General features: G+C 38.1%; 1 protein-coding gene across 3 annotated transcripts; it reads right to left on the bottom strand.

Moving 5' to 3' along the window:
• Positions 1–27,459: 27,459 nt before the first annotated feature.
• LOC139941614 (S phase cyclin A-associated protein in the endoplasmic reticulum-like) lies at positions 27,460–108,579 on the bottom strand. Of its 3 annotated transcripts, XR_011786611.1 has the most exons (30): positions 108,128–108,579; positions 105,040–105,166; positions 104,315–104,619; positions 103,274–103,374; positions 100,989–101,087; positions 99,940–100,089; positions 98,172–98,365; positions 97,297–97,707; positions 96,860–96,948; positions 96,498–96,680; positions 95,101–95,294; positions 94,139–94,250; positions 93,183–93,323; positions 91,950–92,105; positions 90,742–90,884; positions 89,696–89,777; positions 88,936–89,091; positions 87,788–87,889; positions 86,655–86,854; positions 85,690–85,819; positions 84,652–84,764; positions 83,211–83,334; positions 82,064–82,269; positions 81,189–81,344; positions 80,630–80,864; positions 80,044–80,196; positions 79,196–79,387; positions 78,210–78,270; positions 32,708–32,884; positions 27,460–28,159 (listed from the first exon to the last, which is right to left on the bottom strand). XR_011786611.1 is itself a non-coding variant. In XM_071938194.1 (29 exons), exons 1-29 carry the CDS (start codon positions 108,392–108,394, stop codon positions 32,781–32,783), a joined length of 4,686 nt encoding a protein of 1,561 aa, XP_071794295.1. In that variant the 5' UTR covers positions 108,395–108,579; the 3' UTR covers positions 29,875–32,780. The 3 variants fall into 3 exon arrangements, 2 of the variants coding, with proteins under 2 accessions (XP_071794295.1, XP_071794296.1); XM_071938194.1 differs by lacking the exon at positions 27,460–28,159 and having other exon boundaries at positions 29,875–32,884; XM_071938195.1 differs by lacking the exons at positions 27,460–28,159; positions 100,989–101,087 and having other exon boundaries at positions 29,876–32,884.
• Between the last annotated feature and the right edge of the window lie 690 nt (positions 108,580–109,269).

Consider the following 109,269-nt stretch of genomic DNA (forward strand, 5'->3'; position numbering starts at 1 on the left):
CAATAAACAAAGTGCTCACAAAATTCAAGTCTTATTGGGAAAAAAAAGACTCAAAATGTATGTTCTCACTCAGGCCAGAGACCTTGTCTGCTGCCATATGGTATATCGCAAAACTCCACGCCGTACTTGACAGAGCGCAAAAACAGCACATTTACGTGGGACACTGAACTTGTGGTAATTACTTCTCCAGGGAAAGGGGCGGGTGGCTTTCACACGTCCCCGCCCCTCGGGACCCCACAAGGGACTGATGTACAAGGCGTCCCTAGTCGTTGAAGGGTGTCCTCTAACCGACCCCATACCAGACTACTGACGAGAGATGAAGACAATCTGTGTAGGCCTACCCCAACACACCACAAAACCGTGCTGGGTCAACTTTAGTCTCCTCGGCTTTATAGCAAAAAAAAAACTTTGACGTGAAATCAAAATAAATAAATTTCAACTTTAGACACTTTAGAAGCATAAATACAATAACATATGAAATTGGAGAGGTTTATAATGCAATTATTGAAGTTTAAATCAACAGATTAGGAGTTTGAGTAAAGGGGGGGACTAATTTGATTTGGTCTGGGATGATGGATGCAATCACTTTAATCATTCTACACGTCAACCAGTCGAATGAAGACCAACTTTCAGACTTGTTGAAACGTCGAGTATACATGCTCACCACTGTCAACGAATCAAAATCACATACGTGTTATTGTTAACCTGGTTTCACATGCCAACACTATGACAAACTTCAGTTAAAATAAAGACTGAATAGGTTGTATCAGATATATAAAAAAACAGTCAAAACTTCAGTCAAAACTCTTTCATGGAGTATTTTGGAGGAAAACCAACCAAGAATCAAGAACCAAAAAAAGGAGCAAGTAATCAATTCCCGTAGAAGATCAATCTATGATACTTAGGTTGAAATTATCATACAATCATCCCCATAAAAAGCAATAACAATGTGTGAAATTATTTTTGGTTGACCCAGTTTATGAAAAAGAAATGCATATCCTCTGAGAAACATCAGAGCTTAATTGGGTTCGTAGTAGAAGAGAAAATGGAAATTAAATATTTTGAAACTGTTTTATATTCGGGGAACCAAAAGCGGCATGATGAAAGACGGAATGTTCACAAAAAAACAATCAATTTGATAAAATAAAATTATCTGTTGCAAACTTCAACCAAAAGGATCTACTGTGGTATCAATGCCAAAAAATAGTAGTTAATGGGTTGACGGTTTTTTTTAATGTTTTTTTTATATTCAATTCAATTCAATTCAACAACACTTATTTTCACCACATTCGACCCTAGCAGAGTCTCTCTCGAAGGTTATTAATGACAATACAACAAACATGTCAGGCATGTATGCTTCGTTTTTGAAAGGGCAAGGGCATCAAGGCATTTTCTGTTTGCTGGTATAGGGCACCCTATGAAGAAATTCTTAAGTTTTTACTAGAGCATTTCAAGGGCACTAAGGCAAATGACCAGGGAGCATGGAGGCAATCGCCGTCGTTGCCTCCGTGAAGTATCAGGCCTGATAAAAAAAATATAAAAACGTAGAAATAATTTTGTTCATTCTGTTTGTTGTGTAGGCTTTATACCATAAGGGGTGTATATTGACTGGTTAGGGGTACAATATGGAGTTCTTCACTTTGATGGGAGGCCCCAATGAGGTCAAGACCAGGTCCCTAAAGGCACCTTAGTCTGGAGGGATTTATGATAATCTTCAAGATCTGTTCATGAGGTCTGTGTTTCGTCTGATCGAAACTTCAACGATCGTGTCTGCCTTTATGGCGCCTGTTGGGTTTCATGGAGTTCAAAGATTTGGCCAATCCACAAATAGGCCTAGGAAAGTTCTGTTAAAGGTACTGGACACCTTTGATAATAATGTTAAAGCAGTGTCCTCACTTGGTGTATCTCAACATACTGCATTAAAAAAATATCCACGCAGGAAAAATAATCCGTAATCTGAAAAATGTTTTTGTATATAAAACCTTTCTCAGATTACAATGGTGAACCCCCACATCCCGTTTATTTTATTTTATTTTATTTATTTCTTCTTTACCCTGGGGAAACCTCTCAGTGAAACACTGTTTTTCAGAGGTGCCCAGCAACTAAATACACATTAAAGTTAAAAAATAGTTTTAATATAAAAATATGTATATACAAATATTAATTAATATTAAAAATAGAAAAACAGCCAAATTTAAATAAAGAAAGTTTGAAGGGAATCGTTTCACAATGCATGCATTATCAACAGCTGAAGTGTTTCTTAAACCAAATAATCGTGTATGGCCATTACTTTTTGGAGTAATAACCAAAGTATACACCCCCTTTAAATTTAAGCTATGTCTAACCCATGCAAACAAACATAGGCCATAAGTCTTTTAGAGTATTAATGGTTCAATTCTAAGAAGAAAAAAACGAGTACAAAAAAATGTTGAAACCGAACGTTTGCAGTAGCTGATTTACAGAGGCATGTCAGTAGTTGTTGTCAAAATTGTACCCGTAGTTTTTATTTCGTGGAGGTATTTTTAAAAACTTTATCGACCAAGTGAAGACAGCTATAGTGATCGATATGTATAATACTTCGCTAAATACGATACGTAAATAGTTTTGAAGGAAAGTACAGTTCATTCCAAACTTCCAAATACCTCGTATTCAGTTTTATAGCCCAGCTATTCCCATCAAACCTCCATTGCTTACTGTGTGGTCATCCATACAAACAAGTTGTAAGGGGGGGGGGGTGTCTTCAACCGAGGCTGATTTTACAAAGGAAATATCCCAATCCTTTTTTTACAACCCGTAACGCTGCCATAAAACGTCCCTATCTCAAGTCTGGTCTTTGTGCTAACACTTTTCCACCTATTTTGTTGTATACTTTTTGTATAATTTTGTTTTTTTGTGTGTGTGAGGCTGGTGAGTATTAATAAGTAAGAGGCGGTCGTAAGAGGGGGGAAAGTTAATCCATGCGAACGAGGCTGAATGTACAAACAGATGGGAGTAGACAAAGATTCTAGTCTACTGTGCATAACCCGGACTGACCAAAAGATGCCGCAGTTTTTAGAGAAATCCCAACGGGATTTCCACGGTAACAATCAGATAAGTTTTGAAAGAAAAAAAAATCGCTTGTTATTCAACCAGCAATACCTTGAAAACTTGGAACATTTGGACATTTACAAACAAATTTTGTAAAAACGAATGTCTACAATATTCAAATGCAAATGAGATAAATGTTTTGATGAAAATATTTGATATTTTCAGGAATTATTTATGCGGGAGGAGACTTAAAACTGGTTATTTCACCATTTTGATTCGAGTCTGCGATTATAAATGTTTTCCTTTCTTTTAAAGCAAATATTTGCATCGCCAGAAAAAAAAAAATCACATTTTCTCGAACTCTGTCTGCTGATGGATGATTCAAATCTTACGATTGTGTAAACACTTCAAATCGCGGACAAGGTAATTTACGGTTTTTATATACAGCAAGAAGAAAAAAATGCCTGTGTGTGTAACTTCCCGTATAAATAATATTGGCGCCAAATACTTCCCACTTTGGTTGTCTGCTCGTCCGCTTGCATAGAGACACAGAAAAAAAGGCGGGAACTGTAAAGAGACATGTAAAATAAGCAGGTTGACCTTGACCACGACGTACACCTCTATACACGAGTCACTACTACTGGATGGGTCGCCGAGCCGAGAGCCGAACTCAAAAGAAAAGAGGATATAGATAGATAAGAAAGAATCTTTTCAGGAGAGAGCAAAAAAAAGTGAAGTGAAGCGAACATGAAGATAAAGTCCTAGAACGAGCTATACGCGTGTGCTCATCCTGAGCAAAGCCTTTTGATGTCGCCGCCTCTTCTGAGCAATTTTTCTGCCAAGGTCAAGCAGGAAAAACAAGCCCATAAAAAGGAAGGAGGGAAGATTGGGGGTACCTTCCTTCAAAATATTTGTGCGTGAAGGAGCATGTATGAATGATCTCTGCTCTAAAATGTCCTTCTTGTATAAGAAGGTCTATTTTTAAAGTGAACACGAGGACGCAGGGAGCGGTGGAAGCCGACATTGAAGAAAACTTTACTTGAATGTTTTGATTCGTGGGAGAGCATGACTTATTTATCTGCAGACTGTATGATCTTCACATATTAAAGTGATGGGAGATCATTTAACTTGCAGTAAAGTACATCCATATTTTGCAGATTCGGTTTTAAGAAATAGTGGTGTCATTAAAGGCAGTGGACACTATTGGTAATTGTCAAAGACTAGTCTTCACAGTTTGTGTATCTCAACATATGCATAAAATAACAAACCTGTGAAATTTGAGCCCAATCGGTCGTCGAAGTTGCAAGATAATAATGAAAGAAAAAAACACTCTTGTCACACAAAGTTGTGTGCTTTCTGATGCTTGATTTCGAGACCTCAAATTCTAAACTTGAGGTCTCGAAATCAAATTCGTGGTAAATTACTTCTTTCTCGAAAACTATGTCACTTCAGAGTGACCCGTTTCTCAAAATTCTACCCATTACTCGTAATCAAGAAAGGTTTTATGGTGATAATTTTTTGAGTAGTTACCAATAGTGTCCACTGTCTTTAAATGGCCGGTGGAAATTTAATAATTACTAAGCTCATCATTATTTGTATTATATTTGCCAGTTTCGTTTCCACTCAGTAATGTTGTAGATTAGAAACCGACCACTTTGTGTTTTCTTGCCTTATAATAAATGATTGTCATGTGATGCCTTAGCGTATGTTAGATACAAACATAAGAACTGAAATATCTTATCGAACGGATAAACATTTTCTCTAGTGGTCTAGTGTGATAAAAATCTATACTATCAATTAACAATCCTCAACGAAAAATATTTAAAACACATGAAAGTGCGCTGGCCGTGGAGTGGAGGTATACGGTCGGTAATAACTCTTGAAATTATTAGCAATAACAAACTTATTGGTTAGAAGTAGGCCCACACATGGCCCACATAAGCTTTCGAAATAGTATAGAACATCAATTTACAAAAAAAAAATCACTTCTAGGTAAATTTTTTTATGTAAAAAGATATCAGTCTTTAATCAAAAACATTTGTATGCGAAAAGGTTACTATCCCCAGTTTATCAGATCGTTCATTCCCATTTGGGATTAGCATTGCTCGTTACCAAATAAGTTTGTATGCTTAAAATTATTTTGAGTAATTACCAATAGTGTCCAGTCCCTTTAAAAGGTTCTCGCTTGACATCACACTTTCAATAAATAGAACTGCGAACCACAAGTTCCCAGCCCCTATACAATCAGATTGGTGTAAAGGCTGCTAGGCGTCAATTAACACCACGTCGTTAAGATGTGAACCCTGAACACCACAACGAGCCGCTAAGCATACCACAGACCTCGGCTCCTGTGCAACAAACGAAGCCGTGACTAGGTCAATATGATGACATATATATCCATATTTAATATATCATACTACGGCAGGTATATTGGTTGTGTTTACTACATCCGATCAAATGGGGAAAGTATTTGTAATCACACTTAAATTTATTGAGTTTTATTACGTACTGTCAAATGCTTATGTGGAAGTTAGGTAATCACTCTTAAAAATTATGGCAATAGCAAATTTTGGTTGGACGCCCTCACTGCAGGTTTCGATAGTATATGACATTTTGAGAAACATTTCACTTCGAAGTAATGGAATTATGTGAAAAGATATAATTTGTGTATGCCTTTAAATATGAATCTGAGACGCATTATTGCTTTCAGTAACGCTTCAATTTGACCTAATCGAAGAATTGTTTTCCCGTGTGACAATTGTTTTGGATACAGGCCTAAACATGGGAATCAATTATTGTAATCGTGTAGTTTTGTTTACAGCAGAATATTCTTGCGCATTTCAAAACTTGCTTCGCATAAATACAAGTCGCAAGAATTGTATTCCATACAACTTTGACTCACTAGTAATTGAGTTTAGCAATCTCTCCTTGCTTAGCATATTATTTGCTTTGCAATCTTGGGGAGAAAAAATAGGACCCAGGACACCTCTGAATGTGACACCATTGAACCCAATCAATTATGACAATAAGAGCGTTCCCATATCCAGTGTGTATATCTCTCTGGGATTCATGTCCGTGAGTTACCCCTGGATTGGGTCATCATAAAAACCCGAGGTATGGGAGTCACTAGAGGTGACAGTGGGATGGTGACAACATTTATGCCGACGATTTCAAGTGTGCATTTTAGTCAAAAATAATGCTCGGTAAATAACGGTCGTAAATGTCGGCTGTGTGTTAAAGGGTCTAACACCGCATAGTATCTGGTAGGCAATGAAGTACATGCCTAGATACACGTAGGCCTACTATCCACCTTTTATTATAACATAGCCATGATACATGCTGGCTACGTTTGGTTCACACATGCCGCACGAGCATGTCACAAAACGGAGTTCGGAAGGAAAAATATGTTAAGCCTGTTTTTGTATGACTTTTGTGTAGGAGATCAAGTTTTGCAGTAATTATCTATTGTGAACTAATATGACACCAACCCCATTATCCTACAGAAAATCAGGCATGGCGTGTTGTGGCGTATGGACAAGAGTTCCAGACTCAAACTCGTGTGTTTCTGATCAGATTAGCAGAGTGTGGGTTCATGTCCCGGTCTTGACACTTGTGTCCTTAAAAGCAACACACATAAACCATCGTTGTTTCGTCCTTCGGATGGGACGTAAGGACGTAGGTCCCGTGTGCTGTGTAATGCAGGGAAAGAACCCATGTCACACCTATGGCTAAGAGAAGGTTGTTCTGGCAGTGGCTGTTGAGTGCGCCGCAGTACCCTGTAAACATAAAGGGGCTTCATAAACGGGTCTGATAGTTCAAAAACCTTTTAGCTTTTTTTTAGTTTTTTAGTATTGTTATCAAACAATGCGTGTACGCGTCGCACACAGCCCTGGTCTAATTACGTTTAAATAAGTTTTCAATGACCTCAGTGGGGGCGCTGTTTAGGGTATTGTGACGTAATACGAAATGGGTCTATTATCAACGGTAAAAATGACTGCACAACAAGTGACAGTCAACTATGAGGGACGACTGTGTCAATGTGTGGCACAACGGGGGCAGTTTGTTGATCATGCCTTTGGGGAGGACAGTGTCAATATGCGGCACAACAAGCGACAGTTGGCAAACCAAGGAGTAGGACAGTGTCAATATGCGGCACAACAAGCGACAGTTGGCAAACCAAGGAGTAGGACAGTGTCAATATGCGGCAAAACAAGCGACAGTTGGCAAACCAAGGAGTAGGACAGTGTCAATATGCGGCACAACAAGCGACAGTTGGCAAACCAAGGAGTAGGACAGTGTCAATATGCGGCAAAACAAGCGACAGTTGGCAAACCAAGGAGTAGGACAGTGTCAATATGCGGCACAACAAGCGACAGTTGGCAAACCAAGGAGTAGGACAGTGTCAATATGCGGCACAACAAGCGACAGTTGGCAAACCAAGGAGTAGGACTATGTCAATATGCGGCACAACAAGCGACAGTTGGCAAACCAAGGAGTAGAAGGACTATATCAACGTATGACACATTACTGGACAGATGTTCCTCTCCAAGTGACATTGCTGTCACTATTTACGATTACAAATAGTGACAGTAACTTTATGGCAGTGACTTGTATCATCTACGGTGTCTTCGAGTCTTTAAGTGAGCTACAGCTTGGATGGTGCGAGTCCCTTTAATCTGGCTTTCAATGAAGGGCTATAAACATGAATTGTTATGACAAAATTTACACAATTCCTGTGACTGAAAGGGAAAGAGACTTGTTTCAAAATAAACTAAACAAAAATGTGATTTGTTTGCCCATTGGGAATGGAGTGATCCAAGCTCGCGACGGCCCGTCTGACCTCTTATATTCGTCAGGTCAAATGAAAGGAAGTTGTTAGTGGTATGTCTGTTTATAGTTGGAAGAGTAGAGAAATATAGAATACTGGTTCTATTCCTGTTCAACTTACAGTTTGAATCAATCTTTTTATTGGGTGGGGTGGGGTCGCCTGGTTCGAAGAATAACCGCACTTTTTGGTACACAAGTATAGATTATGATGCTTTCCATGGTTCCCCCTTTTCGGTATCGAGAATTGCTGATCCAACGACTGTTAGAACGCTGCGTATTAGTGCAACATATAGGCCTACCCACCAGCACTGATTGCGTTTCGATTTTAAGGCAGAGGGTACTATTTGGTAACTATTCAAAATAATTGTTAGCATAAAAACTTTATTGGTAACGAGCAATAGAGAGCTGTTGATAGTATAAAACATTGAGAGAAACGGCTCCCTCTGAAGTAACATAGTTTTCGAGTAAATTTTCCGCGAATTTGATTTCGAGACCTCAGAATTAGATTTTGGGGTCCCGAAAGAACACAACTTCGTGTGACAAGGGTGTGTTGTTCCAATATTATCTCGCAACTTCATGCCCAATTGAGCTCAAATTTTCACAGGTTTGTTATTTTGTGCATATGTTGAGATACACTAAGTGAGAATACTGGTCTTTGACAATTATCAAAGGTGTCCAGTGTCTTTTAAGATGGGCAATCGTATAACTTACTCATTAATTTCCGTTCCATACATAATGAAATAAAAAAATCAACTACATTTGTTGGACGAGACAGTCTAAAGAACAGTCCAATTCAACACGCGTGGGTAGTTTTTACACCAACAAATGGTAGCTATATATACGGCTTTACGTCTCATCCGAAGTCAAAGCAATGGTAAAGTGCCTTGCTAGAGACACAAGAGTCACGACCGGGACTCGAACCCAGACTCTGCTAATCAGATACAGTAGAGCTTAAGTTCGGTGCTCTTACCCGCTTATTATTACACAAGAACGGAAACGTCACACCAACTTTTTCTAAAGAAGACAATGAAGACATTTCAGTTTTACACTCCCCTTATCGCAAAGAGAAGGGGTTCACCCCGGTGTGGCAGCGCAGCTATGTTCAATAATGAAGGCTGCACTAGACAGAAAGAAAGACATACTACAGACTCAAATGACAGTATGAGTTGCATATTGTTCTGCTATAGTCACGGTACAGCAACATCAATGTCACCCAAAACGAGGCTTCAAGGACAATTTACCTGGTTCTTAATTTGACGTACAATAATTACCCTTGTCACATTCAATGAATACAAAAATCAGAACAGACACAAAAGCCGAGACCACTCCAAAACGCATCCCCGTCAAAAAAGAAGAAAAAAAAAGTTGTCATTTGAGATCTTTCTCCCCCACCATAATGACCTCTCCTCTTGTTTCAAGCCGCAAGTCCGGGAGTGTCAGACCGAATTGATTAGTCGGGAGACAAGAGAAGATTCGGGGGACGTTTTGGAAGCAATTATATACGATGATCCTATAAACCTACTTCCAGAAAACATGATGTGTGTAAACACGAGACGAATATGGCTCTCGACAACTCGGGTCTCCGTTGCTCCGGGTCAACTTCACTTGCTCTTTGCAATTTGTCAGGTCTTTTCTCCTCACTATCTCTCTCTCTTCCTCTCTTGGTATTTAAATTAATGCATTATTGGCTATATGTATTATTAGGGGGATATGGGAAACAGGGAAGGGAATTATTATTAAAAGTGTGACGGTGCCGGTTACATATTATAGAGGCAATAATTATTTGATTTAGGGAGAGAGCTGCGACGGCAAACATTTACTTTGCACTGGCTTTTGTTTTCTCTCATCCACGTTTCGTGTAATTAACCGAGTAGGCTTAACCGATGACAAATGTCGTCGACTGACTTCGTTGTCCCAGGTGTCATCGTCACCTCATTTGCATATTCAACGTCGCCACAAGTGACACTTTTTATGTCATATTGACATCGTTGGCATCATCTACATCTTTAATCATCGGCTTCTGAATTTTAATATTTCATAAATAAGTATATTTGTTTAGCCTTTGTTTCACAAAGACCATACCTTCCGACTGTGAGAATGTCTTTGAAATTTAGCTCCCTTTGTTTTACTAGGAACAGTTTTTTGTTGTGTGTGTTTTTATAAAACGCAAATATTACCCTTCAAAGTGTGAGAACGTCTTTGAAATTTAGATCGCTTTGTTTACTAGAAAACAGTTTTTTTTTTTTTTTTATTTTATTTATAAAAAAAATGGATTAATGCCTGGCTTTAATATACAGGATGGGGTAATATCAGAATCAAGCACACACTTAATCGACTTACTCCATACTTAGAAACTTCGAAAGGATGATTACATCATTTACAATTGTGTACAAATAAATCTTGAAGATTAATTGGTTTTTTTTTAATCTGCATATTTATCACATGTCTTGACCGCAGTTCCAATCTGGTCGTAATTGTATCATAACTGCAGAAAAAAACCCAACCAAGTCTCAAAAACGTGGTTAACAGCAACCTCTATACAGAATGGACAACAAAGAGGGGGTATTCTCCCTATAATTTTCACCTAAAAAAAAATATATATATTTTGCTAATCTCTGAGATCTTGGAGCCGACGCCGGAAACACGCCAGCATGTTCACACTCTCACAAGTGGGTAACCACCGCGTCTTTTCCTCGGGGGGACATGGAGGTGAATACGGTGGAAAGATGGAGTGAAGGAGAGAGGATAGGAAGGGTATCCACGGTGGCCAAAAAAAAAAAACCTTAGGCACGAGAGAATAAACGAGCAAGCCGTCAGGTCTTGACAGCTCTTCCCCCCGTACCAGCAGCGTGAAGCAGCAGAAGAAGAAGGGGGTGATTTAGAGTCCTCTGGCCCCAGTGAGATAAAGTGTACATTGTTACCAATACAGGGGGAGCCGTGTTGGGAATAAAGCATGCTTCAAACTCGACCAGCTCATCAGCTCCCAACAACCAACCAGCTAGCTTTCCCCCCCCCCCCCCCCCCTTAGAGGGCTTGGATTTAGGACAATGCCACTTTGCTTTATTGTAAAAACTAGAAAATGCTTTCCCATCAAATTTACATATACAATTTGGCCAGTGGGCTTTGAGTGAACGGGGTTTAGGATCGAGTTTTTCGCCCGTGATTTCTATTCAGGGGAAATTGTGCGCCATAGCCTTTAGTGAGAGGAATATTAAAATGACTAAAAACTACCGTTGGGGCACAAGTGTACAATATCACAAACAAATTCAATAAACCTAAAAAAAAATAACAATAATAATAATGCTCAATATAAATCGATTAAAATGGTTTGGGTACTTTTTGTAGGAAACAAAACACAATGTCCACAGACTAACATTAAACGTTAACAGTTTGAAGATAATGCTAGTAGAAAGCTTCCCTTAAAATATTACTTGCTGAGGTGCAGTAGTTTTGGAGAAATTAGTAAAACAATGTCACGAAAATCATTTTCGTCTCAGGAGATTTAAGCATGTACAACGTATTTACGCGACTCTCCTGAAAACATTGTTCTGTGATTATCACCCTTTTCTAAAAATAAAATTGGCGACTTACGAAGCCGAAACTTCTACAGGTAAATTATATTCTTCGCACAGTGACGAGTAGGGATTCATGTAATTTTTTTTTAAATTAAGGAATCAATACACTCAATACGCGTGTTGTCAGACACACTACAACGCAGAAAAAACCCTTCCTTTTCAATTGATGTATTTATTTACTCTTTTGATTTTGGTGAAAATTTTCACCCCCAGTCAAAGCAAAATATCCTCATGTGTGCATAAAATCATATACTGTACTTTCGTATTTATCTTACTGTACCACCTAGGTATCCATTTGTTTTACACCGGGGCTCAGACTACTGGCTCACCAAATGCTGACAAAAATCAAGTATTAAATTTTATAGCAGCGTACCCCGTGTGCCGTAAATCAAAAGCAAGGGCTGTATTTGGATATCAGACAACTATAGCAATTATCAGTTGAACAGTTGGGAAAATGACAAGCAATCATCATCATTTTGCATTTTGACGTCACAAGCCCCAAACGGTCACTGGGGTCACCAATGAAGACCAATCATTGGTTGAGAGTTGTGCGCAGAGCGTACACACGTGCACGTTTCCATTGTTTGACATCATCAGAGATTGGTGGCCGATACATGCAAGGGTTCCTTTATAATTAATTGTTTTATGGTCAGATGCAACAACTGCGCATGTTGTGTGCGTGTGTGGATGCATGGTTTGGAGATCCATCACAAACTGTGGTTGTGTTTACCAACCAACGATAGGTCAGTTTACAAAACTATACAAAGGAGGCCTGAGAGATTAAACAATCTAAAGTCATCTATGGTTGGTCAATATTCAGCCTATAGTCTTGTCGCTGGATTTATGTTACTTCTGAGTCCCCATACACTCCATCTCGCAAATTCAATTCGACCGGTGGCTGTGACTTCTAATTGAAATGATTTTTAATTACCCAATGAAACAATTTTAAACATAGGCATACGGCGAAAGTCATACTGTATATATACAAAATAGCAACCCTTCCCTATAAACATGGGCTGCACAGTATTTGACATCGCAGGTTTCTTTAGGCTGCAAGTTTGTAAGAAGCAAGTTCAATCTCCACAACGATTAAAAAGTGTGTTTAGAGTATAAATCCAATAATACACTGTGAACTGACTCCTTCCCTGTGAGAGCAAAGGTTCTACGTGTGGGCGATCTTGCCTCTTAATCCTCTCGGGTTGGACGGGGGCAAACAAGATTTTTGTTTTTTAATTTACGACAAAAAAATCCGACAACATCCTTCAGTCTCCCCGCAGACTCATCATCAAGAAGTCAAACAAAAAACTGATGAATATTTAATCACATTCTCCAGACATTAAAAAAATTGTGACAAAAGCAAACGAAGCTTCGTCAATAAAGGTGATAAGTTAAATATTTGTTTAAGAAAATGGTTCATAAACAGCTAGCGAGGTGCTTGGAGGGGGGTGAATGACCTACGTAGTATGGTTTAGTGGATGGTAATGCTTGGGGAGTACCTCCATTATGTGCGTAGGGTGACACTCGACCAGCCACTGTAGGGTTGCACACCTGTGAAGCCTTTGCCCGCACGGGCGTCTGAGTGTAATCCTGTAAGTGTTTATATAAAAAATTGTGTGGATTTTGGGATTCACATTCAAGGGCATTGATAGTCTCAAATTGGTTTTAATTTACTGGTTTGTTTCAAGTAAATTTGTGTATATTGCGTCATATTTAAATACAAGTATCGATAGCCAAATGCAAGTTAAATAAAGGTTGGTTTATTCTCTTCCTCGACTAAAGCCGCGTCACTAGGAATCGTGAAGGTTTAAAGCAGACCTTTTCGGTTTGCTTTTCATCTTATATTTTCAAAAGTTCCTCTTAAAAAAACACAAATAATAGACAATGAAATACATTGTCACATCATGTTCTTGCACTGTTTTCCCATATGTCATCCACTCTTCGACAATCTGACATGTTTGTGCGGTATTTGGTAACACTGTTTTATGTTGTAGTAAACATACTTGTTCAATTGATGACACGGATAGATTATCGTAACGACGCATTTCGTACAAACCAAGTTTGAAGACTAAAAACTCGACTCTGCAAATTTCCTTGAACACGTTTGGAAAACTATATATAAAACATATTATGCATACTGCCTGTCATAAACCCGCCAAACACTGTCCGTTGCCCCCAGTCCAATTTCCAGGCCATTCTATTCAAAACAGACAGACACAAAAATATTGATCAAGGAATTCATCTCCCAAAACTAATTTGCTACAAGTTTTTTTTGTCGAGGGGAATTCCCCGTTCGCCCAAGCCCCGCTGCAAGGCGAGGAGAACAATTCCCCGCCAAGCCATCCATCGATCAAGTCATGGGGTACCGTTGTATATAGTGAGGGGCAACTGCAAGCTCATCTTTGAATACGGCCTTGTTTCCTGCGTTGACTCAATTCATGAAGCCAAAATGCAGGAATTAAACCACTGTGTCCATGCCGGCCGGGAGAGAATTAACTAACCAGTTTCGGGGTTGAAACTCCCAAGTGGTGGCCAGGCTTTTATTTGTGGAGTCCCATCTTCATTTTGCCTACCGTCCCGGCCCATTCAGCTGCGACTATCCCCGTAGAATTGAGCTTTAATTGGACGAGGGTTTGAACACAATGGCGGCATGAGACTCCATTCAGTGTATAACCCACGTGTGATTGCTGGCGCCTTCAAGCAATGAAAATCAACATTGTCAATTCGCTGCCCGAATCACGACAAAAATATCACTTGAAGCTTCTTGTATTTTGACGTCTTTAATATCAGATGTGTTATTGTTTAATTTTTAAATTCTGGACAAACATGTGTAAACCTCTACAAAGGCACCCAAGTACATGTTGTTTTGGGTCCTTGCTCTATGTTTTTGGCTTATATTATACACATAATGAATGTTTATGAGTGCAATGGTGCGAATATGTTCATGAGTTGAAAGATGGAATGTTCTATTCAACGAGGCGGAGCCGAGTTGAATGGAACATTCCAGCTTTCAACGAATGAACATATTCGCACCATTGCACGAATGAAAAACATTCATTATTTGTTTTATATAACATCCAAGTAGATCTTTGTCATTTTGATTGAAAGATACAACTTTCAAAACAAACAAAGCGTAGGCCTACAATTTTTAATTGTAGAAGCCGAATGCTAGTAATTTTACATAATATGCCTTGCAGTATTCACTGCTGCGTTACCAAAGACACGCGCACGCAGTGATGTTTTTTTAACTCAGCTTTTTCATTCCATCCGAAAAGTACCATTGCACGCTGGCAGCGTGCAATGGTACATTTCGGATGGAACGAAAAAGCACGGTGAGTGACTCAGCGTGCAATGGTACTTTTATTTGCTATCACGTGACGGACAATCCTCCAATCAAATGGCAAGGATCTGCTTGGGTGTTATATAAAGTAGGATAGTCGTTATGTCTATACAATGACAGTAATTGCGAACTGTCGTTGTGTCATGGGAGGTTGTTTCTTTGTATTGGAATCTTAACACGTCATCATATCATTGTCATCAAAGATTTCTCTTTTGAGCCTAAGTTTGTTTTTTACGCGTAACATTTTTTAAATCTAGGCGTTTTTTTCTCTATTTTTCAACAAGAACTTCGGACCATAGTTTTTAATAATTATACTGCGCAACCAACTAGTGAAAATAATATTGTCTGTGTGTGAAAATTTAGTTGCTGCGTTTTTCATGAGAAAGAAAAAAACACCTGCAGATAGGCCAATGTTTCACTTCGGGGATATCAATGTGTAAAGATGGTATCCAGAGGTTGCGCTTATTCGATTTGGTATGTCAGAATAAGAATTGCATTTGTGGATACATATCAATACATGGCAATATTTCAGGGGAAAATATATTTTCAGGACTATAATTGGTACTTCCGCTTTATAAAGCTCATTATCAGGATATCATAACTTCAAGTTTATTGCAGTGTTAAAGGCACTGGCCACCTGTGGTATTTCAAAGTCCAGTCTTCTCACTTGGTGTATCTCAACATAATGCATAAAATAACAAACCTGTGAAACTGTGGACACAATTGGTCATCGGAAACACAGATTTGTGTGCTGTCAGATGCAAAAAAAAGGCTTCAGGCCCGAAGTCCATACTTGAGTGAGAATTACCTCTTTAAAAAAACTACGTCACTTCAGAAGGGAGCCGTTTTTCACAATGTTTTATACTACCAACAGCTCTCTCTCCATTGCTCGTTACCAAGTAAGTTTTTATGCTTACAATTATATGCTTACAATTATTTTTGTTGACATTACGAATAAAGTCCAGTGCCGTTAATCTAAAAGTGATCGGGAAACAACTCTACTTCCAACAAACCCCAATACAACCCTGCTCTAAATGATGTCCATTTCTTTCACGTCAACGACACATTGGAATGCCCGAAATCAGATTTCGACAATTGGACAAACACTCCATGACATCAATTGCACTTCTTTTCATTATTTTGTCAAGCAGATCAAATTTACTGCCAATTATTTCAGTGATAGGAAATTAATTTCCTGTGTGTAAAAAGCAAAAGGACATGGAAGATATTTGTTCAGAGTTGACCATTATTACGCCATCCTTGGGCGATATTACTTATGTTTTTCTAAATTAATTCCATTCCAAGGATTTTAATCTGAATGCTTTCAATCAGTTCATCTGCACTCTTAAGTAACACAGTACGTCAATTAATATTTAAAACGCGAGAATAGATACACTACTCGGGAGATTACGAGGCCGGAACTAGACGAGAAAAATATTGATTTTTATTTTCAAAAATAAAATGGAAAATCATTACACAGCACGCGGTACGCATAAACACAATATTCGTCTGTGTGATAATTAATCAGACGACGACTGTTCAATTCTAAATCGCATTCAGTTTCTTATTAACTTGTTGATTGTCAAAGACGTGTGTATGAACTATAGAAGCCCTATTCACACGAGAGCAATTTAGCAAAGGTCACTTGATAAATTGTAACATGGTTGTAAAATTTTGCAAAAATGTACCTCGTGCAAAAAGGATATCAATTGTTGTTGTAAAATCTTGTCAAACACCAAGTAAATGATTGCTCAAAATGCAATACCTGATACTATCGATTCCTTGGACTTCCACCTGGAGTCACAATTGCTGTTTTAAGCAATTGGTTTTGAGGAGTCGATTCTGAACAAACGGGGTTTGGCCAATGAGTCGTTAAAACCGACCATAAACAAAACTTTAAACGAAGCCTAGCCTCATTAAAACATGTATTACTACACTGTATTTATCAATACAACTGGTGTATCCCTTCTACGGCTTTTGTGTACATCCAAAATACAAACATGAAACAGCCATCTGTCACACAAGTCGATAGCAGTACTTGATTTAAATTTCAGAATCTATAGATGACCGGAGTGTATGATAATGATTCAATATTATAGCCAGGGGGTCAATCTGAATCCTGACCACCATCCATGGTCATCTTTTCTATAACTCATATCATTTTATTTGCTTGTTTGTTTTAGTTACACAATTGTTTACATCAATTGACGTTTCGCAAAGTGCGATGGCATTAGTGCTGGGTTTAATAAGTCGGTCTTGGTCTTAGCGCTTGTTGTTTTTATCACAATTTTCCAGATTGAACAGTTGGTTTCAGGCCTGTATGCTTCGTTTTTGAAAAGGGCAAGGACACCAAGGCATTTTCTTCTTGGTGAGGGGCACCCTATGAGGACATTGTAAATTTGTACTGGAGCATTTCAAGAGCACCAAGGCAATGACCAGGGGGCATGGAGGCAATCGCCTTAGTTGCCTCCGTGTGAAGTATCAGGCATGTGGTTGACAGGGGTGACGTCAAGTTACCAGACAAGCAGTTAAATTCGTCTCATACACCAGTATCGTTCCACTTATAACAACACAAATAATTTTGAAAACAATTAAAAACAATACCTGCTTGCGTAAGTTCTTACACCGCCCCGTTTCCACTTTAAAGCAACTTACACTGTCACGCCCACAGAGTTTGTGTGTTACTCATAATGTCTTACATGGGTCTCAGTTATGGTTCTGAACCCAAAGTTAGTAGAAATTGTGGGTCCAGAAAACTGATTTGATATTATTTCATCAGTTACATTCTCTGTCTCAGCAAGAACAGAACATTCTTTTCCGAGAAGTAAAATCTAGTATCATTCTTGAAAAAAAACCATCAAACATAAAGCCCACAGGCACTAACGCAGCATACTTAATCCACAAATTAACGCCAATCCAGTTCAATTATTCAGTTTATTTGAGTTTTGCCGCACTTCAATTAAATTTCCATTCAAATCGCCAGGTTGTTAGCCGTGACATATTCTGGCAAAACACTTGTTTATTTTGACGGAACCAAATGCCAAAAGTATAGAGGAGGCGAGAAAATATACCAGTCATCTTTTAATTTCCTATGGCGTATTACTCACACCCTGATAAATTTGATGTTGTACTAACATGTTTTGCAAATAATAATACAGAAACCACACCTGAACCGCTTGCCGGCAGATGGATACCGGGGTTTGGCGGTGATTTCTCCCCCCGTGCTTGTGAGTGTCCGAGCCGCCGCGATCATTCAGTTAATTCAACCTCGACCAAGCGTACACAGAGCAGAGCGTCATAAAACACAGTCGTCTCCTCCTTATACAACATTTCGGTTGTTCTTAATTTCCGAATTTTTCGTATGCCGAATTCTTTAATTTCCGAGTTGTGGGTGATTGTGCGACCGAGTGTGTATGTGAATCGTACCAATGGACAAATCCTATGGAATCCTATGGATATGACACGGTAAATGGAAACTCATACTAATATGATAAAACAGGTCACGGATGAAGTATGCCCATACACTCCACACAGACCATCTCATTCTCCTATGGACCATGGGGACGGAGTGAGCCATGCCTGATTCTTGAGGCAACGAAGGCGATTGCCTCCATGCCTCCATGGTCATTGCCTTGGTGCCCTTGAAATGCTTCAGTAGAATTTTACATTTCTTTTCATAGGGTACCCTTTACAAAAGAGAAAATGCCTTGGTGCCCCTGCCCTTTCAAAAACGAAGCATAACACTTATAACAGGCCTGCTGATTCTCTCATCACACTCAGAGTTTCGCTACCAGTGTCCCAATAATCAACATCCAAGTCAAGTTCATCATCCAATTTCATAGAGCCTGTAAGCACAAAAAACTTACCAGGCACAGACAAATATTGCTTATAGAAACGGGTTACCAGTCAAAATTACATTAAGTTTACATTGTTGTAATTGGTGACCACTAAATTGTTGCTTAGCATAGAATTTTGTCGAGCATATTTTCTGCTTTAATAACAGCCTAGTGAAATTGGGCAAGTCACACTATGACATTATACAGTTGTGTTTTTTTTTGTGGAGATACAATGTGGTTTTCAGTACCGGGTAAAAGAAAAGGTGTTAATGGGTTCCAGTTTCACATTCACCCTGTTTGCAACACTATACAAGCTTTATCTATTTACACGTAATCTCAGAGTGGTTGGTAAAAAAAAATTGTTGGTAACCTGATCTAAAATACATGTTTTGCAACAAAATAGTTTACGCTCCTTCAGTTTCAAAAAGACAATCCTCTTTTTATCCTATTTTCCGAGTCAGGGTTTAAAATAACCTCAATATTTGTATCTTTGTCTCAATAATAATATAGATCAAGCCTAATCTTCTTTTCTCGTCTTTGGTTTTTTGCTTTTTCTTATGAGATAAAAAAAAGACTGTCCTGCTGCATGCCCGTGAAACCTAGCCGTGTATTTGGGCCAGTAAGCCCCGAGGCCCAAACATGGAGTCCCAAATCACATGCCCTGAGGGGTAATATAAAACGTAATCCTCCATAACCCATGGGATACGGGGAGGCACTCCTCAATGATGATAGAGAACGAGCGGTATCATAGTATGCAGGCCGATAAAGACCATTATTGAAACACCCAAAAACAAACATTACTTTAAAATGAGGAAGGAAACAAAAGCCATCTTGAGAGTTTACTGTGGACAGGATGTGGATGTTTTTTCTCTCTAAATGACAGTAGTTTGTTACAAACTTGTTAAGACACAAAATGTTGAGCTAATTGTGTTGGTTTCAGTGCTAACAAACTAGTTAAGCCCATCCTCTTAAATACCTGGAACTGTATTTAAATACCTCACACAAGGTTCACATGCTACTACCTTTCACTTCTTATAAATATGTTAAAAACTTATTACAACACAACATGTTGAGCTTGTCGTGTTACTTTCAATGCTAAGACACAATAGTTGAGGCATGGAGGTTCTTATTTCTCCATGGCTGAGGCTCATCCTCTTCAATACTTAGAACTGACTTTCAAAATCTCCCGAGAGCTTCACATGCTACTACTTCTTTCACTTCCTTGAAATTGTAGTTTGTTACAAAATCTGTTAAGACACAAAATGTTGACTCACACTCCATGGAGGTTCTTATTCCTCCATGGTTGAAGCTCATCCTCTTCAATACTTGGAACTGACTTTCAAAAACTCCCACGAGAGTCACTCACTGCTTTCACCTCGCTTCTACCTCCATGCTTGGAGGTACGGCGGAAATGCCATCGTGTATTATAGCGTGAACAAGTCAAGAAACAAAGTACTCAAAAGGCTTCCGTATAATAGAAACAGATAACTTTAAAGACTAACCCCTCAGTCGACTTGGCCCCTAATCAACAACGGCAGGCCGGGGAACGAACGCCAATTATAGTCCAGGGACAAAGACACGGTCTGCCCCTGCCGTACACACCGCACTGATTTCCCCGCGGTGCCGGACCCCAAGTTCCTACTCGGTGTAAGGTCCTGTTGCTCATCCGCGTTGTTTGGTGAGATTTGTACCGGGGCGATCGCTTCGATTCCACGGGGACAAATCGCTCATAAAACACAAGAATTCCCCGGTCTCAATGCAACAGTGTAGTGAACTATTTCCTTTTCAAATTGGTAATCGAAACATGAAGCGTGGAGGCGTTGATGAATACACAAGTAATTAGAATGTCAAGATAACAGTAGGGTGTATTGTTTGAATCGGTACCTTAAGAATTTTTTTGTGATGGACATGACATTGTTATACTCCATGATTTAGTATGACACTTAGTATGACACGATTTGAACTGAAAAACAAAAAATACGGATGGTTCGATTCCCACCTGACTCCCACCGGCATGATATTCTCCATACTTAAGTCTGATTCCCAATTATTTCACTCTTGGGGGATAAAAACCTGAAATGTTGTGATTAATAAGGCCCGAAAAATCTATTAAAGCTTTGTACACAACGTGTATGTGTAGGTCAGAGTTGTAACTCGATAAAAAGTCAAATATTTTTTTATTGCTTTAAAAAAAGAAAAAAAAAAAAAAAACTGTGCCTGCTCCAATCAACAGAAACAATCGTTACAGACAACATCAGTATTTATATAAACAAAAATCAATAATTATTACAACTATGTCAATACTTTGAACAAAATATTTGCAATTTTTGCAAGCTAAACTGAACGTCACTTTTAAGTCGTTCATACTGGTATGTCAATACGTCATGTTAATGTACAACAACAAAACCGTGAATGTTAACAACGCATTTTCTATCATGGGTTAATACGGTGAAAACCATAACACATTTTCTTTTTCAGAGCACTTGTTCATCCGTAACAAACCAAACGAGGGCGCTGTTTAGCACAAATCCAAAGGGGACATAACTTTTTAGGGAAATTGTGTACATGTATTTGGATGTGTTAAACATTAAAGCATACATGTGGAGACAGAGACACGTTCTCGGACCTGTGCATCGAAAGAAGTTGATGGTCAAAGCTTCAATGTAAACCCGAACGATTAAGAAAAATGATGAGTCGCCAGTAATATAACACTGTGATAATTCCCGAAGTAGATTGAAATACATGCACCCGACTTCATTAACAGCAAATACTGCTTCCTACGAGCCATTGTTTTAATGGAGTCAATTTGAAAATACAAGCCATAGATTACCGATTGCTGCAATAACATGTTTTTGTTTTGTCACAAAACGTAATAGTCCAATAATATGACGCATTTTGTTCAATAAACTCGTATTAGGGAACACAATAGCTTGGTGATTACGTCGGTGGTATTGTGTTGTTTTAGTCTATTAACACAATAGAGTGTCTGTTCTTTAGTAGGCGCCAATACAACCAAATGTACAAGCCAATTTGCATACACTATGAATTCATATACACATAACCGGCCAAAACAATAGATACAATTATTTCTTTTCATGAGGGGTATAAGCCTTTATGAAAAATAAACACACACAAAAAACAGTTCAATTATTCGTGTATATTAGTCACTTCATTTGTGAAAACCAAAGACGATTCGATTTGAACAAACGTCTCTTCCAAGTGAGCTAAACACTTCAATACAATGTTAATGCTAAACAATAAGGGACTAGAAAAGAGCAATAATGACATCGCTCAAGTCACAGATCAATCACAAATCTCAGTTAACTAAAACAATAATAAGACAATGCAGATAGGCCTACTATTGATAAAAAAAGACTAATTGCTTTTAGAAGGAATTTGCAGGAGGGTTATTCAAGTTTACGCATGAATCCATGAATATAATTCATTGCCAAATAGAGCAACAAATAGCGTTTGAATAATAATAAAAATTCTGGGGAACAAATTCAAATTCAATTTCAAAACAAATTCTGTGCTCTAGAAATGGTGATTAGGCCTACTAAAGGCATGATATTTGCTCCTTTGTCGAGTACACGGGCTGACCTAGTACTTTGTAGTAGTACACATGCTGTATACTTGATATACTTTTTGGGCTATTTTATCACAATTTTTCAGGTGTTTCAAAGAGCAAACAAAAATCTGAAATCAGACTAAAGTAGGAATTTTATCACGTCTGATACTAGCACGTCACGATAGGTGCTTGACGTTGCTCAGAGAATCGCCGTTGGTGGCGCTGCCACTTCGAAACGAGCTTCCACGTTTACAGAACCAAACACAAAATCACACCTAAACTAACACATTTTTAACATCGCAATAAAACAGCATTCATAATTCAATGTTCGTGTGGTAACGCCGGTTGTGAAATGGCAGATGGTTTGGCACTATCACACACAACAAATGAAGCAAAAAAAAGACAATAAAAAACCATCGTGTCCAATCAGAGAGATTGCCCGAAGCTCTAAACTCCTCGCACATCCTTCGGTTGCGTTTGCAGACGATCACTGCATCATGCACAACCAGGATCACTCCATTGCCAACGGTCCTTTCTCTCAATCCCACAGGTAGCGCACATAGAATTTCAAAACCAAACTTGATATTAAAGCCTTTGACAACAACAAAAACCCAATACAGCAGTCACTATTCATCTCGCCCGTGGGTGGCTGACTGTCAGCTGACGCACCACCACTCCGAGGTTCATCCTCCCTTGCGGGTTTTTACGAGGGGTGGTGAATCGACTCGCCAGCCGGCCGAGGGCTGGTGGTTGAGGCCCGCCCTTGACATATGGCGATGGTGACCGGAGTGTTCGCCCATTGTCACCGAGTGACAATGACAAATAATATACGCTGCGAGGGTTGAATGGAAGTACAGATAGTCAGAGAGACAGACGGACCAACAATGCAGACAAATGATAACGTCATGGAGGGAAGAATATTATTCGTTCGTGGTCATTACCATTTGAAAAGAAACCACGGAAAAAGGATGTCAGAGAAATTTGAAAAGAATAATAATAATGTTTTGTAAATGTTTTGTTGGTTTATTCCGAGTATTTTTTTATATGTGCAAACAGAAGTAATGATTTTCAGGCTGGCATGATGAATAAAATAATAGGTTACTTGAATTGAAGTTGTGGAGTCGATGGAAATGTAACGAACCTTTAAAAAGTTCCTCCTTCTGTTTTCAATTCAAAGACAACTTGGCGAGTGTAATTTTCACTTTGAAGATCTCGGTCAAAGGTCATCCCATCACAATAAATTGTATCAACACATAAGTCGTCCTAAACCACGAATTCTATGATATCGAGATTTGAGATGGACCTGGAACGGGACAATATTATGAGGTGAAGATCTCGGTCAAAGGTCATCCCATCGCAGGAATTTGATCAACTCATAAAACAGTCGTCGTAACATGAATTCTATGATCTGAGATGGACCTGGAACGGTATAAGACTATCTCGGTGGCCCAGATGAGAGTTGTAAAAATCATAGCCCACCAGTGTGAATATCTCGGTCAAAGGTCATCCCATGACATGAATTTGATCAACTCATAAAACAGTCGTCCTTAAACACGAATTCTAAGATATCGAGATCTGAGATGGAAATGGAACGGTATGGGACTATCTGAGGTGAAGATATCGGTCAAAGGTCATCCCATCACAGGAATTTGATCGACCCATAAACAGTCGTCCTAAACCATGAACTTCAAGATTCGAGATGGACCTGGAACTGTATGGGACTATCTGAGGTAGCCCACGTGCGAGGTGGTGTACAAACCATAGCCCACCAGTGTGAATATCTCGGTCAAAGGTCATCCCATCACATGAACTTGATCAACTCATAAAACAGTCGTCCTTAACCATGAATATCAAGATCTGAGATGTACCTGGAACGGTATGGGACTATCTGAGGAGGCCAAGGTATTTCCAAGTCTGTGAATTCGGCTGTCGTCCCGGCCTGCCGGTCGGTACTACCCGATGCACAGTAAACCACTCCATAGCCGATTCACGAACCCTCGTTAGACTTGCTAATGGCGATCCTCAGCAACGGGACAAGGAGCAAAATGAATTTTAATGGCTATTATTGGGCACATTTCTACGTGCTTATGTAGTAGTGGCGAGGACTTTGTATCGCTTAAGAGTGGATCGAAAAAGTCCGCGAAGCGTAGGAGCGCGGTTATCTTCTTCTGTCCGTGGATTGTGAAAAGTAAGGATTGGAGAGTTGCCGATGAGTCACACTTGTGGAGGAGAGAAGGGGAACACAGAGAGAAGGGCAGAGGGGGTGAAAGTAGAATACAGGCAAGAATGCAGGGGAACATAGACACAGAGAGGGGAGAATATGTGGTTCATAAGAGAGGGAACTGGAAGACATTCTTCACCAGAAAACAGTATTTTTGAAGATAGTGATACAAGGAGGATAATGAGATTGACATGTTGGTTGAAAAGATGTTGATGAAAATAAAAAATAGTTAATGGCCCGACGTTTCGTCCCTAACAACAAACATGAACAGGTAACTGTAGTGCAACATAAGCAGTGAGAATGATCTTTGTCTAATAACATAGTTGCGAATTGTACATAAACCGGTACCGAAATGAAGTTGCATTCGTGTCACTTTCATAGTCACTGACATAGAGATAGAGATCAGCAACATGGCATTACTCACATCCAGAAAAAGTTTCATCTCTACGATGTGTTCTTCAAAACTTCTTCGACCAGGATTTACAGGAGATGGAACCTTTCATTTCATTATTCGAATATTCATCCACACACAAAAACTCAACACCAAACGGGAAAACAGTAATTTGTTTTTGATAAATTTCAGTCACGAAAATCCCCATCCTACTAACAACTGAGAAAGAAAAAAACAAAGAGAGAAAAAAACGGTGCACTGGATCTGGTGTTTGAATAAAAACAAGGACCGGACCGCTTTTGCAAATTGACAGCGGGATACAAACGGTGATCTGCCGCCGGATCAAACACATTACGGGACGGCGGACTCTAGTAAGCAGCGGATGCCTCATCGATCCATCCCAACTCAAAAACTCGGCACAATCTTCTTCGGTTACCTGTAAGTAAGAGTGGGGGAAAAAAGTCGAATTCCCCGAGCGAATGGAGAGGCGAAAGGGAGTGGGGACGACAGTGAACAACTCCCCGCTGTTTATTGAAGAGTAGCACTGAATCGATGGATGGTCTCTGTTCTCTTGGAGTTGTACACGTTACAAAGTTACATACCTAACTGCCCGATGAATATTCATGAATAAAACATTCCACAAAATCTGATTTCGTTTCTCTCTCTGCAACCCTCTCCTCCGTCCGTCGGCTTCTCGAAGCAAGTACTTCGTCTTATATTCATTCTGAATCTCTCGCGGTCTTATTTGATCAGCCGGCCTCGGTGCATGGTAAAGAATCTATTTGGCTCATGCTCTTCCAGCTTATTTCGCATGCAAGGACAAGAAGTGTGTAGGCTTGCGTCCGTCACTGCTTGGCTAGTCAATCATCACAGTTTCCCTTCAAGTTTTTTTTTAAGGTGGATGTCTTTGTGGTCTGACGCGAAGACTTAAAGATGGGAATATTTCACACACCAACAATATTCCAGATGCATGATAGTTGGGCAAATTTACCAAAATGGCTAATATGATTTTCTAGACATTCACTTTGTCTCATCCAAGCCTCATTCTTAATCCCATTTGTGGTCTGTATGCGAAGATTTAAAGATGCGACTATTTTACAAACCACCTTTTTTATTCAAGGTGCGATTAAACAGTGGGGAAAAGACAGTTGGGGTTAGGAGCAAATTTGCCAAAATGGCTTATGGTTTTTCTAGACCTTAACTTTGTTCCAACTCTAAAGCCCATTCCCGTCACACCTCTATACAAGAATGTTTCTGTTACTGATGCGAAGATTTAAAGATGGAAATATTATTTTAATAAAATGGCTTTAAAAAAAAAGAGTTTGAATTCATCTTGGTGAGACGACAACTATTTAGTTTATCGGCCTACTACGTATTTTTTTACGCGACTCTCCTAAAATACAAAAATCGTTCCACTTGTTTTCTCTCAAAAACTTCTACAGGTGTATTACACACATCTTCACTCACAGTGAGTGTGACTTCATGACATGGCCCAACAACTTGATCTACAAAAGGTACCGAAACCCACGCTTTCTAGACCTTCACTTTGTTCCAATCCTTATTCTATATAAAGCCCATTCTCAGATGACGTCACCTCTACAAGAATAAGTTCTTTGTGGTATGATGAGAATATTTAAAAACTTGATTATTTTATACACCACTTTTATCCATGGTGTGGTGTGGAAACCTGGGAAGTATAGATAGTTGAGGTAAGAAGCAAATTTAAAGACACTGGACACTATTGGTAATTGTCAAAGACTAGCCTTTACAGTTGGTGTATCTCAACGTATGCATAAAAAACTACGTCACTTCAGAGGGAGCCGTTTCTCACAATGTTTTATACTATCAACCTCTCTACATTACTCGTTACCAAGTGAGGTTTTATGCTAATAATTATTTTGAGTAATTACCAATAGTGTACACTGCCTTTAACAATCCAGACATTCACGTTGTTCCAACCCTCATTTAAAAGCCCGTTCTTCGATGACGTCACAACTACAAGACGCTTTTTACAGACGACTGTCCCTCTGTCACTCATCGAGTCATTGGTATAAAACAGGTCCTTCACATCCATGTATGTTGAAGTTACAATACAGACTCACTCATGAATAACACATGTCCAATGTCTATCGTGAACACAACCATCTACCCCTATACATACACATTAAATATAATTCAACCAATTTGCCTCACTTGATACATTTTCTGACAAACAGCAAATCGTTTAATACTTAATAACTCCGCTGCGCCCGTTAATAGAGTGTGTCAGTTGACCTCGAGAAGTGTACAAGGCACATTCAAAGCAGTATTATGACAAATATTTTTTAAAGAACTTGTATTGTGGGAGATTTATTTTATTTATTTACTTATTTATAATATGTACCCCGATGTGTGTAAGCAATGTATACTCACAGTACTTTCCCGAGCTCAGTGAAAAAAAATCCCAGGCATATTACTCGGGTGGAATCGAACACACGTCCTTTGAAATTCTATAGCAATGGAAGCAAATTAGAACTTGTTGAGGCTTTTAAATAATTAGTTTCATCTATTGAATATGGTTTGATAAAATTAAAGTTTGATTTACGTTAATGCAAAACGTTTCGTAAATTATCGATGGACAGAAATAAGACATAAAACTGACCTTAAATTCCGCTTCTCTGAAATCCCAAAGGTCACCTTAAAAATGAGATAGTCATGATCCCTAATGTACACGCATACTAACTCCAGCAAGCTGAGGCCGTGATTTGTTGTACTAGTGCGGTACCAAAAACGCGCGAAATTGGGACGCCGTTACGCGTTGTCCCCAGCGACTACATGAAACGTCACCCAACAATGTTTTCGCGCTAATAACTATAACCCAACTTCGATTTGTTATTGTAGTCCATCCAACACAGCCAGTCAGCGTAAATTCACAATTTGGCACTCCGAACCGGATGTTGGAGGTCGATTAATATTTCTTCTTTTCTGACGTTTATTAAATGTTTATTTACTACATTTTAATTTTTGAATTACACATTCATCAACATTGGCTTTTGTTTTGGTAGAAAGAAAGGTTATGTGACAAAAGCAAAAAGACCACACAATTCTAACCGCGTTAATCTCCCATAGGTGGTGGCTCACAAAGGAGTTTTTCGTCCCGATAACGAACACAGTTAAAGTGATTTACAAAGTTATAACAATTGAGCAACAGGGCCTAATTGCGCATGCTCGTTATTTATTAATTCAACAGTGAATGATATTGGCAGATACCTTTGCGTCCTTTGTCCATAATGCAATCTTGTGTATCTCCCTGACCCCACCTATGAAGATGTTCCAGGCATCTTGTTCTATCATAGGGCCACCATGCTCTCCCTGTCTCTCTCTCTCTCTCATCATGACTGCATGCATATAGAGCAAGTGGTATAAAAAGGGGTTATTCAAATTGACCATGTACGTCGTAAGACAATCATTAACCAACTGAAACATTCTGGTTGTACATTAATTTCTGTCGTCAAGACTTTCAACAGTTGTCAATTTTATGATTTTTAAACACGGGTGCCCCTTTAAAAAAGCCAACCTCACTCGCGGCACAAATTCATATGAGCACCTCACAGGGACCACAGTTTCTCTTCTTTACCGCGTAAAACTATCGGAATAAAAAAAATATATTCCTGCTTCAACACCCGAAAATGCAGAGGGTATCTTGAAAAAACGGAGGCAAAACATGCATATTCATGAGGTATAGTACGGACAAGCGATAGAGGGGTTCAAGCTCGAGTGAAAATGACATGTGTCTAGGGGTCCGGGGGACAGGACTCGAGGGGCACGGACCCCAAAGCCCGCAAGGGTTGCGATATGATTCATCACGGTGAAGCCTCGCCGTGAATTCATCGACGATGAAGGTTGTCCAACAGAAGAGAACGGAATACCGCCGGTATCTCCTTTTTTTATTTACATTTGGGGAAAGAGCGTGTTTTTCATTGTAGTTCTATAGAGAGTGAAAAAACTGCGTACATTACTGAAACATGATACATTATCGTGGTTAGTAGTCGAACCTCATACATTTTTCATAGCACTATAAAACTCGATGACTATATTGTTATTAGCATGTATTATATTGTGTGTATACCCCACTGGCGCGGCTTGAGGATACCAAGCATAAAAAAAGAACACACTATAGTCAAATGAATGAAGAAAAGATTACAATTATAATCCGTAGTTTAATCTCATAGCTCTGACTCACTTTCCTTCTCTTCGCTCTAGTATGCTACGTGTTGTCCTAAATAGCCTCCCTTAAGTACCCCACTACAACCAAAACATAGTCTATCAAATTGAACTTGGAATAGACATGATGATGTGTGAGGAATCCATGTAAACACTACACCGCTGTAGTGCCGCTCATGTTAAACCAATGGAAATATTTGGTTTAACAAATACTCAGGGTTTTTACACACTCTTTTCGCTGTCACATAATTTACACAACACCAACCACGCCGTTGTGCGCTCATGTTAAAACCAATGGACAACTTGGTTTTAACAAATAGTACTCAGGGTTTTTCTATACTCTTTTTTCGATGTCACGTACGAAAGTTGGTACCGAACACAAGGAAAACGAATTCCCAACAGAAAATGCCGGTGCAGAGTTTCAGCAAAGAACCTGTATCGGGCAGCTTGCCGGCTGAACAAATGGCCAGCCACGGTCTCAGTCAGTTTCATCTAGTCCACGGCACGGAGTTGGCATCAATTTATTGCCCCGTCGCGGTGATGCGCCGTACGGGGTGGTCATACAATATCTCTTGGAGTAAATTAAAAAAGGTGAAGGCGGGTAATAACAAGTATTCGGCGGGTAACTGTTGATTTAGTTCAACATGACCAGTCACTTTGAACTCACAACGTCTTGAACTTTCAAACCAACTTCCACCTCAACAAAACCTTTCACACACACAAAAATCTGAAATATATGTAGGTAAATGGAGAGAAAATTAGTAGGATTTGAAACTTTGCATGGTGAAAATACGATATAGCAAGGTTTGCGGTAACACCATGTAATGATAATCTCTAGTTGAGTTGGGGTGGTTCTGAAAAGAACCGTGTGTTTCAACTCGAAATTTCGATCAGATGCTCTGATGGTCTTCTGGAGAAAGCTGAACTCTGATGAAAGAAAATTGTTATTAGTTCTTGTGTAAGCGTTATATCAAGCAGAAAACACACAGCTTTGATGCAAACACTTTCATTTATTTATTTATTTCTTCATAAATTTTGTTACATAACTTCTTTTTTTCAGACCGTGTTCGAATCAGGGGAATTCGGCTACTGCTATGACCGTGGTTGGCCTTTATTCTACGGCCAATGATGAAGCCATACATTTGGACACGGCCTAGTAATAAATTCTGATAAAGATATGGTACTCACAATGAAATGAGTACAAGAACAATGTAAACAAATACAAATCAAGGAAGTGTTAAAACACTGATTTCAAAATTTAAACCGTTTCGCAAATAGGGGGAAAATTAACATTATTTGTGATTTACAGTATATATAAAACATTTGTTTGTGCACTAAATAAAGCACTACATTTTACAATTTACAAATATATAGACACACAACTCACAGCCACACAGGTGATGTTAGATACAAAGGCACAAATCCTTGTTATACAGGTAAATAAAATGTCATTCCTGCATTTCGTGAAGAATTTCGTACGCTATAGCTCAAGTACAAAAACAATTGCTCCAGATTCATCACATTATACTTAGAGTGATGTAAAAACATGCAGGTAAAGCTTCATGAACATTTATAGCAAATATTGAATATACTCATACAAATCTGTGCAGCATTTGCATGTAATGATGTAGTTTCCATAAAACTGGGCAGTCTTACAATGTTACCATACACATTTGCATATGGATTTCAGTTGAGCGCTCACTAAGATTAGTGACTTAATGACAATGTCACTTCTTAAAGGCACTGTAGACACGTTTGGTAATTGCCAAAGACCAGGGCCCAATTTCATAGAGCTGCTTAAGCACAAAATTTGGCTTAAGCAAAAAAATACTTGCTTAGTAAAATCAGATTACCGGCCAAGACTCCACTCAATTGTTATGCTAAGTAAACAACAGCTAAATATTAGTCGCAAGCAATGTACATGGCATGAAATTTGGGCCAGTAACATGTGTAAAATAAGCGAGCTATTTTCGTGCTTAAGCAATTTCTTTTGCTTAAGCAGCTATTTGAAATTGGCCCCAGTATTCTCACTATCCCAACATAGACATACAATAACACATCTTGGACAATTTTGACTCAATTGGTCATCAAAGTTGCAAGAGAATAATGACAGATTAAACACCCTTACTGTTGCACAAATGTGTGCTTTCAGATGCCTAAAAAGGCTTCAGACCTGAAGTCTTTTTCAGATTTAAATATTTCAGTGAGAAATTACCTTTTTCTCAAACACTACGCTACTTCAGAGGGAGTTGTTTCTCATAATGTTTTGTACTATCAACATCTCTCTGTTGCTTGTTACCAACTAAGTTGTTACGCCAATACATATTTTTAGTAATTACCAATAGTATCCAGTGCATTTAACCAAATATACCATGTCACTTAACAAAGTACGTTGACCTTCCCTTTTATGTACTTGCACTAGCTCCAAGTGCCAGAGTATTTTCAAACCCAAGCCTCGATTTGGTTACATGGATTTGTATGGAAGACAAACAAAGATGGATGATGAAATAAATTTACTTAAATATATCATTTTCCCCCCACCTTAATTCAAGAATGAATTTGTTTAATATTAAATTATTAACCACATCAATAGCACACAAATAATATTGATATCTGGCTTGATCTCATGCACCAGAAATCTGCAAAAAGAATAAAAACAAGTGTTAGAAAGTGGTGCTGTGAATATAGCAACAAAAACGTCTTGAAATGAGGTTAATCCCCTTTGGTTGAATAATAAATTCATAAACATCACTGATTGATCAAAACTCTTCACCCCTATGTTATCACAAAAGATTATTTATTTTTTATCGTATAATACAAAAGACTCCCAAACCAAAGAAAACAATATACAAAATAAATAAAATATAAACAAAACACACTACACTTCAAATTGTCCACGCATAATGAGGGGGATGTTTTAAACAAATCTTCAGTAGAAAAAGAAATATTAAGGAAATTTCAGATCGACCAAATTTTGTACACATAAAGTTTTGCGTCAAGAAAAAATAACAAACTCAAAAAGAATCAAGTGTATAAAAAGCCAATACAAAAAGTATGGTAAAATGTGATTGACAATTCAAAGAATATAAAAACCTTGTATAGTCCTTTGATTTAAATCCAACATTAAAACAAAATAGTCTTTTTACAGAAACATCCATCCAACCTCGGAATGGACAATCGTATATCAACGGTCAATGTTCCTGGAAAACAGATCATTTTTATGTTAGGAATCAATTTGCAAATTATCATTTGGATCCCTTTTCTCAAAAAGAACTTGGAAAATGCAGTGCTTAATGCATCGGTGTGTAAGGGTAAAAACAAACATTCTCTATCCCCGATGCAAAACTAACACCTTTAAGATCCCAGTTGTAAATATTAATTTTAATTTTTAAAAGATGACAAAACTGACAATTTGTAAACACTGGCTTTTTATTTTGGAGAGTAAAATAAAAAAATCTTTATATGTGGCCTTTGAATCTTCTACATGCAATTTATCAAGATAGGATTTTGAGATCACCCCAAAACCATACATTCATATTAGAAAAGAGTGGGGGGATCTGTAAACGAAACTTGCCTTTGGGGGGAATTATTACCATCAAATATTAAAATAAAGCTCAACCATATTGAACTAATTCTTCACATAGAGAAAGCTTATAGGTAAACATCCTTATATTCAAGGAATTGCACAGTACTTCTCACAGATTGCTTTTCACGAAACAAACCTTTTTCTTTTGGTCAACTGCACATCGTTGTGAGTGGAATGGCATTATAATCTTGGATGGGGGGAAGTCAATGTCAAGAGGCTTCGCTGAAGAACTTGACTGCATCATCCCAAGACGACTCCGGGAAACGAAGCTCAAAAGATGTCCGCGCTTGGAGGTCCTTGTCTCTTTCTTTCTCTGTGAGTTGGGAATTGAGAGGAAGATAACAAATATATATTGAGAGAGGAAGACAGTTATATATGTACAAAGGTCATCACTGTGATGTTTTTAATCCAACCATACAATGGATGAACAGTCTCTGGATTCGAACATCTGACTGCGGACAACAGAATGACAAATTAAAGGCACTGGACACTATTGGTTATTACTCAACACAATTGTTAGCATTAAAACTTACTATGTAACGAGTAAGGAGAGCTGTTGATAGTGTAAATAAATAATGAGAAACCGCTCCCTCTGAAGTTATGTAGTTTCTGAGAAGGAGGTAAATTCTGACTCAAATATTAAAAGATTTTAGCTGAAGCCTTTTATTATGCATCTGAAAGCACAAGAATTTGTGCAAGAAGGGTGATTATATTTCATTGTTCATTTGCAACTGCGATGACCAATTGAGTCAAAATTGTATGCATATGTTGGAATACAGCAAGTGAGAATACTGGTCTTTGGCAATCACCAAACATGTCCAGTGCGTTTAAACCAGAGAAGAAGATACAAACGGAGTGTGAGATCTCCTTGTTCTTGGGAGGGAGGGAGACAAAATTTGTCTAAGATACACTGGCAGGATCATGTCAAGGCCTCTTGCAATCTGAATTCATTTGGTTGATTGCATTAAGTACGTCTTGTCAGCATAGTGTTTCCCTTGTGTTGTCAGCTACCTTTTAGTTACACCCTTCACATTTTCTTTCTCCTTGCTCATGTGTACAAATACTCTCTAATTGACAACAAACAGGGCCCAGTTTCATGGCTGTGCTTACCGCCGAAATCTGCGCTTACGATCACCATTCTCCGCTAACGTGCAAGCGCTTAAAGGGCAAAGTCCAGGCTATCTAAATCGTTTTCTAGTCTGAAAGAACATTATGTAAGGGGCATTATCCACAAAAGACTTATTTCATTATCGTGAATGAAATTCTGGTAATTTTTTTATTTATTCTTGTTTATTGAGCGAGTCCTTTTTGTCCACTGATAAATATATTTTCAAAGAGTTGGCTTTGACAAACAGATATATTATCAGCCAATACCATGTTATGAAAGACTTCCCATTCAAATGCTACAATGTCAACATTTGTCGTGTGGTCAGTTAAAAATTGTTTGTAACAAGAGATTAAGTAAAACAACAAAGAAACATCTTCAAAAAAATAAGAAGGTATAAGGAAGGAGTAAAGTCTCCGCACAAACACACATCCATGTCAGGGGTTTATCTTGTGGCACATCATAAACTCCGCAGGAAATTTATCGGTCAATTCCCACGAGTCCCCTAATGGAATCCTGAAACAGACGCACGAGTTGATTTGCATCCGCAACCGAGGACCGGGAGAAGGAGGAAAGAAACTAGACAATACACACGGAGCTCTCCTGAGAGAAACTGGAGAGTCGTCCAGTTCGAAGGAATAATTTGCTGTTTCTTTGTTGGTTATATCTATTCATGGTGCTATCGGTTTGTTGCTTTAAGTCAATGATTGTGGACAATGGGGTAAAAATACAGAAATTATTGTTCGAACAAGAATCCATGTTTGATGATGACGTACTACAACAATGTATTATTGGGTTTTATTTCATTATAATCTCATTCTTACTTGATACAATTGCAGAATAACAGATTACATTTAATCACATGGAATGTGCATTTCGGTTTTCTATTTTTAATCAATTTGAGTTAGGTAATCAAAATTAGTTCTTTGTTTAATAAAAACTACAGAAAGTGCTATTGTTAGGAAATTCAGTTTCGCTCGGTCATGATTCAAATACTGTTGACAGTCTTCTGTATTCAAGGTCACTCAGTATGAGATCAATCGGAGGGAGTAGAATTAATTATTTAAGGAATCTTTCGTTGCAAAACAGCTTTGAGCGCAAGACCTAAACTTGAGTGACTTGATAAAGAAGACTACTTGGTGCTGCGCTAGGTATCTAAGCTCTAAGCTCACTTTTAAAGTTTTTTGAGTCAATACGGCAAAGCACGTATGGATTCACAGAGTGTTATCTAGACTTACTTTATAGGAAAATGCATTACATAGCTGACTCTGATGGCTTATAAACAGCTTGGGTAGTGAAAAACATCAAATATGTGCAAAGCCACAATCTGGTACACTTTTTGTTACAAAGACCCAACCAAATGAACATTTAAATACTCCATATAAATATTGAGCATCTAAGACACTGGACACTATTGGTAATTGTAAAAGACCAGTATTCTCACTTGGTGTATCTCAACATAATGCACAAAATAACAAACCTGGTAAAAATTTCAGCTCAATCGGTCATCAAAGTTGCGAGATATTAATGAAAGAAAAAACACCCTTGTCACACAAAGTTGTGTGCTTTCTGATGCTTGATTTCGAGACCTCAAGTTCTAAATCTGAAGTCTCTAAATCAAATTTGTGGTAAATTACTTCTTTCTTGAAAACTATACTACTTCAGAGGGAGCCGTTTCTCACAATGTTTTATACTATCAACCTTTCCCCATTACTCGTTACCAAGTAAGGTTTTTTGCAAAAAAAAATTATTTTGAGTAATTACCAAGTGTCCACTGCCTTTAACTCTTTGCAGATCTTGTATGTGACAAATGCATTACGGAGCTGACAACTGACTACCAATGGTAGACTCTGTTAGCTTATATAGCCTTGGGTGGAAAAAAAACCCCCAAAAACATTGTGTACACATAAATCTTGCCATTGGCTGGACGTTTCCGAGGAGAAACCAACAATGATTTCTCCATCAAACAGTGGTTTTTGCACAATTTAGTTCTATTATGACCAAACCCAACAGCAGTCTCTGGTTAAAATCATCAAAATTTGTTAACCTTAAATCAAACTGGTAGTTGGTTTCTAGATTATAAAAATAGCACCACTTCAGGCAAATGAAAAAAAATTAAAACAAAATGATGACACTGGTTTAATCTGGACACTAGGGGGCAGTCTGTATCCCATACAGATGTCAATGCTATGGAGTGTTGGCTTAGTGTGGTGCAGATAATTAGAATGCTAGCCACAAGTGGATGCAGTTGTGTGCCAAATCACAATAGTCCCCAAAATCATGTATCTCACATAAAGCCGCACAAAGAAGTTTTTATATTGTCACGCCCTTGGCAATGTCACCCAATTAAGCATCAACACAGAGCGGATTTGGTTGGGGTTAAGTCCTAAACAATTGCAAAAACCACCACAAACTATTCCACAGTAGGATGCAAAGTCATGTAGCCACTTGTGAAAATGAACACACAGCTCACCAAATTCTTCCTTGGCAGGCACTTGTTTTCTTTGAACACAAAGTGGGTAATTGTTTGTTAATTTACCCACTGTGTAGCTGAGACCAGGGTCACTGTATGGAGGTGGTCCAGAGTCTGTAGTTGTTGTTTATGATTTGAATGCTTGTTGGTATTAACTTGAAGCCTTGTTACTGATTTCAGCATTGTGCGCTAATTGGCGATTGTTACAAATCAGATTCCATGTGTGTCACCATGATGTTTGTTAATGGTTTATTGTCCTATGGATTTACAGTTCTAACAGAGTCCCTCTGATTGCAAATTGGGATGTCTCTGTCTGGACACTCTTTATTTCCATCCACCTATGCTGCCCTGTATTGTTATTGAGGCTCATTACGGTCACAATTTGAGTAATTAGGGTTCCAACCAGCAGGATAATTGCGACAATAGCTCAATGGGTCAGCACCATTTAATGAAAAGTGTTTCTTCATTGAGGCACTTGTAAACAGATTCACTCTAGACTGTATTTCAAATACTAGAGAGTCTGGCTCTTACTGCACTGCACCCACTATTACAGGTATTGTACAGAATTGAATGGTAGGGATACAAACAAACCAATGTTTCATTTTAGTCTGAAAGCTAAGATCAAGAAGTTTTTACCTGAACCATTTACCTCTGAAATCAAGTAATATTCAACAAAACGGCATCTGAAAACAGCTGATTTCGGTTGTTACAACCAATTTAGGACAATGTGTTTACATGCTGAAAACTGTACCTTTTTTTTACTTCTCAGTAATTCCACCTGACTCACACACAGGATTTTAACCAAAATGTGTACAGGTTTTTTATTTCATGTATATGGTTAATCACACAAAACATGCACAGTCTCTGCAACTATTTTGCCAGCTGTACCAATTCTTTGTAGTACCTTTAAATAACATTGACTCTACCTTGAAACAACTTTACTTTCATATTTGATGTACAGAATGTACAGCAAAACACTTCAGATGTAAATGTTACCCCAGTCCAAAGTGAGACATGCATTGATTACATGCACCACAGAAAGCCTCGTCAATTTCAATTAAACCCATAAATCTGAAATCTGAAATGGATAAACACAAAACTGTCCCGGGTTTCCTACAAATTCTCTGGATTATATAATTTATAGATATCTGAAAGCAGTTTCTTTAAAGACGTCAAGGAAAAGTTAATACAAAAAAAAAAACACTGAACAAGCAGTGTGACTTGCTTAACTATAAATCTCATCAACTCATTGAAACCACTGCTGCACATCCTTAAAGACACTGGACACTATTAGGTATTATCGTAGACCAGTCTTCCCAATTGGTGTATCTCAACATATGCATAAAATAACAAACCTGTGAAAATTTGAGCTCAATTGGTCGTCGAAGTTGCGAGAAAATAATGAAAGAAAAAAACACTCTTGTCACGCGAAGTTGTGTGCTTTCAGATGCTTGATTTCGAGACCTAAAATTCTAAATCTGAGGTCTCGAAATCAAATTCGTGGAAAATTACTTCTTTCTTGAAAACTAATTACTCCAGAGGGAGCCGTTTCTCACAATGTTTTATACCATCAACCTCTCCCCATTACTCGTTACCGAGAAAGGTTTTATGCTAATAATTATTTTGAGTAATCACCAATAGTGTCCACTGCCTTTAAGTCTTTAGATTAAAAACAAAAACTATCCCGGGTGTCCACAATTTCTCTGGATTATTCAATTTATATATATCTTAGAGCAGTTTCTTTAAAGACGACAAGGAAAGGTCAATACCAAAAAACACACCGAACAAGCAGTGTGACTTGATTGACCATAAATCTCATCAACACGTTAAAACTGACTGAGCACTGCACCACCTTAAAGTCCTAAAATTAAAACGTCAAAATTATAAATACAAAACTGGGACATATACCAGTTATTACGACAACCAATTAGGGCGGAATGTGTCACATAAATGGCAGAGCTAGTTCAAACTGCTAGGCAATAGTAAGAGGCCAATTACGTACAGGCACCATGTTAACCATTCAGATCAGCCCACAGATGGCAACATTTAATCACGTCCTAACTCACCAACTCTTTGTCTCACCCAGTTTTAATTTCATCAAATTAACACCAATCAGGATGGTTTTTAATTCCCAGGCAACCCGCAGCAGCACACGACGACGAGGGCAAAAAGGAAAAAGGCTTGGGTTTTAATTTCACAGGTCTGGGTGATGAGGTGTACACGCACTGCGCACCACCGAAAAAATTAATCTAATTTAGCCCGGTGTGAATGTGTGCCAGTGGGTATTGTGGCGTGTACTTGACTTCACACATTTTGATAATACAGCAACCTACAATGTATAGCCATGGTAATTAGAGTTACTTATCATAGATGGACTATTCAGCTTGTTGTAATCTATATCTAGAGTTCTTCTACTGGCTGGATGGATAGCTATGTGTTATGGGAGCAGGTTGCCTCACAACACCCCTGGCATATTATTAGACCATGGAGGAAGGAAACGTATTTTCCTTACTCCATGATTAGACTGTACTGTCTGTTTTAAAGCATCCTACCACTGACTGTAAGACATGTCTCTTTCTCAATTACCAATGCATCTCAGAACATCTGATCAAGAAACACTACTTTTCATACATCATGAACATTAGACTTACTTACATTTCTATGAGACATGTCTGCACTGGAACTTGAAGGCCCTATGAAGTGGGAATACATTTTGGGGGCTTAATATGGTATGATGTTAAAGATGCTATGTCAGATTTTTGGTCGATTTGACCCCAAAAGTATTTTGATGGGGGGTCGAGAAAGTCACAAACTTTCATTTGAGCCATTGCTCGAAAAAGTCCGCCAATTATTAGTAGCAGTGAAATAAAATGCTAAAAATTAGTTTTTGTCGGGATCCCGACAATATATCACGTGACCAATTCTTATGTGTTTTATAAGAAACGTTTTAAATTTTTGTCATGGTTCCTGACCATTAAAAGTAAAAGTTAAACTTTTTTTTCGTTAGAAAAACCATTCACTAAAAAAAATCTATTTTTTTAATGTTTGGGGCAAAAAATCTGACATAGCATCTTTAATAAAACAATTTACTATTTGAGTTTATTATGATTTGGGGTTGAATACATACGTTGACTAGAGTGGGATTTGAACCAACAATCTCTGGATTTCCGTACCGGCGCCCTACCATGAGTTTTTTTTTTTTGAGTGGTTAACATAAGCTTGAATTTTTCCCTCATGTTTGAATTATCTATTTCCATATCGCCCGGTGGCATGCTTTCATGGATGAAGACCTAGGCACCAAAGACAATGCACACTAAGTGACAATGCACACGAAGTGACAATGCAAACTCCCAGGACCATTTAGCTCTGGTAAATTTTTGTCGCAGCCAGCCGAATTTGAAACTATTTTAAATCTGATGGGAATTCGTCTAGACTGACACCATATTTAGTAGTGTTGCAACAAGCAACAGTACACCTTGATTGCCCAAAGAAAGTGCCCGAAGTTACATCACAGATATGAAAAACAAGGAAATGGTCGATCACCGTACAGTGTTTTTGAGTATTCTATGCCACCATTTAAAAAAGAAAAAGAGGAAATCAGCTGATCAGCTGAAAAGTTGCATGGATGATAAGGTTGTGAGTTGTTTCATAAAGAAAGGACACACGGTTGTATCAAGTCAGAGCCATGGATTAAAAAAAGGGTACAAGTTTGTTAGAATTGTAACATGTTGCGACACAGCGGCAGTGGTTAGAGTCAGAGATATTGATGAGAAATGGAATGGTACGGAGGGAAAAAACAATGGTTTACTCGTGCAAAAGGAGTATTTTGTTGTCTTCAGTTGTGTATTTGTGTTATCAATTGTGGAGGATTAAATAGTCGATTGATCACTTTAAGTCTATACCCATACAATTATCAAGAAATACAAAATTATCAGAAACTTTTTTGCAAAGCAATAAATTTCTATGCCAACATACCAGATATTGGACTGACCAAAGCTTGATTTTGACAAATTTGTCAAAATTTGTTTTCACCATGATACAAAATGACGAACCATTGCCAAAGGGTTACATAGTCCGTTAAAAAATTGACAAGCGCATTAATTTTTTTCGTTAAGATCATTTATATTAATATAAACCACAAGGGATACAAATATAAACCACAAGGGATACAAAGGTTTATTTTATAACTTTGAGGCAGTATCCAGCAATTAATTACCGAATGTGGCATTTATTTCACAAACATTTCTGGAGATGCAAAACATATGTCTCTTTACACAAGACTGCCTTGTCTTAAACTGATCGATGCTATTGGTAAATTATTGTTTAGAAAGTTTTGGAAAGACAATTTTGTTTGGAGAACGATAATGAAATTGAAAAAGAAATGTCACTATCCCTCACCTATTCTTTTGAATCATGTAGGTCGGCCACAATAAGCAACTAATTTGTAAATGTCCAATGCTACTTTATTCCCCAAACTAATCACTATTCCAGCGCTATTGTAAGTATCGGAAATACATTTTTGTACTCTTGTTGTCAAGAGTAACTTGACAAATTATATGAACGAAAAGCAAAATAAGCAGTTTACTTCTGGAAAGTCAAATACTGAATCTCTTTGTCTCTGGAGAGAAGCAAAATGAATATGCACTTTTTCTATGACATTGATGTTTGACATGTACCAGACTACAAGAACATGATAGTACTATAAGCAAACAACAAAACGCACAAGGCCAATGTGATGCATCTAGAGAGGTTTTTTCCTTCTCCCCTCCTGAATTTGCATTCCGCTGAATCTTTGGACCATGCCACTGGGAGAACCCACCCCTTATCGCTGCCATATGTTAGATTTCACAGGTCTGACAAGATAGGCCAAGAGCTAAAAAGCCCCTGCGGACATTCCTTCAACTCCTGCAGAGTGCTCCACGTTTCTCGCTTCGACACTGACGCCATCCTTGCGTTGCTAAGTCTGCCAAGAATTCATCTTTAGTTTCTCTCTCTACAAATCCTCAGCATCACCCACTCTGAGAGGCATGTGCCTGTATGAACTCAGCCACCTTCCAAAAAGATGCTATTTGGAGAAACGGCGCGTAACAAGTCGAGAGGGGGATGGTGCCACGTTTGGTCATTTGCTTTGGAAAGCAGTGGGTGTTAATATTCAATGGGCCGACACGACTGCGCGTGTTCTCTTTGGCAGGCTTTGCGTTGAAGCATCTAGTCAATAGTACTTCATCTAAGTGAACACGCTACACAGTACCTTGCCCTATTAGCCACACCAAACACTTATAAAGCGGAGCGCAGAAGCTGACATACCAGTCGATCGACTCTCCTGGACGGCACTCTACAATATCATTTATCATCTATGTCCGGTATAGTGTGTGTATCTTAACAAATGGAGGAACCCCGTCGGCCAATGTATCACCACCCCCAGTGGCATCACTAATTGGAGTATATTCCACCGACATGGAATTAATTATGATGCATAAATGTTTCCATAATGTCATCCAGAAAATTGTTTATTATTTCTAGAGTAAGCTCATTGTGGAGCATTACATGGGATGTTGAAATACAGCCTGTAGTGTGTACAAATGGAATCAGTAGTAATTTGTGAAATGACACGGTGTACCTAAATATTTACAGCACAACACCATCTCTCTCTCTCTCTCTCTCTAGACGAACTCCATAAGGGACTGATGCTTGTTGTTATTACTCATTCAAACATTATTGTTATGACTGCTCAACTCTGATGATTAAAGACCATATAAACCAGTAAACAAGTTGGGTAAAAACTAAATACACTTGGTAAAATGCGAGAGATGAAGGCGTTACTGAAAACAAACAGAAACAAGCTTTACACAAGTTAAAGTGAAAGAGTGGCTTTAAAAAAAAGGTGGATATTTTATCATCTATTTTACGATTGTGTCTGAATTAACCTCTTTGATAGTGGCTTCGGCCAGAATGCCATATTCTTCAACATTGTCATTCCAGCCAACAGCCATATCAAAGAGCCCAAGTTGCTTCAATCAAACCTGGCTTTACTCTGATTTAAATTTCAGAGTATCCTAGGCATTTGGAACGACTTTTCTTTTTAAAAAATGACACCACAAGAAAACCTAATTTGTACACAGTGCGAAATGAAATGTGAAGCCGGTTTATTGATTCAGGCTGCTGGCATTAACTTTAGGATAGGGGAACTTTTGAAGCAATTTTATTTATAATCATCTGAGTCTAAATCTGCTCTTTTATCTCTCACGAGTTATCTCCGAGGCTGATTAGAATGAGGCTCTCTGCAGTAGCTTTACTGATTTGGGCTCGTTGACCACCCTTGCACAAAAGACCTCCTTCCCCCACCAGGTTTGAGAGTCATGGTCATCACCTCCCAAATTGTCATTATAATTCCACCACCAACATAACGTATAAAGACAGTGGACACTATTGGTAATTGTCAAAGACTAGCCTTGACAGTTGGTGTATCTCAACATATGCATAAAATAACAAACCTGTGAAAAATTGAGCTCAATCGGTCATCAAACTTGCGAGATAGTAATGATAGAAAAAACACCCTTGTCGCACGAAGTTGTGTGCGTTTAGATGGTTGATTTCGAGACCTCAAGTTCTAAATCTGAGGTCTCGAAATCAAATTTGTGGAAAATTACTTCTTTCTCGAAAACTATGGCACTTCAGAGGGAGCCGTTTCTCACAATGTTTTATACAATCAACCTCTACCCATTACTCGTCACCATGAAAGGCTTTATGCTAATAATTATTTTGAGCATCTACCAATAGTGTCCACTGCCTTTAAAAAAAAGCATGCCTTATTTAATTAATTTATTACATTCTAGTTCAGGCCAAATTACCCATTTTTTATTGTGCAACTTTTTATCCTCAATCTGTGACTGGTATCCTGCTTATTTTTGCTAAGCAGAAAGTTATATAGGATTTGAGGCATTGCATGGTGAGGTATCAATGTATATTTGGTTTGCAGTAACACCATGTGTGTATCTACTTGCCAGGTAGAGTTTGTTCGTTGAGAACTGTCTTGCTTTATTCTACTGACGCGGAGTAGATAATCGGAGGTTCGGGAGACGTCTCAGTTCTGAAAAGAATTGTCCTGCTTTTTATCTATTACCAGGGCGGATGGTATAGAAAATTGACTGGACTACTACTTTAGCTTATAGGATCGTAATTAACTGTACTGCCGCGGAGTCAGTTCTGAATTGGTCTCAACATTTCGACTAGCTTGCTCTAGTCATTGTCAGGAGACCGCAGAAAGTTGCTTCAACAGAATTCTCTGCTTAAGCAGCTCTATGAAACTGGGTTCAGATATTATTGTACGAGTTTAAATCAGGTAGAATTTAGTATATGATTGTAATTTGTATGTAGAGCAAGCAGTATTAACACATTTTTTTTGTAAAGGATGAGGCGGGAGGGGGGGGGGGGGGAGAAAGCCTGCTTCATTCACCAAGCCTGAGGTGGGTTGTACTTGGTTCTTGAAGCTTATATTCAAACAAGAAAAATCTATGTCTGGAGTCTCTTGGCTGTCGTCATGAATAAGGTTTTAGCCCTACAAGACACTGAATGCCATTGAAGTAACCGGCAAATTGAATCATAACAGAGCCAATAGGGGGCCCCTACATTCACCTGTGAAACAGGTGGGCCTTTTCCATGATTGATTTCACTTCAGGTGACACTGTTACAAACTAGGTGTATAGCCATTAGGGATAGGGGCTTGCTGCAATTAGGGACTGGTTTACAATCTACCAGTTATTGATTATTAAGCATTTACTTTGACAAACATGTTGATTATGGTTTTGTGGTTTATATTACTAGATATTAACTTATTCAGGCAATGTTTAAATTATACAGAGGCAATTATGTTAATATCGTAATTAGGGACTGGTTTACAATCCACAGACAGTTATTGATTATTGGTCTTTACCAACATGTTGATTATGGTTTTGTTGTGAATTGGATATTAACTTAATCAGGTTCCGTTGAAATTACACAGAGACAATTATTTTCATATTGCACTCATCAGGTGAAAGCATGTCCAAGTTGATTTGGGTTTTACCCCTTCACCATTGTGTGTGTGTAAGCCCTGTACATGGACTGTACATATACTCAGAACGTTCAAGAGTTCTGTGAAATCATAGGCATACTACTCAGGTGGGATTTGAACCCACAACCTTAGCAATGCTAGAGCAGTACTGAGTATACAGTGCTAACACAAGATGTTACTTATACATAGCCAGAATGTGAAATTGGGACACCCTGTTTTATCCGTCATTTACAATTTAAATGTATTGTGAGCGGACCCCTAGTTTTTGAATTTCCAGCAAATTTGAACACCCTTTTTCCAAGTCCTTATACTAAGTTAAAATCTCGGCTACACAATTTTTACATTTTGGGTGCACAAAAATATTCAAACATAGGCCCATATAGATCACACTGGAGTACGCTTTTGTTTTCTTCACTTGTGTGTACCATAGTAGAGGGCCCACAAGGGAAGTGCTAAAGGTTAATTAGAATAATTGATTTCACGCTCGTATAAATTTGTAACATGTTTCCTTTCTAAGAACGTGTGGGTGGGATGATCTTCAACTGTCAAACATGGGAGGTAAAGGAACTTAAACAGGTCAGCCATTCCACACTATATCCCCTACTGCATGAAACAGGTGGACAGGGAGTCCTAGGACATTCTTCTTGTAATTCAGGTACTCCAGGTATTGTTTCTATTAGTCAAAAGTACAGGTGCCGCACACAAAGACATAATTGTTCTTATCACAAGAGCAATAGCCTGCAGCTCATCCTCCAGCACTTGTTTGGGGAGACTATGGAGTTTGTGGGTGTGCTGATGATGGGAGGAGGTCAGGGAAGGTCTGGTATGGAGGTCAGGCTATGACCTCGCTTGGGGACAGGTTGTTGTAGGTAGATTAGTTGTTTGGTTTGGGTTCAGGAGGATGGTTAGTAATGTTTGCATACAGTTTAGAAAATACAGCTGTATCAGATATTTTTACGCTTGTTCATGTTGTATGCTGAACACATGTACATGTTTAGCTTAAAGGCTAAAAAGGAATATACATGTACGGAAAGTTTGACAAAAGAATTTTGGTTGAAATTGTTTTTAAAGGAAATTGAATATGAATTAATACAAAGGTAAGTAAGGTTTGGATACAGTTTAGAAATACAGCTGTATCAGAAACTTCTGTGCTTGTAATAGTTGTATGCTAAACACATGTATGTTAGCTATATGGCTAAACAAAGAAATGTACAGAAGGTTAAAAAAAAAAAAACTTTTGGAATGAACATTTCTTTTTAAAGAAATTGAAGATGAAATAATGACCAGTTTGAAGTATATTTCCAGCTTTGCTTGTGCAAGCTGCGTCTACAACTAATGACGAGTTGTGTTATTTCACATAAAAACAAAAAGCTAAACAAACTGGTAGATTCCTACTTTGCTGTGTGTTCATTCCCGCAAAGCTAATCCTAATCTTGAATTAGCATGTGGAATCAACATTTATATAATAAATGGGATGCACGCTTTTTTGTTTTAACTAAACAAGGAATGCTCTCTTCCCACCCATAATATTTGTTCAGAGTCTCAAAGTCAACTGAATTGTACTTACTCCGCGACTCGGGTTGATCTGACTATGGTTATGAATGTTAAGAATCTAAAGCAGTTAGAGGTTGACATATTCCCGGCCCAAAGTTGCCATTCAAACAATCTCTACGTTGAATACACAAAATACACTTATGTAAGCACGCGTGTGTACCATCCACCGTGTTCATACACACCGGTACACACCTTTCCCACCCCTTCTGAAAAGTGCATTATGTACATGGCCGAGCTAATCAAAGTACTTGAGGGCCAGCTCGACCGTTATGTCGTGCACGGTACCATGCTACAAGCCACAGCCAAGTTTACAACGGGCAATCCATCACCCGCGATAAAAGCCCCACAATTTTTGTTTTGTTTTATTCCCTGTTTCTGGCTGCGCGCGGCACGACACTTGCATGAAGTGCTGGCCAAACACCATATGCTGTGTTTTGATGGAGTATGGGGGCTGGTATGGACAAACAATGTAAAAAGCTTCTGAAGTGGACAGAGTGCTCTTACACTCTTGCCTATATAGTTGCTGGCCGTGGCTTTCGCCTCACCATTTTCTCACCCCTCTGGTCTCCTGTTTCAACCCACGGCACATCCTGGCTGGTGGTGCTATTGTGTTTGCCCACTGTCCGGCTGAGTAGGGGGGTCTTCCAAAACAATTATTTCTTCTAGAGGGTTCCGGTCTGGGAGCAGCGTGTGTGTGTGTTTGCACGCAGCCCAAGCTACTGAGTTACAGGTTGGGCTTTTTAACCAAGGAAAGCACCACCCCTACGATAACTCCTAAAGATGATGAGAAATTTAGCTTGAAGCCGAAACAAGGATAAGGTTTCCTTCCAATGCCAACATGTTAATGGGTTAAGTTGACTTCCCTTGCGTTTCATCATTCACAGTGAATTCAAGACAGAATCAACATAACATCTTCTCTGTGAAAACACAGGGATAGATGTAAATAGCACTCTACATGAAGATAACTTGGCACAATGTTTGCTTTAACTTGTAGGCAGATGGGTTAGGCACGCCATGTTTGCCATGCGGAATAGTCACTGGTGGGGATTACATTTTACCGTTACCCAATACAACCCCATACATGCATTTATTCATCAATTTAACACATTGACTTAAAAATGATACAGAAGACTCATCAGACTTTCTAAAGAAACCATTAAACAAATCAAAATTCACTTCAATCAATCTTTCAATTCCCCACACTGTCACAAATCGCAAAACATTCATCACAACTTCTTTGAAAAAAAATTCTTTGCAATTGAAGGTTTTGGAAGAAAGAAACTCAACCAAATTTCCGCAAATCTGTTCATAATGAAGATTTCATAATGAAAGTTTGGCATTGACATTTCCACAATGTAATTTCCTTCCACAAAAAAAAGACGTCTCCACCTACATTTACCCTTCGTAGTAATGAATAAAACTCATTTGTGAAAATTGAAAAAATGCACAGATTAGAAGAAAAAAAGTGACACAGAAATGTCCTTATTATGGTCTGTAAATTCAAGACCGTTTCGTCAAAATTCACGGTGCTAACAAAAACCTTCCACTTCAACAATTGAACATTGTTTGTGCATGTTTTCATATAACGCCCTTGACACCAAAAAAGAAAAAGGAATCAATTCTTTTGTATAAGAAGCATAAACGTGTACAAACTGAGCTTGTATCAGCAGGGCTACCAGGATGAAAAGGCAGCGCTTATTACAGGCTTGTGTGTTTCTAAAGCTCCAACAAACAGCCAATTGACCACAAGCAACTGAAAACATCTTCTGGCGGTATATACCCAGCTAAACCTTGTCTTTTCAAAGAATCCGTTCCAGTTTCTCATTTCCACGGTCGGGTCGGCATTCAGTTTTTTGTTTGTCCTTTCCGCAGTGATTATTCTCCTTCTGTCATGATGTGGAAATGGTCTCGACAGCAAGCAAGATAACAAATTGCCAAGCTATTGTCGGTTAGCTTTTCCCCTCCCTCCCCCAGACTCTAGCCCGTGTTATAGTCTTGATGATGAAGAGACCTATATACAGGCAAACCACCGAGGTTCTAATTATGAGCCCCTTTTTTTTACCCTCTGCTTTGATATTGGGAGTTAATTGAAACAGCAAACACCATCCCTTTTCCCGAATCCACGATCAAATTGCAAACTATGGCACAGATTGCTGAGTGGTCAGACAAAAGATTCGAGCCAGTATTTATAGATATTCGTGAGGTTGCGGTGAAAATATTAAAGGAAAAGAGAAAGTCGAGGGCATTTGCTTCAGAGTCCAACAGCTTGCACTTTTTTCACCAGTGTTTTTCTCTGCTTGGGTTCTGTACCTCTCATAGGGTTTAAATTGGAAGGGCAAACACAGAGATGGTGCTTGCTTGCAGGCCTGATTACTGACATCTCTTTTTCCCCCCTATATCTGGCTCACAAACTCACTCCGTCTCAAGTGGCATCAGAATTGTCTGAAACTGATGGGTTTTAAAACAAGCTTCATACATGTATGTATGGTATGTACCACAGTAACTAAGCACCTCAATCCAATGTAGATTTTGCTAGTGAGGATCAAATGACACAAGTTAACATTATGGACCACAACTACAGCTAACAGCTCTACCCTTTATGAATTATACATCTGAAGCACACTTTTCATTATATCAGTCTCCTGCAAATTGAGTACAAATTTGGGATAAGGTATACCTTATTTGATCATTCTGATCAACTGGTTGTTCATGTAATGCTTTGAAGGAAAGCTGTCCTTACAAACTGATGATTCAAGCAAGTGTTCAACTGTTTCCAACGTGCAACTAATGCATTTTCCACCACTAAACTTTTGTTTCCTTTCCATTCAATCCCTTTAGAAAGAAAATAAATAAAACACTAAAATAATTATTGTCTTCAAATGGCTACAAGTACACCACTTAAAACCTTCCCGATGAGTGTAGGATCAGGTGATTTCAGGAGTCAGGACTCTGGGTACGATATACATGACTACTGATTAACAATTATCATCAAGTATTGTTTGAAGCTTTGCATGATGTGGATAAATAGGAAGAAACTATAAATAAATAGTAAACTTGTGGGTACAACCATGTGTAAATCCTTTTGTGGGAGTGTTGGCTCTGAAAAGAACCGGTGTGGTCTCAACGTTTTCAAACAGTATACTCTGGTTGTCTTCAGGAGACTGATTAACAAGTTTTGTTTGAAGCTTTGCATGGTGTGGATAAGTAGGAAGAAACAATAAATAAATAGTAAACTTGTGGGTACAACTATGTGTAAATCTCTTCTGTGTGAGTGTTCGCTCTCAAAAGAGCCGGTGTAATCTTGATGTTTCGAACAGTATACTCTGGTTACGGGCAGAATACTACTGTTCAAAACGTCGAGACCACACCGAATCTTTTCAGAGCCAACACTCCCACAAAAGAGATTTACACATGGTTGTACCCACAAGTTTACTATTTAATTTATAGTTGCTTCCTAATTATCATTGAAAAAAAATTCAGACACCAGTTCCAACAACAATGGGTCGGACTCATCCGCCATCCCACTATCATCCAAATGAACTTGAGTAAGTTGTGTAGTAGTAGCAGAGATGTTTTCCCTGTACATGCACTCAAGGATTAAATCATGTCTATAGCTGGTCTGGCCACAGATTGAAACAACCTGCAGAATAAATACAAGAGCTTGTGTGCCTCAAGGCACTCCATACAAATCACCACCCAGAGCATCTCCACTGGCGCGTGGACAGATTCCTTACAAAGCTCTAGAGATTTAGGGCTTCACCCACATCAAGACGAACAGAATTGATGATTTGATTATGGCACGGGGATAAGAATAACACATCCACGCCTCACACTTGGCAAAATATTATAAAACCAAGTGTAAAAAAATCTGCATGTCAACATTTCAAAATGTTAATTTACGTCAGCACCAAAACACTATTTATGGATTAAATTTGAAAACAGGTATGGTAATACAGTGTATGCGTATTGACAACAAAGACGAAACTTGCATAATATTTTCTTGATTTCATTTCAAGCGGCTAAGAATTGTGACTTTTACCTCCCCCGGTATTTAATAGAGGTTTGGGATGCTTTCACTACCCCCTGAAAAGACAAAACATTATTTACTTGCCCTAACAGATAACAAATTTAAATGCACGACTTTAGCACAAGAAGAAGCAAAGGGTTTTCACAAAGTTGGAAAATAACACTTGAAAGCATTGAGGAGTGTATTTAATTAATGGCACTAAAGCTACAATATTTATTAAGATTGCGATACACTACTGTATGAATTGTTTAACTACCCCTATATATATTATAAATTTGCTTTTAAGTAGCCATATTTTTAATAAAACTTTCATTTTGGAAAGGGGCATTTTCGTCACTGACCCGTACAAAGCGACAACAGCACTAATTTCAAAGCTACTCAAGTTTTCAACCATCCAGGCCTTCTTTCCCTGAGTCATAAATAATTCAGTAGCAAATTTACATATTCTTTAGGACTACACTTTAAGGGTTGGTGCCAGCTTGACGTAACCATACAAGGTACGCAAATAAACTATTGATAAATTTGCATATTAGATGGGTAGCTTGTTATTGCAGTATTTTAGCAAATGTTGAATATTTGAAATGTGAAGGCTGACGCCATTATCGTGATGTACTTTGCATCATGAATAATCAATACCCAATTTTTTCTTTTCAGCTCTGTTTTAGAATTTGAGGCTCTAGAGAAATCCCACACAATGTTAGCGATTGGGAGTTGGGGAGTTTGCTAACTCACACCTCTTCTAAATTTATCATCCATAACGGGTCGTAGAATTGCATTTGGCAAAAGTTTCCTCTTTCAAATTGATAGAATGGTGAATGAATGGTTATTGACAGGGAACTGAACAAGCAGAGCCACAGAAATTGACTGAGGTGTTTGTCTTGATCCAGTCTTCAAAACTTTAAATTTCCAATACCTTTAAAAAAAAAAAGATATCGAACAAAGTATGTTCTCATATTGCCAGGCCTGATACTTCACGAAAGCAACGAAGGCGATTGCCTCCATGCCCCCTGGTCAATGCCTTCGTGCCCTTGAAATGCTCCAGTAGAAATTTAAAAACGCTCTCATAGGGTACCCAAGCAGGGAGAAAAAAATTCTTTGGTGCCTTTGCCCTATGTACAAGTACACTGTGAACTGGCAACATATACAAACCATGAAATGCACATCTTGCTGAGAGTACCCAACTCATGAACTGTCTCGTGCATCTCCAGCTCTTTTAATGGTGAAAGTACAAATGCATCCAGCGACAATTTACTCACTGAATCTAACCCTGAACCTACTGTTTACCTCAACAAGAGCTACATTTAAATCTACAACAATTTCATCCAATTGTAAATGCATTCTGATCACATCCCCACTCATCGTGACAACAAGAGAAAAAGGGGACTGGCTGAGATCTGACAGGCCCTTTAAAGGTTCACAGAACACCTGTCTAGCATTAATGGCATGTACCTGTTGCTCTTTATTTGTCTTTAATTTAGTTCACACCTGCGGCAAAGACAACACCCTGTTCCCATTACCTGTAACATGTACTAGGTAAAAGAGCGTACCTTGGCTATAGTTTGCCATTAAAAGGGATAAATTGGTACCCTGAAGGCACTCTGAGCTTTTGCCCTTAGGACCTCACCCCCACCTTCCTCGATATTAGCATGGGTACAACACATGAATTTCAAATGGTATCAGGACAATGTACATGTACTTGGGAAGAGGAGCTACCTAATCTTCTTGCATTCACAGTTTTGTTCTGAATTTCAAATGGTACTTTATTATCACCATTGACGACATAGTATTTTTGGAAATTATTGAAAGCTACACCTTGTTCCCAATACCTGTAACATGTACTTGGGTAAAGAGCGTACCTTGACTAGTTTGCCATTAGGAAAGGGATAAATATTAAATGAAAAAAAAAATTATTTACACTATTGTAGTTTAAGGCTTTCTAACAGGAATTTTGATGATGCCATGCAGAAGTTTATGGAAATTACAATTTCTCTAATATATAAATTTTAGATCAAATGATATAATAGGCCTATAGTAAAAATTATCTTTAAAACACATCTGATATGAAAACAAAAGTACCAAACTTGTGCTTTTTTGTTTCCTGCACAACATTTTATCAGAAAAGTACTACACTTTAGTCTTTTGGTTTCCTGCATAACATTTTATCAGAAAAGATAAAACTAAATTCAGCTACAAGGTCTTGTATAGCCGTACAGCTAATAAGGCAGGTAACAGTGACCTGCACTAGAGCCAGCCAGCATGTCCATTACAGCATGGGCTTAAGATGCAAGATGCTATGCATTTAAGACACAGTTTTGCCGCAGTCTGTTAAGAGGGTTAATCCAGGAGATGGTTGGAGATAGCGCTAATACCGCTGGGAATCCGTCTAAAAGCATGTTCGTCTCCGAGGCTGATAAAGAGAAACAGCATTACGGGGAACAGAGATGTACAGATAGGGATGGCTTACACGAATGCAGCATCCCCCGCTTCTTATTCTGTAGACGGAGACAATTTCTAAACAGGCTTGTTTTTATTTCAAGCAGGGGTTTTCTCATGAAATATTTTCTCTACGACGGTATTCTACGTGTATTCTGCATGCCTTTTGTCTATTTTGTCCCTTCCTAGTTCACATGTTATTATAAATGAGATGAGAGGTGGCACACAGTCAAGACAGTGCATGTGGATTTAAAGAAAATAAACATCACAGGCTTTTACTGCAACATGTGCAGAAGTCTTCTTAAGCATTTTAAATATTTGGCTGATATTTGAAAACATTGCAAACATGAACTCTTTAGAAATTCAGTCCCATTATATCAACTTCATCTTGTATCCGATCTTTAAAGGGTCAAAATGAATTGGGTGGTGTAATTATAATAGAAAGATAGTAATTGCTACTACCGCCACCATTGTGAGTGTCGTAATCCCTTTGTGTAATATCAATGTTTTTATTAAATACAAATATGGAGCCACACTGTTTTTTACTTGCAGCCTCTGTTTGGTTGTCAATGGGAGAATTACAAAACAAACAAATCAAATGCTGACAACGGTCCCCCATCCTTCTCATTCCAATTCTAACACATTGTCATTTTCACACACACCAAAGAAACAGCTGGATAGAATGAGCTGAATCCAACACAGGTTTGATTTGATCTTTTTATACGCAAATGTCACAAAAGGAGTGCGTTCCCTTTAACGCACTTATCCCAAATAGTATTAATTTCATATGTAGGTTAACTGCAATTTGAAAAGTTGTGACCCACAAAATTTGCACATCTGTTCGAGTTCCATCAGGATACTTGGCAAGCTCTTGAACACCTCCCCCTACTCCCTGACTCAACTAGAAAACCAGAATTCTCAAATCATCCGTCTTCACCAGTCGTACATCAGTTTCTTTCTTAGTCTTTGTTTAATAATTGACAAACATGTGTAGAATACTGTAAAAACACGCTCGAGGGCATAATCTTTGTGTAAAAGCTCCAAATTTGAGAAATTTTAGACAGTTTATTAGTTTTGGCACCTCCGAATATAATTCCGATGGAGCTCTTTCTGACCTTTTCTTTTGGAAGACGTTAGAGCACGCATCGATGCACATAAATATTTATGTGACAACTGTCATCCTATCAAAATTCCCTCACCGCCTTATCCTAATAGCGGACCCTTAGGGTCAATGCAAAACATACAAACATGGCAGAATTATAACAATTACAGAAGCTTGGACAAGTTGACGATGGCCCGCTGTTTAGGGGGTGACCAACGAGTTCAAATTCTTGGCTGTCTCCCCGGAGCTGTCCATCAAAATGGCCAGCTGGTTTATCATGAGAGGAATGAAGGGGGATTTATTTATTTGGCCTGCCTATCTAGGTCGTCTACCCAATACTTTGTTTTTAGTGGGGTTGATTGCTCGTAATAAACCTGATTTCATTCTGCCTGATTGACTGCAGTTTAAGTTGAGACAGTGTCAGGTCATAGGGTGTCTATCAAAGTCAGAATATCAACAAATAGGGACTTTATTCAGATCACACATTTACTGCAGAACATTGTAAACGCCACCGAACATTTTTACATGTTTACAACTCTTGTTGTATACATTAGAGCACCCTTTAAAGTGATATTCCATGTAGAAAGAATGCTGGAAGAGAACAGTCTAATTTCAATGGATGTTATACTTGTGCTGATGACCAGCCAATACAAGAAATGATACCGGATAGATTGTTCTCTTTTTAAGCTTTATACAGCATAATATTGGTAACACTGTATACAACTTACAGCAGACAATATGGACAGTAATGAACAACAGATGATGATTTCTATAGAAAGTTACATGATTATCGTATCAGTACAAAATCAACATTGAACTGTTGTGAAATTTAAAAAAAAAACACTGCTTTGTCTGATAATCGCCGGAGCTAAATTTATTCTAAAGAACAGAGCAACTGTTACCTACACAAAAGAATTTCTTTATAGAAAGTGTTCCATCTGAAGAACTGTTTGAGTTTTTTCCTTCAAGAAAATGGATCAATGTATTTACAATTTTGAAAATGCATCAAATTGAAGTACATTACAAAATCATCAATGGTTGAAATACACACAGATAATTTCAACATTTACATTCAAAGTTGATTTGAATGTAACACAATAAACGCATAAACCATTCACATGTTGGTGTCCTGGTTTTAAACTGTGCACAAATATCGACTTGTGATCTGCCGTGTCACCGTCCTGTAAGACAAAAACCTAGGACCTCTCTTGAGCGCATGCACTTAAAGAAACACGGTACAACAAGAGGGTCTCTATACGCCTCCCAAATTCTAGCACCTTCATCCTAGACAGACCCTGAGTCAACAGAAAGGGAGCTTCCAAATGTCAGAGGTGACTCCCCAAAGGTAGTTGTCATTCATCCACGGGGACACCACAAATACTTGTATCCTTCAGGGTGCGATTGCGGAGAGCCTCGGAATAATAGGGGAAATTCATTAACCGTGAACTCAGTGGCTTCTCAAAATAAATTGTACATGTGGCCTGGGGGAGGGTTGCAAAGCCGTGGAAAGTTGTGTGAGTAAATATGAGAACGAAGAAGAAGAAGAAAAAAAGAGGGGTTTGGAATGATGAGGGTTGTAAGGCTGAATGTATTGTTGAGAGGGTACTTGGAGGTTTGGTTATGGTGGTGGTATGGGATGGGCCCCAACTGGTAGATAAAGTGGGATAGGACATTGAACTGGAGATCTTGTCAATTTCAGAGCGGGTTTATCTTGTGCCATAATGGATACGATGTTCTTATTGTTGGATAAATCTGATACCTTTTTAAAAACATACAATTGCATATTGAAAATTAATACAGTATAGTCAGAGAAACGCCTACCTACATGTACAATAGGTATGCCTTTCTCTGACTATATTGATAACTTCATATCAAATCAGTACTTTTCTTTTTAAATATACAACTTAAAATGCTCTTCTAAAAAATTAAAACATAGCTTTCAGAAGTCACACTGCCAGCATTATTAAATAAATAAGTAATGCTTGCCGTCTCTCATCCTAGCCCGAGACATCCCATTTTACCCCACTGTTACAAGAAAAACACTTTTCTTGTCCGAGAAAGAATGACAAGAAAAGAGCTCACTCGCCGTACAATCACAACAATCTCTAAATAATAAATGCAGCCGTCGGCAGAGTGATATCGCACGATCTATTGGATCACTACCAGCTCTACAGCATAATCCCAATCAAACGGACGGATGCAGAGAGATGAATTAATCTCAAGTCTGGCAGCGTGGGTGAAGCGCTCCGAGCACCATGGAGCAGGAGAGCCCCCTAATCCTGTTAGATCATAGAAGTATCTCATATGAGGACACTAGGGACAGAAAGAAGTGTCATCGCTGGAATTGATGGGTGTTTCTTGCCCTACTGTCATTGTAAAGTTAAGGTGAGTATCGGTAGTGGAGAGGACCGGGGTAAAAGGATTAGCGTAGCGTGTACCGTCGGCCATTTAGCAGGCGAGTAATCTTGTAAAAACCCAGAACATCTCCCGCTATCAGATTGTTGGGTAAATTACACGTTAAAGTCTTGTAACCCGTGAGATCTTATTAAGGGCTGAGCCGATCAAGTGAAATGCAGAGTTTCACAGGCCGGTGGTTTATTCCACATGCCAGTGGAATAATCGGGTCCCGGGTAAAAAGTACAGGATGAATGTGTGCCGTGATGCAAGGTTTTATTTACAAGACTCCCCCCCCCTCGCTTGGTGTCCGTTTCACAGGTTATCTTTTTATGGCGGTAATGAGTATGTGAATATCAAGTAGGTTGGATAACAATTGGTTTTCAATCCGGACTGTTGTAGCAAGAATATGACTTGTCTGGGCTTATTCAAAAACCGTCCTAAATTGGATTGGTTCTCCCTCGCGTCAAGCCATTCTTAAATTTTTTTCATTTGCAAATTATCATTATTTTTATTTTGTACCAGGGGTAGCTGCGAGGGGAGCACACACAATGCAAACATCTCTGATCCCTGGGATTGGTTTAATTTGGAAATGCACTCGGGGGGAAAGGACAAATTTACCGAATTGGTTTTAATATTGTGGACCGGCGCTGTTAAGCTGATAATGAGATGTTGCACTGGTGGCTGGTTGGTAAAGATTCCCCCAAAATTGCCAGCCCGTTTGGATTCTTTGTGCTTCACAAATACAAGTCTTATATGCCACTGGGGGAGTTTTAAGCTGGGGGCATATTTTCTCGAAGCAAATCCTCCCGATTGGGCTTGTGTGCAATTTATTGTTAAAAGTAATTGGTTCGATGTAAAAATCCACAAAGACCAATTGGAGAGCAAACAGACCAAGGTATTGTACATCTGTTGTCGTGTGAAAAGCGGAAAAGGGATATTGTGGTTAGGATAAGAATGGGAGATGGAGATGAGGGAAATTGATATAAATTAGGAATAAAGAGGAGATGTGGAGAGGGTTCTCGTAACGAGTATTCCAAAAATACATGAATAAGACATTGTATTTAACATACATTATTGATACAATGTCATGAATGAGGAATAAATTGCTACTAAAGTAATTTAGGGAAAAGATTGCTTGAAAATAAACCAATCCCTTGTTATATAAAATATCAAGTTGGAAAGAGTTTAGTTTGCCCTTTGTTATTTTCTACGTAAAGATTTAAAAAATATTAAATTTAGGTGGGCAAGATTTATTAAATTACTCAAAATTTACTGAAACCATGTTGATTCAGTGAAAAGCTAAATCATGAGAGACCCTTCTTCAATATAACAATATTTAGTCATCTGGAGAAATCAAAGTAATTGATACAAGATGTATAACAAAGAATTGCTGATAATTGGTACAAATATAGATGTTACAACAATACAACAGTAGTTATGAGGTCAGCCCCCTGCCCCAAAGAAAAATGGAAGGCAGGAAAACAAGCAGGCTTAGTAAATTTAGTAAGTAGACAAGTAGATTTTATTAATAAAATAAATAAATAAATAAATAAATAAATAAATAAATTCAATGTGATATTGTTTTGTCTATCTGATACTGGTTCCATTTCAATTTTTTTTTTTGACTCAAACAATAATACACTGCTTTAGTAACCTATGGATAACATGATTAGTCACAAAGATTGTGTTGTTGTTATCAATTTAAATTTTATTTCTGTCCAAGAAAACCATTTTTTCCCCCAAGCAATCATCTAAGAAAATGTTGCTTTGCCTTAGGGGAAATCAGATTCATCCTTCAAGACATAAATGAAGACTCTTAATGGAAAATGCTCACTCAGCTTCGCTGTGTATTATGAGATAAAACGGCCCAATAATTATACTCAAATGGAAGTGTAACAGCTGATTCTCACCACTAGAGGGTGCTATTCACAGTCTATAGTCTGAGCTTTTTTTACACAAAAGAAACTGCAACACATTGAAACTGTGACTCATTTCATTGGAAATCAAAATGTATGTCACGACTCTAAACCACTCAAAGTCCAATTGACATTTTGGCTTGATTTTTTTTACTGTCAACCAAGAAAATATTGCAAGACGAACATAAGATGCTTCTTCTTCCTATAAAGTGAATGAAATTGTAATGTATAGATTATTAATTTCCAAACCAATGTTGTGTCTACATTGAAAGGAACTGATATTTTCCAAAGGGAATCTAATATATATATTATATATTTTTGCCAAAAATGTATGAAACAATTTTAGAATGTCTGGCTATGAACTTATTCATTCACAAATCACATCACAAGAAAAATTACCAAAAATGAAATACCTAAAAAAAAATAGCCTATTCTAAACCACATCGAACAAACTTCATAATGGATATTAATTTGTTTTGAGGTTTAAAGTAAAATGCTTATAATTTTTGAGTTATACATGGCCTGAATTCTTGACTGAATGAAGAAATTCAAATGTTGGATTCATTTAGCTCAAGCACGGAGAAGTGGACAAACTTTTGTCTTGCTATTGACATGGGGCTTGAATAACGGTCCACCCATTAGCAAAAATAATTAAAATGAGATTAAACAATTAACGTCAAGGCCTCATTAAAAAAAAAAAAACTTCAATAAATGTATGCTTAATTGAGATGGTGTAACTATAATGTTTGCAGAGGGTGTCTTTAAATACCATATCAATTTCATTCACCTTAATGGGATTACGCCTTTTATGTCAATTGATTTTTGACAGAAAAATTATTCATACGAAAGCGCAAGTTGACCAATTAGTAGAATCAACGGCTTTGTGTCCACCCCTTACTGGGTAAGTGTTGTTTGTCTAGTAAACTTGTAACATGTTAAAAGGTTTGCTCCTTTTCTTAAAAGCCATCTGATGTACATGCATTTGTTTATTTAAACATTGGGCAGTCATTGTGTGTAGGAAACCACTTAAAGTTAATTAAATTGGTGTGCACAACTAAAAGAGGAAAGTTTGACTTTTTTCAAGCTCTGTAAGTAATCAGAAACAATATAATATTACTTTAAAAACACTTTCCTGGTCCTTTTTGCTTTCAGCCCACACGTTTTTCCTCCAACAAGTTTGCTGGAACTGTACACGTTGTTTGCAACAAGTGTGTCTAAACTGCTTCAAATGTGATAAACCAATGATTATAGTGCCCCCATTGCAAAGTGTATAGCATTAAGACAAACATACAGTAATTATGGGGACAATGTGATTTTTGACCACAAATGGGCCAAAAAAACTACAAAAATGCCATGTATTGGTAATTTTTTAAGATGTTGTTTATGTCATTATGTAAATATTGGTGAAATGAACATTTGTGGCAAGTTTCACAACAATTGTTGAGAAATTGTTAAAATACCGGGAAGGGGGGGGACTATGTTTTCCCCCTCCTCCTCCATAAGTCCAGAAAAAGACCGGTCCTGAAAGGTTGAAGTAATGGCATCAGGGAGAATAAGTATTTGAACATAAGGATGGTGAAGAGGGATTCCTGCTAATTTCAGAGGTTGTTTCTTTTCTCTGCACTTCATAAGTAACTATACAAGTAAACATCACTAATATATGTACACTATTCTACTACATCATGTACAGTGTAGATTGTTATTTGATGATTAGCTCATAGCACCTGGTTTCACAACACAGAGACAAAAGGCATTAATATTCAGCACATCATCATTAAATCAACTCTACTGCCTTACTATTTATTCCTAGGCTTAGTACATGTTACTGACATGTCTTCCGACATCGGCTAATTGACTACACAACTATAGCTCGTAGCTTATTTATTCATCACAAGACGTAAATTGTCCAAAGGCGCACTAAGACAAAAAGCAAACAGAGCTTTCCATCATGGCCAGCTTAATAATGCAAACCTATTGCTGAAGTCAATCTAATAAGAGAGTAGGACAGAAATTGTTTCTTCTTTGTCTCCTCAGTTAACTTTAAACTGAAAGTAAACTGCGCTTTGTTGCTAATTATGCAGACTGGGTAATCATGGTGTGTTAGAGACCAAGTTCATCTTGAAGGGGAACAAGATCTGTGTAAAAGTTTACAAATGTTGACTTTTCAAGTCTATGCTAAAAACTTACCTCTTTCAATACTTTTTTACTTATTTCTTTTGTAAAAGCGCTTTGGGACATTTTGTGTGAGGCGTTATGTAAGTATGGTTTATTATTTTTATTATTCTTGTTTTTTACTTAGGATAGTAATTATTTTAAACGAAAAAATGTATCTCATTTTGAATTAAAACAGTCATAAAAAGACTTTTATTACTTTTTTTTAAAAGCGACAAAAAACCCTGTTTACCTCACAATAAAAATATTGAATCAAATTTTGTTTGCTTTGAAGCATAAATTAAAAGTGATAGTGGGAAAATCTTTTATAAATAACTAATAACAACAAAATATATTTTTTAAATACTAAAAGACCCTTGCGATCTAATTGCATGCTGTGATTAAACAAAAAATAATAATAATACTAAATAACTAATAAAAAAAACTCCCCAAAAGGCACATTTATTTTATAATCCTTCACAAAGAATTTGTCTTCAAAGGAATTGAAATTGCAGACAAGAAAGCTTTTTACAGCCTTATCATGTACAATTCTCCAGAGTTTTGCTGTGAACTTGTATTACTGGATTCCTAATCCATAAACCAAGCCACAGATAGAAGTAACTTTGTCTTCTTGACACTCCATTAGGGTGGCTTTTTTATTGATCAGCATAACCCAAGAAGGGGGATAGAAAGGGGGATGGAGGAGATAAGGGGAAATCCCTCCTGGATAGTATTAAGATTAAAGCGGTACGATGTCAGTTTTTAGTTGACATTCTTTATTCAATTTAAAGTGTTAGCCAAACAGTTTGAAATATTTGGCAACTCTGTGATTTGAAAGGAAAAGGTACACCAATCATTTTTAAATGATAATTTTTGCTTAAAGGAGCTGGACAATTTTGGTAATTTTCAAAGACCAGTATTCTCACTTGGTGTATCCCAACATAGACATAAAATAACAAATTGTGAAAAATTGGGCTCATTTGGTCATCGAAGTTGCAAGAAAATTGGTGTGTTTTCAGATGCCTGAGAAAGGCTTGAAGTCTTTCTCAGATTCAAATATTTTAGTAAGAAACTACCCCTTTCTTTAAAAACCATGGTCTTCAGAGGGAGTAGTTACCCAAAATATTACATACTATCAACAGCTCTTTGATGCTCATTACCAAGTAAGTTTTAATGCTAAAACATGTCTTTAATAGTTACTAAACGTGTCCAGTACCTTTAAACCAAATCAAAACACATCAACACAAGCAGACTTTCAATTCCACAAAAGGATACTTTTCACTAAAAATCAAACAAAAGCTTTAAATATTGACATTTTTTATGCTGTTGTGTGATGATCCCTCGTACCAGCCACGCAAAGACATCTACGCAATTCAGTACAGAGCTTTGACATCACACCAGGGATTTCTTTGTGCTTCAAACATGCACTAACACACAATCATACAAGCTTCAATATTTCCCTCTCCTCTCTCTAGTTCAACATCACTGGATGCACATCACTAATGGGCAAAAGGTATCATGGCCGACCAGGCCTAAGGGCAGTGGGCCATTAACAGTGCATGTATTGTCTAACCAGTGTGTGATTTCATTAGCCCTACTGCGGGCTGTACAAGTCTTTCCACTGATCCGATAACCTAATTAAACCTGCATGAATATGTCCCCCCACCATCACCGGGGTCCGAAGCCACCTACATGTTTCTCAGTAGTCGGGTACAGAGAAGGGGAGGTGAAAGAGGAGGTAATAATTACGGCTGCAGAAAATTACGGATCTTTTAGCTTGGTTCTGACAGGCAATCCATCATGTGAACTTCCTTCCTTCCTGATTTCAACTCAGGATGCCTAAAACGGGCTGTGATGTCCGCTGCCGCCACAAAACATCAATTTCGGGACCTTTCTTCTCGCTTATTGGCGAGAACAGCTCATTACTCGCTCGGCCGGCTTGGCGGCAGTGCAAATGTTTCCGGCCTTGAGGTAGGGCCATGGGACAAGGCCTCTGCACTGTTCCTCGTCTAGAATGAAGCTATCAATTCTCTTCATCCTCAGCTCATCTCCCTTTTGTTTTTAAATGATAAACACGAGCGGAAGCGGAAGTGGGAATAGATACTAACAGGAATTGGCTTCCCCCCTTTTTTTTTGGTGCAGAAAAAAAACTTTCCTTTATTCTTATTTAATATGTTTGATTTGAAATTGAGGCACATGTATCAAAAAGTCATTATATATAAATTGAAGAAGTCATTTATGAGGAATGAGTCTAGTTTCTTAAATCAGAAATCATAATTTCAAAGAAGGTCATCTACCTTGCAAATCTGAACAATTGTCTATGAACTTGTACACTTTTTGACAAGTTCAACAAATTTTACACTAGTCGTAATTTGTTTTACTTGTAATGTTTATTTGTTTGATGTTGTTATTATTATTACTACAAATATTATTTTTTGCAGTCTTTTGTTATAACAATTATGGGTGTAGTTTCTGTTGTTGTTGACATTTCTTAATGGTTTGTTACTGTGGTCAATGTTACTTCTCTGTCTTGCCCTCACCATTAGTTTTTGCCTCTTTTACATTGGTGTTTGTACGCCTCCTGTATAGCTTTTCGAGCAATCCTTCAGGCCTTCTTTTCCTCTGTAATCCTTTACAGCATTTATAACAAATGCTAACTTATTAATTTTGGTTTTTACCCATACACCGATGTGTGTTAACATTGTATACTCAGCACTTTCCCCCCGAGTCCTGTGAAAAAATATCACAGGCATGTTAACCCATACAACGACGACGTGTGTTAGCACTGTTTACTCAGTACCTTCCCGAGTCCTGTGAACAAAATATCACAGGCATGTTAAATGCCAACTTGTTCTTGCAGGCCTTGCACTTTGCTCTTGAGGGGGCACAGAAATATGTTCTGATAAGTGGCACCTCTATGAGGAAAATGTCAATTTGTATTGGAACTTTGCAAAGGGCACCCTAGCAAAAGCACAGGGCACCACGGCAATTAAAGGAACACATTGCCTTGGATCGGTCAAGTTGGTCTTTGAAAAGCGTTTGTAACCGTTTTTTATAAAATGCATATGGGTAGAAAGATGTTGTAAAAGTAGAATACAATGATCCACACAAACATGCCTCAGAATTGCGTGGTTCTCCTTATACCTCGTCGACTAACACGTCGGCCATTTATGGGGGTCAAAATTTTGACCCCCATAAATGGCTGACCGTGTTAGTTCGCACAGTAGAAGGAAAACCACGCAATTTCGAGGCAAACTTGTGTGGATCATTGTATTCTACTTTTCAAACATCTTTCCAACCATATGCATTATATAAAAAACGGTTACACACGCTTTTGTTTTGACCAACTCGTCCGATCCAAGGCAACGTGTTCCTTTAATTCGAGGCCAGTGCTTGTCATAGAAAAAACAGCCATTCATTAGAACTATTCATCTGCTTTATTTCATTTAACAAGTACACATCAAGTTATTATTATTCAGTAAGGTTCAGATGGTGATGTCCCTATATTTCTGTAACTAAATATTTCATCTACACTATCGTGTCTTAATTGTGAAGCAGTAGATAATGCCGAAAACCAACCGCATCACAATATTTTGACTGTACTCATCGTTGTATATAGGATGTTAATTTACACGCCATACCAGCAAGATTTATTAGTTTAACCACAATCACCAACCCTTGTAAATTTCCTTCCCCTCGTAGAGTGTCATAATAATCTGCATTCGTCTTTCTAATAGCCAGAAACAATCAGCTAATAACACTGCACATCCAAATAATGTCCTCTTGAGCAAAAACAATCACCGGTGCCAGGTCCATCGCTCCATGCCGCCAGTCTCTACACGGCACCACAAGACAATTTACTAATAACTTGTTGGCCAAATACACAACAGCGTTCAATCCAGGATACCCATTGTGTCAAACAATCACCCGGCCACCGTCCCTCTTCAGCCAACGTAAACAGTCAGTTAATAAATACCCCCGAAATGCAACGCCGTTATGCCATGTTATCCTAAAACAACCGTGTCTGTCCATGTACTGCATATCAATAGATATTACAACCCAAGATCAGTAAAGATAAGAAAGGTATCTCCCTACAACCTGTCAATTACAAGATTAAACTGTTATCTTAAAGGAACGGTGCGTAATGGTTCTTGCGATGATAAAATGCACCATTATCTCACAAAGGAGAGAGCTTGATCTTTCAGAACTGAAGTATAGGAAGGAACGGAATCTCAACTGCAATAGGTTTTCTTAATGTAAAAGTGTTGGTAATTTTCACGCTGTGATTAAAATTTGTTTATTTTGATTGTTTTTAACAAAATAAGTTTTTTTCAAAGAACTAAGAAGAAGGTATTGTATTATCTACAAAGTGCCAGCGTTCTGGACTTATAAAACAGGTTTTTTGAACTTTTTTTTTTCTTCAAATATCTGCAATAGTACAAACTGTTCAAACGAACTACTTTCATTCATCCTCTACTCTACATGTACTTTCATCCATCCGGCCAGCCTTACCCATCTGTGAAAAACTGTAACCCAGATAGTTTATAAATACATTTATAACATTCATACTTTCAACAGATCCATTATTGATTTTTAAGGATAAAATCCATTAGTGCAAAGTTGGTAAATCGGCAGCTTAATTTTGTTCCCAATACCACACAAAGAAAACACTCATTTTTTCAACATTAAAAGCCACGGGGGAGAAAAACTTGTTCGTTGTTATGAAATAATAACTGTTGCAGCTCCTTATGGCAATAATGCATATATACCACTTCACTAAAAAATATGCCACTTTAAAATCTTTGTCTATCCCACCAGAACGAAGGGAAGCCCCATTCTTTCCGTCAAGATGTACAACTCTGCCCTTGGTTTTTTACCATAGGCTGTTGATACAGCGTGTCCATAATGCACATTTAAAAGCACCTTTTTGGCAAACTGTACGCAACGCCAACATAACAACAAAAAGGGGTGATATTGCAAGCGTAGCTGTCCCACATCAAAAGGGGGCGTGCGGTGGGACTACCAAATTCAGTAAATCTGACCCCTCTGGCCTATGCTATCCACAGGTTATTGTTTCAGTGCAATGATAGCGTTCGTTTGAAAATGGTTTTCATACCCGATCGATTTCAGCGAGTCTGATCGGGGCGAAATAATCCATAAAAAATCCCACAAAGGGGTAAAAAGCCACCAATGGGGGAAGATCCGGCTTTGAAGTTGGTCCGACCCCTGGATGAAATCAACCCTGATCAGACTTCATTAGTTTTGCCATCAGCCATTGGCTATTCACCGTAAGCTTGTTTTTTCAGGATGATAGAACAAGTTCTCATGCCTTCTCTTTTTTGTTCTGCAAAATCTTTTAGATTTAGGACAATTTTCCGGCCCCTTAAACCTTCAGATCGGAACAGGAAGGGGACCCAGTAGTTTTTGTCATTATTTCAAACAATGTCTTTGGAAAGCTTGCCTACAGTCATATTTAGAAACTGTTATTTTAGGGTGCTGCTCCGAGGGACAAAATAAATGAGAAAGTAATGAGAAATGCACAAGGATCACTCCGCTGATATGAAAAGCTGCTCCACCAACTTCTCCAAACAAACTCAAGATAAAAATAAAGACATTGTTGTTTTTTTAAATGGTTATCTTATAAAAATAGGGAAACAACAAAAGATTTGTGTACAACTGTCAAACAGTGGGAATTCATGACTAAAATTTAATTCTGAAGGGTAATAAAATCAGTGGGCCCAAACACAACAAAGATGCTTTGCACTTTCATCAAAATTCTTCTACATTTTTACCACAAACCATTGTTCTAGTCTACCGAGTAAATTATTGACATATGTACAGCAGGTCATTGTTCAGTGACCACATGGAAAAGGAGAGTCTCATGAATTCTTCACGATGTTTTTATTTTTAATGAAGTCTACCATCCTTGACGAGTTTTCTCAGGGGGGGGGACTCTTCAATGTGAAGCAACAATTGGTACCCGTTCCAAAGAGTGGGTTAGTATTGTCTTTGAAATAACAGAGTCTGGTGTGCAACGGGGCGTGCAGCCAGGCGCACCACCACCCAGGGGCGCCACCACAGCGCAACAGCAGTTTAATAACCCTAATGGCTTTACGTCTTGCTGACGTATCCCTTACACATGGGGGTTACAGAGCGACATTTGTAACATTTTTATTGCATGTTTGTTGGATCATTTTCTGAACAATAAAATTATTAAAATTATTTTGAAGCTAATCTGGCCTTTGAGAGATAGTGAAGGATTATTTTTTTTGTTTTCTTTTGAATTTTTAAAACAAGTTTTCCCTGACGAATTTACTCTTTTTGTTGGAATTAGGATATTACCAAAATAGACCAGTATTAGAAATTGAATTTAAAGTGTACTTTCAATAATCCTACTTGTTTTTGTTTTAATTATGTGGGACAAAAATTCCAGTGAACTGAAGAGACAACTTCTGGTTTATCCTTAAAAAAAAAAAAAAAATTATGCCATATTATGGATGGTTTACTTGAAATTGCAATGCTGAAGGATATAGAACCCCTTATGAAAAGTATTTTTACATTAAAAATATCCTGATACTAATTTTTCTGGGGAAAGTCTTTAATTATAAAAAAAAAAAAAAACAACCCTGCTGCATTTGTCAAGTTCACTTTTTGTATTGATTAAACTTTTTGTGTGTGTGTGAATAGTTTTCATTAGCCTGTAGCGCGTCAACCATAGCCTAAACGCAGTCAAGTAATTAGACATACATCATCTAATATACATGTCACTTCAAACTTGAAAATGGCTTATTTACTCAGATATAATGTCTTATGATCAATCAAGATAATTTGACTAATTACTGAGTGGTTTGATAGATCCTAATGGAACAGAGCTGTGACAAGATGTCGTTAGTCATCTATTATATAAAAAAAGGGGGGGGCAAGACTTTTTAATTAACAACTTGCAACTTTGGCGCAAAGCTGATGATTTGAGGAATCTCATGAGAGGCAGCCATTCCATGTTCAACAAGTATTTGTCTAGGAAGAAACTATAAATAAAAAAAGTATCCTCGCGGGTACAATCATGTGTTCATCTCTTTTGTGGGAGTGTTGGCTCTGAAAAGGGCCGGTGTATTTGTCTGTTTATGACAGGGTTTGTCCTTTACTTGTTTCATGTCTTGTCAGCAAGACCAGTTTAGCTTGTCATTTCACAGGACGGTCAGGTTTGTCCCTGGACCATATTTCATATTGAATCTAGGGATGCTTTTCAACACTGAACTAGCCAGCCAGACCACTTGAAGTGAATTTTGACTGGTCCTCCGGTGTTTTAACTGGTATTTGGCCAGCGGACCACTGGGTGAACGCTGTATGAGAAAAGAGTATTTCTACAATTCCTCATCAGAATATTTATTGTGAAAATGGATCTAAACTTTTGCTGATCTGCAACTGTGATAATGGTTAATATTGACTTCTCAAAACAATCTACCATCAGGAGGGTGGCAAGTCCCAAAGAAACAAAAACCAAGTTGGTTAGTGAGCGTTCAGTCATATACACAAGCTAACAATGGAACCAAACAAGACAGTTGTAATCATACATGTACAGTTATAAGATTGCACCCACAGATGCACGGTGGAGTGTAGTCATTGTCTACAAGCAATAACACCGAAGCTTCAATTGACTTGGTAAAGTAATCCAACGTCTCGTCTAACAAAGGGATGAAAGCAAACTCCTTGCATAGTTCTTAACAAAACTCTTACTGGGCGTACGAGGAGTTAAAATTCTACCGCATCCTCCTCTCTGCTCCGACTGTTTGTTCAAAGTCACATTTCAGACTGAGTAATAGTGCAATCACTTTGACGATGTTTACGCACAACATTTGGGTTTCAATTTTCCACTTGTATCGACTCAGTCCACAATCTGGCCACCTGCCATCCTAGTGTAAGAGAATCAATGCGTCTGAGTGAGCCATGAAATAGAGTAAGGCGAAAGCCTCTCAACCGTGGTTTAACGTTACCGACCCCTACTAGCATTAGGGGTTCTGTCCCCAATACTCCATTGTCTTACAGTCCCTATAGACCCACGGATGCCAACTGGGCCCAATTTGTCCCTGGTGTCTCCTCTTACACGACCCGTCCCTGGTCAGACACTTCTCTCAAATTTGCCCAGACCAGGAAGCAATTTTTTCTTCAGTGTGCTCAGGACTGTTTGCTTAGCACAGAAACACCCTCACTGCTGGTTCTGTAAGAGGATACTGCAGTGAAATTTTCCCCTTGTTCGGGCACTCATATTGCACACTGTTACTCCTGAGTGAGCATGTAGGGTGTGTTATAAGCTTTTTGAATTCGGTGTTAACCAAGTATCGTTGATGAAAGTAAATCTTGATTGCTTGATGCACGCCAATTACAGGCAGTTGAAAATTGGGCAGAACATGCACCTCACAGGATGTACTGAATGCATTATCAATAACTCCAAATTCTATGCCCATACCATCATTTTACAACATGGCTATGATTGTAGGACACTGTCCCTACATTCAAAGTAAAAACAGTCTTCCTTAACATAGAGTACCATGGTATGTCCCAGAAGTTGTAAATAGACTTTGTTGTCAAATAGGCCCCAACTTCTTTGAATAATTAAAATGTTACAATTTTGAATTCTTGTTTAACAATATTCAATTGCCACAACACTAGCAACTGCGAGTCAAACTATAATCCGTTCCTAGCATTATCACTAACAGGTTTTTTATTTTTACTAGTGTCTCAGCCTTCGAAGTCAATAGTCGAAAACAATAATAAATTGCCGTTATCAGCATCAGAAAGGGACAATATTTCATAATTTTATCAATGAATTCAGTAATAAAACAATCAGGTTGACAACTGGACAAATGAATCTCAAACAAGCCGCCTAATAAAGTGATAAATGGGCCAGCTTGGATTAAAATGCCATGGTAAACCAGGCAAGATGTTAGTCCCAAGGAAGGTCCCTAGTGTAATAGCTACATACTTTGCCTACATAATTCAGCGCTTCGTAGACAGCTCGGCAATTTTCCAACATTAAAATTTCAGACAAGTGGTTCTCAGAGGACATCAGTAAACTTGTTCCAGTGGCTGCTTAAAGGCAGTGGACACTATTGTTAATGACTCAAAATAATTTTTAGCATAAAACCTTACTTGGTAACGAGTGGGGAGCTGTTGTAAAACATTGTGAGAAACGGCTCCCTCAGCAATAATGTAGTTTTCGAGAAAGGAGTAATTTTCCACGAATTTGATTCAGAATTAGATTTTGAGGTCTCGAAATCAAGCATCTTAAAGCACACAACTTCTTGTGACAAGGGTGTTTTTTTTCTGATTATTATCTTGCATCTTTCGACGACCAATTGAGCTCAGATTTTCACAGGTTTGTTATTTTATTAATATATGTTAAGATACACCAAGTGAGAAGACTGGTCTTTGACAATTACCAACAGTATCCAGTTTCTTCAACAACACTGTCCCGACAATTATTATTCACTTCTGGCTCCCTTTAAAAGACTGCCGCCCCTTTGCACATATTTGATCCACTTGACAATGCTTGAGAAAACACCCTGAATGATCTCATACAATAACAAGTTCAACAATTCTACGCCAACATTTAAACTACACCTCACGAGGATTAACACATTTTTGTCCTTTTTTTTTTTTTTTAATTAAGTCGATATTTTCCTGACAACCCCATTTAATATCGGAGCTCATGACTGGTTTGCCAAACAAAAACTGTTCGATACTGTACGCTTTGGTATTTGATCACCTGACGCCTGTAGAACGCAGTGTGGATTTGTTTTGGACCGGGGGACGTTAGTTTTTTAATTTTTTCATCTTTGCCCCGTTCATTTTGGCAGACAGGATTGATTCTCTAGAGGGATTCCACCAGCTGAATCCTGTTTAATATACCCCCATCATATATTTAATGATCAAACGTCACAACTAAATTGTAATTCTGTCCGCGCTTGGAAACAGTGTGTGTGTCACGGGGATACAATCTTGTATCGAGAAAGGTTCTTGAAGCTGAATGATAATTTCACATGGAATTTTCTTTTCCTTTTAAATATTTTATTTTCTTCTACTTTTGGTTTAAACTTTATCTCAAATGCAGCTTATTTTTAAATACTAAATTACAATAATTTCCAGATAAGAAATTCCACATTGAACTATTATGATTATTGTAATTTTTTATTAAAGTTGTTTTGGTTCTTAGCACTGTCTAACAACACAAGTGGCAGCTTGATAAATCAACCAGTTGAATAATTTCCTTGGATTTTTGTAACTATCAGCACTCCTATTTGTACATGTTAAACAAAGTGTTAATTTCCAATTAATTTTGTTTTCCTTCAGAAAGTTTTATTTTATTTTATCTGATTCACATTCATATTTCTATTCTATCTTTCTGTATTTTGTTTTGTTGTTTTTGATATGCCGGATAAATAATAACAACAATTCTGAAACAAAACGGATACTAAAATTTCAATCCAACAGCAACAGTTCTTTTGAAAATCGCAAATGTCTGTTTTGATTGTGTACATGACTTATTGTACTCTGAAGTGAACAAAACAAAAACACCAAAAATATAAGAATCATTTACAGCTTATTATTAATAGAATGAGATGCTCTTAAAAGCGATACTATTCAATTTTAATCCAACAGCAACAGTTCTTTCGAAATTCTCAGATGTCTGTTTTGACAGGCAATGACTTCTTTTGTACTTTAAAGTGAACAAACCAAAAAAGCCGCAAACAACAACAACAACAACAATATTAGAATCATTTACAGCTTATAATTAATAGAACCAGGCGCTCATTTGTCTTCATGATCTTACAGTGCATTATTTCTAACCAATGGGGTCTCTTGATTGATTCCAAGCACTTAGTCCCTGTTTGTCTACCACAAGAGCAATTAATCTCTATTAAGTCCACTGTTCTGTGTTGGGCTGCTAAGACTAAGAAGCTCAGGTCAGCGAGAGAGACGAGAGGGTTACTGCTGTAATAATTAGGAACTCACTCCGTTGTAGTGCAGTAAGCTAAAGTAGTAGCCCCAGCCAATTTTCTACCTTCCAACCCTGCTAGTAGTTAAAAAGCAGGACAGTTCTATTCAGAACTGAGAGGTTTCCTGAAAAAATCCAACAAATCTACTCCGAAGTAGTAGAATATACTGTAGCAAGACAGTGCTCTAAAGAACAAAATACATGGCAAGTAGATACACACGTGATGTTACCACAAACCAAATATATAATTGAGAGGTAGCTTACAAATTGGCAATGGCAATGATTCCATGATCAATGCAATGAAAACTGAAATAAATAAAATGAAGACAAGAAAACATCTGTGTTTATCATTAAATACTTTTTTTTTTTAAGTGTACAATATTTTGATTTGTGGTTGAACAAATTGACTAGAATGGGACTCGAACCAACTCCGGATTAAAGGCGCTCTACCAACTGAGCAATCTAGCCCTATGTTGCACCATATTTTGTAAGCATTTAAAAAAATTATTTCCATAAACAAGAACTTGCTACACCTGTACTTTTAGAAGAGAAAAACCTTGGCCCGATTGCCAAATGACCATTACTCCCTTTCTTTGAGAGGATGCAAACCCTAAGTTGATGTAGATGAGGAATTAAGTACAAGATGTAAATGAGCAGTGAGCAATTAATAGCTTTGTAATTGTCCATGCCTCATTACTTAATGGTAAAGCCTCAACAAATCACTCAATTAGCGCTCGCACAGTAGCTGAACACAGTCCTGAGCACCATGCAAAAAAAGACAAATTATTTAGTGATACACTAAGCCTCGTTTGGCATAGGTAGGCCCTCTACCTATAAGGTCATCGTATGTAAGCCCTCATTCTCATCAAAAGTACAGGCTCACTGTTGAACTTATTCAACAGTGTCCAATACTGGTAATGACTGCTATTCATCATCCAAAACCCATTACTCTTATTGCTTCATCGTCTACACAATTTGTTGTCACTGTGGCGTCATTTGGGTCCTTTTTATCATATTAAATTTATTTTTACAAGAGTTAGCCTTGAATATGCACCAATCAAGCAAATGATAGCACCAGGGATATTACCTGCTCATCAAAAACAAATTAAAAGACCCCTAAAAAGTGTTTGTATTGTTACATGCGGTCATACATCATGTATAATAGTGCACATAGTACCACACTCTAACCAATTCATTCCAAACTTGGCATCACAAAGGCTGTTATGCAAGGTTGCAGAGAAACTCACATCGCCCGATCCATGAGCGCAACGCTGCAAGCTGCCATGGCTGCGCTGCCATTGCTGGAACGCTGGCAGTGCAATGTTTTGAACATGAAAACATGGACAAATCGTTGTCTTTCCCACTTTTTATTCGAATCAGGCCTAGTTGTCTTTTTCAACAATTTACACAACTTCCCCGACAGGACGGCATGACAGAACGTTTTTTATAAAAAAACTGACCATAAATATCAACAACTAAATAGAAACTAAATCCTGAAAACAGAGCAGACAATAGGCGAGTTTAAGTTAGACGCAGAAAAAGAAGAAATCAGCTGAAAATGTGCATCTAGTGTTCGTCTGCATAATTTAAACTGGGCTAAATTGGGGGGGGGGGGTCACAAGACTGCAGGGCTTGTGGCTCCCCAAAAAATGTTGTGGACCAACACTGTATTACAAGATCAGAGTCCAAGTAAGCCAGCACGACCAGTTAGCTTGGCACTTCACTAGTTTTTCAGCCATTTCACTGGTCCATACTTCACATTAAACAGGGATGCGCTTTTTAACACTTCTAAGTATCCAACCAGACTACTTAGAGTGAAGTTTGACTGGTGGTTCTCAGGTGTTTCAACTGGCATTTGGCCAGCGGACTAGTCCAACACTTGAGTGTGACTGTAGGGCTGCTGATCAAACCTCAAGGCACATTACCAACGAGTGCCCCATTATAAAAACTGGACGGTGGCATCGCTGGTCTGGCCAGCTGTGACCCAATTGTGACAAGATTGTTGTTGGCGATTGATTCGTTGTTGCATACAAGAGAAGGAAAGTGGACTAGTGCTAGGGAAGAATGCTAGCAGGACTGTATGCTTTTTTTTAATGAAATGGCAAGGGCACCAAGGCATTTTCTCCTTCATAAAGGGCACTCAATGAGGAACTTGTAAGTTTCTACTGGAGCATTTCAAGGGCACGAAGCCATTGGCCAGAAGGCATCGAGCGGTATCCTTCGGTTGCCTCGGTAAAGTACCAGGCCTGCGCTGGTGATGAGTTTACTCAGACTCCAATACTACTGGACTGAGGCCTGCAGTCCTAGTGTAAATTTCAAGCACTGACCTAAAGACACTAGACACTATTGGTAGTTGTCAAAGACCAGTCTTCTCACTTGCTGTATCTCAACATATGCACAAAAATAACAAACCTGTGAAAATTTGAACTCATTTGGTCGTCGACGTTGCAAGATCATAATGAAAGAAAAAACACTCTTGTCACACGCAGTTGTGTGCTTTCAGAAGCTTGATTTCGGGACCTCAAAATCTAATTACGAGGTCTTAAAATCAAATTCGTGGAAAGTTTCTTCTTTCTCAAAAACTACTTACTGCAGAGGGAGCCGTTTCTTACAATGTTTTATATTATCAACAGCTCCCCATTACTCATTACCAAGTGATGTTTCATGCTAATAATTATTTTGAGTAATTACCAATCGTGTACACTGCCTTTAATGTTATATGGTCATTACAAAGGGTAATTACTCAAACTTTACATTGATCTCTTCTGCATGCACCTGTTATACCTTTTATGTACCTACATGTCCAACAAAGATACATGAACAACACATTGCTCTTTTCAACTCAAAGGAAAGCATTTAACATGTCCATGTTCAGCATGTAGCATTATGATGCTACTACTGATGACTTGTTTCAAAACATTATAGACCTACATGTACTACAGAAGGGGGGTATTGTAACTTATTAACAGCCACTGTGTTCTTGATGAAATTATACTAACATGTAAATTTTAAAATTTTCTTAGAATTTCAAAAGATTTCTGACCAGATTAATTGTTACTATAATATGCAGTGATCAATTTTGTAGATCCACTTTATAGATTGGAAATTTGAAGGGGGGAAAACATTTACTAGTAATACCAGATAACGGTTGTGACTGCCCAAGTACCATGCAAACTGTTTCCCTGCTTATTGTTTAAGCTAAGCAGAAACTCATTACGCACTATTGCCTGCTTAGAGCAGGTCTACGAAATTGGGTCCTGCTCAAGTTACTCATTAGGATTTGTTGCTTGTATCCTAGATCTTACACAAAGCCGCAAACAAAATCCTATTTTCCCAACCGTAACTTTTGAGTACATCATTTTCTTTGGAAAGGACAATTACCAGCGAGAAAAGTAATCCCGTGGTTTTGTGTATCGCCATAGGAACCACAACATCATAGCCCTGACAAAGCCAGGCCCCACGTCACCAGTAAGCTCCATCCTTTCATAATTCAGACTTCAATTTCCCTAATGACGTGAGCATTCATGACTGGCCGAAAAATGGGTCACTTAAGAGCACGTCTACTCCATGATGCTACTGATTTTTTAATGAAAATGAATATTTCATGGGAGTTGATCACACCATGGGGAGTATCAGTTCTTCGTCGCGGAACGTTCCCTCTATCCTTACTCTATGCACCAACCAAGCATCTCAATTTGACGTCTTCTTTTAATTAAGACGATTAGGGGTGCAGGGAGCAACAGGGGGTGAGGGGTACATGGGGATCATTTAACTTAATGGATTAGAATTAAAAATGTAGTAGTTTTGGGTAGATGAATGGAGGGGGGTAGATGAATGGAGGGGGGGGGGGAGAAAACACAGCATCTTTAACCTGACCTTGCTCAAGGCTAAACTACCAAGACTGGATGTCCAACTTCTACCCTACCCATTATACACCAGGCCTGTATGCTTTGTTTTTGAAAGGGCAAGGGCACCAAAGCATTTTTCTCCTGGGTAAAGGGTAGCCTGTGAGGAAATTGTAAATTTTTCTGGAGCCTTTCAAGGGAACCAAGGCAATAACCAGGGGCATGAAGGCATCACCTTTGTTGCCACCAGGTAGTTAAGGCCTGCTACACCATTCAGGATTTTGCTTTGTACATTTGTGTACGTAAAGATCGCGGCCCAATTGCATGGCTTTTTTGCTTTCTGCGAGCAAAAAAGTGCTTACGAGGCAGGGATTTCCACACTTATGTAAAGCATATTGGACAGGTTAGCAGGGAATTTTTTGTTGGGTGCATGTGTATTCCAAGTTAGAGAGCATTCACAGATAGTGGAGAAATTTGTCGCTTGCATGGTAAGCGAAGAATGGTGATCCTAAGCATTGGCGGTAAGAAATTGGCGGTAAGCAGAAAAATATTGGAAAGAAATTTTTTACACATTTTGTTCAAAATGATACCTGAATAGGAATGTGGGACAACACCAGAGGGCGCTATACAAGTTTCATGTCAAGTAAATTCTTCTGGACCACTAAAACTTCACCAACTACATGGGGTTTTTTCCAACACAAAATCAACATACCTTTAGTTTGAAAAATATGAAGAAAAAAAGAGGGAAAAAATGCAATCATTTGACAATTTTACTGGTTTTGTAGGAGAGTGTTGGCATCTTTGTTCAATCTTCAATCATGTACAACAAAAACTTCTTGGACACTCTTCAAAAAGTAAAATCTCAAGACACAATTGTTTTTCTGGGAAAATCCTTCATCTGTCCTTTCCCAAGGACCAGCTGGGATCAGATTGATCTAAACAATCTTACTATCTTCCCATGAGATATGATTGTACAATGTAAAAACATTAAAAAAAATGTAAATCCTAGAAACAATGAAGCCAGTCAGCTAATTCCAGTGCACTTAATATTCATTGCCAATATTGTACCATAATCTGATACAATCTGAAGAAGATAACGTATTCATCTTATCTTCCTGTTCAACTCTTTAGAGACCGAAGCGGCCATGAGTGGGCTTGTACCGAAATGCTCATAGTGACCATAAAACATCCGCAAGTTTGATCTACTTCCAATCACAGAAAGAGGTCATGTCAAGAATTGACATTTTCTAATGTTTCTCATGTTGACATACCATTTACATTTGTGAAAAAAGCTTTAAAACATATGGGGTTTTATGGAGTACATTTAACAATTCATGTTAGTAGAGATGTCTGGGCATTATGGGGATTATAGCGAAACTTAAAGAATGATCTCTAAAAGGTCTTTAATTATCTCAGTTTACAAGAGGTTACTTGACTGAGCAAGTCATGCATATAATTAAAAGGTTATTAAAGTGCTTGATTTTTTGATATTTTTTTTTCACAATTTAAAGCAATGTACAAAGGAATCCTGAGGTTCCAAAATGTGTGCGAGTCTCGCAAGTTCTTTAGTATCAAATAAATTACTGTTTTAAATACATGTAACAGATTTGGCTATGGCTACTGTAGGTCACATCAGTAGCCAACAGCCACATCATACCAGATGAACCTGAATCTGAACAAATCATAATGCCAAGTCTAAACCAATGGCTCTGTCCATGGCGTCATCATTCCGTCAGCCTAAACTTCAACTAAAGCTTTTCTCTCCACTTATTTATTTTCTTTTGTCGTCTTCAGTTAGCCTGGTTTAACATTCTTTGTATTTTGTCGTCAGCATTTTGTATTGTCATTGTGTAATTGTCTTGCCCTTGTTTCTTCTTTGATGTTTATTTGTTTGTTTGTTTGTTTGTTTATTTGTTTGTGTGTTTTCTTGTCTGTATAAAGGCTGTTGTCTACAAGCCACGGCTTATCTAACAGCCTCATGCTCTCGCTCCTGTCTTGTACATAGTTAATTCCTAGTTATTAATTTATTATTTGCTTTTAGATCATATTGGGTTTTTTGTATAATTTAATGCACTTTAGATTTGTTAGATTTCTAAGTACTGTTTAATTCTCACAATTGTTTTTTTTTCAACAAGAGTATGGAATAAACGTTTATTGAATTGAAAAAAGCAAATGGTTACAGCCACAGCAAGTTAGTTGTAAAAATTACCTAATTCAGTCACCTATGCTACATGTATATGATGGAGAAAAAAAAACGAAACTAAGGAGCAGGCATTCCCTAGAAGACAGTCACAACTTATATACTGATCAAAATGCTGAGATAGAAAGTGGCTCTTCTCAGAGCCACTATTACTCACAAAAGTGATTTCTTACATGGTGTCACCACAAACCTTACTCACTTAAAGAGCAGGGCCCAATTGTATTAAGCCTGTAAGTACATGTACAAAAACTTGCTTAGCACACTAAATTTTGCTAAGCAAATAAAGGTTACCAACCAGAAACCATAAAGTTACCATTGCTGCGACCAGTACCCCTGCTTAGCAGAACTTTGTGCTTACAGGCTTTATGAAACAAGGCCCAGGTATAAAGTATAATAATAATACACTTTCCTCTTACATAGCACTTTATCACAACCAAGGCCGTCTCAAAGTGCTTATTTTCTACATGGTATGTAGAGCTATGTCTAATTATAAGAACTGTTTAATTACGTAGGGCCGTGTAATCGTTTACAAGGGGATGTGGCGCAATCTGCAGTCAACCGTACTAGAAACCAACAGTGCGAATCCCTTCTCTTGACGATAAGTCTACTGGGTTTCTTATTCACACAAAACATATAGCTTTACGCCCCATTCAAAGGACAAAGCAATAATGGTTAAGGCTCCCGAAGGACAATGTAATAATGGTTAAGTCTCTTGCGTAAGGACACATGAGTCGAGATGGGAACTTGAACCAACACTCTGGTGAACAGAAACACCAGACCTTGAGTCTAGTGCGCATGACCGCGGACACGACACACAACAAGTATGTACTGGATGAGACCAAAGTTTTTACCAGACTTGCCAACAATAGTCCAAATGCTGAAAATAAACCAACTGCACCTTTTTGAGCGTTCTTCTCCTCAAAAATAGAAGTATGCAAAAAATTGAAAATGTATCTCCATCTACATTGTACAACTCTATACACAAAAATATTCCATTTTATTCACACAGGTACCTTTTCATGATAGCTGTCTGTTTAAAGTCTTGTTTTTTTCTCAGCAAGGCTATATGGGTCTAATCTTAAATAGATGTTAACCACTATCATGTATACCACTATAAATTAATTATTTTTTTTTACTTTTTACAATTTTTTATGAGATATGGCCAAACTCACAAGGCCTAACAACCACTGCGAGATTGGCCTACACTCGAGTAATTTGGGCCGACGACCCAGATCAACTTTCACTGGGGGCATGTTGCCACCAACTCTTAGGGGCTGAAACAGAGTTACCACGCTTTACAGACCGTAATTATTGATTGGTCTTTAGTACAAACCATCAATCGACACAACAGATGTTAGTATCACAAGAAAGAGAGAGAGAACTTACCTCTAATCTTGGAGGTTGTAGGCGTCGCCTGCTTCACTTTCTTCTTTTCTTGGATCTTTTCCTGAAAGAGTAAGAAATCATCATTTCACTGCTGTGGCTATTGGATTGAGGCCCGTTTAAGGACTACGAGATCATAGATTATTATTAGTCAGGGCTGAGAGTCACTGCTTGGGGTGCAATGAAGCCAAAAATTTGCAGAAAAGCAAACTAAACCACCCAAACTAACTAGTCAAGAACCCCATAAGTCTTTTTGAGATATGGCGGACACAATGCTACAACACTATAAGGTTTGGGTAAATTGGTGTGTATACAAATCAAACAGTACACTCCTATCATGTCAACCATACCTCAAAAAGGCTTATGGAGAGAAGACATGGAAGTGTCAGTTTTAGACTTGGGAGGAAAACCCCATAGAAATATTTCAGAGGTTGCCCACATAATCCAGGTAGGGACTGAAAACCTGATTCACACAGCGCCCCCTGGCAGGATTCGAACGGGGGTCCAAGAGGTGGAAGGCAAGGAAAGATACCGCTATTCCAACCCGACTGTCTCATTAAAGACACTGGATACTTTTGGTAATTGTCAAAGACTAGTCTTCTCAGTTGGTGTATCTCAACATATGCACAAAATAACAAACCTATGAAAATTCCTGTGAAAATTTGAACTCAATTGGTCGTCGAAGTTGCGAGATAATAATGAAAGAAAAAATACCCTTGTCACACGCAGTTGTGTGCCTTCAGAAGCTTGATTTCGGGATCTCAAAATATAATTCTGAGGTCTCGAAATCAAATTCGTGGAAAAATACTGCTTTCGCAAAAACTACGTGGCTTCAGAGAGAACCGTTTCTCACAATGTTTTATACTATGAACCTCTCCCCATTACTCGTTACCAAGTAAGGTTTTATGCTCATAATTATTTTGAGTAATTACCAATAGTGTCCACCGCTTTTAATGACATTCCATGGGACGACTTTGACTTCTACTTACCTCCAGAAAACACGACAGAAGAGAGCAGCTCATTTCTTGCTCTAAGATGATTTTATTCTCCTGGTTGTTATAGCAACACGCCATGAGGGCAGGAAACAAGACAGCCATGAGACGAGGATCACTGAAATACTGGAATGGTAGACCGCACAGTTGTTGAAGGAGTGTAGGTGTGTTACCAGACTGCACGAGGACCTAAGAGGTGGAAACATGAAGTTATACAGATGACACAATTAGCCTTTTTGAGATCTGGTGAACACCATAGGAGTGCACTGTTTGGTTTGGGTAAACACTGCAAATATAATGTGTCCACCATATCTCAAAATGGCTTATACAATCATAACCTACAAATAATAACAAACTTTGAAAATTTAAATTTGATGTAATTTTAGTTTGACAGTTTGGCAAAATTACAAATCAAGAAAGTAATCACACCGATTGTTACCAGATGATTTCTGAGTGAGGCCGAAAATGGATTGAATTTTCATGGCGCAGTGAGGAGGGAATGATGCTACATTCAATATTGCGTGCACGCTAAAGGGTTAACTACCACCTGGGCAGAAGGTAGGAAATTGCGACAGACACAAAGGAAACTTAAGTTCCCCAAAATATTTGAATATGTGCGAGACTTTTTTTCCAGACACGTGAAATTTGTAATAGACCTTATGCATTGACGTCATCCAGCGGCCATCTTAGTGGAAAAACGGTGACGAAACAATCGAAATGCACAGATTTGTACACGCGGCGCACAGGATTGGCCAATGAACCTCCTCCTTTTGACCTCTAGGTGAGGGCGCCCTACTGAAATGACGTCATGTGCATAAGGTCTATAAGACAGTACTAATACGAACCTGGTTGTCTGTGTTGAGTATAGTGAAGTATCCCACTATGAGTATAATCTCATGTAGTAAGTCCTCGCAGCTAACAAAGTGACTACAGTACCAGATTAAGTAGGTCGCTATGTGACGGAACTCCAGAGAGATACCTTCTGCTCCCAGAGCACTCTGCCAAAAAAGAAACGACAAGACAAAATGATACAAGATCTCTCTTCTGCTTGTTTTCAACAATAATAAGAACAAATCCCAACAAGTAGTAATCAGGGTTCTCCACAGGTTTTTTTCATAACTGTGGGGGCATTCTTGACCCATATTTTTGAAGTTTGGCCGAAACACCCTAGATTGAAACAAGTTCTTCGGAATGTTTTCTATTTGGTATTAATCTTGGTTTTAAAAGCCCTAAGCAGCAAGTGCAATCTGGAGCACTTTTTTATGGGGGAAAAACAATAATAATCGGCATGCAAATAGCGCGTACCCCTGAGTGTACCCCCACCATGCAAAATTTTAAAATCCTCCTTAAAAGGAAACCAGAAAACTTTATGATAAGGACATGAATGAACAGCACAGGGAATTAAAACTGATTGGGCATTGTGGTGATTACCTGCATCATCTCTAGGTCTAGCACAGCGATATTACTCAGCATCTTAATCCCAGCGTTCACAACATTCAGGGTGTGTTCCGGTAGCTCAGGAGGTGTAGCCGTACTACCGCGGGGAGGATTGCCACCATGAAGGAGGATGCCATACAATAAGGAGATAATACCACTGAAACCTGTCGCTTTGAACGTGGTTAGGAGTTGGGTAGGGTCCTCTTTCTTAGCTGTGAATATACTCGATCTGTGTAGGAAAATGTACAGTAAAGGTTGGGTCATTGATTGGTTTTCAAAACATAATCAGGGACACAACATCCTTAAACACATTCAAGTCACTTCTGAAAGCCCGCTTGTTTCAGGAGGCCTACCATCAACGACATGTTTATCATTGATGCACACTGGAAGGCAATTTTCATGTATTTAAATGTGATGTTTATAATAAATTGAATTGAATTTTTTTTGTTTTGTGCCTCAGTGCCTTTGAGCAAACCTTTGATTTAGGTGCTTTATAAATTGATTATGAATGATTGATTGATTTTCCAGAGTTCTTTGAGATAAATGGTCTTACCTGTTCGACGCTGTGGACACAAACTTCGTCATGGCTCCCAGCAATCCCAAACTATGCTGCAGAAACTCTGCTAGAGATGGATTTTCATCAACGGTTCCTCGCACACAGTTGAAAAATGATGTCAGACTGTCGATAACGCCACAGCACACAAGATAGCTGGAACAAAATGTAGAAAATCAAAAAATGACCAAGGTTGTCTTTGTAACACTTGCACAATGAAATTAGTTCAGGCAAATTGTTTAGCATATTAACGTAAATGTTTTGGTTATTAACATCAAGTTTTGATCTCCCACTTCTCAATCAGGGCTCCAAATTTACACTGAACCATTGGACAACAAGCCCGAGCAAAGTGATTTAAAGACCTGCTTGAACGAAAATGTCAAGTCGTGAACTTTGCTGAATTTTATTTAAAATGTTTTCAATCAATAAGGAAATCGATTCATATGACTATTAAAAGATTTTAACTGTGTAATAAAACAATTGTTTTGAATACCTTTTTTTATCCAGGGCTTTTCGGGAAAAGATTTGCGAAAAGCTCTGTTACGTAATCAGTCATATTGACACACGCCATCAACCACAGAATTGTCTTTAGTATTTCAAAACCTTGAGGTTGGGGCCTGATTTGTTTAATTGTATAATACAAAAAATTCTGAAGTTTACAAATATCAAAATTACATTGAAATGGTGAACAAACGCATTATAAACAAGTTAAAGTAGCCTTTCCGTTAAAAACATTCCGCTCAAGTAGCTGTTATTGGCGTCACGCCAATAAACTAATGAAAGTCAGGTGGTCTTGTGCTTTTTTATATTAAGTGAGACTACCTCATTGTGAAAAATCTTCAACACTGACAAAATGATAACATGATGACACATACCTGATAAGATCCTGACCACATTGGTCAAATATATCCGTCTGTTTCTTCTGTGCATTGGACCGACTATCTGAAGAAGGGCTTTGTGGCCGATACTTGACCAGACAGAACAAGACTGTGGATAGAAGCTGCATTAAGCAACTTGAGATAGGGTCTGGAATGGTCTTAGGAAGGTCAGTAGACAGATCAGAGGACTGTGGATCAATCAACTGTAGAAGAATACATTGAAGAGATTCAATCAGTAAACTTATTCAAAGACACTGGACACTATTGGTAATTGTCAAAGACCAGTCTTCTCACTTGGTGTATCTCAACGAATGCATAAAATAATAAACCTATGAAAATTTGATCTTGTCATGCCCTTGTCACACAAAGTTTTGTGATTTCAGATGCTTAATTTTGAGAACTCAAAATCTAATTCTGAGGTCTCGAAATCAAATTCGTTGAAAACTACTTCTTTCTTGAATACTACGTTACTTCAGAGGGAGTCGTTTCTCACAATGTTTTATACTATCAACAGCTCCCCATTACTCGTTACAAAGTCAGGTTTTAAACAACTAATCTTGAGTTCTATAACAAGTATTACGAAGCTAATTAACAATACGCCGGCTCATGACTATAAGGTTGTTAGTGAAGTTTGTATGGATTTCATGAAAGTGCTTTGGATTTTTTCGTAGTCTTTTTTTAAAATGAGAAATTGCCTAACATCAAGGCCAGACGCATACTTCAAGGTGAGGGCTATACTCAACTAGTTTGAGCTGTCAACTCAAATCAACTCTCACCAGGAGCACGTTGCCACTAACCCATGGAGCTGAAACAGGGTTAACCCCTTCACAGTCCGTAAAGGATGTAGGCATGGGTACCATCCACTAGGAGCCTGACTGGCAGAGCACAATGTACTACCTTTGCAACTTTTTACAAAGCAGTTATGGTTTAGTGCCTTGCTCAATGGCATAAGTGTCATGATCAGGTATCAAACCCACACTCTTCTGCTGACAACACCAGAGCTTAGGTACAGTGAACTACACCGCTTGGCCATGGTGAGTGAAGTTTATTGATGAGAAAGGTCTCCAAAGCTATTCCCCCCCCCCCCTCTGATTTGGAGCTGAGTATACCCAAATGAGGATATTTATTAACAGTGATGACTTACCCCCAGCTGATGGACCAGTAGTTCCACAATAGGAGCAACCTTGCCACTGTACAGCGCATACTGGCAGTTATCAAAGCAGCCTTTACATCCAAGCCGAAAAGCATTGGCTGCAGAACACACAGACCTAAAAACAGGATAATAACATTGAGTTCGGTTTGGGTTTTGAAGAATCTAAAAGAAAATAAATGTAAAATTCACATGGACCCTGTGTGCTATTCTTTTGGTCGACGCATCATTACATTTGATCAGGTTTATATCATATTCGCTACAAAACCATCTTCATAATAATCCAATAAAAAATGTTGCCATTTCAACCTAACTTGTGACAGGTTAACTTTATGAAAATGTACATGAAATGTTTGTTATAATTCTTCAAGAGCCCAATGCTGTAAATCCCTTTAAATATATTGTACATTTTGCTTTGTCTTTCAACCATATTCAACAAGGGTGACCCATCCAGGACAGCTGATCATTAAGGCCCTCACATTACATTAAAAAAACTTTGGAAGAAAGTGCGAAAACAGGTTAACTTTATGAAAATGTACATGAAATGTTTGTTATAATTCTTCAAGAGCCCAATGCTGTAAATCCCTTTAAATATATTGTATATTTTGCTTTGTCTTTCAACCATATTCAACAAGGGTGACCCATCCAGGACAGCTGATCATTGAGGCCCTCACATTACATTAAAAAAACTTTGGAAGAAAGTGCGAAAACAGGTTAACTTTATGAAAATGTACATGAAATGTTTGTTATAATTCTTCAAGAGCCCAATGCTGTAAATCCCTTTAAATATATTGTATATTTTGCTTTGTCTTTCAACCATATTCAACAAGGGTGACCCATCCAGGACAGCTGATCATTGAGGCCCTCACATTACATTAAAAAAACTTTGGAAGAAAGTGCGAAAAAAGGAAAATTAGTCAGTTATTAAAAATGGACAATAACACATACAGATAATTGGACACAATTACATACCCTATCAGCCAACCACACAATTGAAATAAATTTAAAGGCAGTGGACACTATTGGTAATTACTCAAAATAATTATTGGCATAAAACCTTACTTTGTAACGGGTAATGGGGAGAGGTTGATGGTATAAAACATTGTGAGAAACGGCTCCCTCTGAAGTGATGTAGTTTTCGAGAAAGAAGTAATTTTCCACGAATTTGATTTCAAGACTTCAGATTTAGAATTTGAGGTCTCGAAATCATGCATCTGAAAGCACACAACTTCGTATGACAAGGGTGTTTTTTTCTTTCATTATTATCACGCAACTTCGTCGTCCAATTGAGCTCCAATTTTCACAGGTTTGTTATTTTATGCATATGTTGAGATACACCAAAAGAGAAGACTGGTCTTTGTCAATTACCAATAGTGTCCAGTGTCTTTAAATATTAAATTGACAGAACAGGATGGACATATCTGTAGGTACTCACTTTGCAGGGATGATATTAGAGACAGTGTTACTTCCTGAATCAGCCAGCATCAAGATACGAGTAAGTGTAGATAGACCACCACAAGCTCTGAAGGTTATCTGATCAGCTTGCTCCTAAAAAATAAAACACAGATACTTATTATTCAAGAGTCAAGAGTAACCAAGCACACAGGTATCATTCATGTCAAATACTACTGAAAGATCCAGCCATCGATTTCACAAAGAGTTAGGACTCGTCTTATCTCGAGTTAAGACGAGTAACTCGTCTCAACTTAGGATTAATCTTAGGGTCTGCATGCTACAGTGCAGGGTTGGGACTCGTCCTAAGTCCTAAGATTAGTCTTAAGTTAGGAAGAGTTTTGTGAATTCGACGGCAGATCTATTTCCTATGGAATGCTCGCTACGAACCATCTTAGGGGTCTACTGACCAACCTCACCTGCAATTGTAGTTATTGTTCTTAGAAGTTAAGTTATTTTTGTTGCTCATTTGCTTTTCACTCGGTGTTATGGTGTTATGTCTTGCGTATATTTTTGTTTTGTCTTCTCTGCACTGTACCATGGCCAACTTTGTTGACCATGATAAATGACCTGTACTTAAGTATGCTTTCTTTATCCTCTACCTATTGATATTTTGTATATATTGATTTGCTCAATAAAGATTGATTTACCACCACTCTTTCGGCGAACCTAAAGAGCCAAACTGTTTAAGCTTTTTTAAATTCTGTATTAGAAAAAAAAAGTGTTTCTAACCAAACAAAATGTATCGAGCTGATTTGTGTTGCCTTGGAACATCCAAAACTCAATAGTAATTCTTGAGTGATATTGCCCTTTCGTGATTACATGTATATTATGGGACGTATATGTACGATTTATGACAATTTTTTAGTACATGAACAAATTGTACATATATACGATAATGGCAATGAAAGAGTTAATTTCATATGACACATGATGTTGAATGGACCAATGAGAATTCAACTCTTGGTCAAGCATAAAGAATATGCGTAATGTATAGTAATTATCATGACAACATCAGTACCTTCTTAGCTAAGATGCGATTGATCTCTCCTAATGCTCTGTCCATTGCTGACACCTTGCTCTGCTCCCATGGCCCACTGGCATCTTGAGACTGCAAGTACTTGTTGAGATCTTTAATCAACTTCTGTAGCCTGCAATACAGACAAAAAAAAACCAATAAATTATTTGATCAAACTGTACATCAGTTTGTTTGTTTTTGAATGTATTGTCTGTTCAGTTTGACAAAGAAAATAAATCAAATCAAGTCAAAGAAAAAAAAAAGTCTGAGTGCATTATGTTTGTCACAATGATTGCAACATGCTTGTATTTCAGGTCGTAATGCATTTTGTTCCTTGAGTAAATCTGGGAATATTTAAAAGAGACTTGAATGTGTTTACTACTTTTTTTTCTTTCTTAAAGAGAGATCGCCTAACATCACAAGACCTTACGACCACTTCTAGGTGAGAGCTACACTTAACTAATATGGGCTATCAACCCAAATTAAATGCTATGTATGCATGGGTATCATCCACCAGGCTTAACAGAGCAGAATGCACTACCTTCCCTCAAGGGCACCAGTGCCATGAGCGGGTATCGAACCCACACTCTGCTGCTGACAACACCAGAGGTTGGGTCCGGTGAACTAGACTGCCCGGCCACAAAACGCCACGAATGTCGACAAAAGGTACACAAAAAGTATAGTTGCGGCACTTAACATTATTTTGGCTAGTTACCCTCCTGATCATGTTCTATTAGTTGTTTTTGTATAATTTTTGTGTGCTTTTTGCTTGAGTAATTATTGTGTTCATTCTTATTTTGATTGGTTTGTTCTGTTATTATTTCATTGATACTGTCCTGTTTTGATGTACTTGTATTTGTTGAGGTCAATAAATAATAATAATAATAATAATAATAATAATAATAATAATAATAATAATAATAATAATAATAATAATAATAATAATAATAATTTGAAGAGCATCTTACTTTGCTCTGAGACGAGACTCATTCCCTTGTGGTGTCTTGGAGGGTAGGTTGTTTTCATACTCTTTCCCCTTGGACGCCATCCTCTGGCGTAGTTTACGAGCTCTCTTACGACATCCTTTTTGTCTCTCCTTCTCGGCCATCTCTTGAGGATCAGGACGATCCAACGATGCATCCACAAGAAGTTTCAACGAGTAACTCTCCTACAAATCAAGAAATTGGTCATCAATCAGGCCTGTCATCAATTAAATATTTTATTAGTCATAATAAAAAGTACATGAAATTCCTTTTCCCACAATGATTGTTTGGTTGTTTATGATTTTAATTTGCAAATTTGTATCATCATTTCCATGTGTCTTTGTATCATCACACACACCGCTGTGGTCTTGATGAAATGGTGGGATATAAAACATTTGTGTATTGTATTGTATTGTATTGTATTGCATTGTATTGAAAAGTTTATATAAAAATAAATAAAAAATACATAAAAACCACTTTACGACAATTCCACATCCTTCAATATTGCGTAGCTAGCACATCTTAACTTTAAAAGTTTCATGAAACCATTCATTTCCCCACAAGAGGGAATAATGATGTTCAGTGGGTGGATCAGGTTGGCTCAGCGGTTTCTTTCCCCGCCTTTCACCTCTGTGGACCCCGGTTCGAAACCCTGCTCAGACCAGAGCCTTGCATGTGGATTGGGTTTCCATGTGATTGCGTGGGTTTTCCCTCTTTTGGGTTTCCCTCCCACATCTGAAACTGACCTTTTCTTCTCATTTTCTATTCATTCTGTTATTGGCGCTAATTGTGCCATAGGATGTGTAAACAAATCCAATTACCAGAATAAGATTGAAGGAAGTGAAGTCACTTGTATATCTTCATTTACATTAACTTAAGTAGGATTTGAAACTTTGCATGGTGGAGATAAGATATAGAAGAGTTTGCGGTAACACCATGTAATAACAATCTCTAAATGAGTTAGGGTGGTTCTGGAGTTAACCCAACGGTTCTTTTCAGAACCACCCCCAACTCATTTAGAGATTGTTATTACATGGTGTTACCGCAAACTCTTCTATACATTAACTTACAAACGACATTAATTTCAAAGAAATAATTTCTCTGCATAAGATACTTACAATTTCTTCATCGTTCATGTGCTTTCCTTGATGTTTCTCTAAGACAGCCTCCTTGTGTTTCTTTCCTCTAAGATGACTCAAAAGATAAACCTCTGATGGAATCTATAGCAAGACAGAATAGTACGTAAGATATTTACTGGCAAGGCTCTCTTCACCCCATACAAGGCTCAAAACTGTTCTTTTGATAAATAGCTACATAAGAAAACATATGAGATAAAAATGTTGAATAAATTTTCCTCTTAAAGGATTTGGGTACTTTTTGTAACACAAAACACAATGTCAACAGATTTACACTAACCTTACACCGATTGAAGATAATGATGGTAGAAAGCGTACCTTAAAATATTTGTTACTGAGGTGCTGTAGTTTTTGAGAAATAAGTTAAACCAGGCCATGAAAATACGTTTTTACATGCTAAAATAATTTTCGTCTATGATCACCAAGACGAAAATTATTTTCATGACATTGTTTTACTCATTTCTCAAAAACCACAGCACCTAAGCAAGTAATATTTTTAGGGAAACTTTCTACCATCATTATCTTCAAACTGTGTATGTTTAATGTAAATCTGTGGACATTGTGTTTTTTGTCCTACAAAAAGTACACAGACCCTTCAAACAGTTTACACTGTAGAACGGAGTTCCACAGAGATGCAGTACATGGAAAACAAACATTGGTGCGGCTCTTTGTTCTTCATGTGAGAACAAACAGAAAGCCTGGTCTCAGGCTCAAAAAACCCAATATCTTGAGCCTTGCACACACGTCCATATGCGGCTACTGTGCCACACTCACCATTTTGGTGGCCAATAGGTTTTGCGTGTAAACGCCGCGTCGCCTAAATTGCGCACTTCACTGAATAACACACAGTGACATTGCCCACCAATATGGTGCATCAAAGATTATTCTGATGATGACGTCAGTTGAATTGGGTCAGAAGGAGGGACCAGGTTGGATGGCAAATTTACTAGTCTGTATTTTTCCTTGTACAAAAAAAAAGAAATTTTCTTGGGGGCCGACCGGGAAAGCATGCAGGGGTCACCGTGAGGAAACAAAACTTCCACCACAGGGGATAGCCTACAGTGTGAAAAGGGCTATATATTAATTCATACAACACAGACTGGATTGGTCTGCTAGGGATTGGAACCTACCATGACAGCACAAAGTGAGCACATCTTCTTCTTCTCATATGGATTGTGTTTTGGAGCCACATCAGTAGTTCGGTAGTGTCTGAGCATACTAAGCTCAATAGCTTTCTCTCGTTTCTGCTCAATCTGTTGGTTATGACGACGAGTAGTCTCATCATGCTGGTAAGTATAAATATCAATATCAGTTAAAAATCAATATCAAGCTTGGTAGACAAAAACCATCAATATCAATCATAAAGAGTGACCGCATCAACAATGGCATGACTTCAAAATAGACGGCTAGTGTTATCAAGGTGGTGGAGAAAAACACCCATATCAAATAAAAATCAATACCATGCCAATATCAATTTAAACATAATAATAATAATAAAACAATAACAAAGTCTTATACAGCGCACATATCTACCAACAAGGTACTCAAGACGCTTAATTAGTAAATACATTTATATAGAAAGAGAAGTTATTGAAAGTTATGAATTCCGAGACCAAATAATGTAGCACCTTATAAGGGTTTACAAGGTGCTACGGCGCATTTAGCAGCCACAGCCAAGAACACCGAGGTGATTCCCTTTCCTTTTCGATAAAGAGAATCAATATCAAATTTAGAATCAATATCAAATATACAAAGGGACCACATTAATAATGTAATGATTTCAAGTACATATTTAAGAATCTCTTTTGTTCAGTTTGGTTCACAATTCTCAAATTATTAAGAAATTCAAGTATAATTTTTGTGATGAAAATCAACATTGAAATATTCTACCTTTTGTTGGATCTTCTTCTGTATTTCTTCTTCTTTGGCTAGCTGGGCTGCATTTAATGCGGACAGTCTCTGCTCCCGTTCTCTGTTAACAAAAACATCCACATCATTAAAGTTTAATCAATCATCTTTAGTCAATCGTAAGTAAACAGATGGTCAAATGTGATTTAGACTTTGGCAAAAACTGCTATAATCCATCAAAATAACCAGTATGGATGGATCGCACATGACATCATTGACCACCATAATTGATGTAAACAATGGAAAAGTGCACGACTCGATTAGCCAATGGTAGCCTTTCAAAAAAAAATTCACAAATATTAATAAAAAGTTTACATTTTTTGACCCATCTACCTACCCCGAATTTCGATTTTCAAACATTGAATAGCTTCATAATATAATCTATACACTGCAGGACAAAGTAATGCCTCGATATTTGAGATCAAAGGTTTCCAACATCAGTAGTTTTCAATGGATTTTCCTTGCTTACACAGACAACTTTGTAGTTTAGTCAGGAATGATGATAATCTTGCCAGCTTCTTCAGCTATGTATTTGGCTTTTTGGCAGTTTGGGGTTAATATTATATATTACATGTATTTTTTTAAATAAAAATTGAATACAAATTTTCAGTTATTTACTTTGACCCACCAACCACAATTTCAAGAAAGGAAACAAATCAAAATTTTTAAACATAGACATTTCTCAGGTATTTTTGGTCCTCTTTTTGGAACAGTAGTAAGTACAAAGACTGACTTATGTGTACACTGTAATAAACCTTTCAGGATATTTAATCTCATTCGTCTTTTTTCATTCACAGGCAAAAAATTTGAAAGTAAACTGAAGTAGCAAGATAAGTAGCAAGATTTCAAGCTTGAAAGAATATCATAGAAACAATTCACTTCTTCTGAGATGACAACTATTCCCTTCTTAAGACATCACCTTGTCCAACCTTATTATAGTGTACCTTAACAATGACTAATAGCCACTATAAGTTAGTGTCATATCCATAGAGTCAATAGCTACAACAAGAATAAATGGCTTTATTTACCTCGCCCGCTCTTTAGCGGCAGATTCCCTTGACCTCTCCCGCTGCTCTCTTAAGACATTAATCTTATCTTCCTGCACTTGACGATGTTTCTGCATTTCTTTAAGACGAGTCATGCGATCTTCCTCTATAGCTTTTCTTCTCTCCTGTTAATCGAATCAACATTAATCATACTAGACGTGCAACTTTGTTATTGTAAACAAACAAAAATTGAACCCAGTAAACTTTGTACCCTGTTAGTTTTCTACAGCACTATTGCTTTAAGGGTCAGAATACTTTTAGTAATGACTCTAAAAATTAATGTAAATAAAAAACATACTTGGTAAGAAAGAAGTACAGCAGCTTTGGATAGTAAAATGCATCTTGAGAAACTTTTCACTTTGAAGTACCCCGACTATGGAAATAGATGTCACCTTTTATCCCCAAAAACTTAAATCTGAAAAGCATTAGCGACAGTAATGTTTCTCCGATTGTGTATTCCAATTGCATATTTTTCTTCCTGCGTTGACAAGACCGCTTCAAATTTTTCAACAATATCTCACAAATGCTACAATCTTTTGAAATGAAATTTCCACAGGAGATAAAGGATTGAAAAAAACAGTGGATTCCAATTACCAAACTTATACCATCCCTTCAAGAAAATTTATTAAATTAACTGATCCTGAGGGAAAAAACACAACCTTACTTTCCTCTCCTTTCAAACACCTTCATATCTAACACTTTGAAGGAACTTTTCATCTTTTCCTTCAATTGTCAGACTCTTAAATGCACGTCTGCAGTGGTTTCTTGCACCAAACATTGTCTAGCTGAGCTTATCGGATTTAATTTGCATGCATTGACAGCGCTTCTCTTTTCAGGGGTAGGGGTGTGAGCAAGTGTGTTTTGTTCAGCTAGGCAGAGCTGCTAATATTTACATCTTGCGATCAGGGAGATTTTTGTACAACAATCAGGGAGATATTAGGAATTATATTTAATATAACGGGGGAAAGGTTGGATTTGAAACGTTGCATGGTGGAAGTATAACTAAGAGAGGTTTGCAGTAACATCATGTGAACATCTCTTTTTGAGTAGTACTGGTTCTGAAGGGAACCTGTGGTTAACGACTCAACGTTTCAATCAGTATGCTGTGATCCTTAGGCCAAACTTCCATAACATTTGGGTTTTGAAAAATCCTGGGGAGAGAGCCCTGAGCTGATTGCCGAGGCGTTTACCTGTACAGCTTCTTCCTTGGCGGCTTTCTCCACATTTTTCCTTTGCCTCTCCTCCACAATGTCTTGAAGACGAGCTTCATGTCCCATATGACGTGCCATAATATCATGTTTCTTATTCTGAGCTTCCAAGCAGTTGATGAATGCTATCTCATTAGCCTGCAAGTAATATGCACAGTTCGTTTTCAGCTAAGCTTGGTTTTCAGGGTAAGCAAACAATTTGGTTTTCCAAGTTTTGGTTTCAAGCAGCACTCTAATGTTATTGGCTGAGTTAACTTGGGCCCTACTAAAAGGAAATTTTTTCTAAATGAAAAGCATGCATTTAGTAGCAGCAGAGGTTTTATAAGCAATTTCAATTTCATACCACGGACAACCGTAAATTCTGACCAAAATAAGTCTGAACCTAGGATCAAAGTTTTAGGCGATACGTTAAAATGATGGCATTTCCAACTTTTGGTAACCCCTAAGGTTCATATTTTACAGAGCTTTTAGTTACAGTGTCTTCAGCACTAGAGAAGTAGATAAAATAACGGGATTTCTTTATATGTGAACAAAATAACAGCTGTTTTTCTTCACCAAACTGACATGAAAAAAAGCGCTGTGTTTCTTCACAAGACTGACACAAAAGTCTGAATTTAGATAAAAGTCTGCAATTTCGAAACCCCATCATACATACTGCTCAACACCTGCTACTTCCATACACATTTTAATAATTATGACGGTACACAACATTGTTAGCAAAAACAAAGTACAAAGTTGAAAACATAATCCTGATCAGAACACTAAACATTTCCATCAGGGTTCAGCTGTCAGATTTTGTACAGATTGCAAATTATTGGAACACTACCTTCAAGTTCAATTTTTCTAAAATGCTGACTCTTTCTAGATCCTTGACTTAGGGCCCGGTTCATACTTCCTGCGCACAAATTATGCAAATGCGAAACGAATGTTGACGCCACAAATTCGCAAAGAATAATTCACAACAGTTTAAAAGTGCTCAACTCCTGCGAAACATCCGCAGCGAAAACAGGCCTGTGACGTCAAAATCCGTATCACATCATTTGCTTTTGCAGGAAGTATGAACTGGGCTTCAACCAGTGTCCAAATAAGCGACTGCAGCTTGATCATCCCGCTAAAACATGCATTGAAGCATTTGGGGCCCATAGCAACACCCTCAGCCACAGCCGCAGCAGTAGCTAGCAACAGGCGCAGCCATAGCTGCAAATTAAGCCTTACTTTCTGCTCTTCTTCTTGAGCTTTTCTCCTGACTGCCTCTAGTTGTAGCTGTCTTTTCTGTTCAGCTCGTTGCTGTTTCTCATCCATGTCTTTCTTCTTCATCATCAGTAGCTCATCCTTCCAATCCCTAACTTCCTCAATCTATCAACATCAACAACTTATTATTAGATCTAATTTAAAACTTCATTGTTTACCCCTTGCTTTTATCTGTGAGCTTTCTCACTGCTTATGGTACACTTTAGTTACCTGTTCATGTTTCTTATGTTGTCATTTAGCCTTTGAGAAAGACTCTGCTAGGGTCAAAACGTCAAACCATTAACTACTTTTGGCATTTATTGTTTGATAAGCACTTTGCAACAGCCAATTTTAATTTATCATTTATAACCTCTCTGTTGCAGTAATCCCTTTGGTAATCCTCATTACCTCCCTGGTTTCATGTTACATTTTGTATTGTATTTTCTCTCTCTATTCAAAGACCAAAAATCAAAGGTATTTGTTCCCTTCAAGTAACAGATAATAAATAATAATGGAGACTTGTGTAATGTGCAATGTCTGTCCCTCTCATTGCAGATAGCCATCCATTGGTTTTCTCAAGGGGGGGGGAGGGGAGAACCATTTTATAGAATAAAATGACAGCCAAATAAACCATTGTAAGATCTCTTTTTATGAAGTCTGTATAATCTTCTGTATTTTTCAATCAAACCAACAATCTTTATGAAATGTAATGAGTGAAGCCCAGTTCATACTTCCTGGAAATGCAAATGCGAAGCAAATTTGACGTGAATTTGATGTCTCAACTCTCCTTTTATAGCGAATGTTTGACAAAAGTTGGGCACAGCTCAACTCCTGTGAATTATTTGTTGCAAATGTGTGACGTCAACATTCGTATCGCATTCGCATTTGCAGAAAGTATGCCAAGGGCTTTACAGTCAAATATTCAAAGTGTACAGGTTCACCTTTTCGTGCAGCATCTTCAATTTAACAGACTTCCTCTCATGGAGCACTTCTCGTTTCCTCTGTGCTTTGGCTTGTCTTTCCTCATGGCGCTTCTGAGCTTCAGCTCTTGTCCTATCATCCAAAAACATTGGTTAATAATAAATCATTTTAGTAAACCATGGGTGCATCAGTGATATATTACTTGATTTGGGATTGAACAAAAACAAACTGACTAGAGCAGGATTTATACCAATGGCCTCCGGATTAACGTGCCTGCGCTCTACCAACTGAGCTATCTAACTTTATCTTGCGGTTTTCCCTATTATGTCAGTATCTTTGATTCGAGGTGCGAGTCAGAAGCCATGAAATAATACTTATTAAATCTACATCTTGATGCAGGCTATTCAAAATCTTAAAGCCCATTTCTCATTCGAATCTAAAAGTTGGTTTCAGTGATACAAGAGGTAACACACTCTTCTTATTTCCATGTACTGTGTTTAAAGAAGGGTATATACCTTTGGTAATGATTCTTAAAATAAATACCCACACAAACCTACTTGTTAGCACTGCAGCTATTGATAATGTAAACCCATTCCCTTAGTAAAGAACATGGTTTTCGAGAAAGGGATTAAACCAAATTTCATATTGAGCTCAGATTGTGTATTCCAATTCCAACAGGTAATTCTTCCTGCATGGACAAAACCGATCAAGTTTTTTGGTAACATCTCAAAAATGCAACCAACTTTTGAAAATGAAACTTCCAGACCCCTTGCATATTGCGAAACACTACAGGGCTGCTGAGGTACCGCGTAAGTTTTTACGCACAAAAGAGCAGCAATCATCCAATGATTTGCCTACTAAGTGAGGGCGCATTTTGACCGAAGTGAGGGTGCTTTTTGAGAATGTGACGTCATATGCAAGGGGTTTATTGAACAGTTCCAAACACCAAAGGCAAACTTTGACTTTAAGCCCATTGTTGTACCTTTTCCTGGAAGGAGATGAGAGTTTCTCATGCATATGAAGAGCGTACCCCGGTGACCGTCCCTCTAAATCATTCATCTCTACCATTTCACCCCAGCTGACTGGGGACTGGTCATGCTGTCGTTCCTCATATTCAGCCAGCATGTCGTTCCAATCCAGGGTACGCTGAGAGCTGTCTAAGGAACTCAGCGTGTTCTGTCATCAAAATTTAAATTAAAGTATTAAAATTCATTATAATGAAAAGTACTGGATGGCTGATGTTTTGTAAAATGCTTTATACCTAATTTTTACTATAATGGTTTTAAATAAGATTAAGCTTTTAATATACAAGTAGGCCTGCATAATTGATATCACCCAATTAATGAAAATTTTGACTTGATTGATTGGCATTTCATATAAATATATTTAAACAAAAAATTAATATACTGCTTGATAAAAAAAAAATAATGGTGAAAATCGTTAATTTGTAGGTGTTCACTAAAAGCTCGAATTAATTAATAGGTTTATATAATAAAACTTAAATATCATGGTCCAAAAGTACTCTTTCCAGTTCATACATTGATCTTTCTCTGTAGTTAAGAACACGTGTAAGATGAAGAATTGAAGAAGACAAAAGAGAAGAAAGTGGGAAAACAAACAGTCATCAATAAATCAAAAGGAATTTGTTTTTACAAGACTGATTGAAATGTTGGTTGAAAAGCAGACCTCGTTCAAAAAACATTTGAAATGCAGTACATTGAAATATACAAAAGGAGATCACATTCAAAATGCAGACATCAAAATATGCAAAAGAAGATCACATTCAAAATGCAGTACATCAAAATATGCAAAAGAAGATCACATTCAAAATGCAGTACATTGAAATATACAAAAGAAGATCACATTCAAAATGCAGTACATTGAAATATGCAAAAGAAGATCACATTCAAAATGCAGTACATCAAAATATACAAAAGAAGATCACATTGAAAATGCAGTACATTGAAATATGCAAAAGAAGATCACATTCAAAATGCAGAACATCAAAATATACGAAAGAAGATCACATTCAAAATGCAGTACATCAAAATATACAAAAGAAGATCACTTCCAAAATGCAGTACATTGAGATATACAAGAGAAGATGTTTAAAATCTAGTTCATTCAGATTAGCAAATGAAGATCATAGTCAGTAGAAAATGCAGAACACCAAATTATCTTGTTCAATTTGCAGTACATAAGTGATTGTGAGGTTATTTTCAACTATCCTAAGAAACTTGAAAAAGGGTAAAGAAATAGTTTTACTATGCCACTTATAGTGGCTTTATTGATTTAACCTTTAAATCCCGACTCTTTCTTTTAATCTTTTTTGTTTAACCCAATGAAACTTGGAAAAAAAAGTTAACAAAATATTCTTACCGTGCTTAGAGCAAGGTCACTTTCTCCTTCATCCGTCTCCACAATGATTTCTTTGCTCTCTTCTTCCTCTATCTCCTTGGTCAGTTTCTCCTCCTCAGCAATCGCTGATGCCAAAGCTTCATCCTGACATTTCTGAATCTCAAAGGTTAGCGATTCCTCTTCATCGATGGCAGCAGCTACATCCTAGTAATCAATAAGAAGTTAAGTATTAATTTCAATTCAATTCAATTTTATTTATTTTATCACAGTTTACAAGTAAAAAGTGAAAATTGTTTTCCCTGTGTGTTCTTAATTGTTTAGCACAATCAATTTTAAGGAAAAAGTTAAGTACTGTTTTACAAAATCAGATTTGCTATACGTACTTCATCTAGTTTTGTCGCCAAATCTTCTTTTTCCAAATTTTTGTTGTGATCTTCTTCATCACCCGAGGACAGCAGAATCTCCTCCTTTCCTGAATAAAGAAACATTCCCAAGATCATAATGAAAAAGTGTACACAAGGTTAATGAACACTTGAAACCAGGGTCCGATTTCTTGGCTCTGCTTACCGTTTGTAAACTACGGCGCTTACGGAAGCAGGGAATTTTTGAACTACTTAGCAGGGAATTTTTGCTTGTGCACGCGCATTTTCCACATTACTAGGCCTTCTTTGCTTACACAGCTAGCGCAGAAATTCATCGCTTTCCCTTTAAGCAAAGAATGGTGATCGTAACAGACAAAATTCGGCAGTAAGCAGAGCCAAGAAATTGGGCCCAGATTTCAGATTTCTCTTGTACTTTGAACAAGAAATGACAGACTTACCTATGCAGATGGCAACAATAGCAGGGTCCAAATCCTGAATATTCAATTTTTCTTTGGGCAGCTGATTTTCTGTTGTGGTTTTCGTCACTTCCTCCTGACTTTCTACTTTAACCACTTCCGACCTTTCAACTTTGACACCTTGGTTGACGTTTGACTTCTCCCTGCTTATATTGACACTATCTACAGGTGTGTTTTCCTTCTCACTGTCTGTTCTGCTGCGTGGGGCTCCCTGATTACTACTTGTCGTCTTGATTGGAGCTTGAACGGTGTCAGAAGCGGGATTTGTGCCAGACTGAGACCTCGCAGAGTGGCTGCTGCTGGTGCTGCTGTGATGAGACCTACCCTTGAATGAGGATGGCCTGGAACGGCCTGGTTTGCTACGCTGAACAGTCTCCCAACCTTCTCCATCATCTAGGGAAATTTTGTATGAAAAAAGTACCAAACTTGACTGATATTCAGGTCTGTTCAAGGCAAAGTATACCTGTGGGTTTTGGAACCGTTCAATTGTTTCAATCCTTGATTATAAATGAAGATGTATGCAATAAAACCAACATGTGAAAGCTCCATTTCAAAGGTTGTCTTGTTTTTGATATATTTCCACACAGGAAGAATAATCCCTAATGGGAATACACAATCTGAGAAACGTTACCGACAGTTATAGTCTAGGATTCAAATTGCGGAGCAGTTTGACATATTTTTTTTTTGACAAAACCACATTACTTTGAAGAAGCTTCTCAAAATGCCTTATACAATCGAAAACTGCTATAGGCTTTTAACCAAATGTTTTTAATGCCGTTAATTTTAACAGTGATTACCAACCGTATACCTTTCCTTCAAGTGAAAAGTTTCCTCAAACTTGTCAGAAATGCACTTACCGTCTGCTGTGGAAACCTGTCCATTTACTTCCTGCTTCACGTCAGTCTTGATATTTTCCTTGTACACTTCTTTAATAACTTGCTTGTTATCAGGTTTCTTATCTGCTGGAAACCTAGCAACTGGCTTTGCAGTGCGACCTTTCACCCTGTCAGCCCAGCTGGCAATAGCTATTGTTTCAGTCAATGGCACAGGGCTTCAAAACAAAAACAAAAACTTTATGTTACAAATTTGAACTGGCGTCTAGCTTATTATATGGCCAAGCTCGGTGGTCTAGTGGTAAGACATCTGCTCAAGAAAAGCAAAGGTCGTGGGTTCAAATCTCACCAAGTAATATGCCTGTGATTTAAGAGATGTTAAATTTGCATCGGGGATAAAGAATATTGATTTTGATTTTTTTTTACCCATACACCGATGTGTGTTAGCACTGTATACTCAGTACTTTCAAAAAATATCACAGGCATGTTACTTGGGTGGGATTCAAACCCACGACCCTTGCAATTCTAAGGCAGTGTCTTACCAACTAGACTACCGAGGTTGCCCGGTTGCTAGAGGCAGTCCAAATCCTATGTTTTGGCAACAATTATAAGAGACTGCCTCTAGCTACTGGGTAACCTCGGTAGTCTAGTTGGTAAGACACTGCTCTAGAATTGCAAGGGTCGTGGGTTCGAATCCCACCCGAGTAACATGCCTGTGATATTTTTTCACAGGACTCTGGAAAGTACCGAGTGTAAAGTGCTAACACACATCGGTGTATGGGTAAAAACCAAAATTAATATTCTTTATCCCCGATGCAAATTTTACATCTCTTATAAATATGCCTGTGATTGTTATTTTCACAGTACTGAGTATACCAGGCCTGGAATAACGCGGAGGCCACAGAGGCTATTGCCTCTGTTGCTTTGGACTTAGCCTTGGTGCCCCTTCAGAAGTCACCTTTAGACTTTTTCAATGGAAATGCCTTTTGCAAATTGAATATATGGCCTTGCTCTCTCAATGATGAAACTCCACCGCTGGTATACAGTAATTATTTAACACACATTGGTGAATGGTAGAACATAAATAACATTGTTTATCCCTAATGCAAAATTTAACATTTATCACTCTCTCAAGTTAAGTTTGGACATGAGGGAATTTATAAGTGAATCAAAGCTTTAGGGGTAGTTTATCCCTGGAATAAAGAACGAAGACAATGTAAACAGCCTGCATAGTTATCTCAGAATATTCCAGAATCAAATCTATACATTAGACTCTCATTATAACAAGGTCGCTTGGACTGGCCAAATTACCTCATTGAAAAAAACCATACAAGTGGACAGTAAAACAAAAAACACAAACCAATATGAGATAAAAGACTTCTTAACACTGCTCTATACACAAGGGCAGGCTGTATTTTCTTCCCATCCATACCAGGACTAAATTTACATGCAGGCCTTGGAGGCCATGACCTTTGTTGCCCCTGGCTTTTGCCTTGATGCCCCCTCAAAAGTTTCCCATTGACTTCAAGTCGTCCCAATTAAAGAGCCCTTTGAAAAATTAAACTGGCCTTGCCCTTTCAAAGATGACATTCCAGGGGTCGATTTCACGAAGAGTTAGGACTCGTCTTGTCTCGAGTTAGGACGAGTAGCTCGTCCTAACTTAGGATGAATCTTAAGGTCTGCATGCTACAGTGCAGGGTTGGGACTCGTTCTAAGTCCTAAAAATAGTCTTAAGTTAGGAAGAGTTTTGTGAAATCGATGGCAGGCCTGCCTTACAACCCTCATTTCTCACCTTTGCCTGACTTTGGTATTATCCTGCCCAGAGAAATTAAGACTTCGGCTGACAGGACTCGGAGTGTCTCTACCTTCACCGGGGGTTGGACTGCTCCCCAGGCCCCTTCCAGGGGATATTTTGCGGATCTCCCACGCTAGAGAATTTGGTCTACGAGTTGAACATTTTTAATTAAGATTATTTTTTCATGAAGTAATGAATTGTTTTAAATGTTGTCAAACTGTATCTATAAAAAAAGGAATTGTGTTTCTACTTTAAGATTTTACTCTTTTTGTTTTTAAGAGTTTGGACATTAGGTGACAAATTTAAATTAAGGTTACTTTTTAAAGATTGTTTCCAATTTCCATCTAATAGATTGTTCAAATGTCTTCAAACTGTATCATTAATAAAGGAATTGTGTTTCTACTTCAATATTTTACTGTTTTTGTAAGAGTAGACAACCATATTAAAAGTGTAAGTAAAACAAACATGTAAAATGTGCTGCAACAGTTGACATAAAAGTAATCAAACAAACACAACTAAAATCTTAATCAAAATTGTTAGGAATTGAACTTAATAAGTGTCCAGCAGAGCCTTGGCTCATATGAATCAATGTTGCTTATCACAACTTAAATTACATGTTGCTTATGGAACTGAGCATTGGTGAGAAATGTAAACAAAACTGGTGGTTGGGGTTTTTTGCCAAACAATTGCTTGTTTCAAGTGCCAGGATTGTTTTGATAATTTCATCTCTGGAGTTTAACAAACATGACAAATGAAAACAGTCATTTTCTGTTAAAATAAAGGTATAATTTCACAAACATTTGAAAAGTTTTACCCAATATTATCTTTATAAATGGCATAAATTGTCAAGTTGTTCAAACAAATCTGTGGTAGTTTCAATTTTGAATTTGTATTATAAGTTATTAGCAATCAGTAGTCATTGCTTTTACAGAATAAAATAACCCACATAATTATTTAGCAAATGCCAGAGAGATTACCCAAACAGAATAAGGCTTTGCTACTCTACTACACGACAGCCCAAATTTGTGCTGCGTAACAGAACCCACCGGCGAGGCGTGGGGGCCCTGCTATCAGGGGGCCAGCTGGGTGTTCTATGCTTGGCTGGTGACGAAGACTTGCGTACCTCCCACACAATTGACGTAGGTCTTTTTAGTGGGTGGATTGTGTCAGAGCGAAGTTAATGCCAGAAGAAACAAACACAACACAGTGGAAGAGAAGAGGAGAGGCATAAAAGATAAAAAACAAAGAAAGGGTGATAGCAATAAAGTAAAAACCAATCAAATATGAGATGACATCCTGTAAAATGCTGATCAATTCTGATTTATTTTGTTTCCCAAAGAGTTGCAGATTTTTTTTATTATAAACTGCTTAGAAACTGACTCAAAGATTAATCTTGAAGAAGAATGCTGCTTGCAACCACAAGTTCACTGTTCATACTCATTTCATGGTGACATCTGGGCCAAATTTCAGCTTTAAGCACAACAACATTATGCTTACCAACACCAGAATAGGGTTACCAGCCAAAATAGCAAGTTGCAATACAATCTATGACTGGTATCCTGCATTCTTTCACTTAGCAGGACATTTGTAAGCACTATTTTCTGCTAAAGCGATTCTATGAAATTGGGCCCTTGTCTTTAGAATGAGGAAATCGGAAGTGCCTCTTTCGTGTCTACAAACAAATTTTGTCTCAGTAATACAGGGTTCCGATTTCAAAAGATAACAATATTTTTATCATTGTGCACAATTGTCAAAAGCATGCATTGCAGCTATTCATTGATCATGCTTAGTTAGTAAGCAAGTTTTTTTGTTTTTTTTTAAACGAAGTCATTGCATATCAGGTGATATCTCAAATTGGAATGGTTATAACTCTGGATTAACTCTGGTCAAAAAAATTGTGAGGTTCCAATTTGTCTTTGGTAATTTGAGAACAAAACAAATGGACTTGAATAAGATATTGGTCTATCAAAATCAAAACCAATACCTTTATCAAACTATATCAAGATTTCATAAAAACATATCAGCATCTAATATATCAGATTTGTTATTTGGGGACATTCTGGAATCTACAATTTTTTCCTTGGTTGTAAATCATGTTCAAAAGGATATTTACACTTTGGTTATCATGTTTGAAAATTGTTTTTCTAAATGTAAAAAAGGCTTTTTAAACTTTTTGTTTTTACTGTTTATATATTCTTTTAAAGGAGTTTTATAAAAACAAGAATGGGTTTTCTTCCATGCAACAACCATGTTTCTACATGAGATTTAATCATTTTAAACAACAAGTATACTACCAAATGGTATAAACATCCTTCAGAACATACATGCAAACACAAACATTAACCAATTAATGCACAACTACGTCAAACTGCAAGCTCAAATACCAGGGAACAACAACAATCTAGGTTGAGAATTGGTGGGGAGGGCGAAGGGTGAAGGTTGGGGGGGGGGTTTAGTTCAAAGGATACGTTAAACTTGAAAGATGCAGTTCAGGATATAAGGACTGTTTGCTTTACAATGGTACTCGAGTGGTAACAGTACATACAGGCAGCAGGGGTTTTTATACATGCATTTGCAAGAATTAAGGGGTGCTACATGTATGCTCGGGAAGTCAACATGCATTAATCATTTGCCTTTGGGATCCTTTCATTTGGCAGCCATTATTGTTTCAGGCCTTGAACTTCAGTTCTGAAGGGGCACATCAGAATCCTTATAAGAAAATTTGTACAGGAACCTTGCAAAGAGCACCACAGCAAAGCACTAGACACCACTGCAATTGCTGTGGGTGCCGTGGGTTATTTCGGGGCCTGTTGTTTTTTCTCCTGAATAAACAAGTGCAAGTACAGAGGCCTTGCTTACAGCCACAATATCATGGAGCCAAGATCCATCTTATGGTAGTGCTTGCCACAGTATTTTGCGCATAATTATGCGGTAAGGAATGCTATGAAACTGCTAACTTTCATTAGTTTTGCATTCAAAATGGCTGCTGTGTGAAAGTATTATTGTACATGAATTTTGTTTTCTTCTGCAACGCATTTTAAGCAAAGTGAAATGTTCACAAGACTAAATCCAATACGTGCAAAATCAAACCATAGAGTAACAAACTCCACCCTGTTTGTTGCTATTCTTAAAATCGAATCAGCTCAAATAAAAAAAATTGATGAAAATTATGTTATAAATGCAAATGTGTCAACATGGAATATTAATCAACAACACGTATGTTTAGTTAAATCATTTGACATGAAAAAAAAGTCACAACATTGTTAATGTAAATCAAACAACACTGCAATAGTATCTCAAAGAAGTGCACAATATGCAAACGTTATCATACCTGTTCTCTATGTCGCATTTCTCAAACTCAGTCTGTACATTGATACGTTTGATGAGGGATTCAAAGTCATGTGTGGCTCTCTTAAGTATCATGATGACCTCCTGTAGTAATGTTAAATAAATCAGTTCAGTTCAAGAAACCCTTCACCAGTGGCCCTCAACCGACAAAAATATTAAATTTCATACTTCATGACAGTCAATGGCAGAGAATGACAGTCACTGCGGACTAGCGACGACAGTGCTGTGAACGGTTATAGTGAGAGCACGAACGATGACAGTTATTGCAATTTTGGTGGAATAACCTTTTTTCCTGAGCATGTCGCATTGTAGCATGGAAAACAGTGAAATCACAAGACTCCTGGCCTGTAAATTGGAAACAACATGCCTGCTTGTGTTTCACATGGATTGTGCTAGGTGTATATTGTGATGGCAATGTGGTCTGCACTTCCTGGGACTTTTGAGTAAAATTTTCTTGAGTTATCTGAGCAATAAAAATGTAAGTGTGTAACTGGACAATCGGTTGGTTAACCGTGTAACTGGAACAGGCTTAACTCATAGGATACAATTTTTGTATACAATGAGTAGGGTAGATGGCCTTAGCTTGCGATCCAAACCGGACTAATTTTTGTATACATATACCTCAAGTAGATCCTTGTTATGGCTGGACAATTTTAAAGTCTAGTGCTGTTTATAAGTAAATGTTTCAATGGCTTATGTCATAAACCATTTTATGACTGATGCATGCTAGACCACACTACGTGCTATCGCAGTACAAAACGCCTTCAAAAGTTTTGTCCTCCACATGATCTATTTGGAAATTACATACAACAAACAATGAATGTCTCGCCTGCTTGCAATGGACGGAATGTTTTCATTCAGTTGAAAATTGTTCCTTTAAACAAATGAAAAAAATTCTCACCATCACACCTTCGTCATTTGTATACAAATTTGGCATAATGTGCAGTAGTAATGACAGATGCAATAATTATGATGACATTGGCACTATAAATTTATTACGTCTGAATTCTATTTGGGTGCATACCTTACATTCCACAATGCTCTCATCAGCTTCACATGTCTGATAGATCTCATCTACAGCTCTCTGGAGATTATCAAACAGGAAGGCCCAGTACCGAGCCCTCAAGTCTACCTTCTTAGTTGCCGTTGTGGAAGCAGTAGAATTCTTACGTTCAGACTTCTGGTTCACAGTGCTGAAGCGGATGGAATCGCCTTGGTCTCTGGGGCTCACTCGTGGGCTATCAGTCTTCTTACGAGGGGTGGTGGTCCTCGGTGAAGAGCGAGTACTACTACTTCTTGATTTGGGCTTCCTGCGTACTGGAGGCTTACCTGATATAGAAATTACTTGATAATTAGTAATAAAAAGTTGCATCCCCTGGCTGCAGACTCCCAGGTTGTAATGTAGACTTGGGTGTGATCCCTGACTACACGGCAGCTAACGGTTATATGGCTTCTGACTGGCATCCCCGCAAAGATATTTAGTAATAGGGAGACCCCCAACATAGGGCTGGATAACTCAGTTGGTAGAGCACCAGTACGTTCATCTCAATGTCATTGGTTTAAGTCCCCCTCCAGTGAATTTTTCTTTGTTTAAATCAAAACTACAAGAATAAGTTGTAAACATTTACTTCTTGATATTTCCAAACACTGGTAAAACATGGAGGCCATGGTCTCAGTAGCTCTTTCTTTTAATAATAGGTTTGGTGGTTTAGCTCCTTCAAGAATATAATAACAGTTGTGCTTTCTTACCTTCATTCTCACTATCATCACTGTCATCCACAGGAACATTCCAAGTGACAAGGTTACGAGCTTGTCTTCCTTCTTCATTGACGATGCGACGAACTTTGTCATCACTCAAAGAACGTGTGTAGGCGGCCTGAAAACACACAAAATAAATGAACAATAGATAAAATGTAACCTGTGAAGTAAAGTATCAAATGGATGTTCTTCACCTTCCCTTTGATTAATAAGTCCTGTTTCTTAAGGTCATAGTCTCCATTTAGATGTAATTTAACCATGTGGACAATGTAACTTCCTTCCTAACTAAAAGTCCATACTTTAAAGATCATCTCTACCATTGTGATGTCTGAAGACTAGATGATGCTATAGCTCACTTGTACACACATTCACATACTATACATGACACACACCTACATGTACATGTAATATGTTTACAATTCGTAGAGAGTATGTTCTGTACTGTACAGTTTAACACGTACTAGTGTTTGCATAACAAGAAATGTACACACATCAATTTCTATCCACACATACTGCAAATGAACTATTGTCTGACCCTTGTACCTCAATACAGGAGTTGACCACTGACAGTGATGGACAAACAAGGACCGCTGAATTTAAAAGATTAAATGATCATTGGAGGAATCAGATTGTTTTTAACAAGTAATATGGGAACTGTAGTATGCTTTTTTTAAGTTTATAAATCAAACCTGTAATAATGTGCATTTCTAAATGTTCGGTAAGGTAGGACATGGATACTACTAATTTCCAACAAGTATTTTGCTTGTACCCATGCTTACAAAGTAGAGCTCCTAAAAGGCAGTGGACACTAATGGTAATTACTCAAAATAATTATTAGCATAAAACCTTACTTGGGAATGAGTAATGGGGAGAGGTTGACAGGTATTAAACATTGTGAGAAACGGCTCTCTCTGAAGTAACGTAGTTTTCGAGAAAGAAGTACCTTTCCATGTATTTGATTTTGAGACCTCAGATTCAGAATTTGAGGTCACACTTTCATGAGACAAGGGTGCTTTTTCTTTCATTATTATCTCGCAACTTCGATCATCGATTGTGCTAAAATTTTCATAGGTTTGTTATTAAATGCATGTTGAGATACACCAAGTGAGAAGACTGGTCTTTGACAGCTTAACTACCAATAGTGTCCAGTGTCTTTAAATATACTACTGATTAAGCAACTAATAACGGGCCTTCTTCTTAATGTTGCCTCTACCCTGGCCTCAATTTCAGGAGTAAGCTTTCACTGGGAGAGGCGATCAACTAATTAAAAACATCAAGTTGTTGGTACTAAAGCCTCATCTATCCCATTGGATCACACGTCACATCACAATACTCTATCAGTCAAATGGCAGTGAATGATTTCCTTTGTATAGCAGAGCAAATGCTACACAAAATGTATGCAGTTCCCACTCAGAAATCATCATTTGATACACAATACTAGCATTCAGTGTGCACAAAATAAGTTCAGTTAAAAATGTTTGCTATGCAAAACTGTTGGATGAAATTGACCCCTGAATGGGATGTGCTGTTAACTTCAGACAGCAACGCAGGAACTTGAATATTTTACTCAAAAAGAGCCATTCCTTTTGCTTGGTAAAATTTAGTGAAAAAGTGTGGCAGGATTGGGGTACGGAAATTTTTCCAAACAATCCTCACTCTCAGTGCAGGACAGGAGCCACAAATCAAAAAAAGAAAAATATAGTAAAAAAGTACTATCTATTTAAAATGGCAGGTCAACCGTTAATAAAGAGCATGAAGAGGGTGGTAACTGGTATTCCACCAACAGTGCACCTCATCCATGTCGTTTTGTCCATGTGTCCATCATGTCCACTCAGGGCCAGGCCCAGGCACTGTCGAGGCCTTGCATGTGCCTGGCCTCACTCTCAGTGCAGGACAGGAGCCACAAATCAGAAAAAGAAAAATATAGTAAAAGAGTACTATCTATTTAAAATGGCAGGTCAACCGTTAATAAAGAGCATGAAGAGGGTGGTAACTGGTATTCCACCAACAGTGCACCTCATCCATGTCGTTTTGTCCATGTGTCCATCATGTCCACTCAGGGCCAGGCCCAGGCACTGTCGAGGCCTTGCATGTGCCTGGCCTGGATGGACATCATTGCGATGATCGTAACCCTCCAACCTCCCAACTATTGTAGAGGATGGAGGGTTACAATCATCGCAACTACTGTCTTACACTCACTGTCGAGCATAAGGTTTATCGCGAATAGCAAAATATCAAGAGAGGGCCCTGTTGAACCCACACAAAGGTATAGGCGTGCGTGCGCGAGTCGTAGAAACTGCATAGAAACCGCCCCATATTCCTTCCCACAATGCATTGCGTTTCTGAATCGCGATAAACCTTATGCTCAAGTCATAAGGTCATGCTGAATGCTACAATGATCGAAATCCCTCTGCCATGTTTGTGTGTTCATGAGTGCGTTTTGGCGACCCCAACCAAAAACTGTGTCTGACGTCATAACCAAAACGGGTAACCGAGCTCACAACTCGGTTATCGTTCAGTCTGAACAGCAGAACCAATGACCAACAACCGAAACAGTTTTTGGTTGGGGTCTCCAAAACGCACTCCTTGATTGACAATGATTGATATTTGATAAAATGATAAATGATACAAAACAATAAGGATAGTTGCGAGAATATGGCTTCTTTTTTTTTTAAGTAAAACTTAGGCAGTTGAGTTGTTGGATGGTTAGGCAGTTAGCATGGTTAGGCTTAGTTATATGCTAAATAAAGACAAGTGCCCCACAATTCCACAACAGACAGACTAACTTTTAAGTTTTATTTAAGTTTTAATTTAACCAACTAACAATAACGTGACTACATAAACAGTAAACTCAAACTAGCCTGTCAACAGTATCATCATGCCTGTCTCATCTGGTCATTGACATTATTGTCAAAATTATATTGACTAATTTTTTGCCTAGCTGGGCCTAAATTATTATTAATAATTTTTTTAAATATCAAATTCAAAATCAAAATCAAACTTTAAAAAAAGTCAAATAATTAATTAATTACAAACGTGTCAACAAATTCTGTTTTGAAGTTCATTTCCTCAAAATTACCTTCGAGCTGGATGTTTTTCCCCGCAGAGTCAGAGGTCCTGAACCCGCTGACTTTCCAGAGTTATTTCTCTCCCGGTCATGCCTGTCATTTGGCTTGTTGTGCTGCATCTTTCCCCCGGCGGATGAAGACGGTGAGAATGGCGGCTTTGAATTCAGTCGGTCTTGTCTGTTGGAACTTGGCAGGTCGTCGGCAGCAGCTGCAGAGGCACTGTTCCCGAACCGTTGCTTAGTTCCGTTGCTGCTGCGTTTCCTCCGAAACTCACTCATTTTGCCTAAACCTCGGGGATATCCCCCAACCGGTACACAAACCAACAATAAAAGTACAATAGCAGCCTAAAAATTGCAGTTAACGACCACGTCTCCCTTGCAAAAGAATGTCAGGTCTCAAGCGACGTAAACATTAACATTGTCATGGTTTTGTCACTGAAACGATTTCTGATTGGCTTATTTTCGCATATTGGTCAGGCTAGGGGTAAAAAGGACCAATCACTACACGCGATACGTATCATTTGCGGCCCTAATTAAGTGAGAGCGCAATTTCTACTTTCAGAAATCGCAGGTTGTCTGCTCGCAGAACCGCGGCATCAAAACCTGAACAAGCAGAAAACATAGCTAAAGTGTCCTTGACAACATTTAATTGAAATTCGAGGATTCTTGAGGATTAAATGCCAGTTTTCTCAACCGATTCGTAATCAGCTAATTTTACTTGTGATGTCGGCTAGCTGTAAACTGTTTACTTGAGGGCGCTATACAGCTAGCTTGTCACATTTTTATTGCTCCATAGACCTTATCGCAAATACTGGGGCGCGCGCGTAAAGCTTGGAATTAGGTGCATTGTGGTCTAGCTGATTACAAATTTGATTCATATATAGCCCACAATGCACCTCATTCAACAGTCTGCGCTTGCGCATTGGTATTTGCGATAAGGTCTATGGTCACATCGTAAACGAATCTGAGGCCGTGTCCGAATTGGCGACTTTGGCTACAGGGGGTGAGGTACGGCTAGATCAGCGCGTCTGTCGACAGTGTTGAAGAATAGCAGACGCGCGCGCCCTAGCCATAGTTGTAGCCGAAGTCACCAATTCGGACACGGCCTCAGCTCCTCGGTCGGCGGTCGCCCGGCCCATTATCGGCCACGGCCT

This window comes from Asterias amurensis, chromosome 9 (assembly GCF_032118995.1).
Source record: "Asterias amurensis chromosome 9, ASM3211899v1".
NCBI lineage: Eukaryota > Metazoa > Echinodermata > Asteroidea > Forcipulatida > Asteriidae > Asterias > Asterias amurensis.

Coding starts and splice junctions, on each gene's coding strand:
- LOC139941614 (XM_071938194.1), bottom strand. CDS start 108,394: ATGAGTGAGTTTCGGAGGAAACGCAGCAGCAACGGAACTAAGCAACGG. Junction 94,251..95,100: donor TCATCTCCTTCCAGGAAAAG/GTACAACAATGG, acceptor TTTGGATGATAG/GACAAGAGCTGAAGCTCAGA. Junction 86,855..87,787: donor ACATGAACGATGAAGAAATT/GTAAGTATCTTA, acceptor CTTGATTTGTAG/GAGAGTTACTCGTTGAAACT.